Source organism: Plectropomus leopardus, chromosome 22, assembly GCF_026936395.1.
Source record: "Plectropomus leopardus strain MGB_pleo_1.0 chromosome 22, ASM2693639v1, whole genome shotgun sequence".
Taxonomy (NCBI): domain Eukaryota; kingdom Metazoa; phylum Chordata; class Actinopteri; order Perciformes; family Serranidae; genus Plectropomus; species Plectropomus leopardus.
In genome coordinates, this window is record NC_142197.1 from 27,259,598 (window position 1) to 27,388,674 (window position 129,077).

Below are 129,077 nucleotides of genomic sequence, written 5' to 3' on the forward strand. Positions count from 1 at the left end.
TGTACACGTTAGCTCTGAAGACTCTCACTGAAAAGCCAAAAATTGAAATAAAGGGCACAGCAAACACATAGATACATACACAAACCACAGCATACCCATGTACCCATGTATCTAAGTAAAATTCTGTATGTACAATCTATAGATAAACTCATGATATGTTTAAAGATATCGAGCACCGACATAATATCTACACACATGCAGGGTTCCCGCAGATCCTTAAAGTCTTAAAAGGCATTTAATTGATTAAATTTTAAAAAAGAAGGCTTTAATTGGTATTAAAATGTCTTAAATCAATCTTTTAATGGTCTTTAAAATGCACAGACATGGGAAGTGGGCTTTTATGAACCATTTTTCTGTATGTTGCATTATTAAATCTCAAAATGGTAACATCCCTTTTCTAAAACAAGAAATTACAAAATATCTCATTTATTTGTTGTCATACTAGTTAGCTGTCATCCTTAAGGACATGACAAAGTAAAGATTCAGTGCAGACTGGCTTTTTGGTTTTGCATCAGAGCTGAGACCATAAAATGCGTATTTTTTTGCAAAAAGTATTATGATGTGATGTGATCTTAGCAAATTGGGAATTTCATATACAGTGAGAAACGCAAAATCACAAAGAAAACCCACCAAAAAAACCCCATGGTATTTCCCAGTTTAGTTTTACCCTGGATTACGCCATGGGATGAAAAAGAAGTCATGTTTAATGTTACAGTAAAATTTGGCCAAATGTCGGTTCATGTTTCCTTTTTTTCCTGAAATTCTGGTTATTGTGAGACTTGGCTTAAATGTCACCCCAAATGGCCTTAAAAAGTCTTCAAGTCTTCAACCTATCTTGCCTCACGCTGTAGGAGCCCTGGCAGGTATTCATGAGTTGTTCTTTTAAGACCTTCCAAAAGTATTTTGGCACTTTTTGAGGAAACTGTCACCAAAAGTTACTGCTGTGGACACTTTTCAGTATTTTCTCCCTGCAGTAATGAATAGTCCCCAGTGACTGTCCACCAGGGCTGAAACCAAGAGCAGGCAGGATTAAGATAAGATAAGATAAGATAATCCTTTATTAGTCCCACAGTGTGGAAATTTCCAACATTGCAGCAGCAAAGGGATAACAAAATAGCAAGATAACAATAATAATAATTACAACTACAACAGGGCCCCTAAAACCCCAGCTTCACCTCTGTGGCTATTTGTGCACTACTAAAGCTGATGTCAGCTGATGTGATCCACGCCTTAAAGCAGCACTGCTTCATTAGCTGATGATGAGACCCTGTCTTGAAAGTCTCGATATCAAATTTTGAGACCTTTATCCTTTTAATGTGTTTTTAGCTTACAAGAGGCCCAGCAGCTCCTTCTGGCCCCGGGACCTCCAAATAGGTTGAAGTAGCCACGCCACACTCTGTTGACCATCCTTAATATCTGGATATTGGGCCTCATGCAAAATAACAACATAAAACAATTTTCTCAATTTTTTCCCATATTCACAATTTGCTTTTATTTTGTTAGTATCCACTGATTTTTGGGATTCACCAAAGCTCCCTTATTTTAGCTCTTCTCTTAGGTAAGACAAAATTTTACAATTGTTTGAAAGCACTCTTTCCAAGATAAGATAAAAGCATTTCATTTCCACAGCCTGCTGACCAATACAGAATGTAATTGAGTACATTTACTCGAGTACTGCACTAAAGTACAAATCTGAGGAACTTTTACTTGTTTGAGTATTTTCATCTCAGGCCACTTTCCACTTCTACTTCACCACACTTCAGAGGGAAATACTGTACTTTTTACTCCATAACCATTATAAAGTGACTACTTTACAAACTTTTTTTTGCACACAAACCATATAGAAATATACAAGTGCAGCTGAAACAATTAGCCAATTATTCAGAAAAACTATTTTTTCATGCAACAAAACATTTCATGGGTCCAGCTTCTCATGCTCTCCTCTGCTTTTCCTTTTAATTATTTTGATTTATTTAAACCTTTCTGCACACATAATTTTTCTTTTAATACTTCAATACATTTCCAGCATGGGGCTGCTGTGGCTGTGGTGGAGCTGGTCGTCCTCTAATCTAATGATTTTTATCCCCGGCTCCTCCAGTCAACATGTTAGAGTATCCTTGGGCAAGATACTGAACCCCGATTTGCTCCCAATGCAGCATCATCTGTGTGTGAGTGTGTATGAATGGTTACTAAATGGCAAATGGGTGAGTGTGACATGTGGTGTAAAAGTGCTTTCAGTGGTCAGACGACTAAAAAAGTGCGAACCAAGTGCAGCCCATTTCCCATTCACATTTCCCTAAAATCACATTTACTTTGGGTGCATTCAGAAACCCGCACTCTGAGTGCCGGAACACACACTGGCACAATCTGGGCCACTGGTAAATTTGAAGCACTGATACAATATACAGAGTGCTGCGCTCTGGGATCCAGAGCGCAGCACTCTGGGAGTGGCAGACTGTGCTCTGGGCACTCCATCTGGGGAGACGGAGCAATGCCAAATGGAGTGCATGTGGGATGAACTTAACCGTTCGTTAATTCATGTAGAAGCAGAACACTCTGTTACTGTACTTTGAACAGCAACTCTCTGATTTTATCTGATCTTTCAATACATTTTATTTTCTCAGTTTTCTTGTGATAACAACATATTTCCAGTTGTTTTCTCGAGATCCCGTCTTATTTATGCTGTTATCTCTAGATTATGATGCTCATATTCTCGTGATAACGACTTATTTTTCTCGTTATCTTGGGAAAACAAAGCTGGCTTTCTCGTGATAATGATCGTGATAGCTAATTGACCTAATTGCCTTGTTGAACTTATGAATCTTGTAAGCAGAACTAAATTACGACAGATTTTATTGCCCAACCGACAATTTGAGTTAACTTACGACTCATTTGGGGCACGGAGCTGTCAACTGAGCTCCTCCAAAGACTCAAGGAGACATCAGGAGATCCCTACATAATAGAAATTGACAATTTATGTCTTTGTTGCACAACCAACACGTGACATACCCGCACATCTTCAGACTGTAAGAGAGGACCACATTAACTGATTTTCGTTTTCAAAGTAAAACATACTTTGAAATGTTATGTGGAGGTCTCATACCTACAGAACTGGAAATTTGCTATGCCATGCCAATTTTGAGGCCAAACGCACAAACACAAGCTGTGCCTGTGTGTGTGTGTGGAGGGTTGTGACCCTTCGTAACCCCTGCTAGCAGTGTGCTACACACTGAATGGAAAGACTCTTAGTACAGACTTGCATTTTGATATGCATCTCCTCTATCTGTATCTTAATTATCCTTCCTTTACACTGTTGTGTACAGATGCTATATTGTTTTGTAATCATGCAATTTGTGATTTTCTAATTATACGTTTTGTTGATAGACCATTGGTCATATTAAGTACTTTCATACTTTGTTATAGTTTGATGCTAGTACTTGTATACCTTGACTCAAATAGGGTCTTTAACAAACTTTAATTATATCACAGTGTTTTGACGCCATGGTATTGTACGGTATTATACATTTTCACACATATTCGTTATGTTTGTTAAACGTGATTAATACTGTTTAGCTTAGTTAATGATCTGCCAAATAATTATTTGGTTTTCTCATAAGTGGTATTGATCAGCAGAGGAGAGTGTTATGGTTTCAGATACTGAAGATCTGAAGGCCTGTAGTGAACTTTATCAACACTTTAGGAAGAAATTAGATCTAAACAGTTAAAACAGTAGAAGTGATAAAAGGGAGGAGTGTATTTTTCCCGCTTTGACGGTCAAGCACCACACCCCTTTTTTTCACAGAAGTTATAACCCTGGTGAAGTCGAAGGACGTGGGTCTTTTGGGGTCTTTTGGCTCTTTTGGCTCTTTGGGGCTTTTGCCTCTTCCCCTCCTCCTCCTTTGAGGGGGGGGGGGGGGGGCCTGCTTGTGCTGCAGCCCTGAGCTGCTGTGAGCTGCTGTTTATCTACCTTGAAAGAGATAACTTTGGAAACAGCCTGTGCTACACGTGTTCTAAATGAGGATTTAGAACCAGAGGACTTTGCACGAGAGAGAGTATGAGACAAAGAGAGACTTCGAATGAGACGAAGTCTATTAGGCTGTCATCGTGATCTCATCTCAGCCACATGAGGTGTCAAAAGATGATCCAGCTGTTCATGGAGAGAGATGGAGGAAACAAACTCAAGCCGAGTTTGCAACGTTCAAACCGACCGATGCTTTTGAAAGATAGGGACACATAGGAAGTGTTAGACCTAAGTTAGGATCTCTCATTAATACAATTATGGGTTATTCTCTGATCAGGCCTCTTCTTTATCTTTTCCTTCCATGTTTTATGAACATTTGGTGCCTCTAGAGTTGACTTCTCTTATATTTTCTCTTACCAGAAAATATAAGAGAAATCTAAGAGAATGTTGCTGCATGGGGCCCATTTCTTCTAAAAAGGGACTCAAACACAGTTTGGTTTTTCAATATTTTTGAAAGCTGTAAATGTAAACGTAAATTTCAAAATGATAGCCCAAATTGGTTTTCTTCTTTTTCTTTTTTTGTTATTCTTTTTCTTTTCTTTAAAGGATTACACTGCTCAATACTGAGAAATGGGCAGGAGTGAATACAAAATGTGTAGCACATTTCAATAAAGTGCATAACAAACAAAAATACTCCCTAGCTCAATTAATTTTGACTTCAGTGTCACTTGCAGCAACTGCATTCAGGCCTCAAAAATCCTGAAAGTGCATGGTGTTCGTTTGTGAAGGTTATCTTCCTGAACTTAACAGAATAGCACTAGAAAAGTTTATTTGCCTCAGAACTTACTTTCTGCAAATTCCACGGGCTTTTCGATGAGGGGACCAGTGTAACTAACTCACAGATGTAAGTGCTCTGCGTCGGCCGACAGTAAAACGTCATCCCTGGAGCCCTCTGTTAGTCTCAAACAGGGTGTACTGTCTCTTTAAGGGCTGTCACCTCTCGCCTCTTACTAGCCTAGCCTAACATCCTGCTGCCTGCTTGTTATTTTCTGCAACAAGATGGCTGTCGTTCCTGAGAGCGGAGTCCTCACTTTCAGCGTTTTTAAATGGAGCTCTTACTCCTCTACATATTTACCTGAGTGAGTAATGCACATGTTTGTTGATCTGGTGTATGTATTAGGTTTTGTGGTCACAGTGGTCTTAAATAACCTCAGTGCATCAGTGTTTGTTCCAGCCGGGCGGACTGGCCTGGCTCGTCTGCGAGCCGAATCAACTAGCGTTAGCTTTGTTAGCGGCCGGAGGGGCGTTTGGTGTTGACACACTGCCGTCCGGTTGACGATGGTCCACTGAAGCCTGTTTTTTATAATAGTAATACATTAAGGACTATTTGTTTGGGGAGTTGACAATTAGGTATTTATATGGAACTTGTAATTAGTAACCAGCGTTATTTAGAACATTCCGTAGATATGAGCCTGTCTGTAATGCTCCGCTCCTCCGTGCCAGGTGCTTTGTTTACGTCTGTTTATCTATTTGTTTCTATTAAAAAGCGCTGGTTTTGGATCATGTCTTCGTATCGCCATTATTATAGTCTTTTAATAAAAGACTAGCACGTTGACAATTGGTAACCCCTACAGGATTGTGTAATTTAGTTTAGCAGAGTGTTTTCCGGCACCCCAGTGCATCAGAAACGAACGCCCCTGTTAGCTAACTGGACACAGAGCTAAAGTAGATAACTAGCTGCTGTTATCGCACCAAATGCTTTGCTTTTGCAACAATAGGTTCTCAGCTTACTTAACGGCTACTTGGAAAATGGATTTTGAAACGAACCTTCGCACTTTGAGGATGACATTAAAAAATAACGCTCTAAATGTTACAATTTGTGAGTGAATTCACGTATGGTTACAGAGCACTCGCCTGTTGCTGTTCCAGCTCTCATACAGAAACAGCGTAGCGCTTAGCTGGCGTTAATGTTAGCCAGCTAACAACAACCTCCGCTAGCTTCTACTAACCTTACTGTAATAATTAAATGGCGTCATTGCACCTGCTAGTGCGATGTAGCTGGCCTACATACGAATTATTGTTACATAATTACTTTACCGTTACTAAAGACAGACTAACACTCCCATATTTAGTCAACCCTGTAGTGAACGGACATCCCTGCCTACAGTGAGATGTGATGGTGTCAGCTGTGATGTCAAGCTGGGATAATAAACTGTACCTCTGTGTGTGTCTTTTTCTCAGGAATATCTTGGTGGACAAACCTAATGATCAATCTTCCCGGTGGTCGTCTGAGAGCAACTACCCCCCACAGGTAGGTCTGCTGCTGTTCACACACTATATCTTTGCACTTCACTGTCCCCAATGGAGCTGGACATGAGTTTGACAGTGACAGTGTGCCTTAACAACATCATGTAAAGGATAGAGAGACTTGTGGTTTTCATGTTTACACTGCAGATACAGTAGCACTTTTCTATTAGCCAGTACCACCTCGCTAGCCTGGTTAGACCGTAGAGATAACATGAGCTCATCACTGTGTTTGTCTCTCTGGATCAGTCTGGACTCTCTGCCATCACAAACACTCACAGTGGCCAGGAGAACTCGCTTTGACAAACAAACTCCTCTAGCCAGTCGTGAAGTTGTTATTAGCCTCTACTACACAAATACATTGTTAGTTAAACAGTAATAATAAAACAACCCTTTGTATGAGTCTTCCTTGTCTACAACAATCCCCATGAAGTTTTCTTGATACACTGGAGTTGCTGTTATTTTTTGTCATTTCTCATTCAGCAGCCAGCTGCCTCTGGGCTGCTGAATACCAGCTGGCAGCATTCTTTTTGTCTGTCTGAAGCATTGTGAACACTGATCTGAAAGGTCATGATCCCCAGCTTTGTAATGTCTTGTATCTGCTTCTCCATCAGCCAATCAGTCCCCGACAACAATCAATATGGATTTGTGTTGGGGAATACCTTCTTCATCACCAACAGAGCCTGTTAGTAAATAAAGCTTTTCTGTCTGTGTGGCCAAGGGGGCATCTACACAATGCGCACCAAAACAAAAAAGGATGGCGAAGCTAGAAAGTGATACTAGACGTGGGGATCCAGCACAAAACACTGACACTCACTGGCCTACTCAAAACCTACCCAAAAGAGGGGGTACTTCTGTTGTTTGGACATGGTTTGGGTATGAAAATTTAGACACAGAACTAGGAGTGAGTGAATATACAAATATATCCAGATATATCGTGGCTTGCTTGTGATGTATATGATGACTTTATCGTGAATATTGGGTATAAATTGTCTCGTTTTATTTTAGCCACCAGTTTGAGATTTGCTTTGGCGTTTCAGTTTTTCCCCGCCTTCTCTCCTGTGGCTCTCTGCCTCGCACACACACACAAAAGGCAGGGCTTTTGCAGAGCTCCAGACCGCGACTATTAAATTGTATTTTGCAACCACGGAGGACCACAATGACTTGCAAATTACTACTATTATTACTATTACTATCCATCAACTGGAGAGCTGTTAGTTTGTTTCCAGCTCACAGTGGATGTCCCTCTTACCACAGATACAGTTTAATTTTCTGCTAACGCTTACATCCAACTGTTTACCAGAAGCTTCAAGTCCACAACAAAAACACCTTCCTCAGCATTTCCTGCCTGAGACATGCTGGCTCCTTCTAATTAAAAGCACCATGGGTTCCACTTTGATTTATTCAATTGTAATGATACTTTATTTAACTTTACTATACCAGTACTTTATTGCACTTTATACTTTACCTTATTTAAGATTTTAACAGTATTATATTCACATTTATTATCACAGTAGTTTATGTGACTTTATTTTATGGCAGTCACAACTTTATTTGTAACTGTAGCTCATTTAATAATTTTGTGTTTTAGAAGTTTACAGTAGTTTAGAGTAGATTTCAAAATATCGAGATATGTATCATGTATTGCAGGATAGCCCAAAAATATTGTGATATTATTTTAAAGCCATATTGCACAGCCCTAATATCAGTTTTAAAAAGCAATATTGGTATGAGAGCTCAAATGAGTAGCTGAGTAATTCTTCAGTTGATCTTCAGAAAATTAATTAAGTACTGATGATTAATCATTTGAGCCATTTTCAGTTAGAAATGGAAACATTTCTTAGGTCCAGCTTCTTGTTATGACAATCAGCTTCATTTCCTTGTATTTTGAGATAATAAACTAAACATCTTTATAATATTGGTTGGCCAAAATAAGCAGCTTGGAGACCTCACTCTTAGGCTTTGGATATTTTAACGATAATTTTTTTCACTGTGTTTTGACATTTCACAGACCAAACGATTAATTGATCAATCAAAACCAACAGATATTGTTAATGCTGATATGTGGCCTGTCATTTTATGCAGCTTATTCAACTACAACAGAATCAAAACATCCTAGTACTTAAAAAAGTCAATTATTTCAAAAAATACATTTGTGAGAAGTTAAACCTATGTTATACCATGACTGATTCATGCTGACATATTTAAACTAAATATTGTCCCTGATATGGTTGGGCAGAGTTCTGCATATTGGTTTTGGCTAACAAGACAGTGAATCCCTGTGGGTGCCAGGCCCAGACACTACAGAGTTGACTCGGAGAGGGGACTTGGCTGACCGACATCAGTGTCCAGAGTGAAAAAACTCTCAGGCAGGATGTTTAGGAAAGAACTAGTTGTAATTGATCTCTGCGGAAAACTTGCTCACACAAAGTCAATACAGTGATATTGTGTGAGCACAGCTCTTATCTATTTGTTCACAGAGGAACACCCAGTGGTGACTCATGTTATTCATATCAAAGCAACACAACACAAAAATGTAATGTTCCTCCTCCATCAACCAGTTAAACCAAAGTGTGTGCCAAATTACAGGCAAGGATCTGTAAATGCTGTGTGGAACGTAAGAGTCAGTGCTGGAGTTTGTCGGCTGGATCAGACTGTACCTGCACATGTTGGCTCATGATAAACTGGGACGAAAAGTCCAGATCAATGCCTGACAGCACAGTCAAAAGCCAGGAGAACTGCTTTAATTTTCTGATGACTGTAAAGGTTGACGATAGGTGTGGGCGATAAGGCTCTAAAATAATATCACAGTATTTCCGGGGATTTTTGCAATAACAATATTCTAGATGATATGAAAAAATACTGAAATACTAGATTTTTAATCTCAAGAACATGCATTTACATGCATATATGTTGACATAAATGTAAGTTTGCCTTCAAATATTAGGTTAGTAAAAAAAATTTAAAAAGTAATATTCTTAGAAACCAACAACTAAATATTCAGTCAAAACTAGACAAAAGTTATTTCTTAATTCCTGTGTTTGCAAACAACAGAAGTAACTCAATGAGATTCAGATTCTGTATAAAAATATTAAAAAATACAGTGAAATAAAATCCACCAAAAAATTACACATCGAAAAAGTTGCCAAATACAAAAACTCTACCCATTAATCTATAAGTTGCATATATGAAGTTTTTTTAAAAAATTGTCGTGTTTCGATTAAGTGTGTTTTATCTTCACGGTTTTAATTTGTGCAATTTGAGGGTTAATGGAAACCCGCCTAACATCTGTGTCTTTAATGAGTGCATGTGGAGACTTGGCTTTGGTAAATGCCTGCTTTCCAGTGGCAAATTGAATCAGTGTTCCGGCCTAATGGCCACTGGTGATTAGTCATTAGATGTCGTGGCTTGGTAAAGCACCACTGACATGTGGATTGTATGTAATGCCTCTTTCCTGACACAGTATACTTTATACTGTATATATATGTAGTATACTATACCCTGCTGTAGCTGTTTGTTTAGATAATGAGCAAATCTTTCTTCAGTGGCTGACCTGCAGTAATGACAGGCAACTTCCTGCAGTCCTCCACACACCAACAGCATCACAACTCTGCTCGTTACCTTTGGTCCATCTCATGTCTCCTCTCATTTTGTCTCTCTTTCTCTTTTCCTACAGTTTTTAATCCTGAAATTAGAAAGGCCAGCAATTGTTCAGAGCATCACATTTGGGAAGTATGAGAAGACTCATGTCTGCAACCTGAAGAAGTTTAAAGTGTTTGGTGGGATGAGTGAAGAAAACATGACCGAGCTTTTGTCCAGGTGAGATGTCGAAGCCAGGTAGCAGCTTTTCTTGTTGTAATTCTCACAGCTTGTTTTTTTGTTTTGTTAGAATTGGGATTGTTTGGGGCTAAATCCATTCATTTTCATTTTAGAATGTTCAGTGTTACCTCATTCCCACCACAATTAGCGGGAACACACAGATTTTTTTTAAACACAGGTATACCCGCTAACTGGCTGTATTCCCAATGCCACTGAAGTCACTGGAGAGTGAGTCTTCCTTTCTGTCAGCTGGTGTGTGTGTGTATTAGGGGTGTCAACGTTTACAATTTTTTCTACACGTGTAAACGGGACTTCTAACCGACATGTACCCGGTTACACGATTTATGATCTTTTTCTATCGCAGTTGCGCTATATAACCACTAGATGGTTCTGTCTCCATTCAAATACCTCCTAATCTCATTAAATCAAAGCCATTCCAGTAGTTAGTTATCGGACAAAAACGTTTATTCAGCGAACAGAACTTAAAAAGTAGGCAATCCATCTCACCATTTAAGGCTTAGACCTACTTATGACAGAAAGTAAAATGAGTTGAAAATAAAATCATCAATTTTGACAGACAAGAAAACGTACAAGTGAAAGCTGGAAAAGGTTTAACCTTCTTTTTTAATCATTGTTTTAACTATTGCTCACTTTTGTACAATATATTTTTTTTAAGCTCTGCTTGTTCATCGCTTGTTGCTTGTTGTCCGTGCGGCCCCGAGTCAACTTGAAGTGACACGACACTGGCTGTGGCTGCGGTTTTTTTTTAATATCAACGTAACATTGCCACCTGTGCATCTATTATGTATGCGGATAACTGCATTAGTGGGAACATTTAAGTGTATAGTTAGTTAATGTTATTATCTTAAGCTTTCAGGCAACATTATCACCCCTAAAAATACTATTGGTGAGAAATGAACGAGGAGGAGGAGAGGAAAAAATGACGTGTAAACGGTTATTGATTTTTCTGAACGGTTATGATTTGTTATCCGTGTACCCGTTTACACGTGTAGATGTTGACATCCCTAGTGTGTATGTGTTGTCTTCTTGATGTGTCCCTACAACGTCACGGACAGGCAGGAGAACAGGTAAACGGCAGACAGCAGCAGGAACAGAGGTCTTTGAAACCCAGTTATTTCTTCTCAATATTTATCTCTTATGTATTTAGTCCCCCTTTCAAACTCGGTACAGATCTGTTTGAATCATCGTTTTAGCCCCGCTGAGGAAGAGAAAGACAGTAGTTAGTGACGCTGCGTCATTGCATCTTGCCGTTTAGGAAATCTTAGGATAGGAAATCCGCCTATTTGTTAAAGAAGAGGACAAATCAAAGCTGCCACCCGACCACACTAAGTTCATTTCCAGATTTGTCCAAAACTTCCCAGCATATGCATTAAGTTGGCATGTTAGTGGAGTTTTTTTAAAACAGCTGCATCATCTCCATTGTCTGTTTCTGTCTCCTCTAGTGGCCTTAAGAATGACTACAACAAGGAAACCTTCACCCTAAAGCACAAGATTGACGAGCAGATGTTTCCCTGCAGATTTGTCAAAATAGGTGAGAGCAAGTGTGATGATGTTGAGTGTCTCTGCTTTCTGTTGATCTTAGAAGAAAGGAACACAGTAAACATGTCTGGATTTTTACACTGCTTGTCCTCTTTTTTTATGTTTTCTCTGCGTCTCAGTGCCTCTGATGTCTTGGGGTCCTAGTTTTAATTTCAGCATCTGGTACATTGAGCTGCATGGTATCGAAGATCCTGATGTGGTTCAGCCCTGCCTTAACTGGTACAGCAAGGTACGTACCCGATGGCAACCTGGGGTCAGAGACATGGATGGGGCTGGATTACAGATACAGCAGGCCTCAATCTGCAACAACTAGCTCTTAACTACTTTAATGTGCCGGAGCATGACAAGTAATGCTACATTCACACTGCGAGCAACACAGCAACAGGCTACTAGTCATTTTTAATGAAAGCTTGTGACGTTAAGTAACAGACTAATGCCTGACACGCTGCTGATGACGCTACAAATCAAAGTTGAACTGGCCTCAACTTTTTTCAGCGCTCCAATGATGCAGTGAAGTGACAATCAGTCATATGTTTTAGTTTTTCTAGCTGTGGTACTCTGCTATTTAGCTCAATAAGCTGATGAAATGCTACCTGTCTGTGCCTCTGTGCACACAGGGATGATAAGGGGAAGCAAAATTAGAAGTAAAATGAAACTCAGACACTGATCAGAAGCAGATATTTTCTTGACTGAATAAATTTCTTTTTTTTTTAAGATTGTTTTTTTTTTTGGCTTTTTCCTGAGGTAAGATTAAGTGTGAAAAGGGGAGAGAGAGAGATTAAACATGAAAGGGGAAGAGAGAGAGGGGATGACATGCAGCAAAGGGCTGCAGATCAACCTGCGGCCGCTGCGGCCGCTGTGGTGAGCCCATGGCCTCTGTACATGGGGCTTCTGGACGCCCACTGAATACAAATTTTAGATGACATTAACTTGACATGCTCTGTGGCAAGTAGCCGACACAAAAACCCTGTGATGACGTAGGTATGGTAACTTGAGCACCTGAAACTGCTACACTGACCATGGAGGCCAAGCTTCCGTTGGTTGGTCTGTTAATTTTTCTCTGCGCGCAGCTCTGCAGCCCTCCAACAAACTACATCAAACTGTAAAAAAAACCCCAATTACAATCAGTTCAAAAATGATTTTAATGAATCCCTCAGTGTACCAGAGGCATGGCAAAGTAGCAAAGCATCCCTGTGTGTTTTTACATTTCACATTAAAATAAATAAATCAAATCACTGCATCCTGTTGTAAAATCAGCCCAGTTAATTAATCCACTGCCAGCTAATGAAGCATAATGGAAGGCCCCCAGACACTGCAAAACCAACTGCATCATCACTTGGTAAAACTCAGTGCACCTCCAGTGAAGCTGCTGCAGCCACACACAGCAAAGACAGGAGCAGTGTTGCAGGTAAAAAAAAAACTGCTCTGCTCTGCCTTCGTGATGTGTTGCGTCCATGCCTCATGTATTTCTGCTGTTAATCTGAACAGCTATAATTTATTGTGACTGCATGATTAGAAATTGCAGTTTGCAAGCATCCATTTTCTTAATCCCCCAAAAACGTCATGCTTTGGGTCAGTTCTTTTAAAGAGGGATTGAATTGCAGAATGCAAGAAAGTTTATATTAAATCAAAGCACCTTTATAGGAGTGGCCCAAAGTTTGAGACTAAATACAGAATGTAAAACCAAAACAAAACCAAGTGGTGCCTCTTGTAATAATTGACAAGCTAAGCAAAGCTGTAGGAACACCGCACTGACCTCCATAATGCAGACTGAGTGCTACAGTTGACTCCCAGGGACGATCACTCTGGGAGCCCAGCAGTTTGCTGGTGGGTTCATGGAGTGGATGATGAAGTTGTCGGAGGGTAAAACTTAGAAATGACCTTTGACTTGACTTTTTGGCTCATGGCCAGGGATTGGCAAGCTATCGACTATCAGGACCTAGACTCTTAATTTCTAAAAGTGCAGGCTGCTGTTAAACTATGTTGTGTCATTTTTGAAGCGTTGTTTCATTTTTCTTTAGACTCACACAAGTAGGCAAAAAAAAGGGAGCATCGCTTCATCCAGGGCTTTTCATTGTGGGGAAAAAACTGCTGTTTATTCTGGCATCATGTCAGCTAGCAGCTTGTTAAAGAGTAAAGAGAATACTGAAAATGCACAAAAACAGTTAGGCTATTGGTTTGTTTTTACAAAACATGCCTGAATACAGACTGTGGGCCAGATGTGTAAGCATTTGGATACTAGAGTGTGGCTTGTGCCGCATGTTCCTGTCCAAACCAAAGTTACTGAGCGCAAGATATTAATTTTTATTATTTACAACAACTGACAAAAATGTAGGGCCTAATAAAAACAAATAACACACCTGGCTGATCACACAGCTGATTGGTTGATCATCAGAACAGACTGACAGTGCAGCACAGAGACAGACCCCTCATCCAGCTGCTCTCTGCTGCTTTTGTTGTTATCAGGGGCAGATTTTTGTGATTTGGGGGCCTGGTACCTCAGCCTTGCTTTGATTTCACCCATTCTCTAACTTGGAGTGATGGTGGGCTGTTTGCGGCTAAAGAAGAAGTTATGCTGTTCTCTAAAGCCTCAACGTAACTAATATAGACTAGTGCAGGTGATGTAGAATTGGATGAAATTTGTGTTAAAGTACTTTTTTTAATGGTTTTTGTGCGAGTGTGTGTGTGTGTGTGTGTGTGTGTGTGTGTGAGAGAGAATATCTATCAATCAATCTATCTGTCTTGCTCTCTCTCTCTACATAACATAGTAATTTGAAAACATTTCCATTTGCAAATGTCTATTATTGCTCAATTAATCGCAAGAATAATTGGTAGATTACTCAATTACTAAAATAATCGCTAGCTGCAGCCCTGTGAGATATACTGTATATAATATGAGATTTCTTTTTCATTTAGCAAAATAATCCTTATGTCTGAAATTCATTAGTGCTGTCTTAAAGGTTAGAAGTTTCTGTTTAAAAGTTTAATGGCCCAAAAAAACTTAAGCTGAGCCAAGTTGTGATAAACCAGAATTATCCTTTGACATTAGTTTTCCTAAATAAAGTTCAGTAAATAAGAAAATTCTGATTGAAATGAGGCTAAAGCTGATAAAGAGTAAGTAAACATGCTAAAACTTGTCCAAGCTTTTGGTGTTACTTAGTGAACCATTCAGATGGAAGTGAACAACTCCAAACGTGTGGCTGACAGCTGTGTGTTATGTTTGTGGATAGATGTGAGTGTGTCACTTTTCTATATATCAGTGTCCTATCCATTGTTCTCCTGCAGTACAGAGAACAGGAAGCCATCCGCCTTTGCCTCAAGCACTTCCGACAGCATAATTACACCGAGGCCTTCGAGTCGCTGCAGAAGAAGACTCGGATAGCACTGGAGCACCCGATGCTCACCCACCTGCACGATCGGCTGGTGCTGCAGGGAGACTTTGATGCCTGTGAGGAGCTCATAGACAAAGCTGTGAGAGGTACAGTACTTGGCTTAATGAACTGTCTTTTATTCTCAGTAATTCTTACGGAAGCCACAGGGATGCAAACAACTTACCTTTCAGCCAGTGTCACTTTTTTCACATGAAGTTGGTGACTTACTGATAATACAGATCGTCCAAATTGTCCAGTCTGAAGAGGCAGACGGGCAAGTATATGACTCCTACAGTGTAAAATAAATAGATATAAAGAAATAAATATAAGGAATTTCCTACAGAGCTGGGCAGCCCTGGCCCTGTCTGGGGCCCAGAAAGTAACACAAGAGCCCCATCTCCCCTTGTGTTAAAGCAGCTCTCAACAACTTCGCTGAAAGAATGTAGCACAAATATCCTTCAGGTCACTAGGTTTCTTTTTCTCTTTAAGTTTCTCCTTGTCATCCATGTTTCAGCAGATAACAGATGTGTTAACTTAAGCTTGCAGTGCATCGCTCTCTACTCTGTTAGTCTTGCTTGCCAAGCCGAGCAGTATAATACAGCTATTTTTTACATTTGATGAACCCAGTCAGGCAACAGCGTTAATTAACTGCAGCACAGAAAAGAAAAGATTCATGGAAACATGAGTGCATATACATTTCCACGAAATGAGACTCAAGGTTTACAGTAGTGATCTCTGTGACCAGTCCAGACACATGGGAGGGTGATGATACTCCTCATTGATGCACATACTTTAAAAACAAGACAACGACAAGGTTTAGTTACAACTCTGGACTAAGGGGCCGTACACATGCCATGTGTTTTTGCACGCTCTTTCTTTTCTATTTCTAATTCTATTGTATTGTTTTCAATGGAGAGGTGCAGCAGGTCCTCTCATAAGCCACGGCAATGCTGTTGTGACGTGTACGCATTCCAAAGCGCCTTTTTTTTTTCATGCTGCAGCGGCTGCACATTGAGATAAACAGAGACCTTGCGTTGTCCAAGACGCAGCATTTACTGCCTCTACTAGATGAAGGAAAGCCATGATTGACATTGACTATTGATTAATTATGAATTTCTACTTGATTAGCTGGTCATACAGGGCAATATGGATGCACATCCCTAATAACCTTCAAGTATTAAGTCAAGCTGTAGTATAAATGTATAAAAGTAAATCTGTATTATATATATGTATTATATACATATTTGATTGACTAAATATTGTTTGTTTATAGCTCTGTTCTGTCCAGATCTGTTTATTATTAGACTTACTGATGGAGCAAACCGTTGTAAAGGAGGGAAGATTGTAGTGGGAATACTGGGCTGTCAGGTTTGACTGTGTGGTCAGGACCCTTAGATGATTTAAGCAATATTACACTTGAAGGTGTGCTTTAATGTCATTTGTGGTGCAACAGTGATGTGGTCAGTCGTAAGCATCACTTAAGTGCCACAAACAATGTTGACGCACGATTCCGATGATAAATGATGATGATAAATAAAAAAAGATTTATGCAGCTGTTTTCTCCGTTTCCATAGAAATACACAGATACCGAATAATGACTTGAAAACAATCAGTCACGTAAGTGAAATCCTGAATTTAATGTAACCTAGTTTACCACGCCAGCAACTAGATTGAACCTGAGTAACGACCCGCAGACACCTTTTCTAGTGCCTGATGAGTTTGCCAGCCAGCTTATGCTCATGCTTTTGAGAGATCTAAATAAATTCATCAGATAAAAACACAAAAAATGCTTAGCTTGCTCAATCTTGTTGACTAAGGTATCTACTAGAAATAAAATAAAATTCCATATACATATTTAGCTATTACACCTGCAAACTTTACCTGTATTTTTAGGCTAGTAGCTCCGTGTCAGCAGCACAGCTGATAGAGGATACCAGAGGATGACAAACATTTCCAGTGACTAAAGAGCATGGTTATGTCCAAAAGTTAAAATTAATGCAGAAAAAGATAGATGTCATCATTTCCAAATTCACAACTATGCCATATTTGATGCCGTTTAGCCTCACAAACACATTTTCACGGCGGTCATACTCACTTAACCTATGTTTCCCATCATGCCTCATGCTGGACTGAGTAGTTTTTAGTTAAGTTGCTGTTTGATGTTTTTTTGTCAGTGTTAATATGTTTGTTGTTTATACTGGTTGTTGTCCTCTTCGCGTCACTTTACAGTTGACACCATTAGTGAGTTGGCTTTTGCACTTTATAATGCCAGCTGTATTTCTTCATTATATTACTGTAATTTATTAACTGTGTTATCAAATGTATCTTGTCCTTTGCCGGATAAATGATGTCTCAATCAAGGACAGAAATCCCCTTGCTTGAGCTAAATATTGAACAAATGATTATCATAATAGCTGCAAAAAACAGACTATCATGAGTATGTATTAGATAATTTATTTACAAAATATCCTAACAGCCCAGCTTTCACTTCTTCTTCTGTTCATCAAAACTAAGTCCACCATATAAAGCCAACTTAATAAAACAATCCATTTAATAATACTTTTGTTGCCTTCTGTATTTTGCTCTAGCTTTGGCAGTTTCAGCATTTCCATGGAAATGGTGGAGTAATGGTGGAGTAATATTCAATCAATTGATCACATTGTAAATGTCTTGTTGACCTATCAGATTGTTTGATTGGAACTACTCGTTAAACAGTCTTTCTTTGGCCCCCGGGAGGCCAAGACCAACTCTCTTTGTCCCAGGGTTTTGTGATATCACGCTGTTTTGGTTGCTCTCTTGTTTCACCGTACATGTGTTTGCATCCCTGATGTCAAATCTTTACTGTCTGCCTGCTTTTTGTCTGAGTTAATGTTGATTTCTCCATATTTGGTCCTCTTGTCTTCTTGCTAGACGGTTTGTTTAACCAGTATATCAGCCAGCAAGAGTACAAGCCCAGGTGGAGTCAGATCATCCCCAAATGCAACAAAGGTACAAGCGCCCAAGAAATCAACCGAGACGACATGAACAGTGAGAGCATCTTCTCAAGTGGGAGATCTTCCCCATCTGTCGATTAAACATTTCAGCAGACTGTGAATCTTTGTGGCATCGTAGCTAAAACCATGCCTCCCTCCCTCCCTCCTCCCTGCCCTCTGCTCCTCCCACCACTCCACCCATTCTTCATCATTCCCTCTCTCACTTTCCACTACGTCATCTGCCACCTCCCACGCTCACACTCCATCCTTGTGTCCTCCTTCCTGTCCTCTGCAGGTGATGGCGACGACAATAGGCCAGGGATGAGGGGAGGACATCAAATGGTCATTGACGTCCAGACTGGTGAGTTCCACGCAGCAAGTGTTATGACTTGGCTGTTTAGCCGATCCTGTGACTCATATCCTCCTACACAGACCCAGAATGCAACCCTCTATTGCTGATTAATAAAATTAACCCTCCCTCCCCGACCCATCCTCCTCCAACCTTCCTCCTAAAGAAAACTGCCCTGAGAGCAGTTCTCCTTAAAAAGCACACATATCACCTCTGTTGCTTTGACACAGACATGCAGCAATTGTTTGTTTTTCTGGATCTGGCAGTGTTGCTGGTGCTGTATTTCCCTGCTGGTCATCTAAAGAACAAAAGCCTGCATTGTGCGTGCGTGTGTTTTTGTGTGTTTTTGTGGGTTTGTGTGGGTTTGTGTGTGTGTGTATATGTGTGTGTGAGAGAGAGAGAGAGAGAGAGAGAGAGAAAGAGAGAGAGAGAATGATGCAGTGTCTGCAGCCTGTGTGAGAGCAGAGACAAGGCCTTGCATCCCTCTGCTGTGTGTCTCAGGCTACACACTGACTTCAGTGTTCTGGTAGCTGTAGTTGATAGTAGAAGTTGATCCAGGAAATCCCAAAGGATTTCTTTGTCTTCAGTCCTGTGTCGCCCTGATCACATTCTCTTCCTTATCCTATTTCCTTGATTGGCAGTCATTATTTGACTGTGCTCTGTAGTGGTGATGGAGTCTGACAGAGAGCAGGTGTATATCTCAACACAAGGATGGTCTTCTGAATGTAAGGCCATGAAAGTTATAGATTGTCATTTTTTGCCAGCTGTGTTCTAACAGTTTTGCTCTCGATGTTCTTTTGTTTCTGTGTATGATACATGGATATTGAGAATTGACCCTGTTTGGATTTTTATGGAGCTTGTAGCTGAGGAGCCTGTGTATGTCTCAGCACACGTGGTTTGCACGCCTCCACGTCAGCGTTAGCCATGGCCAGTGGTGTTATGTTTCTGGGGTGCCTGTCCGTCTCATTTTTGTGAACGCCATAGCTAAAGAATTCCTACAGAGAATTTCTTCTAATTTAGCACAAATGTCCACTTGGATTCAAGGATGAACTGATCAGACTTGGTGATCATAGGATCAAGGGTCAAGGTCACTGTGACCTTGTCTCTCTTTCTCATTCTCATGAACGCAATATCTCAAGGCCACCTTGAGGGATTTGTTTTCAAATTTCCTCCAAAATTCACTTGGACTCAAGGATGAACTGATTACATTTTAGTGGTCATAGTTCAAAGGTTAGGGTCACTGTGACCTTTTCTGTCTCATTTTTGTTAACGTGATATCTTAAGAACACTTCAAGGCAATTTCTTTAAATTTGGCTCAAATGTTCACTTGGACTGAATAATGAACTGATTCGAATTTGATGTTCAAAGGTCAAAGTCACTGTAACCTCATAAAATATGCTTTTGGCCATAACTCAAGAATTCATCTGCTAAAATTTCACACAAATGTCTAATAATATACAATGATGAAGTGCTGACTTTTAATATCTAAGAGGTCATAGGTAAACTTCACAGTGGCATATTTTTCTGCAAAAACACTTTTCTGGCCATTATTCAATATCAAGTCAGGACCATTAGTCAAGTCAAGCCCATTATCACAAAACATGGTTTGCCTCAGAGGGCTTTACAGTGTACGACATCCCTCTGCCCTTAAACCCTCACATCACCTAAGAAAAAACTCCCGAAAAAGAACCCCGTAACGGGGGGGAAAAAAAGGAAGAAACCTTAGGAAGAGCGGTAGAGGATGATGAGGGATCCCTCTTCCAGGATGGACAGACGTGCAATAGATGTCGTAAAAAAATGAAATACATTTGTGGCAAAAAGGAAAGAGAATATTGATTGGGAGGTGTCCAAAGGCAAGATAACGGCATTGGCACAGCCAGGACCAAGACCACGATCAGGGCGAGCGGGGGGTACAGTATCAGTGCAGCCACCGCACGAGCACAACCAAAGGCAGGGTCACAGCGCCAGCACAGATATCACCATGATCAGGCACAGCCAGGGTTGCAGTCAGGATCCGGGAAAGCTAGGAAACAAGGGAGCAGGAATGCTCCGGAGAGGCAACAGGATTAGCGGAGTGCAGTACAACAGAACCAAAGTGGTGAGCAGTAAAAAGGATAAGCACTCAATGAGGATCGTAGAGTCACTGATCAGCAATTACGACTTAAATATGAATGCCAGAGAGCAGTAATAGAAAAGAAAGAAAGAGAGAGGAAGTAGAGCCAGAGTGGCAGGTCTGAACGGACTCAAACCACCCCCGCCGGATCGGGCTGAAAGCTCTGCCACCTGAGCACAACTGAACACAAGAAACTTGTGCTCCAAGAATATATACACTAACGAAACTAGGGTCACTAATAAGCTATTATGGCTTAAATATAAAGGTCAGAGAGCAGTGTTAGTCCCACTGCTCTCTGACCCCTATAGAAAGTCCCCAGGCAGGTTAAACCTATGCCAGCCTAACTATGGGCAACCTGAGCCAGCCCTAATTATAAACTTTATCAGAGAGGAAGATCTTAAGTCTACCCTTAAAAGTGGAAATAGTGTCTGCCTCCCTAACCGAAACTGGAAAATGGTTCCATAAGAGAGGAGCATGGTAACTGAAGGCTCTGGTTCCTATCCTACATTTGGAAACTTTGGGAACCACAAGTAATCCTGCATTTTCAGAGCGCAGTGATCTTGAGGGTTGGTAAGGAACTATGAGCTGTGACAGATAGGATGGAGCCTGACCATCTAGAGCTTTTTAAGTAAGGAGGAGGATTTTAAATTCAATCCTGGATTTTATAGGAAGCAGTGCAATGAAGCTAAAATGGTAGAAATATGGTCCCTTCTCTTGGTTCCCGTTAGAACACGAGCAGCAGCGTTTTGCACCAGTTGGAGAGACCTAAGTGATATGTTGGTGCAGCCGAATAAAAGGGAGTTACAGTAATCCAGCCTAGAGGTGACAAATGCATGTACTCATTTTTCAGCATCTGTCTGGGATAGGTTATGTCTAATTTTTTGAGATGTTACGTAAGTGAAATAAAGCAGTCCTTGAAGTTTGTTTTATATGGGAGGCAAAAGATAAATCTTGATCAAATAAAACTCAGAGGTTCCTTACAGATGTGCTAGAGGCCAAGGTAATGCCATCTACAGAAATTACATTGTTAGAAAGGGAGTTTCTGAGGTGTTTGGGGCCAAGAACAATAACTTCAGTTTTGTCTGAATTCAACATCAGGAAATTACGGCTCATCCAGGCTTTTACATCCTTGAGACATGTTTGAAGTCTAGATAGCTCATCAGTTTCATCTGTTCCTTTAAGGCCAATTAAGTGTTCCATTCTGTGCAGCAAGATTTGATGGTCAGTGGTGTCAAAAGTGGCACTGAGATCTAAAAGGATTAAAACAGAGACCAGACCTGTATCAGAAGCAATCAATAAGTCGTTAATTTTTACTAGTGCCGTCTCTGTACTATGATGTCTAAAGCCTGACTGAAAGTCTTCGAATAAACTATTATCTTGGAGAAAGTCACAGAGTTGATGAACAACCACTTTCTCAAGGATTTTAGAAATAAAGGGGAGATTAGATATCGGTCTATAGTTAGCTAAAATCTCAGGATCGAGAGTGGGCTTCCTTAGAAGAGGTTTAATAACAGCTACTTTAAAGGACTGTGATACATAGCCCATTAAGAAGATGCATTGATTATATCTATAGTCTAATAAGGGTAAAGCTTCCTTAAGTAGCCTAGTTGGGATGTAGTCTAGCAGGCATGTTGATGGCTTAGATGCAGAAATCAGAGTAGAGAGTCGGTGAAGGTCAGTGGGGGAAAAAACAAATAAATTCCAGGCCTTGCTGCCATATCCAAGCTACCTGAGTCTGGGGTCAGACATTCTGTCAGATACTGAGTTTGTGATGCTGATCTTTAAACTGCTGCGGGGGAGAAGATGTGTGAGAAAACATCCATGTTTTCACAGACATGGATGTTAACTGTATATGTTACCACTGTGCAGTCATAAAACTACATGGCATAAAACTGCATGGCAGTATTTCTTGTTAAAGGGGTTAGGTTTTTGAGAAGTCACCAGTCCTGTTCTGATCCTGTTCCTTTAACTCTTTATCCCATTTAATATCCTTAGTAATAATATCTTCATATTGAGCTAATGATCATTCATCATGCATTCATGCTGAAAAGCTGCATCATACATCGTATCTGTCAACTCCCAAGAGGCTTCCTGTCCCGTCCCAGTCCAAACAATGCAGTCTGGCTCCTTGGCCACTGGAGTCTGTGTAATCCAGTGGTTAGATCATACAAGCTGTAGGTTTACCTTTACCTCCCAGGCTCAGTAGACACACATATGGTTACAGAATGAGTTAGGATGAGCATGATGGAGGCAGCTTTTCTAACACTTCAGCACGCGGTTATATAGAAATGTCAGTCTTAAACTAATTAAAATTGCCATCAGTTCATTTTTTTCAGCCTATCTTTGGTGTCACAACTCCTTCTCTGGCCCATCCTCTGTTTTAATGTTGTAGCAGTAATGACAGCTTATTTCCTCCTCAACAAGTCTCTGATACAATCAAACCTGCCTTAGCTGCAGTGGCTTTTATTTGACCCAAATCATACTTTCACAATGGAGACCAGCTCACTTAGAAATTAGTTTCCAAAATGGTTTTGAGGATATTTAAAATGGTATTGGGGAGGAAAGTTACAGCTTTGACTATCCAAAAACTGACTGTCCTAAACAGATTGACTGGACTGTGACTGGGGCCAGTCCAGCCATGTTTCTAATGGTTCCCCTCGACCATAGACAAAGCTGGTGACCACTTTTTGTGGTGCTGCCATCACTGAAGTAGGCAGTGCACAGAGGTTGTCAGTTTTTTTCCAAGTTCACAGAGAAAATTGAAGGTCAACATTAGCATAAAATGTAGACATAATTGACTGTTTGACAAATTTACCATTAAGTTTGTCATTGTCAAAAAAAATCATTTCTACAAGACATGTGAGTCCTCATGTTTTGGTTTAAAGAGCAACCATGTTAACCATGAATCAGGTGATAGCTGGTAGTATCTTGTGTAAATGGATGGCATAGATGATAAAAAGATGACTATGTATTTGATATTGAATAAAGTAAAATTGAAGGCTTTTACGAGGACACCTATATGTGGTGGTGGTGTTTTTTATGGGGGACAGACAAAGAGAAACAGTGCTAGTGATTACCACAGGTATCACGGGTATTTATCGCCTCTAGCTCCGATGCTCTAGACCCGGATGAACGTGGCAATTTCAGCTTATTAAGCATAGAGATGCAATGACATGCCAGTGTTTCCTCTACACTCATTTAGGAGTGGCGGCCCGCCACTCCTAAATCCTACCCGCCGCTCCTTCAAATGTCGTTTTTTTTTTTGGTTGTTTTTTTTTTTTTAAATTGCAAATACACCACCGCCGCATCACAACACAGTCCTGCACTGCGCTGGGTGTCGCGAGTGCTGAGGCAGATAACTATCTTGCTCCGTATCTACTCTTTGGGGTAGATACCACCGCCCCCTCCCACCCCCCAACAGAACTAATTGGTGCCGACGTTAATTAGCTACTCGCATCCAGGCATCAAGTCGGAGAGTCAGAGGAGTGTCGGCTTGAAAATAGCGTGCAACTTACTGGAGAAAAGGTAGACTTATTAGCTTAAGAAAACTTATAATAGATTTTATTAGTTAAATAAACATTCGCAAAATATTGATGGCCAGCTAAGGTTACGTAGCTTAAGTTAATTGGGCCCGGTGCCAACTCAACTCAGTGTCGCTAACATGAGTAAACTAATTGATAGCATTAAGCGATATACACGCCATGATGTATTTTTACATTCAGCCTTTAAAAAGCGATTTTCATGCCATCCATTCAGTTAAAAGGGGCATTATGCTGGGCATAAAACTAAAATCTGCAGTCAAGTGTCATTTGTTTACGCCGCCACGGCTCCCTGGAGAGCCTGCCCCCTCTGCTGAAAAAATTCCTAGAGGAAACACTGCATGCTACCATTAATTACCTTCTGTCTCCAGCTAAGCTGCATGAAAACATCAAGCCAAATTAGTCTGCATCGAGTTTGAAAGAGGTACAGTAATACAGTAAGAGATATATAGGGAAAATTAACCCCCCTAAAGTTTTTACAAACCTCTGTCCATGATGCTTTCTCCTTTTAAATGACCAAAAAAAACCACCAAAAAAAAAGAAAAAAAAACATCCCCATACACACAGAAAGGCATACTCATCGGCTGCAAAGCCGTGTACATAGGTCTGCTCTATTGGCAGTGGAAAAGCAGTGTGTGGCCTATTTTTGGCAGGCTTACCTATGTTTAAAAAATGCACTCTAGTTTTTTTGGAAAAGGGGTATTATTCTCTTTAAACACACATAAAGTCTATTTGCATTCAGCTTTGGAAATGTGCCTGTGTGTGTAAAGGGTTGAGTGAAATGGCTGCAGTGAGGTTTGCATGTGGTTTGTGTGTGGTTTTGAGCCATGTACAGATACATGCTCAGATATCAGCTAACACATAAAAATGCTGGAGGGTGGATCTTTCCATGTCATACCTCTCTTTGTCAGCAAATCTGTCTACAAAAAGTGACTCCTTGCCAATCCAGCTCACCATTGGGAGCTTTCAAATCCTTTATGAAAGCATAACCTTAATCTGATAATTCCCAGTCTGAGTGTGTGACAGTTTGTGGTGAGTGGAGTGATGGTAGAGCACTGAAGTTCAGCTGTCTGCAGACAGGGCTTCCCAGAGCACAGTGCAAATGACAAACAAGAGGTGTCCACTTATTAATTAATGTGTGTTCCCTGTAGAGACTGTTTACCTCTTTGGGGGCTGGGATGGCACACAGGACCTGGCTGACTTCTGGGCTTACAGTGTTCAGGAAAACCAGTGGGCCTGCATCTCCAGAGACACAGAGAAAGAGGTGAGCGGCCTCACAAAACACACCAATACATACCACACACACATTCTTCCTACATCCATGATGGATTCAAAACTTGTGTAAGAATGTTTGCTTCTGACAGACTTCTCAGCATGTTCTAGTCTTCAGAGCATGTCGTTTTTTATGTTTTTATGATAATATTTAGCTAATAAAATTAGCTTGAGTTCAGTTTGCTTTAATTGAGAGAATTTAGGATAAGTATCCTTTGCTGATGTCTTGATGGGAACTTAACTTCATAGTTGTCATCAGTGCCTGAAATTGTCAGTGGTATTGACTGCTCATTAAGAAGAGTTATGTCTTTAAGACACTTATATGTTCTGAATGTAAAACAGTTGCATGTGTGCCCTGTTTACCAATCAGAGCGGTCCGAGTGCTCGTTCATGCCACAAGATGTGTATTGACTCCCAGCGGCGTCAGATCTACACACTGGGCCGCTACCTGGACTCCAGCGTCAGGAACAGCAAGTCTCTGAAGAGCGACTTCTACCGCTATGACATCAATGCCAACACCTGGACGCTACTCAGTGAGGACACGTCAGCAGACGGAGGGCCAAAGTTGGTGTTTGACCACCAGGTAGCTGGATATCATTTCTGTGTGTACCTATCTGACACAGTCTCAGTAGGAGTTTGTGATCAAATTTATGTGGATAATGATGACTAGCTTTGGTTTTACACATGAATAGATCTAAGAGCCTATCACACAGCATGAATAAACTTAATAACAGCCAGTCAGTGCAGCTTCTCTTCTTTCTCTGCTCTGATTGACTGCGTGGGGGCAATCCTCCACACACAGAGTGCACAGCAGCGTCACACTGACACTGCCTTTAGAGCGTCAGCGATGACAATGCTTATTATCCACGTGCAACAAAAGGCAGACAGTATGATCACTCTATCAAACACCTGTTAAACAAACACAACACAAACTTTTAAAAACTCTGCCCGCAGTAACGTGCTGCCTCCTCCAGGTCCATATCCACAGAGCTCCTAATGCTAAAGATCTGAAAGCGCTCACCTTATCCTCCAAAGCTGAGGAACTATTAAGAATAAAGGTAGCACCACGACAGTTTGGCATGGGAACATTTGATGTCATGATTATCCCAGCCAAAACTGTTGTCATTATTTTATTCTGCTAACCATCCATCCTCTCATTGGAATATGGATTAGTCCTTTGTGACAGTGAAGTGTATATATCTGGGTTTTGGAGAACAGAAAGCTTTTTGAAAATGTCTCCGCTCACTGTGTCTACACAGGAGGTGTAGTAAGAGCAGCATGTTAGCAGCAGCAGCTTCAGTGCTCGATCTGTGTCGACACAGGATGTGTTCAGTGTATGCCACCTGCGCTCAGAGCCCAACACAGAGTCAGAAACATGCCATCCAGTGCCGAGTTTAATTCTCGTATGAAGGCTGGAGCTGAGTGGCACTCACTCTAAAGATGAGTGGAAAAAGCCTTCCTTGGCCAAAACAAGCTGTTCCATGCTGAAACAGGTGTCAGTGTTTTATCTGTCGATTAAAGTGTCAAAAAATAATGTATTCAGAGTCAGAAGACAGAGTTAAGTATAAGATGTGAGGGTGACTAATGACTGACTTTGAATGCAAAGCTGTGTATGCATGGAAACCAAAAATCATGTTTCTTTGAAAATGAGCAGCAATGTGGTCACTGTAACTTAGACGTCTCTCATGTTTCCACACAAATAGTGTCAATCAGAAACCCATCCTGCTCCCTCTCTCTGACGTCTGCTCACTGTTCCTCCTGCAGATGTGCATGGACTCTGAGAAGCACATGATCTACACATTTGGTGGTCGCATCCTGACGTGTAATGGCAGCGTGGAGGACAGTCGGACGTCAGAGCCTCAGTTCAGCGGCCTGTATGCCTACCACTGCCAGGCAGGAACGTGGAGCCTCCTGCGGGAAGACTCATGTAATGCTGGGCCAGAGGACGTCCAGTCCCGCATCGGCCACTGCATGCTCTTCCACACGGTGAATGCAGTCCGCCTATATCAATACACATGGAGTTGTGTTTCTGTTACTGTGAGGGTCATCCTTCCTGAACAGCTGAATGAGGTTCAGTGTGTTTAAATGTTAATCATTATTTCTGCACGTCTCTGCTTTTGTCTCTTTGTTTTGTTGGACCTCTTGATCACTCCTCCTGTAACAGAGAAACCGCTGTCTGTACGTGTTTGGGGGTCAGAGGTCAAAAACGTACCTCAATGATTTCTTCAGCTACGATGTGGATGGAGACCATGTCGAAATTATATCTGATGGCACCAAGAAGGACTCAGGCATGGGTAAGATTTATCCTCTTGTCATACACTGGGTTTACCATAGATGGCTAAGGACCTGTGTCCACTTCGGTTTTAATCAGCAGCAAAGCAGTGTTTGGATGCTGGGGAGAGCATCACCCATCACTTCATGAAAGAGCACTCCTAGTGAGCAAAGTGTGCATGTCTGTGAAAGGGAGACTCATGGGTACCCATAGAATTGCATGACATGGTAGGTACCACTGGATTCCTCGGGTTTCACATTAAATTAGAATCATCATTCTAGCTTTAGAACTCAGCCCGGTACAGTCTCTTAAAGATGAGAATGTCTGTCAGCAATTAAAACATGACAATTAATATGGTAATGCTTACAGCCCTAGTAAAAATACATACGCACTAACACACACATGCACTGGTAATAATGTTAATAGGGCAACAGGTTTGAGGTTAGTCATTTAAAAAGATTCTACAGTATCTTCCTGTAGCCTACTTCTCTGTGAGACAGTCCGTGATTTGGGTTTCAAACCAGTGAAGATCATATTAAAGACTGAACAGATGTGTTTTCAGCCTGAATTTGAAAGTTGCCTCCTGAATGTGCAGAGAGGTGGAGCTCAGCTATGTCAGGCTCAGCCAACAGAAGAGTGGATGAATGATGATGTGACAGGCATCAGGGGAACACAAAGGACCTGATGGGAAAATAATGCAGGAGGGAGGGAACCGGTCTGTTTAAAGCCCTCTGGGAAGAAGGAGGATTTTGCAGTCAGGATGTTAGCCAGCCTTTAGGTGGAGAACTGTTGGCTGAACTGTAACCTTCAAACATTAGTAAACAATCCCACTTCCTTTCTTTCCTGCTGAAGTCAGTCTTCTTTTAAGTGCTACTGTCAGTCTGAGTTCGGGCATTCTTCTGTGTGTTCCTATTTTTTTTAGTATGGTATTTGTAGCACTGGATCAGCAGAGCAGGAAACTCGTAGACCAGTGACATGCTAAATCATCACACATGAGGCTTTTCAGCTTATCAAATCAGAGCATTCTGCTGAATATTGCAACCCCAGTGAGTAAGATACACACACGAGACGAGACAAACAAGTCAGACATAAGAGAGGCAGAGTGTTAAGTCATCATACATGGTGTATTTTAAGGATAGAAAAGAAGTCAGAGTGAATGGAGCTTTGAATCATGAATGGACAGACTCTAGCCACATTTATGCTGCCTTTTCAATGCAGGAATATCATGCCATGCTGCCTTGCTGTTCTGCATATAACTGCCAATCGTGGAAAAGAGGGAGCGAGTTGTCTTGCCTCTGAGTAGAATGATTCTGCTGTCATTTGGTTCTGTGTAAAGATGCAAAATGTGGTATAAAGAAGGGTCTTTGTTATGGCCTGATAGCGCCATCTCTGTGTAAAACCTGTTTGTGATGTGTTCATTCCTCCTACGGGCAGTTCAAAAACCAGTATGTCTCATCATATGTTCTGAGACCATTTTTTGAAGCACCACTACGAGTAAAAGCAGGGGGCGTCTTTTGAGTAAACATACCCACTCAGATCCCAACTGAGGGCCCAGAAAATCAAATATTTAATATGGCACCGAATCATAACACAGGTCAGACAACAGACACCTATTGTATAGTACTAAGAATTTGTGTAGTAATACCATGTTCAGACAGAACAAATAGCCAGTGTTTTCCACACATTCATTTATTTGTGGCAGACCATATTCGCTGCCACATCTAGATATTGAATTTTTGGAGTTGCGCGTATTTAAGTGTTATCTATCTTTTTCCAACGTACTTTAGATGAAAACAGGCTGTGTTCCCACTGAAACACAGCACTCAGCTGTCCAGTGCTGGGTCTAACACCATGTCTGACCTGGATGTGGGTGCAGGTGTCAGAGTATTGTGCCGCATTGCATTATATCACACACTCTCCATCCACACTGGATCATGTCATGTACACAAACCACTTACCCATCAGTTGTGCACTCAGAGACAAAAACACTGAAAAGGTGGATGAGAACTTACTTCCTCATTATTCAGATTCACAACAAGACTATCACAGATGACTGATTGATATAATTGTTGTAGCTTCCACACAGTATCATTCCACCATCCCCACTTTGTAAAACAAGCTAGCTTGTTAGCACGACACACATTATAAAAAATTAAACTCGGTGGTGATCTCCCACCAGCAAGATGCCAACATTCCTATCATGCCTATTAACTGGACTGAGTAGTTTGTAGTGGTAGTTTGCTGTTTAATGTTCCGAAACACAAATGTCACTTTCTGCTGAGGCAGCAATATGCTGTTCATTCATCCTGCACAGATGCAATCCAAGTCTTCCACTGCCTGAAATCTGTTCAAATAGGCTTCACCAAGTCCCTGTTAATGTGCACACGGTGCTCTCATGTCAGCCCCCCAGGATGTGAACCTGCTCTGCACAGATGGTGTGAGACAGAGATTCATCATTTTATTCAGCAAACACATGAAATGGAGAGAAATACAACTGACATCACTTCAGGCATTTCTCCTCAGCTCAAATTATGATGTTGGAGTTTTAAAACCTCAAAAACATCCAGTGCTCTGCAGTCACAGGAGCACAATGGCCTCCATGCTTTGTCTCTGTTGAAGAAGAACATTAAAATGAGGAAAACAGCATTTTACGCAGAAATGTAGATCTGTTGTTTTCCTTGAGTATTGACGGGCAAATAAACATGCAAGATGAAGCAGCTGTTGGGAAACTTCCAGATAAACGCTCCCGCTGGTGGATGATGTAATGCAACCTTGTGTTCCAGTTAAATAGTAAGCTAAAACATTTTTCTGATAACAGGCTAGAAATATGCAACTCAGTGACAGAACCCTGGTTTACATTTGATCAGCACTGCTTAGTTTTACTGTTTGAGCTTGTTTTTTTTTGGCCGCAGTTTTCACTGTACAAGACCCAGTATGGCCCCCACTTCCTGTTCACAAACTCGCCATTGCAGCAAAGCAAGGTGTTAAAAATAAACTAATGAAAACATTTTAACTGAGAAATAGGCAGTGCAGTAACACTGCACTTGCCTATTGGTGAGAGTTGGTGAGAGAGGGGCGGGTCTGTCTCTTGAGCCAGCTCTGTACTTTCTGTTTCCTTGGTGACAGGTAACACAAAAATGAGGAAGTATAGCCTGTAGTTCATGCAACAGCCCCAAGAGCCAGTGAAATGGGGCACTTATTAAATGTAGGGGAGTTTATAGTTCATCTACATATACTACCTACAGTGATGAAGTTTCCCTTTTTCTCCAGACTAAATAGATTCTCAAAAACTCCTCTCATTTTATTATCCAATCCGATACAACATGTTCTGATTTTTGCTGTTGTGGCTTATTGTTTTTTGCACTTAGGGCGTCTTTTTGATTTTTGATTTTCTTAACCATGGCTGACTCACAGGTACATCCTTCCAGTGCTTGCTGGCCAGTTCCTTTTTGCCCTTCTCTTCAGTGCCATCACCTGACTCCTATGGTAATGTTTTTTGGTAGCTGTCCTCTCGGTTATTGTTTGAAGTCATCAGACACAGTAGTTAGAGTAAACCCTGCTGCTGCATTCACAGTCTGATGGACTCTGTGCAGCTGGTCTGCCTCTGTCAGAGGACACCTGATAGATTCTCTGCTTTAAAAGCACCGGCAGCAGTCAGACACTTCCTGCCCGGAGCCACAGATCGACTCAGATCTCAGCTCCACCTCAAACACCGCATAAATAGAGCTGTGTCTGCCCACTGCTCACCTCTGCCAGAGCCAGACAGGAAAGAGGATCTGGAAGTTGTGCTAATATGAGAGAGAAAGAAATTCAAATGGGTGCAGCACGGGAGAAGCAGAACAAGATAGAACAGAATGTGTCTTGGCAGGAAGGAAGCAGAAAGAACAAGCAGTTCTCTCTCTCTCCCTCCCTCTCCCTCTCACTCCCTCTCCCTCTCACTCACTCTCTCTCTCTCTCTCTCTCTCTCTCTCTCTCTCTCTCTCTCTCACTCTCACTCTCTCACTCACTCTCTCACTCTCTCTCTCTCTCATAACCATAGTATCAGCCTATGCAGACAATGCATCCATGCTGGTCAGGAATGATCAGGATCTGCAGGCAGTGGTGGGGGCACTGCAGATTTACCAAAGGGTGTCCTCTGCCAAAGTAAACTGAGGAAAGAGTGGGGCACTATTGTGTGGGGAGTGGAGGAGGCTGGAGATCCCACAGTTACCAGAGGGGTTAGAGGGACTGAATGTTTCAGGGGTGTACCTGGGCTCGGAGGGCTGAGTCGGCAGGAACTGGGAGGGTACCTTGTCAGCCATAACGAACAGGCTGGAGAAGTGGAGGTGGATCCTCTCTCAGGTCTCCTACAGAGTTCGGAATCTGATTATCAACAACTTGGCGTTGGCGTCTTCACTGTGGCACAAGTTGGCAGTTCTTAACCCACCTGTGGGCCTTTTGGAAAGGCTACAGAGGACTCTGGTTGATTTCTTTTGGTCTGGTCGTCATTGGCTCAGGGCTGCGGTGCTGTATCTGCCAGTTGATGAGGGTGGCCAAGGACTGGCTGACTTGGGGGTCAGAGTTGCGACCTTCAGGCTCCAGGCAGCCGAGAGGCTGCTGTAACATGCTGATATGCTGGGGAGACCCAACACGGGCGCTGCTGCAAAGGGCTTGTGGCACTGGGCTGGACCGTCAGCTCTTCCTATTGAAGCCGGGGGCTGTGGACATCATGAGGCTGCTGCTGTTCTATGGCGCAGTCCTAAAGTACTGGTGGACATTCAGACACTCTCGAGATGGGGGAGTGGGGCCTGGACCGTGGCATTGGGAGGAACCCATCTTCCACAGCCTTTTGATCTGGCTTGGCAGCACCTACTCTGGGACCCTGCGGAGCTGCTTTGTGAGGGCTGGCATTGTGACACTGGGCCACCTGAGACAGACAGACGGGCTGGACTGGAAGATGCTGCAGCAACTGTCAGAGGAGTCAGGTGTCAAATCTCTGATATGTCTAGAGAGGTTTAGAGGACAGGCGTTGGGCTCGCTGTCTCCGTCAGTCCTGGGCTCCTTCAGTAGGATGAGGGGGGAGCAGCGTCCACTTTTCCCAGTGCTGAGGTTGGCGGCAGGTCCAGAGGGTTGGCAGGAGGAAGGAAAGCTGCTGTTCTTTGCTTCTCCGAGCCTGGGTAGTTTTGACGGTGTAAAGGGGAAAGCTCTGTAAACAGCACTGGTGAAGGTGAAGAACTTTGCAGCATTAAAGGAGGTCAGGGAACATCAATGGCAGCGCTGCCTGGAGGGACCAAAGATGGCAGGGTTAGGTGGAGGGTGCTGTATAAGCTCCCTCTACCTAAGAGGTCAGGAGAGCTGCTGTGGAGGGTGTTACATGAGCAACAAACAGCTGTCTGTTTTAAGTGGATGACAATGTGGGGGAGGGCTGTGTATTCTGTAACATGTCTGAAACTGTGTATCATGTGTTTGTTGAGTGTCAGTGTCTGCTGCCCCTCCTGTCTTTACTGTCTGCGGTCTGTGGGAAGATGGGTTTGGCCTTCTCTGACGGGTTGAACATACTGGGGCCCAGGTATTCTGCCCGGACCAACTACACCAATGTTTTGATGAATTTCTTGTTTGGCCAAGCTAAACTGGCTACTTGGCTCACGAGGCGTAACAGGTTGCAGGGTTCAGGGCTAGTGGACCCTGAGTTACTGTTTAAGGGGTTAGTCTCTGCATGCCTGAGGGCTGAGTATGAATACCATAATGTTGTTAATGACCTCCAGGTGTTTCAAAAGATGTGGTGTGTAAGCGGGGCTGTTTGCAGTGTGGTGGGGACTGGACTGGTGATCTGTTTGTTTAGGTTTTTTTTGTGACGGGAATATTTTATTTTATTGTGTGTGTGTGTGTGTGCGTGTGTGCATGTGGTGGGTATAGGGGTGTGTATGTTGTTTTTCATGGTACTGGAATGAGTGCTTAGTGGACATGTTTTAATAAAGGTGGTTAAAAAGTCTCTCATAACAGGTCTCACATGCTGATGTGTGCTGTGGCTCAGCACTGCAGGAGCACAATAAGCCCTGGAACCGTTTTAAATGCCCAGAATCTACATGCTTTGATAAATTGATATATTTAATCTGAAACAGTAATGATAGGTCATCTTTAGTCTAATTTAACAGATTGTTTTTTTAAATATGTTGCATGAGATATTTCCGTAGTGTTTATACTGTAATTTGGTTGTGTGATTTCTATTTCTATGCAGTCAGATTAACAAAGAATCATATTTTTTTCTAGACTTAAAAATTTCCTTCTGTATTATTACAGTGGATTTATTATAGATATTTCAATGGAGAATTATTCATCCATATTGCCTAACAACCTTATTATTAGTTATTAAAGTGAAAGAGATTTAAAACTTGCTTCAATTGACAAGATGAGGGGAGTGCAAGGAAAAGAGGTGGTCAGTTTGTCCATTGAACCAGAGGATCTATAGAAGTCACAGTCACAGTGAAAAATTAAGTGGTTTACACCGGGAATGGTTTGTTTACTTTAAGTAAACATAAGGTGCCAGAGTGCATAAAACTTAAAATAGTCCTTATTTAATAAAAAAGTGCTAGTCGAGGATTCCTTGCAGCCTCCCAACAGAGGTCCGAGCTGAGCCACTAATATCCTAAATCCTAAACTTTTTCCTAAAAGCCTAGAAATGTCCTGAAATCCCAGAAATGTCCTAAAATCCTAGAAAAGTTCTAAAGTCCTAGAAGTGTTCTAAAATCCGAGAAACATCCTAAATCCTAGCAACATACTAAAATCTAGAAATGCCAGAAAATCCTAGATAGTCCCAACACTCTAGAAATATGCTAAAACACTAGAAATGTCCTTAAACCCTAGAAAGGTCCTAATATCCTAGAAATGTCCTAAAATCCTAAAACATTCTAAAATCCCAGAAATGTGCTAAACTCATAGAAATGTCCTTAAATTGCGGAAATGTCCAAAAATCCTTAGAAATATCCTGAAATCCGACAATTGTATTAAAATCCCAGAAATATGCGAAAACCCTAGAAACATCCTGAAGTGTTAGACACATGTATGGGGCTGCTGTGACTAGCGCCTGGCCTCCTGACATTTTGCAAAAGTGCCCCCCATAGGAAAGCAAGTCAAGTATCCCTGTCTGACAGGGTGAACATGCTTTGGTCCAACAGGTGCAGGACATGGACGAGGAGATGCTTGCACGATCACATGTGACAAAATGTCCTCAACATGACATAATGCTTCAGGTGTGCGACATAAAGGCAGAATGTCAAGTGACATTTTTTTCTTTTAAAAATCTGTCATTTGTGTTGAGTGACACTCATCCAAAGCTCTGAGCAGCCAGCCATGCTTCAGTCTTAATGCTGAGTCAGTGGAGGGTTGAGCTGCTGCAGCTTATAGTGAATTTCAGTCTTGTTCTTGTGCTTCCTCCTCTGTGTAAGCCCTTCATGGGGAAAAATGTAGCACTTTGGTTTGACTACTAGAGCATGGGTCACTGTTTAACATGTTAAAGCTTTGCTGAAGCACTGGTACAGTATTTATTGGAAATAAAATGAGTCTGGATTAGATATGAGGTTTCTGATGAACAGATGTGTGACTGGGCACAGCTTTCAACTTACACATTACACACTCCAAGTTAAATTGTAGAGAAACATAACAATACAGCAGTGTTGAACAAAATAACTGCGGTATGAGCCCTGTATGTAAACATCCTCTGTTTACATTTGATCTGTTGTCTCACTGAGGCTTTCATCCATGTCATGTTTGGTGCAGTGCTCTAATCACAAGAGAACAACTGTGTGTGTCGGCGTTTCTCAGTTGCACTGGGCTCTGTTTGCATGCTCTGTCTTTGCCAGGCCTTGTTGCCATGGTGCTGTGGTGCTGCGTTATCAAGTAGTTTGCTGTTGGTTTATTTTTTGAAACTTTAAATTTTTATTTGGTGAGGAGGATTATTAATGGAGCTTGACGAACTCCTGCCTGTGTTTACACACACATGCTAATGAGAGCTAGTAACGTGGATAAGTTTTAAACATCTTCATGTTCTTATCTCAGCTGCTGGAGGAGTAAATGTTTTGATGTCTGTTGATTTATCGTGGCTGTTTTTGCCCCCACAGTGCCGATGACGGGTTTCACCCAGAGAGCCACCATCGACCCTGAGCTCAATGAGATCCACGTCCTGTCAGGCCTCAGCAAAGACAAGGACAAACGTGAGGAGAATGTCCGCAACTCCTTCTGGATCTATGACATCGCCCGCAACAACTGGTAGGAGAAGGGATTAAACATAAACATATACACACAAACACACACACTGAGGTTTCCGTGAGCAACAAGGAGAGCTCACACTTAGGAAAAACTTTGATACACAACAGCTCATTGTAGCTGAGATGTTCACCACTGCAGATAACAGAGGGCGTGCACGTAAACGATACACACTTGTCAACATTTCAATTAAATATCATCAGCACAGATAGTCACAGTACTAAGCAGTTTCTGACCTCTTCACACAATCCCAACCACCAGAGAACAGCATGTTCCTGTGTGTGTGTGTGTGTGTGTGTGTGTGTGTGTGTGTGTGTGTGTGTGTGTGTGTGTGTGTGTGTGCGCGTGCCTGTGCATGTGTGTGTGCACCTGTGCGTGTGTGCGTGCCTGTGCGTGTGTGTGTCTGTTATACATGACAAACTAAATTTGTTAAACAGCTTTTCCCTGAGGGCTTCAGTAAGTTATGTTTCTCCCTCACTGATGTGAATTTACTTCCTCCGCGTTCTTTGTGTGTGTACGGGCGTGCGTGTGTGCGGGCGTGCGTGTGTGCGCGTGTGCGCGTGTGCGCGTGTGTGTGTGTGTGTGTGTGTGTGTGTGTGTGTGTGTGTGTGTGTGTGTGCCTTCACCTTTTCAGGTCATGTGTGTATAAGAATGACCAGGCAGTGAAAGAAAACCCAAGTAAGGCTCTGCAGGAGGAGGAGCCATGTCCACGCTTTGCACATCAGCTGGTCTACGATGAGATGCACAAGGTAACACACACACACACTCACACACTCGTATTTAGTATCACACAAATAGTAACACTTGAGAACAGTTTTTGAAGGCGAGCTACGGCTCTGCTTTCTCAGATTTGTCTTCATGCAGCATAATGTGAACATTTCTCCTGATGAGCTGTGGGTTCACACACCCGGCTCTGCATCTCTGTCAGAGCCATCTTTGCTCACATCAGTACTTTAAATGAGCCTTTTCACCGGTTAGCACCGCAAAAACAATGGCAGAGGATGGAGGCACCTTACAGTCAGACTTTGTAAAACTTGTGCCAAATGACTTTTCAAGCCATTTTGTAAACAGATTTTGGCTCAGAGGTAGATGAGGTCGTCCTCTAATTGGAAGGTCAGCAGTTCGATCCCCAGCTCCTCCGGGCAACATGTTGAAGTATCCTTGGGCAAGACACTGAGCCCCAAATTATTCCCAATGCCACGTCATCGGACTGTGAGTGCGTGTGAATGACTGCTGAGTAGCAGGTGGCACCCTGACATGACAAGGAGGTAGCCTCGGCCACCAGTGTGTGAATTTGTGTGTGAACGGGTGAATGTGACAATGTAGTGTGAGAGCGCTTTGAGTGGTCAATAAGACTAGAAAAACGCTAAACAAGTACAGTCTATTTACCATCTTTGGTGTTTTTGCATTTTTTTAAACTTACTTGTGCATTAGTGAGACTGTTGAATACAAATTGTAATTGTGTGTGTGTGTGTGTGTGTGTGTGATTGTGTGTGTCTATGTTTGTCCAGGTTCATTACCTGTTTGGTGGAAACCCTGGAAAATCTTGTTCTCCTAAGATGCGTCTGGATGACTTCTGGTCCCTCAAACTGTGTCGACCCTCAAAGGAGTACCTCCTACGCCACTGCAGATACCTCATCAGGAAATACAGGTGTGTAGCAGCCACTGCCATCATGTGTGCTGCGTGTGCTTTTTTTTAAGAGTCCTGGTCAAACAAAAGGAAGATATTCACCTTTAAGAACAAAGAGACCAAAAACACAACAGCATAAAGTTCAAACAAAAGCCCAAAATTTTCATAAACAAACAAGAGACTCAAAAACAAACAGCCAATACAAAACAAACAATTAAAATTAGCAATGTTCAGTAATTGGACATGTGCGTTCAGTGGTCAAAAAGTCCTTAATCCTGTTTTTAGAAACATCCATGCTAACAGAGTCTAGTTTAAGGTGACTCAGTAGCTGACACCAAGATGATGGAGCACAAACTTTCAAAGCACTTTGACCAATGACGAACAAGACTGCAGCTACTGTTTCGACTAGAGTTTTAGGAGTCAGTAGAGAACATAAATAAGGAGGCATTCATACAATTTGACCTTATGAAGAAAAGTGTACCAGTGTTCCATTACTTGTTTGTATAGAATGACAAACCAACTTTCTCATACAAGCTATACTGATGTGTGTGGAAACCTGAATCAGAGATAAATGGCAGCGCAGCATGGTACACTGAATCTTAACATTTTCAAGCCGGATGAGTTTGCTGCATAAATGCAAGTCAGGTCAAGTCAATTTTATTTATAGAGCCCATTATCACAAAACATGGTTTGCCTCAGAGGGCTTTACAGTGTACGACATCTCTCTGCCCCTTAGACCCTCACATCACCCAAGGAAAAACTGCTGAGGGATGAATGTTACCATTGGAAACACTGGGTGTTTTTTCAACTTCAGCATAAGGCTTGTGATGTTTCTTACAACTTCAGTAATTTGTGCTGTCTTGTGTTCGACATACAGCTCTGCTGGCTCACCAAAGCAGCTTCAATCTGTTTGTCTTTGCTCATCAGAGGCACGGCAGTCTTTAGTGTTGATAGGCTGTTACTCAAGACATGTAACCAATCAGTTAATGCCGCAGGCAGGACATTGAGAACCAGAGTAATGAGTCCTAAAACCCAGAAATAAGTTCATATTTCAGCGCCTCCAGTTTACTTGTCAAATCAATGGGTTTTTGGCTTGAAGCCTGAAATAAGGTCTGTGGTTAACACAAGCTGAAGAGACTAACGTTTTGTTCTACAACATAAAATGTGTCAATAGATACCCCACTGTGATCTTTGAAGCTTTGATGTGTCTTAAAAAGGCAGTTGCTTACAAGTAGCTAAATGAGACAACAGAATGTCATCACCCTGAACACGGCTTTACAGCCTGGTAGTAGTGGTGATGCGACCGTAGTGTAGTTTGTTTTAGCCTTAGCAATAGCTTTTTACTTCTGGCAGCTGAATTTAGGCTCCAAAAATCCTGAAAATGGTGTTGATTAATCAAGATTATCTTGCTGGACAAATGTGTAAGCATCATAAACTTAAGTTTACCACAGAGTTTATTTTCTGTAGTGATGTTGATGAGGTTTGCCTTAATGTAATATCTCTAGTCTCTTTCTTCATTTGTTGATGAATGTAACATAAAGTTAATTTACAGTGAACACGTTGTGTGCCCAAATCACACCAAATTGGACATGGCGCATCACTGGGTCCCAAGAAATACATTTGCCAAGTGTGAAGTAATTCAGATGAACGGGTCCTGAGATATGCGGAGGACACACAAACACATTTATTCATTTAGTTGACAGGCATACCACGTGTAGAGGATTTGATCCTTTAAAATAAAATATGCATTTTGGGGAATGAATGTGAAAGACCTTTTATTCAGTAATGTTCAGTCACAGAGAGGCCCCAGAATCTTCTATCCAAGTCATGATGGGAATGCTGACTGCTGAGCTGTGGGATTAGTTTTGCTCTGTCTACATCTAGTGTTTTAGGCTGTGACTGCAATCCCACTGAGTGCTTGTAATGTGAACCATCAGTTTGCTTTGATGGCCAGGTTCGAGGAGAAAGCCCAGTCGGAGCCACTGAGTGCACTGAAGTACCTGCAGAATGACCTTTCACTGACGGTGGACCACACAGACCCTGATGAGACCAAAGAGGTACTGCATTTGCCTTCAGTGCACACTGTTCCAGTAGTAGTGTAGTTTTCAGAGGAGAAAGAGAAAGAGGTGATAAGAAGAGATCACATGAATGGAGAATGTGAATGGAAAATGAGAATGCAGGCACAGGTGTAGAGATATGATGTAGAAAGTGTTGGAGTTCAGCAGAGTTTGATAGAGAAAGTGAAAATTCTGCAGAAGTCCTTTTCATTTAGAGCGGAGCTGTCATTTTTAGCCTTGGTGTGTCCAGACGGCGGTGTGATCAGAAGGTGTGTTGTGCCCTCGTTTGTATGCTGAGGGTTCCAGCAGCAGCAGCAGCAACTTCACGTGCTGTGGCTCTCTGTTTGTTCACCACTGTGTAATGTTTCAGTGACTCAGATGTTTGTGTTGCGCTTCAGTTCCAGCTTCTGCCCTCGGCTCTCTTCAAGTCCAGCTCTGACTTCATCCCTCTTGGTAAGAACCTGATCTGTGTTCATACAGAACACCATGTGCATACCGATAGGAACAAGAGTTGGAGTAAAGGAAAACTTTGCCCATTTTTAACCAGCTCTGTGTCAGGGCAGTGTGGGGGCTCTGCTGAAAGCAACATTTCATCTGCATACACTGCCATGTTAACAGAGCTGCTTGGAAATGACAAGGTTTCCCTTTTGTTCAGTATTTAGTGTGTTGGCAATAAGAACTGCCTGATGTGTTTAACTTCAGAGAGTATTAGTTGATTTTAGGAAGTCCTATGTGTCAGATGGAGGATGGTTCAGAGGCAAAACTTCAACAATAAAAATAATTAGAATTAAATGATACCCAAATTCACACCCAGCAGCAAATAAAATTTAAAGCCAGACTGTTTACTGCACCTTCAAATGAAGAAGTGATAAATTGCATTTTGTTCAGTGAACATGTCCTTTTTCCCCATTCCTGTGAGTCAATGACCAGTCATATATTGCACTTTTACACAAATCAAAACAAATCATTAGTCCTGGCATCATATACACGATGAAAGTCCTCCACTTTTTCTTCGAGCTTCTGCTATCTGCAGCATCAACATATATATGTAGACTTCATATTGTGTCAGACCTTTGCAGCAATATGTCAGTGTTGCCTCAGTTGGATAGTACGAGACTTTGCTGTAAACAAATAGAAGTGAACATCTGGGCTACAGTTGTCCTGGATAAAAAACATTTCTCTACTGTTTTTAATCACTGCTGGAGGTGCAATAGAGGAATGTGTGTTAGACTGATATTAAATGAATTACTGACCAAAATAATATAACGTCATTAAGAATTATAAAAGCTTCACTTGTCAGGTATGGATTTGGCATATTTTACTTAGTTAATACATGTAAGATAAGATACGATAATCCTTTATTGATCCCCAGAGGGGAAATTCAAGTATTGCAGCAGTACTAGGGTAATAGTATAACATATATTAGGTAAATAGGTTAGATAGAGATGTTGCACTTCTTTCTTGTTTATGCTCTGATGAAGGCCTTTGTTGGTTGAAACATGTTGGCTTTTTATTCTGTTCCTTCATGAACTTGCCTTTACAAAGCAGCTTTTTATCAGAGGAAAAGTGCCTTGGTATAGCTCCTCTTTTTTCTACTATCTTTATTTTTTAACCAGAGAGCATCTTCTTTTTTTGCTTTGATGCTTCACCTGCCTACAAAATGCCGAAGCCCTCCTTATTTGTCTCTAGTGACTGTGACCTCATCTGTCTCATTCTTGTAAATGTTGATAATTCAGGAACAGCTCAAGGGAATTTTTTTCAAATTTGGCACAAATGTTCACTTGAACTCAACAATGAAATGATTTGAATGTGGTAGGAAAAGGTCAGGGTTACTGTGACCCTTAAGACCCTTTAGGGAATTTCTACAATTTTGGCACAAGCATTAGTTTGCACTCAATAATGAGCTGATAAGATTATGATGGTGAAAGGTCAAGGTCACTGTGATTTTGCATCCATCTCATTCTCTTGAATGTATTATCTAAAGAAGAAGAGGGAATAACTTCAGATTTGGCACAAACATTCACCTGGACTCAATAATAAACTGATTTTGAGGTCAAAGGTCAAGGCTACTGTGACCTTGCATCGGCCTCATCCTCATGAAAACAATATCTCAAGGAGTTCTGTTGGTGATCTTCTGTCTGCCTCTGAGTCTCCTGTCCTCTGATCTTGCTCAGGTTTCTCTGACGTAGACCAGACGTACGCTCAGCGGACACAGCTCTTTGACACGCTCGTCAACTTCTTTCCAGACAGCATGACTCCACCCAAAGGCAACCTGGTAGACCTCATCACGCTCTAGCCCCCACCCCGTCACCTCACCCACTGGACTGACTGCACACCTGCCCATCCATGCACCTGATGGGATGCAGGAGACAGAGACCAGTTATTTTTCTACTCCTGAGCGCTGCTGGTAGGATTCCACTTCATCTGGGTCTCCATCAGACATCCCTCCTGCTGTCACAGTCTGTTACCTGCTGGTGAAGGTCCTAAACACAAACACAAACAACACTGTGCTAGCTGGATATGAGCCAAACTCCACAACCTGAGGTTATGTGTTTTTCTTTTCCCAAGATATCTCCTTGGTTTTTTTCTTGCTGATGGAAATTTCTAGGAGCTCACAGAGGGCCTCTAAACTCTGCCAGACATCGCTTTTTTTCATCTTCACAGAATTTTTTTCCCCCAGCATTGATAAGGCCAAAAAAAGGATGCGCACACATTTGTTTGCAGAAGATTTTTCCATTGATTTTTAAAAAAAAAAATTTTATGTAAGTGTTGAATTTGTGCTTTGTACCCACCCAAACACCCACACAGTTGACCACAGGTATCCATCCATGTTTGGAGCAAAACAAATAATGAGATGACATCTGTTCAGCCCAGATGATCAGTTCAGATTCACTGGGTGTAAAGTTATTTGAAGGCAGGACGGTGTGACCGTGACGCAGGAAACTGCTCAGCTTTCCATGGCTACAGGCTACTCTGTTCTTTCGGTAACATGAACGTTAAATCTTATCTTCACTTCAGTTTTGATTATTTGATTCACTCTCTTTTCTGCAACACATGCCCCCAATTATGTTAGTGATGGCTATGCAGAGGCAAAAACTATTGAATAGTGTTTTAGTAACAAAAGAGAAATGATTCTATGAGATAAAGTTTAGTATATATCTATCTGCTTTCTATGGGTTGGGGTTGTTATCCCTGTAAAACTGGCTGGTAAAAAGTTGCATTTACTCCACTGAGACTCTAGAGAAAGTGTTGTGATTTTCCTCACCAGTTAACAGACACTTGGACTCAGTGGTTAAATAGTGTACAGAATATGTAAATATACATATACAGGATACTTTAGGATTGAACCAATTCTGTGCCGGATCATGTTTACGTTCCTCTTTATCGAAAAATCAGGCTCCATGTATAACGTGTAACTTTCTGGCTCACATTATTACTTAATGGAAAGAATGTCAAATGCTTGTGTGTGCGTATGTGCATGCACTGTGCTGGTGCCACTATTCCAGTGGGAACAGGCATTTTGTGTAATAATGTGCGAACAAGATGTTGCTTCAGTGTGATGAATTAATGGGTGATAGGATTAGTGTCTCCCTGAAAAGATTAGTTAAGTAGACAGCAGGGTTAAACAACTTTGTTGTTTTGTTTTTTTTTCAACATGGACCCTATATTCCCATGTTTTTCTTAGTGAGAACAACAGTTTTTGAAGTTGGTGGAAACAGCTGCAGTGTAAGCACTCAGGGCATGTGAGCACTCTCAATTCTTGTCCATTACACAAGTGACTGACAACACTGCAGAAAGGACTCTACAGACAAATGAAAGTTTTTTGTTTTTATCAGATCTTTCACTTTTCTGCTCCGTTGTTTTCAAGTCCTTCTCAAGGAGAAGTATCATTCTGAAATCTCACAACAGCTGACTTGTTGCAGGAAGAAAAACACTGGAAACATTAAAAAGACAAAACAACACCTGCAGCCAGAAAGGACAGCTCTTTCCTCAACTTCAGATTCAAAATGTTTTCATATTGGTGCAGTTTAAGTCTTTTTAGTAAACTAACTCTGAGTGCCATGTTTCCCTCTTCCCCCCTCTGCTGAAATGTGATCTCTGTCATGTTAGGACACCTGCCACCTCGATCGGTAGTAAACTACACATGACCTCTATGACACTAGTACGTTTAAAAACATATTATATTAATCACACTGTCATATTACTTATTACTAATGCAATTTGACTTGGATTTAGTGCTGTGACTGAGGCTACTTTTAAAATTGCCAAAATGCATCAAAAGGACAAATGCCGGTTTGCATAAATCAGAGTGGTTTAAACCTGTACACCAGATGGGCCAGAAATGGACCCAACTCTAGAAACATTAATAAGAGCTGCAGAGAGGAATGCTGATAGTAGTGTGATGTGTTGGAGTACAGAAAGTGTATCTCATGTAGTTGGATATTTAGCTCATTTCAAGAATGTGGAAAAGTCTGAGATTTCACAATGGGACTTCTCCTTTAATGTGACATGGACACAAAGCTGACCAGAGCAATAGAGAGGAAAGGAAAAGTAAACCACTCTAGAATCTTCTAGTGATGTTATCGGACGTTACTAGACATTACTAAACAGTCTGAGCCTGTCAGAGGCAAAAACAAGCACTTTTAATAGCATAAACTGATGTTGTGTTGTCATGGCAGGGTGTTTTGCTGCTGAAAGCTACAGTGCTTTCACGGAATACTTTTGGAAAGGCCCCTTGAAAGTCAGAGATTTGAATTATCAGTTGGAGACCATCAGTCAACAGATTGCTTCAAGTCAAGCAGTCCATTTTTTTCTGTGCAGTTTACATCTGAGGATGTTTTGTTCCCCAGATTTTGCTGTGGAGTGAGTGCTCTTGACTTTCAAGCTGCTCTCTTGAGAGCTGCAGACCTGCAGGCAGCGGCACAGAGGATGAGAGAGGAAAGACCTTTTGCTGGAAGTGGTAAATTTACAGCTCACAGCAACTTAATATGCTGCTGTCTCTGCTGTTTGTTTGATATGTAGTGTCAGATAAATGTTGCACATTAATGACCGCAGCTAGCTTGTTTAATATACTACATGAATTCTCCTGTCACACTGATTGCCCACTAAACCCATTCAAACTCAAAACTGTGTGGAAAACAAAATTAATCATCGATTACTCATATTGAACTGCCAAATATGATTTCACTGACAAAAGTCTGAGTCAGGTACAGCCCTAGAGTTTAGGGTCCGGGTTGATAAATATCAAAGCTTCCCTTAATGCAGAAGCAGCCTACCCTCTGCAGAATCCATTACAATCATGTCATGGACAGACTTGACAGGTATTATGCCACAAAATGGTCTTAATTTAAAGGCTTATTTATTATATTTGAGGATGACATGATCCTCGACTTACTCACAAAGGAACTGCAACTTCATGTGTCAGAAGACTGAAGAAGGCAGAACACCATATGGCTCCTACCAACACAGTAACTTTGGTGTGTCTTACACAGTTTTCATGTCACCAGGTGTCAAATATTGGTTGTGACATTACTAAAAACAAAACTGCACCACCGCATTGGGGGTAAAGAAAAGTGTGCTGTCTATCTTAAAAGCAAGTTTCTAATGTCTGAATGAGCAGAAGTGGTCAGGGTGATGGTTGTTTCCCAGCACACAGGTGAGCTCATTTCAGAAGTCTGGCTCATCTACAGATGATCAGGATGAGCTGTAAGTCTGGCTGCAGGAGCCCCTCCCTGTTCACAGACTGAGGTGTTGACCAGTTGCATGCTTTTAAGTTGAAGTTGAAGAGTTTCTCTCTGTTGTCAGCAGGTCAGTCTTGGGGTCCATGTGCACTGGTGCTCTCTATGACGCGTCAACATCTCTGTCACTTTTCTCGTTCATTGTCTTCAATGACTCTCAGACAGATGCTAACAGATTTTTCAGTGCACATGTGATTACTTACATCATCAACAAATGCTATTGTTCAGTGGTCAGATGAGCTCACCACATGATTGTCTCTTGCATTTCTACATTTATTACAACACTGCATCCCCAGTGATCCCTGGCTCATCTTATGCCACTGTTAACCACAATCTGTGCATCATTAGTTTATCGGGTCAAGCCGCTGTGAACATTGTCAAACTGCTTTCATATTAAGCCAAACACCGCTCAGTGTCTACACTGATCGCTGGTGTATCAGTGACACTAGTTACTCAATTAATAAGTGTACAAACATGATATCATATTAATCACGCTGTCATATTGCTTATTGCTAATGCAATTAGAGTTGGATTTAGTGCTGTGACTTTGGTTACTTCTAAAATTGCCAGAATTTGCCATAAGGACAAATGCCAGTTCAGCTGGTTTGCATAATTTTCAAACCGAAAATCAATCCAGCTCTATATATCAGTTCTGTCACTTGATGGTGAATTTAAAGATCCTATTTTACAGTATTTTGACTGAAGGGTCATGTTAAATCAGAGTGAACTCCAGTGTTTGAGTCACAACACTAACTCATCAGACATGAATGATGTGGATATTTTTAACTTTGGACTAAGTGAGGCTAGCTCTTTCCCCCTGTGTCTACTCTTTAAGCTAAGCTAAGCAGCTACTGGCAGTTGCTCCAATCTTCCCATCAAAGCAGCAAATGGACCAATATGTCCAAATGTCTTTGTAAGGGTGCATGATTTGTAGCAGATGAGCTGGAGTTTGCAGAAGCAGAATAAACACTGGGATGGTCCTTTGAGTTTCAGACAGGAGCTGAGTCTGACAGTCTGAGCACAAGTGTTGATGTTTAAATGCACTTCATTGTGTTTGGTAAATTCAGCTGGGATGCTTCCTGACTTGTTTTTAAACTCATGAGTCTGAAGTGTTTAAGGCCCTCATGGTGCTGTGTTTGCAGTGCTAGTGGGTGAAGAGTCCAGCTGCTGTGTTTCACTCCCGCTGCACATGAGCTCCTCTGTCAGACAGTTAACAAGAAGCCAGTGACAGAAGCGCCCTGCTGCTCTCACAGACTTCACTAAATTCCCTAAATTGGCCAGTGGAGGAAAGATTTCACCCATGTTGCTTGATAATTCTCTTAATATTTGGTGGTTTTTATGTGTCAGTGTTCTGTTGGAGGGTGATGCCGTGTGCATTATGTGTCACTTCATGTATGTTGCCCATGCTTCTGCTGCCCTGATCTCTACCCAGTGGAAACACATGAGTTATGTATAAAGTGTGAGGGATAATTTATGATACTTTGACAATATGTAAGACTCATCATGCTTGCCGTAGCATTTATTTTTATTTCGTGCCAGAAGAAAACTGAAAGAGACTAATTGAAAGCACTTTTGTAATGAAAGAAAAAAAAACTCACACCATGCCAAATACTACTTTTACTTTTGCTATTTTCGGGTAAATCTCCTCCACAAAACATTTGATGGAAGGGATGTTATTGTTTAATTTTCTGTCTTTTACTCCTCCCATCAGGCCCTTCTCTTGACCCCTGGGTGGGACTCAGGAGTCTTGAGGCTGGTACTCACTGCTCTTTGGATACAGTGAATGTGTAGAAAGCCTTGTAGTATTGCATTGTATGTACTGTATATAATGAATAAAGATTGTATTTTGTTCAGGTTTTCTTACCTCATGTCTCTGTGCTGTTTCTGCCCCCTGGTGGCCATGTGCAGCTGTTACTGACAGCCCAACATCACAGGACAACAGGTGGAAAAACACTGCCTTTATTTGCAAATCTCAACAGGTAGAACAACGAATTTACAGCTTCCAGTGTATCAGACCCCTGCTGTTTGCCTTCAGCAGCAAACAAACCATAAATACATCAAATACTGCTAACATACTTTGGTGAAAATATCACAGCTATAATAAGGTGAGTGAAACTGTAGACACACACACAAATAATACAAAGCAAACGGAAGGTGGATTGGAGTGCCCAAGGTGACAATTTACTTGTATATAAGTACATATATATTAACTTCTTGAGGGGTTTAAAAGGAAGAAAATTGTTAAATTGAACAGAATCCAAAACAAACAAAAAAAAATTCATACAAAAAGGTGCCCAGGCTTTGCTGTCAGAGGTTTAATATTGCTCAAGATGTCCTAAAATCTCATAACTCCACCCCTCCACAGCAGCAATGGTGACAAAATAACAACTATTTACAGTGTTTGCCTTATACATGGTTTTAAAAACAAAATCGTCAACAAACTCTATTTTTCTTCTATGCTCCTAAAAAATCTCAGCCTGCCGTGCAGCTCGACTGAGACAGACTGAGAGAAACGTTTATTGGTATTGTTATTGGCCTCGGAAAATACTGTAATTTTGATGTAGTTTAAGGTTAATTCTGCATAATTATAACCTGGTCGTTCTACTATCTCTGCGATGTAAAAATAGTTACATTGTCCAGCAGGGCATTAAGCATTAGCTGACCTGATATTTCAATTTATCTGGAAGAGAAAAACAAATGCGCACAGAAACATCATCACCAAACTGTCTGTGGTAAATGGCCACAGGTTAAATACTGGAGGCCTTTTTACTCAGTCTCCAACTGGAGATCTTTTTCTTTGACTTCGAGACAGATGGAATAAGGGAGAGCAGGGTCGGTGGAGACACTTTGGTAGTGACATAAAATAACCGTCCATTACTCACAGACTACTGTAACAGCAATAGAAATAGTTGGATCCCTGAACGGGTACAGTTCAGTACCGTCAGTACCCGTTAGTACTGAACTGTGTTGCTTTACAAACATCGATAAACTAAATCAACCTGCTTGAAAGCTAAGCGATTTCTTGTTGTGGACAGGGCCGCAGCAAAACATATTATAGCCACCTGAAATAAATAAATACCAGTTTAAGTGTTCAGAATATTTGAATATTGTCTCCTCGTTGCCTTCCACAACTGTTGATAGAGGCAGTGGCAGAGCAGCAGCTCCGCCGTTCAGTGGAGTGAAATGACTGAGCCTGTTGTTTATGTGAGAACGGCTCCAAATCTCCGACAGTCTGACAGCAAGGTAAAGTGCTACTCTAAATAGAGCGTACACTCAAACTGATATATATATATATTTTTTGGTGGCTTAAAACTAATCAATGAAGGCAGAGTTAGATCAGCGCCGTTTGATTATATGTACGTGACGGTTTTCTACCCGCATGTTGCTGTAAATAAACATTATGATTGAGTGTATAACAGACAGTGGGTCTCTACATCCCAGGAAGGCTGAAACTGAAGAATCCGTTGGGACGTTTTGTTTGGGGGAAAAAATGATTTAAAAAATCGTTAAAATTGAAAAATAAAAGGTCTAAAATTTGAACGCCTCATATCCACGGTGTCATTTGTCTACGCATCTCTTTTAAAAAGGCATTTTTAAAAATATTATATTTTCATAAATGACTGAGATGGGAAATATGTCTGTGTCCAGTCTTCATTTCAGTGGCTGCTGTCAGCCCAGTGTGATCACCACAGACTGCATGTGGATGATAAGTTAATGTAAGCTCTTTGGTTTGTTTCATTTTGGAAAAAAATAGTAAATTACAATAACCTGACTTTAAGAAATGAAACACCTGAAGCTTACACAGTTAAAATATGACCCGGGGCTGAACTGCAGGCCTTAATGTATGTTATGGTAGAAGAAAAATAACAATAGATCAAAAGATTTACTTTGACCTTGCAGATGTCAGAACAGTGAAAAAAAGGTGAGGAACAGGTGAAGGTCTCCACAGTGATGCTGACAGGGAACGACATGGGTACAGCTTTCTAACTTGCCAGAAAGTCCCTGTCCCAACAGACCCTGCTCTCCGCTATGTAACATTTTCTCGAACAGCGCCCTCTGTGGTGTGATGTGGTAAGTACATAATAAAGGACAATATATTTCCCTTTATTTCCTAGCATCCTCAAGTTGATAGCTTTCAGACATTTTTGCCCAGGCAACCTGACAGAGAGCAAGCTGAATGTGACCACAGGCAGGATACAGCATACAGATTGTGTCTCCCGGAGAGGCATTTCCTCGTTTATTCATGCTCACATTCATATTCAACCATGAAAGACCACCAGACCAGACCACGGTCAGATCTATGTAAGACTATTGCAGCAAAACCCCAAAGTGATCAAGGCTTTTTTTATTGCTTATGAATCTGAATCTGAATCTGAAAAAACAAAAATAAGATGTCAGATATAATAAACTGGAATGATATGTTTCACCCAGTTATGTCATAATGTGACTTTAGTTTTGGGTATAAGAAGGTAAAGCTCTCTTAAAACATCATCAGCTGATTTTCACTTTAAGAACACTGAGTGATATTATCTGTGTTCAACACGTTGTCATCCCAACTTGTCACATGTTGCCGCTTTAAAATGAACTTCCACGTCTACATATGACATTTAAGGTATCCCTCTGTGTCTGCTGTTTACATTCTGGGATGCTGCTACCATGATGTCAGCACAAGCACGTGGGCATGTGAAACTTGCCCTTTGGCGTTGGGGCTGTACACCAAAAGCACTGTCAAAGCGGTAGTATGTAATAAGTTCAGAATGAGAGCGGGCTGCCATGTGAGGAAAGCCAGAGGGGACAGAGATGAAAAAAACAGCTGAAGCAGGCTGGAGCCCTTTCTCTTGATCAGATGAAAACTGTGAGTTGGTCACATATCAAGAGATGCAAAGAAAACACAACAGAACACAACACATACGTGTAATATGTCCCCTCTAGCACTCTGCACAGCCTCCAGTCAGTGTGGCATTTTGGATTAAAAGCTTTCGGTTGAGTTATTCTACACAGCCAGTGTCTTTGTGGACACTGGTTTCTTCTGAACAGTGCAGCCATGCTCTTGCACAGCTGACACACACTAGTGGAAAATCACCAGGATGCTTAAAAGTATCCTGAGGTCATCTCTATCTAAGATCACACCTGCAGAGTCTGCTGCCTTTCTGATAGTTACCTGACCCTCCTTCGCTGGCACAAAATCATATCAGAACGCTCTCTCTGCAGGTGCTTGTGAACATCATGAAAAGGCATTTTTCACAATAACTAAATCTGTATTGTGCTTTGCAGGAAGTCACTTTTTGAAAATATCAAAATAACATCTAAGGCACATAAGTGATTGATTTAGTCAACATGTTGGAGCTCCCAAGGCCACTGTGTTCTGTTTCACTGGTGCTTCATCCTCTAAGTGATTGTTTTTTTTTAATTGACATTTCTTTTTCATACCAAACTAAAGTAGAAACATCTCAGAAAGACAGACAGACAGCTTTTGTGGGGGCTGTGGGGGTTGTTCTACAGGATCTAAGTGAGAAAAGTCTTGATGGACAAAAAAATCCAGGATCAGGATTTGCAGGTGAGGGCTGTCATGAAGCAGGAAGTGTGGATTATTTTGTTTGTTTTGGTGTAGCTGGAAGTATCCAGATCCTGTCGTTGAGAACCTCCTCTTCTTCTTCTCTGTCTCTGGTCGTGTCTACAGGTGAGTGTCCTCCTCGTCAGGTATGTCCTCCTTCAGCAGGTTGTCTATGGGGACGATCCAGCTGTCGTTGAACTCTCCATTGAGCGCCATCTTCTTCTCCTGCATCTCCGGCTGCACCTCCATCACCTCCAGTGTCGGGTTGTCATGGTAACCGTTCTCCACTGTGTGCAGCTCCTCCGTCAAGTGCTGCTGTAGAGACCAAAAGGACAAGGTCTCTGAATACAGTGTTTTTATGTCTTTGTGACCCTGCACTGTAAAATATGACAAGTTGATTTCACATTTAAAAATCCAGGAAACCGACTGCCTTGAAAAATAGTAAAAGTAAATATAACTATTAATCTTAATTGATACTTTATATCTAATTGTTTAGTTTACTTAAAATTTAGTTATCATTTCATTTGACATCCTTAAGTTGGAACAGCTTCCCAAAATTAAAGTAAAGTAAATACAGCTAAATTTTGAGTAAACTTAACAACGATATAAGTAAACATAAATGAAGATTAATAGTTATATTTACTTTACTATTTCAAGGTAAATGGTTTCCAAGATTAAGAAAGGAACGCCTTTGGTCCAACAGGAGAAAGCCTTTGGAAAGCTCTCCACGTACCTGATTCTCATTGTACGGTCTGCGGTGGTGGGAGGCGCACACAGCCAGGATGACGATCATGATGAGCAGAGCTCCGCAGGAGGCCAGGATGACTATCAGCGTTTTGTTATCTGTTGGTTTCTTTGAGTAGAGAAAACAACACGACAATGACTTCTTTAAACACCACAGTGCCTGTTGGAAATGTTTCCGTGTTCTGATAGTGTGACATGTGAGCCCTTACTTTGGTGATTTCTTCATAGTACTGGGTTGCCAGGCTGGTTATCACTGGAAGACACATTGTAATGTGTTTGTTAGCAGGTAGTTAATTAAACAGACTAACATGGTTTTCCTAAAGGGAGGGAGGTGCTGTACCTTTGCCATTTATCTCCACACAGTCAAACTGTATTTTGCCATTGTGGTGCTTCCATGTGAGGGTGCAGTTTCCATCTTGCAAATTCACCATCAGCCGCCTGCACACCTCCACCAGATCTTTCTCCTCCTCTTTCTGAAGGTGGATGACAGCTTTAAACATCTCAACTCAATCACAGATTTGACAGTCCAGAAATGACTCAGAGCTGATGAGCATCACCGAGAGCACTCTGTCACAGTTTGGACAGGAAGGTCAAAGGTGACAGTTGAGGTTGTATCTTTCTGTGTTGTGATGTGTGGAGTATTGCTGGTGTGTTATGGAACAGCACAGCTGTGCAGTCAGTCAGTCAGAGAGAGGCCGAATATATGAAAGAGGTGTGGGAATGAAGGAAGCTAGTGAAAAGCAGGAAGGGTTCCCACTAAGACACTTTTTCCACCCTGTGACTGGAATCCTTTTTTTATAGCGAGCTTCACTGCTTCCTGTCCTGCTGCTGGATCCACCCAGAACCTCCCTCACTGCTGGTGACGCACTGTGGTTTTCAGTTCATTTCAGTTTGAGTTAGCTGAGTGGGATAGCTTCTTTCATTTCAGTTTTTTGTTTTAATATAGGAGTATTTGTCAGAGGCAAGGTATCTGAAGTTCACCACAGGTACAAACACAGCACTTTCCTCACTCTCCTTGTAATATGACTAAAGACACGTCCAGTATGTTACAATTTTTTCTCAGGTCTAGTTTTTATTTTCTATGTCAGTTAACTTCAATGTTTTTTCATATCTTTCTTTTGGTGAGCTATAATAAGCTTGTTATTGGATATATGCATGTCCTTTATTCACCCTGGAGGGACATGACGCCGCTACGCCTTTTACATGTGTAATTGTTCTTATTTTTCCTTCAGGATGTTGCACAATTATATTTGCACAAATAATTTATTTTGGGGGGTAAATGTCAGTGAGGAAAGGAGTGGACAGGGTGTGGGCCTGCCTGCCGTGGACAGGACAATAGCAGAGGCTTGATGGGAGTCAGAGCAAGAACTGTGTTTATTATCACATGTATTGTTTGTTTGAACAGAAACAGTTTGATGCCTCCAACAAATTTAGAGATGCAAAAAGTAAAGCAAAACCTTACCTCATGTCCCGTGTTCAGAGAATACTGCATAAAAAGGCCATAAAATAAGTATGTCAGTCAAAAGCACTTATGGAAAAATGTTGATCCACCCCGTCCCCCGGCTCTGTCTGCTCCCTCTTACCAGAAACGTCTTTGGCTGAGCTGCGGTGGTTGTGGTGGTGGTGGTTGTGGTTGTAGTGGTGGGTTGCGAGGACATGGGGCCTCGTCCAGTTTTGGTACTAAAGGTCTCTCCTGTGGGTCCTGCCATGGTCAGGGTGGAAGGGGGGGTGATGGTCCCTCTGTTCCCAGTTGGCTCTGGGGCCTTTGATGTTGTGTGCTGGTGACTTGTAACGGTCACTGTTGTTTGCGATGTACCTTCAAGCAGAAACACAGTGACAACCAGTGAAGACATGGTCCCCTAATGGTCCCCTCAGAGAAGAAAGCCCTCTGAGCCACCAGCTCTGAGCTATGTGGGACACTTTGTCACTGCAGGGTCATTCAGAAAATGCTGGAACACAACACTGAAATTATGAAATGAGGAATTATGAACTGAATTCTGAGATTAATTTTGCAGGTGAAGTATCGCCTGAAGAGGTTATGGATGCTAAAAAGAAAGGACTTGTTCTTATTGTATGTGGTATAAAAAAAAGAAACATGAGAAGATAGGTGGATTGTCTCACTCGTCCTCACTGAAAAAGACATTTTAAAGTTTGGCTGTAAATCACTGACAGGTTCTTCTTTGAAGATTAACATGTGAGCAACAAGTTGGGCAGCTGCTGTGTCAGTTTTGTCATCAGTTCTGTGGCTGCAATCTCTCAAGTGCCAAGACATTGGGCCTCACAAATTTTCCCTCATTTTTGTTCATACCCACAGTTTGTTTTTATTTTTGTTTTTAGTATTCACTGATTTTTGGGATTCACCAATGTTTTAAGCTTTTTTTGCTGTTTAAGAGAAAAGGATGGAGTGGAGAGTTGACCAAGATATGAGAAAAACATCTCGTTTTCACAGTCCACAAATTGTTGCCCAGCACAAGGCAAATAACTTTTACATTTGAGCAACATTTAAAAAAAAATGAATCAATGAATCAAATTTAGATGATGTTTTAGAGTAATTATAATGACTGATCATCTGTGCGTCCATCCAAGTGCAGGAATGTAACTGAGTACATTACCTGCACTTAAGTACAAATCTGAGGAACTTTTACTTACAAGAGTATTTTATGATGGTGCTGTCTACTATTATTAGAGAACTACTTTACTTTTGATATATATTCTATGTATGAGGACTTGCTGCTTTTCCTTTCGTTATTTTGATTTATTAAATTAATTAAACCTTTTAACATGCATTCTTTACTTTTAATACAACAATACATTTTCCTTAAATCACATTTAATTTGTTTAAATCTATTTAACAGTAGACCTATATATGTTTAACTAGTGCAAAAGTTCTGGTTCATAGTGTCATGTCTCCAGTCTTAGCCATGTGGGTATTTGCACACGGCACGACACCTGTCCTTATATAGTGTTTAGGGGGTGTTACCTGTGCTAAGTGAGGTGATTTATGATCAGTGAGATTCATAATTGAGCACACCTGGTCAGACCAGATTTGGATGCTTAAGAAAATTTGATGCATCTGGAGTTGACTTCTTTTATATTTTCTCTTACCAGAAAATTAAGAGACTCCTTTTAGTTTCATTAGAATTGGACAGGTGGACTCTTTAAGTAAAAAAATGGACCCTGCTTCAATTGGTCTGTTCTATTTCAATTAGGACAATATGTGTAATTAGTTATCTAAGTATTTTTAAATTTTCTTTTCCTCATGACTTCATCCAAGTATTTTGGGTGAGTTCTGGAGTTTATGAGTTTGAAATGATGTGTTCTTTTCATGTTGGCATGGATAGGATTCACAGGGGAACTCACCTCCTCTGCTGTCCACGCTCGTCGTGGCGATGATTGTGCTGTGAGTCGTGGACTTTTGCCCAGGCGTAGGGGCATCTGTCACGATCTTGGTTGTTGCCATATTGTCAGGATTTCCTGGCGTACTGACAGACGCTTCAGTCCCAGAGGCTTTGCTGGTAACAGAGGCTGCAGGGGTCTGAAGTGTGGCAGGACCGGGGTGCGCTGCTGAGCTGCTGCTGCTATCTGGTGTTGTCGCTGGGGTCAGGATCTTTGTTTGGCTTTGGGTAGCAGCAGCAGGAGAGGCAAAAATAGGAGGGACATAAGTGAGAGGTGCTGATGGTTTTTTGGTGGTACTGGGCTGCTGTGGTTGGGTGGGGGTTGGCTTGTCAGGACGCTTGGATGTAGCCGCCACTGTGAGAGGAGGCGAGGTGACCTCAGTAGTTGACCTTGTGGGTGCTGGTGCCTGCGTAGGTATGTTTACAACATCATTTGGTTGTGCTCCAGATGTAGCTGTAACACCTGTATTGTCAAGAACTGGATCAGTCTTGGATGCATCAGATGGCCCGGCTAACAGCCCGGGTGTGACAGTAGCATCGTTCTTTGTCGCTGAACTGGAACTCAGAGTGTTTTCCTCCGAACACACGCTGTGGAACAGGAAGCCTGGAAAAGAACAAGCATGACTGTTAGCTACCGATCACTGCTGAAGTATGACGACAAACTGATTTACTTAAACTTAAATTTATTGATTTTGTGGCCACTTGGGGGCAGCAGAACAAGCTTAAAACACAACATTGATATATTATTGCTTTGCTTATGGTATAGCTCCATCTTCAACATGGAACAGCAACATCTGAAGCTGTCCAGCTTGATCCCACTAGAGGATTGTAAACTTATTTGAAGGGCACTAGAGAAGCATCTCTGGAAATCTGTTCCAGTTTTTAGTATTTTTAATTTGCTTCCACTTGGCACTTTCACTTAAATGTTGTATGTACTGTACTGATAAATCTGTCTGTCTGTAACTAATTGTTGTTATATTTTATGTTGTCCAAAACAGGTCTCTCTTGAGATAAGATTACCTTTATTTATATAAAGGTTTAATAAAAAAAATAAATAAATAAAAAATAAAGTTGTTATATGTTAGCAAACAGTTCTTTGCACATACAGCTGACATGAGACATTAGCATTTATTAAAAGTTGTGCTTGTGTCACCTAATGAATGTTAGTTCAATATTGTCTCTCTTTTAGCTCTGATTGTTTATCTCTGTGTTCACCAGCTGGTCTCTGATGGTGTCTCTGTGTGCTGCTGAGCAGGTCGTGTGTCATAACTTTTTTTTTTTTCAGCTGGAAACAAGGTGTGATGAGACTGAGTCTGAGACATTCACTACTTTTACATGCTGTGGGATAAAGTGGAATTATTGTGTTAATCCAACTAAAACTGGACTTTTAAAATCCATGAAAACATATTAATCTGACAGAAACTAGGCCAAATCAAATTTCTTGAAATCGGACTAACACACCCAGATAATGTGACTGGAAGTTGAGCTATTCCGTCATGTAAACACCTGTCGAACTTTAAGTGGACTAGATGTTCTGCGCATGCTCCTCGTCGCTGTGCTGGTCTCCCAATGGGGTTAGTTAGAGAGACTGTTTGTTATGTATGAGGGGGGAAGGGGTGCTGCAAAACAGGTCAGGCCATTTTTTCCCTAGATTTTACTGTCATAATGTTGTGACCTTCATCTTGAAATTGCCATTATTTTTTCCTCAAAGTGGCCCTAAAACTCTCCGTAATGGTGATACGTCTGTGAAGGTTCATCACTAAATGCACCCCCTTTCATATTACATTAATCAGTTGTTAAAAAAGTGCAGTTTGAATCTCCACTGATGTCTTCTTAAATGGTGAAAGTGAGGACTGGTCGACCTGTGCTTTCCTGCAGTTTGGACAGCTGTTAGCTTCAGCCACAGCACTCCATCTTCTTCTGTTTCTCTATTTATAGTGTACAGGACAGGATGCTGTACACAATAAACTTGGAAACACCACACCCGCGACAACGGCCCATTTGGAGTGCCTTGTGAACAATCCTCGCCTGACTCCACAGCCACAAAACAATGGTTTTATCCACACATCCCCCCTACGCTTTCTGACCTCCACCCACCTCCAGTACATCCACACACAGCCCTGGGATTGTAAGCATGCATGTGTGGTGACACATGAACTTACAGGTAGCTGATCCAAATGACATGGACATTATGTAACACTTCCTCAAAGGACCACAGTGCTGATTGAGCATGTTGGGGTTGATTTATTGCAAATCACACACACTTTACCTTATTGACAGTCATTTTCTAAACTACACTGTTTTATTTTAGTGTTTTTGCTGAACCTCTAGTCAGTCTATGATAATGAACATCAACTTGCAGTGGCACTAGAGAGAAAGAAATTAGGTCTACTAGTTGACCTTACTACACAATTATAAAGAAAGTGTAAAAACAGACGCGTTAACTGCCAAATCTACCCCCCCCCAAAGGGTGCTAGGTGGCCCCTCAACCATTTTCTAATTCACAATAAAAATGAAGTGATTCACACTGGGAATTGTTTTTGTACTACTTGTATACATAAGGTACCAGGGTGTCTAAAACAGAACCAAAATAGTGTTTGTTTATTAAAGAAAGTGCCAGTGGAGAATCTCTCGGCGCGACAAGAGAGACGGAGGTCATAAGCAACAGGACGGAAGAAGCGACAGGCAACAGGTGAGAAAGGAAAGCTCACCCCTGGGGAACAATGCGGATGCAGGCTTCGAGGTTAAGTAGTAGAGGGCACTGGCAGCCCGGTGCCAGAAGCCCCAAGGAGAGTGAACCAGTGCAGTAGCAGATGTCATACATCTGGGGGCCCCGACATCTCGGTGCCAGATGCCCCAATGAGAGCGAACTTTCAAAATCACTGTGGATGTACAACTGGGGGCAGCGGCATCCCGGTGCCAGATGCCCCGGCGAGAGCGAAGTGGTGCGGTTGCTGAGCGTGCACAGCCGGGGGCAATGGCATCCCAACGCCAGACTCCCCAGCAAAAGCGAACCACTGCAGGCGTCGATGTTAAGCAGTAGAGGGCACTGGCAGCCCGGTGCCAGATGCCTCAAGAAGAGAGAAACGGTGCAGTAGGCGAGGTCGTACGGCCGGGGGCACAGCCTCTCGGTGCCAGAAGCCCCAACGAGAGCGAACTGTCAAGGTTGCTGCAGGTGTACAACTGGGGGCAACGGCACCCCGGCGCCAGATGCCCCAGCGAGAGGGGTGAAATGGTGCAGTTGCAGAGAGTGGCCAGACACCCCAACAAAAGCGAACCACCGCAGGCGTCGAGGTCAAGCATAGAGGGCACTGGGAGCCTGGTGCCAGATGCCCCAAGGAGAGTGATTCGGTGCAGTAGCCGACGTCATACAGCTGGGGGCCCCGACATCCCGGTGCCAGATGCCCCAGCGAGAGCAAACTGTCGAGGTCACTGCGGATGAACAACAGGGGGCAGTAGCATCCTGGTGCCAGATGCCCCAGCAAGAGTGAAGTGGTGCGGTTGCCGAGCGTGTACGGCCGGGGGCAATGGCATCTCAATGCCAGCCTCCCCAGCAAAGGTGATCCACTGCAGGCGTGGAGGGCTATATGTCGGGCTCCAATATGAGCGGGCTGCTCAAATTGAGGAGGGAGAACAGTCGAGGGTGCAGGCAACGTCGAGAATCCCAGTTGAGGTGAGCTGGTGGGAGTGGAAGGGTGCCACCAACACATCTGACGCCTCAGGCAAACCTGACCTCCACGGCTGGCGGGACCGAGGTGAAGTGACTGCCGAAGCCCCAGTGCCCCGCTCTTGCTGAGGTTTCTTCCTGTTTTTTTTTATTTTATGTTTGTTTGTTTTTTGGGAGTTTTTCCTTGGGTGATGTGAGGGTCTAAGGGCAGGGGGATGTCGTAAACTGTACAGCCCACTGAGGCAAACCATGTTTTGTGATAATGGGCTCTACAAATAAAATTGACTTGACTTGACTCGCCCGAGGCAGCATGTCCCCACTTCCTATTCAGCATGGTCCGCCGGAAGTGGTTGAAGACGAACCGGCCCTTTAACAGAGGTGCTGACGTTATGGCGCACGACGGCGGGAGCCACCGCGATGACGTCACCTGGAAGAGCGCCGATGTTGACAGAGCCGCACTCAGATGTCAGGATGTCAAAAAGCTTTGTTGTCAGTTCTGCGAAATGGCATTCCCCGGTCTTCAAAGGCAGCCGGCAATCGGGAGACCTGGAGTAGGAGAACCGTGGCGGCGCAGGGCTGCACGGGGGTGACCGCGTCCTCTTCTTTCCGCTGAGGGTGGCGGACCAGGAGATGCAGGGGAGCCATTGGCTGAGCCGTACATCTGAATGGTGAGCAGAGAGGAGCCGGGTGGAACATGGACCATGGAGGGAACCGAGGGGCTGGCGGCCGGTTGCACTGCCAAGGTCGGCGTCTCTGGCACAGATGCGACAGAGAAGTTGTCGGCGTCGGACCCTGAGGACGCCTGCATGGCCAGAAGGAGACAGTGAGGGCCATCATCACAACTTCGACCAAACAGGTCGTCATCCAACGGGGACAGAGAGATAGAATCCATAGTAGAGGTGAGTGAGCGAACCGCAGTCGACTGAGAGCGGAACGCTACCTAGTGTGTTGGTACACACTCGTGCAGAATAATGAGAACGAAAGGGGGAGATCGGGTTAGGAGGATATTTAAGCCGGAAGAGGCGCGGTTGAGGTGTGGTCGAGGTGTGGTCCTGCTCCTGAAACTCTGGCTGTGGTTCTAGTCACACTGATCTTCTTGGGATTCCATGCCATCCCAAGAAGATCAGTGCCATGCTGCTCCGTGCACCAGGCTGGTGCTTAGGTGCTCGGCAGTGGCTTCTACTCTCAGGCCACTCACTGCACTCACTGCCGGCTTAGGGATCCCAGTGGCCGCCACTGGGATCCCTAAGCCGGCAGGATAATGTTTCACTATGATTATATCTGGTCAATAAAGATTGATTGATTGGTTATTGTATAGGTTGTTCCTCAATAAAACTATTTTTTGGAGTTTCGTAAGAACTGATCATTAACTAATATTTAGCTCCTCATTCATCCCTTACTAGTTACATCACTAATTTCTAAATTAACTCATAATTAGCCACTGTCTGGTATCTGAATGGAAGTTACTCAAGAACTGACCATTTATCAACAGTTCCTGATTCGTTTCTCATCAGTTCCCTTGCTCATTATCAGTTAATGAATTAACTAATGATTAGTTACTTTATGACATTTGATTGGGAGTTACTCAAAAACTGACCATTAACTAATGATTAGTTCCTCATTCATTCCTCATCAGCTCCCTCAGTCATTATCAATTAAGAAATAATTAACTAATGATTAGTTTCTGTACGACATTTGATTGGGAGTTGAGTAACTCAGTAAGGTCAGTAAGAACTGACCATCAACTAATAATTAGTTCCTCATTCGTTCCTCATTAGTTTCCTATTAAGTAATGATTAGCTACTGTATGACATTTGATAGGGAGTTACTCAAAAACTGACTATTAACTAATTATTAGTTCCTTATTCATTTATCATTAGTTCCTCGGTAACTACTCATTTTTGTGTGTGCCTGATTGTAAAGTGTTACTGGTGAGGTTGGAGTTGAGTGTGTTTTGACGATGAAGATCACGATGTCAGGCAGCAGATTGACACAGCAGGTCTTTGCAGTGTCCACATCTTTTCTGCAAAGCATACTTATCTAAGAGAAATTTCTTTTGAGGTGTCCTTAAAATAAATTATTTTCTTCTCCCAGCCTGCTCTCTGTTTCGCTCTCCCTCCCCCAGGTGTAGCGTCTTGTTTAGCGTGACCCCCGCTGACTCCAGCTATCAATGACACATCTGTTTCTTATCGGGCAACAGCGCCCACTAATTCCTGCTACTATCTGTACCAGGGCTGTTTTACTTCACCCACTCATTCCTCACCACACTGCCTCCATACACACACACACACACACGCACACAAACGTTTGTTTACGTCTTGGGATGCTCCCTTTGGTTATTTTAGATAACTGATATCTGAGAATAACTTCATTCATTATTAGCAGAGTAACATCCCAGAAATAGTCCAAATAACCTCCAGACACAGCCTGCCCGCTGCCTTCCAGCAGCAAGCAGGCATTTTTAGCAGAACAAAGCTCTGATAAACCCATTTTGCATTGCCTATCCACCACCAAACAGCAGACAGACACAGTTAGGGACTAGCTTTTGAAAAAAAGTGGAGCAATTAATTGCTAAACAGATATTTTTTTCTCAGGAGCTGGTGGAAACCAAAAGCAGAGCTAAAAAGAGAATGGCGTGAATGTTGGATTTATGTTCACCAGGTCCTTACTTCATTTAGATAAAAGTAGTAACAACAGGAACAAGGGTAAGTTGGGAAAAGATGTGTGTTCACAACTTCATCCACTTGCACTAAATTGCAAAGCAATCTTTAAGTAAAATATATGAACAATAAACAAATAAATGTGAGGCTTTCTTTCAAACAGCATTGTGTTATATGCAGAGATCTGAGACTTGATAAAAACTCTTGGAATGAAATTCTGCCTGGTGACAAAGATTGTGTCTAGGAACCTCCTCTTTAGGTCTTAAAGTTTGCTAATAAAAAAAAAAAAATCAGCAACAGTGAAAGTAACTGCATTGTTGCCAGATGGTCTGCCATCCTTTTTTAAATGTGGTTTGTTTAGCATTTTTAATTGCTGTGTTTCTATGTGTTTCTGTGCTGTTTGTTTATTTTCTTGTAAAGCATGTTGTGCCTTGTTGTTACAAGGGCTACAGAAATAAAGAGTATTTTTAAAATGTACACAGCACAGTAGGTGTGGCTCAGAGGTAGAACGGGTTGTCCTGCGATCGTAAGGTTGGCTGTTCATCTTCGGCTCCTCCAGTCAACATGTTGAAGTATCCTTGGGCAAAATACCAAACCTCGAATAGCTCCTGATGGCTGATCCATCAGTGTCTTCTTAAAAAAAAAATGAGTAGCAGGTGACAACTTGTATGGCCTTGGTCACCAATGTGTGAAAGGTCTCTACAACCACAGAGACTGACTTGTGTAAATGCTTTCTTGACTGTGAATTTAGTGACCACTCTGACCTCAGTCTGCTCGCCGACTGCATGCATCTGGCAGCTGACTGTACCTCAGCGTGCAGACACTGTGATATGTTCCTATTGTGGTGCTGTTTGTCTCATGGTGTGACCTGATCCAGGGTCAGACAGGGTGTGAGAACTGACCTGCTGTCCTTTCCCTGGCTCTTCCTTCTACTTCTTGGCTCACTTGAGTGACAGGAAACACTTTTGTTGGGCCTGTGTGGGACTTCCAGTTTGGTAATAAGCTTCAGCTAAATGGACTTTACTTGGTCTTCTAATGGTTGTTTCTGTTTGGGGGTTGGGGATGTTGATTTAACTCCTGATCCCTTTTTTATCATCATAAATTCAAACAATATTTCCAGTCCTCTTTGTACTGCTCCTATTGGCATTTACACAAATCCATCGCGGCTAAAGGAAAACAACCAATCAGAGCTGAAGAGTCATATCAGCCACTGCTTAAACTGCGGTCAAACTAACAAACTAAGCAGCTTTGATTAGATATAAATCAAAACTCTGTTCCTGTGACCTGACTGACATGTTGAATTCAGTCAAGCTTTAACCAAGGCTTTTCAGACGAGGCTGGGACATGCTCTTTGACCTTATGGGAGCTTTAGGATATGACACATGCACAGTGTAACCAGAACTGTGATGTTAGAGGGTTACAGAAGACAGCGTTAGAAATAAAGGGACAGTGTCTGTTGAGATGCTCTTTGGGTGCACTATTTGTAGTTTCCTTAGGTACTCTCAAAGTGATGGTGGCAGATATACAGAGTGTTTGCATATAAAAAATGTGTTTATTGTCTTTTATTATAGACTTTTTTTGTTTTGTGTTAGTTGCACCAGCCATTGAGCCTTTGGGCAACTGCAGAGCAGGTTTCACTGTGCATGTGTTGCACCAACACGTCCTCATCCCAACTCATTACATGTTCTTGCTTTCTCAAGGGACTTCCGCGTCCGCATATCTGTTGTGAACAGCAGATGCAGAAGGATACCTCCCTCTGCGTCTGCTGTTTATGCTCCGGATGCCGCTACCAAGATGTCAACAAATGCACATGGTGGGATGATACTGTAAATGGTCTGTACTTGTATAGCGCTTCTCTTTTGACCACTCAAAGCGCCTTCACACACACATTCACACACTTGTGGCCAAGGCTAACATACATGGTGCCACCTGCTACTCAGTAACCATTCATACACTCTCACACTGGATACATCAACATGTTGACTGGAGGAGCCGGGGGTCGAACCACCGACCTTCCAATTAGAGGAATACCCGCTCTACTTCTGAGTCACAGCCGTTGTATGTGGTTATGTTTAGACAACGTGAGCACAAAGCAACAAACCCTGGGACGTCAGCAAACACACATGCTGGTTCTGATGGTTCGGATTAGGGGAAGGGGGCACATGATAAGGTGCAGAAAAAAAAAAATCACATTCACATGGGAAGCAAACATTGGACTCCCACATGAAAGTCCAACGTTTGTGAGGCCCATTCACCTGCCCTATAGGAACCCTCATGCTCCTTATATTACATCATTACTGGCATTTCAACCTGATGTTGTCCTGCCACGTGTCATATGAATGCAAAAGGTGCCATCAGGGTGTCTGCAAGTGAATAAAACTACCATGCCTGGTTTTGTCCAGCCGTGTTCTCTTTTATCCAGTCATGTGCTTGGTACTTTACAAACAAAAGCATGTCTTATTAAAACATTACTATTTAAAACACTTGCAAAAGTAATTTGGATAACATAGGCAATGGATTTGCTGTTGTCACTCATGGACATCAACTTCAACTCCATGACTTCTACTCACATAAATGTTATTTTTGTGAAGGCACAAGAAAAAAAAAAAACAGTATTCTTCACAAATTTAACATAACACGGGTTGATTAAGATTCATGACTTTATTCAGCCTCCACAAATCACACAGTCTAATGGGTCTATGAGGAAGCGGCCATTTGTGCCAAAAGTATGAACTGTCTTCACATGAATGTGTCCTCAGTGATCTGATGTACTTTTGAAGCAGTTCCTGCAGTAACCCTGTGGAGTGTGACAGTATACACAGCCTGTATTAGCTGAGACTAATGGAGATCCAGAGAAGGTCAAAGTGTTTCCTCTGTCTCCCTGCCCTCCCTTTATGGGGTCCCACTGTTTGGTTGTTTAGTGTGAGAACCACCATCCATATGCATTGACAGTATGGTCAGAGGGTGGAGACTGCTTGAATTGTCTTTCCTCCCAGACGGCCATGTTGTAAATAAATGTCCTGAGGAGCATGGCCCTCACTCACACTGCAGCCTGCACAGGATCAGACTGCAGAGACAGAGGGACAGAGGGGACATTTGATTGCTCTCTGCCTGAGCTAATACTGTTCATACTGCTGTCATTTGCTCCCATTGAGCCACAGCAGCATTAGTGAGTCCCACACTGGCTTGGGGTGATGAGGTCTGGCTCACAGTCAGTGTTGCTCTTCATCTCAGTGGTTTAGGATGAGGCTGAGGTTTGTCAAATTCTTTCACAGCAAACTGGAAAAGCATTTTTTATGTAGCTGGCTTTGAGCATGGTTAAGATGAAGCAGGAGTTGTCTGGATACAGTTCTCAACATGAAGTTGGCTAAGCTGGTGGCTAACAGCAAACAACTAACTCCATAAATGTGCATGCACAGCCAGACCAGCTTACAAAAACAAACCACAGAGAAGCTCAGATTAAAACACACAGAGGAAATGTGACTCCATTCTCTGCTCAGGATGCCATCACCTCACTATATCTTTGCAGAGACAGTAGTGGTTTTCTGCTGTATAAATGCTCTGAAGGTTGCAGACAGGTACTTTACATCATAGTTCTGAAGCTATTAGCCTAGCTTAGCATTAAGACTGACACTTCTGATTTGTCTTAATAATTAATGCTGTATCTCAATGTTTATTTGTACACAAGCTAAAATAACAATTTGTGTTTTTAGGAGTTTGGTTTTAGTTTCATTCTGTAACTCTGTAACTCCCCTCTGCACCCAGCCTGATCCCATTACCAAGTTGTCAAATACTGTCACTTTTGCAGTGCTTTCAACATCCGAAAGCCTCCTTGCGTGTGCATATGATACACTGCTGGACAGCATCATTTCAGAACACAGTCTGTCAGAACCATTCGCAGTGGTATTATATGCTGCCAGGCAGCACCTGAGGTGGTAGCTGATAAGTGGACGATCGGGATCAGTTGAGAACGCGACAAGATGGCACCTGTTGCATCCACATGATACGTCACTGGACAGTGTCAGATTGAAATGCTGTCGGTAACAACGTAACATAAGGAGCATGAACATCCGGGCGGGTATGAGGGGTGTGGTGGATGGAACAGACAAACCCTTGACTTTCGTGCTCACTGAAAGCTAGTCTTGTGAATAGCTCAGTTAGTTCAAAACAGTTCAGTTAGTTTTTATAATGAAGATTTCTTTGTTTCCCTGGCACAAAAGGGGAATTAATAACACATACAACATACACACACACACACACACACACACAAAAAAGCAAACAGTATCAGTATCTTCCATCTACCAAATTGTTACTTTAAACATCAGTATCGGCCCAGAATTTCTCAACTGGTACAAATATGACAGTGGTACTGATCCTCTCATCTCACTCTAAACAAGATAGTAATTTTTTATTTTCTTTCAGATTTGACCTTGTTATAACAAAGATGACTAGCCAAAAAGCAAACCAATTTATGTGTCCATATACTTGCAATTAGTATAGATACCTCACATCTTTTGGGGTACTCACACATTCAATTTTTGCAATCAAATCAATTTGATATAGCTGTACTGAAAATGTCTACCTGACACATCATGAAAACTGCAGGGGGTGGACTAAATAACACGAACAGCTGAACCACTCACAGTGGATGAACTTACTGAAGGATTACTGTATTAGGACTGCATCATGCTGTCAGACCATCATGTGTGATAAGTTTCATAGCACATTTTTTCTGTGTGTGTGTCTATAAGTGTATGTGTGTATGTGTGTGTGTGTGTGTGTGTGTGTCTGTGTGTTTGTGTCAGCTATCCAGCCAGTCATCCGTTCAGCTTGCCAGGCCCCCCGACAGTAACCCTGGATTGATGTGCGTCTGAGCATGAACATACACTGTACCGGCCAAACGGAGGAGAGTAAATAAATAAATGTAGCTGTCACTCCAAAGTGCTGGCGAGACAAAGCCGCCCCGTTAGCTTGGTGACAGCCCACACAAAAGCCCCTCTGGCCCCACGTGTGGCCATGCAAGAATGGGCTCCTCCCTAACTGCAAACCCCTGCTGCGACCAGGGCCTTTCAGGGCTTGAGCTGCCCCCATCCTTGTCCCATTGAGAGCTAATTCAGCTCTCTGTGGGAATGGGAAAGGGGGCTCTCTGCTTTACACTGTGCGCTGAAGTGAAGGGAGGTGAGGAGCTGTGAATGTAAAAACACTCGGGAGAAGAAAAGAGAGACAAGTGAAAGGGAGGAGAGAAGAAAGGGGGGTGATAAGAAAGAAAGCATAGAGGGCTTTGAGACACCGTAAATCTAACGGCCACACACACACACACACACACACACACACACACACACACACACACACACACACACACACACACACACACACACACACACCTAGTTACACTCACACCCTTGCACACATTATCCACACTCCCTGTCAAACAATACACTCCCTGTCCTAGGAGACCAGACTGGTATGTGTGTTTATATGAGCTGTGGGGTGCTGCTGATGGTAAAAGCTCAATGTTACATTACACACACACACATACACACACACACACACACACACACACACACACACAAGCTTATACAAACATGCACACCCCTCAGAGTGGACAGTAGTCTGCTCTGCTCTCTGAAACCATTCCAGCTGTCTGACGTGTTATAATAGACTGATGGCCGAGGCTACCGTACAAGGTGCCACCTGCTCTCAGTTTTTTATGCATTCAAACACACACACACACACCGATGGAACAGCCATCAGGAGCAATATGGGGTTCATTATCATTCCCAAGCATACTTCAGCATGTTACTGGAGGAGCCAGGGATCAAACTGCCAACCTTACGTTCAAAGGATACCCGCTCTATTCCCTGAACCGCCCTGTGTAAAAACAAAGTATTGGATTGGTGATAACGGTTCACAGTATGCTTATTAAACAAGCAAACAAAAAAACTGACCAGAGTGAAATGTTCTATCAGTTTACAAAGGGAATGATAGAAAAACTAGTAAAAGAAGTATATTCAGCAGTGGGGACAAAAAAACATAAACAAGATAATTTGCTAAATTTTTGTCTGGAATAGATTATGCTGATATATTTTTTTTTTAACTATTTGCAGGATATCATAAAAAAGATTTGGGTTTTTTTGTACTCTTGGTGAACCAAGCAACCAGCAAGAGAATGAAGAGGTGCTCTTCATTCTGTAAAACACACACACACATGCATTAATGGAGCAGCAGTGTTTTCCTGAATCTGAGGAGTGAGAAGTGTGAGGGGAGTTCACTGATTCAGCTGATGAGGCAGATGAAAAGAGTGCTGAGAAAGTAAGAAGTGAAAGATGAAGGGAGGAGAGGAATGAGGAGGCTCTGGACGAGGGAGAGGAGGAGGTTAGTAATGTTCTGTGACGGTACCAGTCGCGAGCCTGATTAATGGATACCTGGTTGTGCAGCATGGCATGCTGGGTATAGGGAGGGAGTGTGAGGTTACAGTAGAGGTGAAGGCGAGTAGCTCTTTATCAGCAGCATCAGACAGTGATGAAACGCCGAGCACAGGGTCCTCCCACATGCCAGCCATGCCTGGCCTTTAACAACAACATCCACAGCATGTTGACGCTACACACAACTCCTACGAAGGCTGCTCAGACCTTCGGGAGGTTATCAGGACATTGGAAATGTGAGCTGCACATTTCACCTCCAATAGGTCTTAACAGTAGGAACACAGAATAATGAAAGACTTAGAAATGACTCTGCAGTTTTCTCCCTGTGCCGCATGACTTCTGCTCTAAAATCACTAAAAGAAATGCCAACTACAAACCATACTCACTGCCAGCCACGGTCCAGAGCAAACCAGGTTCAAACCTGTTTTCAGTGCCTGTGAAGATGTGTTTGCAGAGAATGAAATATTTACATTTCAATAAACAGTGTGCAGACTGCTTTGAAAACTCAATCTCAAATGGAGCATTTAAGGACATCAAACATTTGATGTTTATCTCTTGACAAATATTCAATGACAATGATTTTTTTTAAGATTCTTATTTTTTGGCTTTTATTGCCTTTAATTGACAGGACAGTGTGAGCATGAAAGGGCTGACAGAGAGAGGGAGAGACATGCAGCAAAGGGCCGAGGCTGGACTTGAAGCCGCGGCTGCTGCAGCGAGGACACAGCCTCTGTAAATGGGGCGCTGCTCTATCCACTGAGCCACCAGGCACCCCAGCAGTGAAAATGATGTAAAAAACCCATAGACAATGACATCTGAACTACAAGATGTCCCCAAGACCACTGAGCAACTCCATCTGATTCAAACCATAGATAAGGTTCAATTCTCAAAATTTAAAGGCAAAACATGACTTCTCCAAGTTGAACAAATCTGCTTCACAGTGTTATAACCATAGCAATATAATGGTGTAAAACTTACATTCCCATTCAAATCAACGTAGTGGGATGCAAAGATCAGTAGCCATTTTACTGTGTAACGTTGCCATTGCAACTGTAGTGGGCATAACTTCCAAATAAACAAACCAGCTTGCAGGAAGTTGTGAACTTGCAGAGATTTTGCAATTAATAACCAAAGAGGCAGTAAGTTATATATAAGTAAATTATCAAATAGCTTTAGCACACATCAATGTGACACATGGCCCTACTGATGTGTGCTGTCATCAAATTAACTAACAACAATCATCATTATCACTTGAACTAGTTAAATGACCACAGCCAACACTTCAATGTCCATTCTACTTATTAGATTTCTATGGTCATAACTTTTTTGTCCTGTTAAGTTATGTTCACATGACTCAAATCAGTACATTATAACTATAAAAAACCCTAACTGGAATTTCATTTTCTCTCATTTCTAGATTGTGTCAAGTCAAGCTGTATCATCCAGCTGTCATCTCTAGCTGAAGTGTTTTTTTTTAGCAGTCTCAGTCAGCTCCACATCAGTGCAACTGCTTTGTATCCTGTATCATGGCAGTGGAAACCTCTTTGTATCAGCGGTGGTAATCAACCCTGTTTTACTGTTTAGGGAGCCTTTTTCCACTTTGCTCTGGTATATTATATTTCTGCCTGTTCGTCCACCCTCCAGCTGTCTGATAAGCCTCACCTGGGTGGGGGGGCACTCAAGGCCATTTTCTGTCGCCACACCCTCCTTGGGAACTGGGATGTTGATTACGTTTTTTTCCCATCTATTGTTCTCCGTTCTCTCCCATGCTGGCCAGCCAGCACAGACAGCAGACAAGTGTGCCAACAGGCAGCGTCTCAGCGGGCTGCTGTTGTGTTGACGGGCCAGGAGTCCTGACTGCCTGTTATCTTGTAGGAAACGGACAAGTCATGAACCCACAAACACACAGGAGAGATGGTCTGCGCAGGGGTCAGGAAGTCCTGGAGAGCACTGATAACTGATGATCCTGCCTTCTTCTTATAGTCCACTCAGTTCAACTCTGGCACCACCTTCAAGCATCTGATGACTCAAATTAAAGCGGCACATTTTGAAGCTCTGATGTCAACATCTTTACTGTATTTTTACCCTTAAGATGCTCGTAGATGCAGTGAAAAGTCTTGCTCAAGAGCAGCCAATTACAATCCATTCTGGCCAGTCAGGGATTCCCACTGTAGTTGACAACATAAGCAGCCAGTCAGGGACTGGGTTGTAGTTAAAGACGTAACATGAGTCCACTGCTTGCAGAACAGTAATGGCTGCTCCCACAGCAACAAGTACACAGCTATAAGTGAAGTTAAATCAGTAACAGAGACGATAACAAGAATTAAGCAACAACAAGAGGATGCACTGGCAGAGTTTCTTTTAGGAAAATACTTTTTTTGCCATTTTTCTGATTGGATTAGACAAAAGCTTGTTTTACTAACTGGTTGGTGATGAAGAAGATGTTCACCGATACAAATCCATGTTGACTGTTTGGGCACTGATTGGCTGATTGAGGAGCAGATATGAGGGGCTTTAAAGCTGGGGATCATGACCGTGCAGATCAGTGTTCACAATGCACAATTAACTCATTTTAAAAATGAAGTTGTGAACCTGCAGAGGTTTTGCTATAATAACCAAACAGGCAGTAAGTTATTGTAAGTAAGTTACCAAATAGTTTTATTTAGTATCTTGGACTAGTCAGTGTGACACATGGCCCCACTGATGTGTGTTGTCACCAAATTAACTAACAATCATTATCACTTGAGCTAGTTACATGACCACAGCCAACACTTCAATGTCCATTCTACTTATTAAATTTCTATGGTCATAACCTAGTTTTACTTAACTCTGATTAGAGCTTATTTTAGATTAAATTATTCCTTATTGGTGCAACCCAGCCTTAATGTGAGCAAAATGAGAAGAGTGGACCCACTCTCATATCTGCGCAGCTGTAACCACGTTTAGTTAACCAGCTGCTGGTTGCAAACTTCTTTAAGTCTCAGCTGGTTGCTTGGAAACTTTACTGTGATGACCTAACTCAGGAAATTACAGCATAAAGAAAGAAAAAGTCTTGCATATAACCTACTGTCAAACCATAACCTGTTTATGTTGTATATGTGTCCACAGCCCACATGTACAGGACTGCCACTTTTCTCATAAACCTGCAGCAAGGACATAAATACACTGATTTCTCAAAATGTCAAAACTGTTTCCTTGAAGAACTACTCAAATATAAGTACAAACGTGGCTCATTGTAGACTGAGGGCCAACTCCTTGGTTATAGTATTGTATACTGTATACTTTATATATACTGCTGTGAGAGGAAGGACCAATACCTGTCGTTCAGAGGTGACCATGTTTTCTATCGGAAAGGTTTCCCCCACAAAATTTTATAGGAGCAATGACCACAAAACTGCAGACTGATCTGTACTGTCTTTTCAGTTATCAAGTACACTAAATTAAATCACAATCGTTTATTTTAAAGAGATACAGTCACAAAGTTGACTGGAATCACCACTGCACATGCTTTTGTGATAACAGGCTGTTAAACATACAGACACAGATGCATGTTCACACACACAAAATGCTTCACTTTTATTTTTAGAAAAAAGTACGGACAGCCTTCAGATTGAGTTTTGTGGCCGTGTCATGTTCTGTTTTTTTCACACGCTCAAAAAATAAAGGCCTCCTATGTGAATCCAGCGGCTGTAGTGGTGAGAGAGCAGCAGGTGCACGATTAAAGAAAAAGACTTTCCTCGTCTCTCAGCCAGGCAGGGAGGTCAGGGTGCACTTCATTATGCAGCCTCTTTGGTCCACAGCTATTAGAGTGTGTGTTTGTTACTGTGTGTGCGTGTGTGTTTGCATGTGTGTGTGTGTGTGTGTGTGTGTGTGTGTGAGTGAGTTTAGGGGGGGCTACTGGGGAGCCCTCACTGTGGGCTGGTGGGAGGCGGAGAGGCAGATGTTTTAGCTCTGACTCCCACTGTGCCATTACCGCTCTCCTACAGTCCCAACAGCAGCAGCGGGCATGTATGCTTCCCAAACAGGTCAACTCGGACAAAAAACGAGCGGACAAAAAGCCTGTGAGTGGCAGTGGCCCTGGTTGCAGCATGCTTCAAGTATGGCATTCCTCCTCAGGCATGAACAAACCAAGCACAAATGGAAACTCCTCCTCCCTTTTCCTTTTGGGATTTTATATTATATTTTATATGCAGTATTATTTGTGTCTTTATGTCACATACGAAATTGCAACAAAGATTTGTATCTTATGGAATATGACATTTATGTCAGAAAAAATGAAGTTTTGGGGAAAATAAACCATCACATAGGCTTATGTGACATAAACCTGCACTGTAGATATCCTCCTCTAAACTGTTGCTGTACAGAGAATGATCTGTTATGTGGAGACAATTCAAACTATAAAATGACCAACACTTAAAGACAATGCAAACATGTTTACTGTTGAAACAAAAAGTCCTATTTTTAAATCTAGAATTTAAATATCACACAACTTACATTTACTGACTACTTAAGTTTTGAGGTACCTGTCCTTTACTACCGCTACTAAGATTTGGTCCATGAAGCCTTTCAATTAAACAGTCTAAGTAGCATCAACTCACTCTCAGGTCAAAGTGCTTGGGTCAACAACAGACAGCACAAGACCTCAACAGAATAAGAACCAGAGACCACTGGCACCAGTAAGTCCAACAATAAATTAACACATAAAGGCCATTTGAATGCATAGTGACATTGATGGAAAGTAAATTTACTCAAGTACATCAGCATAATATGAAGCTGCTTGCGGGCCACTTTACTTATTATGTTTCTGCATTCTGTCATACTTCTATTGTAGTACGTTTAGAAGGAAATACTGTGCCTTTCACTCCCATTCTATATGATAAATAACACATTGAATACAATACATTAATCATCAGCATTAAAAATACTACAATGACATAATAATCAGTCACAGGGGGCATTTTGGGGTAAAGCAAGTACTTTCATTTTTAAAAGATATAGATCTGGGAAACTGAAATATAACTACTAGTTCTAATTTATGCTTATTTCATACCTAAATTTTAAGTTTGCTTTAATTTTAGTTGTATTTACTTGATTTTGTTAAGTTGTTGCAACTTCAAAATGAAGAGTGAATTGGCTCATTCTTTCTGAGTGAGAGCAAATCATGTTAGTCAGACTTAATGCAACAGTTTTATGTTTTACTGAAGAGTGATTGAGTCCAAATCTGAAGTTAAATCAAAGAGAAAGATTTAGTTTGAATAGTTCTAGTTTTCTGAAACATTTTTAAAGTCGATTTCTTTTGATTGTTTATTTCATTTGTTTCGTACAAACACTGGTGTTGTCTCAATCCTCCAGGCTAATCATTCTTTGTTATCAAACACAATCAGTTCCCTATGGTACTGAGGAAACACTACTGTTCAGTAACATTGGACTAACTTGGTCTGAATATGGTGCTATCACTTAGAAAAAGCAAGTTCATTTCTTTTGTCAATATTAAGTTTACTTAACAAAATGAAGTAAATACAACAACATTCTGAGTAAACTTAAGTGAATATAACATAAGAATAGTTAAATTTACATATTTAGCTTTCTCAAGGCAATCTCTTCCCTAGATTTTTGAAGATAAGATCAGCTTGTCAGACTTTACAGTGTACATTGTTGCATATATACTTGACCTTAAGTAAAAGCTACTCCCTCCACCACTGCATGATGGGAACTTTTCCAGCTGATAGTTTAAATTTTATACTGTTACAATACTTCTGCATTTTTAATGAAGAAAATCAAGTACAGAACTTTTGTTTGCAATGGAATGTTTCTGCAAGAATATATGGCTACTTCTGAAATATCTGAAAACATCTTCCATCACTGACTACAGCTGTAATCAGATGAGAGGTCAGATTATTTGAGCAGTCTCCTGTGTGCACCTCTACCTGCATCATACTGCTCACATGCTCTGTTTAATAGCATAACAAAGACACTTCTACTACTTTCACTCGCTGAATGACCCTGGACATCCTGTCATAAAGTCTACAGGGACATGATAATGTAGTAATATCACAGGGACAGCACGGTGACCCAGATCATTCTGGTTGTCTATGCACTTTTATGTAAAAGTACTCACTGAGTGAAAGCAGCAGACACGTAATGCTCATGTTGGTTCTCATCCTGTTTCTGCTGGCTTCTTCTCTGGGATGGATTTGTCCTTCATGCAGCACCGTGCAACAGTTCGCCCCTCAGAGATTGGAGAAGGATGATGAAGCTGCCTGACGCCGTCCTGTCACGCCTTTCCCCTTCAGTTTTTTTCTCAAGAAAATGATCTTGCCCAGTGTATTATTCAGTCTTTTCTTTTTCTCTCAAACTGAAAGCCAAGAATGCCTTTGTTTGTCTCTGCCGTCTCTGTGTCCTCTGTTTGGGGTTTTGGGGGGATCTGCGGTCTCCTAGGCTGTAGGGCTGTTGCTTAGTCTTTCTCTCTCTCAGTCAGTGGCTTGATGTTGTGTGTAGCTGTTTGCAGCAATGTAGCAGACAGAGCAGGAGCACTGCCCTGCCTCCCTTATCATGAGGAACCAGGGGCAGAGCCAGTCCGCTCCAATCCCAGAGCTGTGGACTCTCTGCTGCCAGGACACTTTGAATAACAAAGGAAGCAGTGAGACAATGTGTTCCCCTGGTTTTGATTCATTCCTGAAATGGTCCATGACTCAAGGATGCAGGGTGAAGTCACACTGGCTCTGATGTTGTTTGATTACAGGAAAGGCCTGTTAAGATTCACACAGTCGGCATGTCTTCATGCTAACTTCACCTCAACACTTTGCCTCACATAAAGACTGAAGTGCTGAGTGCCTGCACAGCCACTGTATCCAGGATGAGGACTTGTTGAACTACGACTGCAGCAACACATGTCTCCCCAGACTCCTGACTTGCAGATGTTCTTCCTGCTGACTGTGATGCACACTGACAGTGGATAGAAAACAAGCTGTTTTCCAACTATTCAGGTGTTTTGGTGTGGATGCACATTGTCTTCACATGTGAGAATATGGACTTAAGACCTGATGTCAGACAGACTTGAGATCTGACTTGAACCTTCCCCTGAAGTAGAGCATCCCATTCATCATCAGACAGTCACCTGGGGAAGCTTAAACCTTTGAAACCAAAACACATTGTCTTGATTTCTTTCAAAAACACAGAAACAAGGCAATGAAAAACCAAAGAAGAAATGACCCAAAAATGACTCAAATGTTTTGAAAAAAAAAAAGGTTAAAAATGATAATACATCTCTGTGATAATCATGTTGAAAATTAGCCTAATGGCACATTTATTGAAATGTTGATTGTGTGTTGTCTGTATAGATAGATAGACAGATAGATTGGATTGATAATATGAAATAAAATAAAATAAAATAACTTTCAAATATGCAATAACAATAATTATAAATATATTGTTCTTTAGCTTTTTTATTTTCACAATACTTTTATTTCCTAGCCCTTTAAAAAATAGTTTTCTAAATCTATTACAAATTTCTTACAGTTTGTAGTACATTTATCACAAACTTTTTTCCCCATGTTTGTGAAAGAAATTGCACCAATTTGCTCAGGGCTCAAAGGGCACTTTACCCTCAATATTAGTTATTCAGCCTGCTACGTTTTTCTCAAATGCTTCCAAGCAAAATGGCGAACTGTTTGACTGGGGACTACATATCCATGTAAAACTATATCAAGATATTCATCTACAAAATCTCACACGACTTGTGCAGTACAATCAAAGTCTTATGTATCTTGACATACTTCAGAGTCACATTCTTTCTCACTAAAATGTGATTTAACATACTTTGGCTTACTAAGCAGCGTGACCTGCTCATCTGAGATTGAAACGGCATGTGTTTGAGCATCGGACTGGATAAATGAGACTTGGATTGTACAGCATTAGTTGTGAGAGTTTGTAAAATATGTTGTGATATAGTTTTGCTGATGTTAATATGGTCTCTGTTGACCTAAATTCATGAAGAATGTCTGCCCTGCAAGAAAGCAACAAGTTATATGACATGCAAATGGTCATTTTGCAGGTGAAGTATTACTTTAATAATTAAAAGACAAATGAAAAAACAAGACAGCACTTAAATATCTAACTTCACTTAAATTTTTATTTCAGTTTCAGCATTAACATTTTTATGCTTTTGCAATAAAATAAAGATCAGCACAAAAGTCAATTGATTTAACACTCCTTATTTTAGAATTGTCATGACAGAGACTTTAATGATAACTTGTCCAAGCCATGTCTTTTCTCATGCTGGGAGTTTGAAATGAATATTAATTCATTCCTTCTATAGACTTCATTCCTTCTCTATTGGCCCACAATGACAGTTTAATTTACTCCAGAAATGGGCACATTGCTCCAGCTGGCGTTGTGTTTTACTTTCGGATTAAAATCAGGCAGTTTGGCCAGATTGTTGCCCTGCAGGAACCATCGAGTTGACCCAGTCGCTTGTAGTCATGACGACAGATATTCAAAAACGTCCCAGGAATGGCTTTCAGGGTGCTTTTACTATGCCTCCATTCACTTGGCTACAAATCTCCCTTGACAGACAGCTTGATTTAATCCAGATCCTTCTCTGAATGCAAAATTCGACAACAAACAATTCTTTTCTTAAGACTTTGTAATCATCCAGCTGTTATTGTGCTTTTAGAGATGTGTTGCAAATGACGCTGCTGATGGGAAGTCTGGGAAAAAACAACAGAGATAAGATCAGGGGTGTGGAGGTTTTCCTGGGTGTTTCCTGCTGCTGGAACAGTTAGTATTCATTAATAACAAGCTGCAGAAAGTGAGCTTCAAAGACACCAAGATGCATGCTGCACTGCACAGTTCCAAACTGACTCTGAGTGATCTGACTATGTGTGGACTTGTACATGAGGATCATTTATTCCGTAAAGTGTACATACACTGTTAGTATGGCCCTGTATGTGTGACTGGGTCCACCTGTTGGTTCATGGATATTTGTTTAATTCTATGTGTTTGTTGCATGTAAGGAGGAGATTTCACAGTTACAGTTATTTTCACTGACTTGTTGACAGATGCACCTGCACTGTTTCCCCTGGAACATAGCTATAGGCTTAGTTTTTCTGCATGAACACTGAGCTCAAATTATGTGACAAATGGATGAATCAGTTTGTCCAGAGTTTTGTGGGCTGTCTTTGTGATTGTTGCAGCCTGACATGTCTGATTTTTGCGGCAGCTTTTTAAAAAAATGTGACGCAAGTTGCAATATTTTAGCCTTTTTTTTCATAAGAGTTACAATTACAAAGGATGCAAATCATGATATGATGCATTTTCAAAGCCAACATTGGTTTGAAATAAAACAAATATTTAGGAAAATCTTTGCTCTTTGCTGGTCCAAAGTTTTCTTTGTCATATAAAGTGAGAAAGTGTTAGAAACAGCGAGATTAAAGAGGATGGAACAGGCCAAAATGATTGTAAACTCAGTGATGGACAGGAAGAATAGGCGGCATCACCAATGAGACACAGATATGAGACCTAAACCATCAGGTGAAAGCTCCAACAGTTACTCAGATTTGTTAAAATTTGCTCAAAGTTGCAGAAATGTTGCAGTTAATAGACAAAATTGTAAAGTCATGCAGAATTTACATTTACATCATTGCAAAATCCTGAAGGAGTTAATGAATAGTAAATTTACTGGAGCATATGACAGGAGAGATGTGGGGCTAGTATTGATAGTATGTTACAACAGAGCTGTTTTTATTATAATATTACAATAATGCTCTTGGATCTGTGATACATTGTGTTGGCCTTGGCAAAACTTTACATACTGTCCAGCTGGCCACTAATGTTACACAATGAAATTACAGCAGCTACTGGCAGGCATACCAGGAAACCAGCGGGGCTCACAGACAACAAGAGGCTTCCTTAATAACAAGTCATTTTCTTTTTATAAAGCCCATTGTCACATATCTAAGTTTGCCTCAGAGGGCTTTACAGCATATGACATCCCTCTGTCCTTAGACCCTCACATTGACTAAGGAAAAACTCCCCACCCCAAAAAGACTTGTAACAGGGGGGAAAAAATTGTAGAAACCTCAGGAAGAGCGACTGAGGAGGGATCCCTCTTCCAGGACAGACAGACATGCAGAGAGAGGGGGCGAGATGCACAGCAATAATGATAACAATAACATATCATATAACAATAGTGATAGAAATAAAATTAATAAATGCAATATATGATAGCATTTGATGTTACATGCAAATATCATAGGCGCTGATAAGAGTCCAAGGCCACGATCCAGGCAAGCCGGAGGTACAGCATCAGTGCAGCCATAGCTCGAGCACAGCCAAAGGCAAGAACACAGCATCAACACAGCCATCACCAGATATGATATTACATGCTGGCAGCCAGCCGTATGGCACCGAGCATGCCCATATGCAACGGCATCACTTGAGAACACGTGGGGATGTGAATGGGACTTTTGTGTGGGAGTCCAGAGTTCACTTCCTGTGTCGGTGTTAGTATGTATTTTTATGATTATGCATCCTCCATCCTCTATGTCTACCTCAAGTAAAGAGCTAACTATATATGGTGAAGTCTTAGTCCCTGTAAGTTATGCTTGACCATGGATACCTGAGCTGCACCAGTGCCAGGAAATTTAGCAACACAAATATATGCCTCATTCCTCAAAAGAAGTCTAGTACTTGACATGTTAGTAATTGATACCTACCATCTACGTCACAGCATTGTATAAATACTACTGCCTTTCTATGTGATCAGTGTCAGCCAGCTTTCTATATACTGTGTCAGTTAGTCTGCGTTTAGTCTCGTCTCTGTCTGGGTTGACCCGAGCACTCCTCTTTGTTGTACTTGTCCTCATTTGTAGTCTTCATCTTAGTTCATCTCTGTACTCATCTTCATTTATGTTGTACTCGTTTATTCTACTTATGTTTGTTGTAATTGTAATTTTAATTGTATACTCATACTTTAACTCATATTAAACGTGTGCTGATTGAAGCTTCAACAGGTGTCTCCATCCTTCGTAAGTCATGACAGAAAACTCATACTATCAGTCGATGAGAGTTTTTTTTTTCTACACCTTACAATATGCCTTTTGCCTAAACCAAACTATCCATGACTTTGTTGCCTAACCTTAACCATCTTGACAGTCCCTGTTGGTTGCAATGTTCTGTTGTGTAAATGGTAAACAGACTGCACTAGTATAACGCTTTGCTAGTCCTCTAACCACTCAAAGCGCTTTCACACTACATGTCACATTCACCCATTAACACTCTGGTGGCCAAAGCTACTGTACATGGTGCCAGCTGCTACTCAGTAATAATTCATTCACCCTCACACTCCAATTAGGCAGCATTAGGAACAATCTTGCCTAAGGATACTTTGACATGTTGACTGGGGGAGCTGGGGATCGAACCGCTGACCTTCTGGTTAGAGGATGACCCACACAGTAACAGCATCCAGGAGTGTAAACAGCTAATGCTGATATCTAAATTGTCATAGGTAGATGCGGAAGGTCACTGACAGAATGAAACTATGTGAGAGTTGGAATGAGAACATGTTGCTCTTCTCCACATTTACTGTTGATGAGAGGTGATAGCTAGTCAGAGAGCTTGTTACATCCCATGCATTGTTTTACCTAATTTTTCATGGAAGGGCTTCATGTAGAGGTTAACAGAGGAAGCTAAATAACCTAGCAAATCCAACGGAAAAGGAGCAGGGAAATGGAAAAGGAAATTGGCCTTTTGAATGCCTGATTAAATTTGTATTGAATTTAGGAATCCACTTATTATTATTTATTTTGCTTTTTAAATGCATTTTCAAAAAAAAAATTCAATTATTAATTTATGAATCATGAATTGAATTGAAATTAATATGAATTATGTATTTATTGACTGTTTAATGCTTTTTTAAAATCCCTTTTTAATTTCAAAATAATTGATTTGATTAATATTCCATTTGCTTTTTATAATTTCTCCTCTTGTTGCCCATTTAATTATCAAATAATGACATACCTTTTAATTAAGTATATATTTACATATTATAAAGGCATATTTTATCACAACAATTAGTTATAATGCATTATTACAAGTTTCTTGACAATTGTGTTCCTCCATACAAGTGAGCCATGCCAACTTGTAACAATCATGTTTTTAAACATTGAAGCTGGATGTTTGTTTTATGAAAAGGACAAACAGCCTATTTGAAGAACAATGAACACTGAGCAGATGTATATATATAAAAACAGATTAAAATGAAACTGCAGTGGCACTCAAAATGTTAAGTGTACTGGTATTAGTGAAGCTGTCCAGCAGAGTTTCAGGAGCAGGACCACACCTCAATGGGGCCTCTTTTGGCTTAAATACCCTCCTTACCCTCTCCTCCTATTTCATTCACGTATTCTGCACGAGCATGTACCGACACACCACCGAGCTTCTCCTCTCTCTTGTCGACTGCTATTCGCCTACTCATCTGTTTCGCCGTATGAACTCCATCTCCTTGTCCCCTTGGATGACGATCTGTTTGGCCAAGGCCAGGACGACCACTCTCAACGTTTCTGTCGGGCCGCGTTGGTGTACCCGGGATGTGACGCCAAAAAACAGGGTTTCCTCCATGGTCCATATTCAGCCTGGCTCTTCCCTGCTCATCATACAAGGCTACAGTTCAGCTGGTGACTCCTCCTCTTCTCCCAGTCCACCTCCCTCGATGGGAAAACAAGGATGTGGTCACCCGATGGCAGCCCTGCGCCACTGCGGTTCTTCCACTCTCGCCGCGGGGGATAGCAGCAGCTTCCCGCCATTGTCCCGACTCCGCAGACTCCGCAGCTCGCCCTGCGGGCGAGGTCTCCCGAGTGCCGGCTGCCTTCAAAAACTATCCGACTGGACAGTGGCCATCCTTTAAAAAGCACTGAGGGATAGGGTAATCCCATTTCACAGAACTGACAATAAAGCCAAACTTTTCAACTCTCTTATGTTGGCTTGCCATGGCCGCTCCGTTAACATCAGCTGGACTGCCGTTGCCCCTGGGTGTACACCCACAGCAACCTTGACAGTTCGCTCTCAATGGGGCATCTGGCACTGGGATGTTAGTGCCCCCAGCTGTACACGCTCGGCAACCGCACCACTTCACCATCGCTGGGGCATCTGGTGCAGGGATGCCGTTGCCCCCAGTTGTACACGCACAGCAACCTCAACGGTTCGTTTTTGTTGGGGCATGTGGCACCAGGATGCCGGTGTCCCCAGCTGTGCAACCTAAGCAACCGCACCGGTTCACTCTCTCTGGGGCATCTGGCAGTGGGATGTCAATGCCCCCTGCCGTTCATCTACAACACTCGCAGCAGCCAGCCTTGACTGGGGCTCTTGCCTTCATCTCCCAACCCGGCTCGGCAGGGGCTGTTGGCAACGGGATGCCACCAACTTTTCCCTCTCATTCCATGCACTGCGTAGTTCCTTCCCAGGGTTCTGGCCCCTTTTTGATCATTTTACGTTGTGGCGGGTGTTGTCTGCCTTCACCCTCACCACAGCTAATGCTCCCATCCACCATCCTAACGCTTTCATCTCCTGTCTCTCTCCCGTTCCCTTACAATCTTTGTAATCATATTATTGATGGTTATTACATAGATCTCGCGTTTCTTTTCTTGCCTTCTCTTCACCAGCCTCCTGGGGACAGATTTCTTGAAGGCCACGAGGAGCTCCCCTACAGACTGGGAACCACCCGGTCCAGGGTGCCCTTTGACAGAAAATGGACGACTACTTGGCGGTCATACTCACTCTGGTCCTTCGCTTTGGCGGCAGGGGTTTTTACCAATATCAAGCCGCGGCCTGTCTTCAACAATTCAATGGAGACACTTACTGGTGCGGTCTGGAAAATGAAATTTACTGCCGCATCTTTGCTGCTCGTGCAGCCCTGCAATGCTCCCTATGTGGTGCTCCCTCTTAACCAGACAAACTTCTTGCTCCATTCCTGTCCACACCGGGCTCCTTTCCCTCCTGGGCCACCTCAGTTTTTCACTCCGCACATTCCCCAGGGGCCGCTCCTGGCTCTATCTTCTTTGCAGCTGGAATGGGATCTCCTTCTTCTATGATGACCACCTGCCTCACCCTCATGACATCAACCTATTCCCTGATGTGGCTCCATCTGCTGGTTTTTGGGGGCTTTTATAAAGGAAGATGGTTTGTAGGTGAATTGCCCCTGGAGCTGGAAAGAGAATGCCAGGTCACTTCATCTGGGGCCTCATGTACACCCAACTCTGGTTCCTCCATATTCAGCCTTGACTTTCAACGTCTAAATCCGGCTATAATGCCCCTGATCATAGAATCCCAGAACTCCATTATCTATGTCCTGTCCCCTGCAACTCTCTCATCAAATTGGTCTGCTTGGAATTGTTTCCCCCACTTTCATGACAGGCATCACATAACTTTTCCATCGTTTGATCTCATCACCATAACCTGCTTTATCACCCACGCCCGTTCTGCCTTGGGAATCAAAACCCAGACCATCAAAGTCTACCTCAGTGGCATTTCGTTTATCTCCAAGCTCCTAACCCGTCCCGGCCCAGCTCGTGGTCACCTCCAGATAACCTCACTGCTTAGAGGCCTCTCACGCCAATAGCCAGCCTAAAATCCTCATCTACTTCCACTAACTATGGATTTGCTGTCACGCTGCATTTACACCATCCACTCCAGATATAGCATTCCTCACGTAACCCAAACTCTAGAGGCCATGTTCGTTTTCACCTTCTTCGGTTTTCTCAGATCCTCAGAATTCACTGCTTTGACTCTTCACTACGATCCATGTCAGGACGCCTGCCTTTCGGACCTTTCCTTTTTCTCAAAAGACAGTTTATTACTTTAATATAAAACAAAACCAACCAATCTGGCCAATCCACTCCTGTCTTCTACTTCAACATTCAATCAGTACAAAACCACTTCCTAATTCTCTCCAGCTACTTACATTTCTGGATGTCCCAAAGCACATCCAGGATGATCCTCTGTTTGCCTCGGAATCAAGCCAGGTGGTTACCAGCTTTTGATTCCACCAACACTTTCGTTATGTTCTTTCTTAGTCTGGCATGTCTCCCATACACTACTCCGGACACCTTCAGAATCTGAGCCGCCACCTTGGCTTCCCACAGCGGCATCCCAGAACACTTGATTCAGATTATGGGCCGATGGTCCTGCCAAGCCTATCACCATTAAATCCGTTCTGACCTAAGAGATCTCAAATCTGCTTTGTCCACTCTTAAATAATGTGTGCCTTTGGGGGTCTGTTGTAACCGGAAGCCACGGCAGATTCCCCACCAAAACTTCCCCACACGGCACTCAACCATCCGTCCCACTAATATTAATTCATCAATCCATGTTCATACCATTCCATTCATGTGAATTAACTGTCAAACTGATCTGAAGTGAAACTTAACCGTTCAGCCTAGTGGATCTAACAGTTTGCTTCAGTTTCTCTGTAGCAGTCCCTCCTCTCATCCCTTGATCTGATCTGATCAGCTGTGATCAGATTGACTGACCTGTCATCCAACCTGCAAATCAAACTGTTGCTGAGGAAAAACAATCATGAAGACTTCTGTAAGACACACACGCATAAAGAGAAGGAAAGTTTGCAACTTTAGCATTGCACTTGATGAGAGTGTGGGTGAGAGAGACATACCACGTTTGGAGGTCATAGCAAAATGCTGTGATTCGACTTGAAGGGCGGAGCTGCCTGAAACAAGAAAAGGTGATGACATAGCCGAAGATATAACGGAGTAAAAAAAGCACATGTCAAAAAGGTTGCTGACCCCTGCTTTGGAAGAAGAAATAGGTTGAAATAATGAAAAGTGATGAAAAGTGTCAGTGCAGCTGGTCTGCTCTGTGTACTTGTGCAGGAGGGTGGCTGAGGAGAAGTGAGGGAGTTATGTCAGCTGTGTTTGCTCTCACACAGTCAGATTAGCTGTGATGAACGCAGAGAGTGTGCCTGCATGCATGACTGCCAGCAGCCATCCTAATCCCTGCAGCTGGTTACAGGAATGTCATGTTAGCTTTAGCACTCGCAGAGTGGTTTGATCCAAACGCTTCTCATTGATTTCACCCTCCATTAACTCCATGTGGCCTGATGCACCTCAGCTGGCCAGCTGGATCACAGCAGTGAGAAAATGACAGATGGAGGAAGGGAGGGAGGGAGGGGGAGTGCAAAGGATATGTCACAAAGCTTCCTGAATGGGACTGACTTTGCTCCTCCTGTCACTGGTCTGTCTGTCTGCTGTGACTCAAAAGCAGGAAGGATGTTCTTCATCTACTCTGCTGTGAACTTTGGCCAATCACAGACTGCTGATCACAACTACTCTGTGTCCAACACCACTCATTGGCTTTTGTCACTGCAGGTTGTATGAGTATTAGAAAGATGACACAGATGCTGATATTTTGCGCTGCTATGTTCAAGAATCCCCAGAGCATTTTTTCAGTGTGGAAAAAGACTACATGGAGAAAAAATAAAACAGTTTCTCAAGCTAAAACCCAGTCTCTCCTTAATAGTGAAAGGCTGTTTGAGGCAATACTCAGCATCACTTTGTTTTTTACACAGAAGTAATACCTCTTATCAGGAGCAGATGGACTGTATGCAATATGTACATGCACTGTAAACTGTATGAAAAAAAAAGTTTAGTTCCCATTCACATTTTGTTTTTGGGCATGTGGTGGCATTGAGGTTAAAATACACACAACTTCGTCTCCAGTTTCAATTCCTATTGGGACCTTGGTTACATGCAATATGGGAGCGTGGGACATTTCACATCATCTGGTGGATTTTGGCTGGCTGATGGGCGGGGAGCTCCAGGAGTTGGCATCATAGTAGGCAGGGGGGGCTTTATATCATTCATATGCACACACTCCCCACACTTCGACAACGCAGACCTGGTTGAAAATTTTGAATGGTGATTACTGACAACCGCCATCTGCTGGTATGGAGGGGTATTTCCTCTCACACAGGTGCAGAATAAATGTGCTGGCTGGCTGTCAGTTTAGTTTGTTCCTCTGCAACGTTTTGGCTAAGACACAGTGATGTGAGGCAATGCAGTAAGGGGCTTTCATCGCTGCTAGTTCTCGGATACTGGTTTGGTGTGTCTCATGCTAAATCACATGGTGGTTTCAAAACTACTTGGTTATATTTGGAAAAAAAAGGTTGTGTTTTCAATTAAAAGGACTTTTTACACCACAAAGAGATGTAACTATGTCCCATAATGTGAGTACATAAAGTTTAAGACAGCACACATAGACTAGCTGTGAACACAATGAAGCATTTAGCAGCTAAACAAACAGATATACCCCTCAGGACTTACATAGTGAAGATTTTTTAAAAGAAAATCAAAGAGAACAAAGTGAGGAATTATTGGATTCATTGGGTGGCCACATGCCCTGTAGTCCTACCAAGTGAGCTTTTTATCTCTTTGCCAATGCAAAATGGTGGAAATGTGCTAGCCATGGCATGCATCATGTTAAATACCACTGCTTTGACAGTGCTTTTCATGTACCATCCTGACGCCGAAAGGCACCTTTCCTGTCTGCACGATACGCCCCTGGATGTCATCTGGTGAAAAAGTGACAAGACAGAGCCTGTTGTGCCCTAACCCTAACCCACGAAATGCCACAGAATGGTGTCAGGTTGAGAAACTACTCGTGATGACGTAATATGAGGGGTGCCTGGGCACCTATAGGGGGGCATGAGGGGAAGTAAGGGTCCAACAAACCACAGACTTTCATGCTGGTGTCCGGTGTTTGCTTCCCATCTGTATGTGATGTTTTTTATCTACACCATACCATATGTTTTCTTCCCCTTATCCTAACCATCTTTGTCAGCATGTGCATAAGCTGATGTCCCAATGTTTGTTGCTATATACTTGTGTTGCCTAAATATAACCACATGCAGCATCATCCCACCGCGCGCATTTGTTGACATCACATTAGCGGCATCCTGGTGCATCAACAGGAGATGCAGAAGGATACGTAAAGATGATGAGAGTTCTTACTGGGAGGAAATCAACAATCTTGCAGAGTGGTGCACAGAGAACAATCTGCTGCTCAAGGTCAGTAAAACCAAGGAGGTGATTGTTGATTTTAGAAAGAAGGAGGCAAAGTCACACACCCCTGTCTACATCAGTGGAGCTGAGGTGGAGCAGGTGAAAAGCTATAGGTTCCTTGGAATTACTATCACTGAGAACCTATCTTGGTCATCATACATCACCACCCAGGTTAAAAAAGCACAGAAAAGGCTCTCCTTCCTACGTAAACTTAGGAAGGCTAAATTCCAGAGCAAGATTCTGGTTAACTTCTACAGAGGAGCAATAAAAAGCATAGTGACCGGAAAAATCACTAACTGGTGAGGTGTATTATGCTCTGTTTATAGGGGTCTTATCTTGAGATCAAAGGTTAAGGGATGGTTAGGCCTTGGGGTCTGATGTCTGGAGTACGGACACCTGGCTTAAATTACATGGAATGTGTCCCCTTGGGGTTTTTGTGGTTGAACACAATGGGTGACTGATAAATGTGTAGATGCTTGTACCTATATAAGAGACATGTATGAGCTGTAAGAGAGAGATTCACATTGGTCCCGAATCCTCTCCCAGGCAGACCATGGTGCCTGGTGGATGCTGAACTTTGTTGTAATAAATTGGTTCTTATGCAACTAAGTCAGTGTCAGCGGAGGTTTCTTCATTGTCTACACATCATTGCTACTTAAGAAACAACGACACTGGCATAGTTCGTGCATGGCCCAGGACAGGAAGGCTCTACAGCGGGTGATTATAACTGCCCAAAACATCACTAGTTCCCATCTACAGAGCATCAGTAACCTTGGTGAAGTGAGGTGTCTGGACAGACTAACCCTAGACTAACCCTAACCCAAAAACTGCAGTCACCCCAGCCACAGTCTGTTCACCCTGCTGTCATCTGGAAAAAGATACAGAAGTATCCGCTGCCAAACCACAAGACTACAGAGCAGCTTCTTTCTGTGACAGACTGTGACACTCCTGTGACACTCCTTAACTCCTTTAACGCCAAAAGATATAGCAGGATTTAGAGTCTAATTTTAATTTCATATTTTTCTTAAGCTACGTTAAGGAAAAATGACAAATAAATCTACCTTCTACCCTCTTAAAGCTGTTGTCTGTATTCATCATCCTAATCAACAACAGCACTTGTAGGTGCAGCAGCCAAATCCTTGCTACTTTTTTGCTATATTTTGCTATTTTTTCTGGGTTTTTTTTACTCAATGGCCCCTTCTGCTGAAACAAGACTTTTCTACAATAGAGATGTACTCAACAACACTGGGAAAAGTTATGTGGAGTTTGGACTGGATACAGCAGACCGGGAGAAGAGCCCCACAAACGGCATATGCCGAGCAGCCAGTTCGACCAGAGGGGAGAAACGAAACCGAAATCGCTGGACAAAGAGAGGGGAGGAGAGCAAACATCAGGACGAGGCTGACCCGGCTTGGGCCGAGAGCTGATCAGGAGAATAAAATGGATGAGATGTGATTGAGGCTCACTCAGCAATGGGAGATCAGAGACTGCTCTGCACACATCTTCACAGAGATAGGGTTTACCCCCAACATCCGGGTGCCGCTGTACTGGATGGGCAGACTTTGTTGGCAGAAAAAAGGACACGACTCTGATGCAAATTCAAAAAATGCACTGCAGAATTTGAATGATGCCACCAGCAGCAACATGCCTGAGCAACCAGATGGAATTTTCAGAGTAGCTGCTGATGAAGAAATATCACACAAAAGGGAATGATGTTGTGCTTGTATATCAGAACGGCTGTGATTTGGTCGTCAGCACGAGGCTGCAGGCTGAGTGCCGAAGATAATCACAGCCGTGATAATATACAGCAGAACACATGACCTTGAGTGTGATATTGCTTTTATACAACAGTTCTGCGAGCATCTTTCAACAACAGATTATGATTTGCTTGTTTAATTAATGATTTTTTTTGGCTTCGACAAAACAAATAGTTCCACAACCACTGGATGTTACAGCTGTTGCCTAGCAACACATAAACATTTTCCTGCACACTACTTGCTAATCTGTGTTAACTTGGTCTTCATGTTATGTACAGACCAGCTGCTTAGTATCATGGACATTTATCTCTGTGTTTTCAGTGAAATCAGAGTCTGTTAACAGACAGTTTGGCCACCCGTGAGATTCAGATGAGTTAGTTTGATCAGACAGTTCGTTGCTCCCAGTGTGTGTCCACTCACTGCTGTGATCTCCGTCACCTCGAGTCCCGTATCAGACAGCGTGTGTGTGTGTGTGTCAGTGTTTCTCAGGCTGTGGACAGTGTCAGACAAGTGTGTCCCTGTCTCACTGCACATCCTTGTAACAGCTGGTTTACCCTCAGTGAACGGCAGTTTACCAAAACCCGTCCTACACAGCTTCCCCCTCTTGGGCTTCCTCATAACTTTTAGAAACTCGGAACTAACTCCAACTCCTAACTCCTTCAACTCCAAAGATGTAGCAGGATCAGGGAAAAATGTAATTTCATTTTTTAAACTAGCATTAAGTTAAAAAATAAAAGAAATTGTCCTCATAAAAAAATAAAAGAAATTGTCCTCATAAACCCCCCATATTAAGCAAAAAATCTTTAATTTACCACTTTTTTACTTACAGTGACATTTCTGAGAACTCCACCTCCCATGCTTTTACTTCTTGTCAAATAAAAATGCTTTGCTGGCTATTCTACCTGAAGGTCTGTACATAGCAGTAGTAGTCATGATATTTTTTGGTCTTTAAATTTTCCTTTCAGATACAGACATGAAAAAAAACCTAAACCAATAAATATTTTGATTTTCATTTCAAGTCCAAACATCAAATATGAAAAACAAAATGTTTTTAGGGGATCAGAAATGGAATAAACAGAACATAAATACCACCTCGGAAACCAGATGTTGTCCTAGGTAAAAAAAAAATTAAAAAACTAAAATAGAAAAAATAAATTTTAAAATTAAATAAAATCTGTATATTGCATTTCTGAAAAAATCTTGTTTTTCATTTAGCATTTTTTTTGGATTTTCAAATGAAAATCAAATAACTAATTGTTTTCTAAATCCTGACCAATCTGAGCTATTTTTGGGATTCTATGACAGTTAAATTTTCCATATAACCAAACCAATGACTTTTAAGATAGGCCACTTTAATGGAAAGACAGAATGGAAATGGAAAGACAGAAAAGTGAAAATGAAATACATAGTTTTTCTGTTCAGGAAGGTATGTCCGTCCTTTCAGCAGTGGATGTCACGATTGTCTGCTGTCTGACTTTTCACACAAGTGCAGCATCACTCACACTGATACACTCTGTGTGTGTGTGGTGTGTGTGCGGTTAGTGAGCTGCTGGCACCAAGCCTGGCCCTCTCACGTCCGGCGTTTGGAATTCCTCAGCCATGAGCTCAGCTCCATGCCACCCGGCGCTCTGCTGGTTTTGTCCTGTCCCTGGGCCCAGGGTGGCCAGTGCTCCATCCCTCGCCTCATTAGCCAGCTACAATGAGGCGGGCATGCCAGGAATGTGAGAGTGCATTCTTCCCCATACCCCCCCCAACTACCCACCACTAACCTCTTCAGCACCTTCTGGGTCTCCTTTAAACACTCACTGCCCCCCAACGCCCCTCCTCTCTCTCTCACACACACACACACAAACACTGCCACTCCTCCATAACCCACATAGCATCCCCCTGACACATCTCTCTCCACCGTCTTTCCTCCTCACCAGGCTTCTCTGCTTCTCTCCCAGACCATCACGGCTCTCTAGAATCCTCCTGAGAGCTGGTACCAATCACAGGAGATAAGATTCTATCCCTCCCCATCATTTACTGCATTTTTTGTAATAGCTCAGAGCAGATTGAGTGCAGCTGGCCAACATCCATGTGCCTGGGTGAAAGTTTTCCTTGTATTGTACAAATCTGACTGAATGCTGTGTGACACATACTCAGAGTCTGCAGTTTGTAATTCAGAAAGTTCTCTGAGTCACAGCTGCATGGACAGATTTTCTTTCAGTGAATACATAGCTGAAGACAGTGCTTTCTATAAATCATTATGGAAGCAATTGTACATTCAAACCAACAGAAACTCTGTAGAAAACAACAGCCTAAACATTAAATATTTTACCTGGACTAAGAGAGCTACAATATGTCTGCCACTCTTTACAGTACAAGTCTGTGTGCAGGGACACCACCAGGGATGTTGGGCCTCATGCAAAGACATCACATTGGGCCAAACCACCGATGGCCACACAAAGACCTGGAGCAACTATGTTGATGAACCTTTTGTTAAATAGAATTTACGAACAGTAGTTACATAAACTAACCCTTTTAAAGTAAATTAAGCCAATTCTATGAGCTATAGTTACAAAAGTTCTCATTTTAAACCATTTAAAATTTTAAATCTTTCTATCTCAGCTTTATTTGATTTAATTAAGTAAATGTAACATTTTTGGTTGAAACTGTATATGTAACTGAAATACATAAACTTGATTTAAGACCTTATCATTTCTCTGTGTGTAGATTTCTCTTGGATGCGTGCTGCTTACAGTCTGGCACCTGGTCACTTCCTTTTTATAAAGTCCTGACCTCACATGAGGGCTGTGCCCAAGAACATCAAAATATAAAAATATGCTACAGAAGCAACAGAAAAACATTACGCTGCACCCTGAGAATGGCTCATAAGTGATGACATCTAAGAGGACTTACTTCTGTTTCAGTCTATAAAATAATCTTTTTAAGGAAAATCCTGCATTCTGTAGTATGTCTGGAAGGATGAAGAGTTCCTTTACACTTTGTGACTGTAACATAAATAGTATACCCTGTTTCAGACTGTTTCAACTTCATTAACCATCGAAAACTTGAGCAAACTGATTTCTTTCAAAAACACGAGAAGAGGGCAACAAGCAAATGGCCAAACAAGAAAATAGTAAAAAAGTTACAAGAATCCTACCTGAAAATAATAAACAAAAAAGATGCATAAAAACAAACAAAACCAAGTACGCGTGAACACACACACACACACACACACACACATACACAAATGACCTTAAGAAAGTGCTAAAAAAAAGATAAATATTATAGAATAACATCTTTTTCTGCAAAATAATTTTAGATACAGAATTTAAAGAATTATAAATGCAGTTTTCTGGACATTTTTCAATCATATTTTGATAATTTCTAATGATCAGGTAATAGCCATCTTTTATTATTTTGATGTATGTTTTTTATGTTTTAAAAGAAATAAAACCAATTTTTACAGGTTTCAGAGGTTTAAATTCCAGTGAATGCAACACAAGAAAACTGATGTTGATCCAGGTCTTAAGGGGTTAAAGCTGTATGATGTTCACACCAACTGACATGTTTTTTTCATGGATGCATCATCTGATCAAATGGAATCCCTGCACCCCTTTGAAATCTTAGGAATCTGCTCTTGAGTTAGAAAATTAGTTCTCTAGCTTTGTTCTGCGTGCTCCTCTACTTTCAGGCAGTTATTTCCATACAGTGAATAACTTCCTAACTAAAAGCCCACCTCCATCATCTTCACTGGACACATCACAGCAAACTAGGGTGGATTCCAAGTTGCACTCCACTGCACTCAAAAATATTCTTGTCTGTCAAAATATGTAAAAACACCATTTCTCCAGCTTGTTGTGTGAACACACAATGTGTCCTGTGTCCATGTGGTCTCCAGCTCCTGGCGGCAAGGAATATTTGCAGATTTACATGCTAATTGGCTGTAGGAATGAGCATTATCTGATAGGATGATAGCTGAAGTGAAAATTTAAAATCTTTCATGAGGAAAATGGTGTTCGTTGTTTGCTACTCTGTTCTACAAAGCATGCGTGGTGTGGGAGGAGGCCTGACATGAGAGTAATGATAGCGCGCAGAACACTCCACACCTTGTTATCAGAAGCCTGGTACCAAGTGGAGCTGCATCTGGAGCCTTAAGTACAGAGTGTGTGTGTGTGTGTGTGTGTGTGTGTGTGCGTGTGTGTGTTTTTCTGAAAGAGAATTTGGAAAAGGTTCAGTGTCAGCAGGTTCTGCTCTGTGTAAAAGCCTCTTTCCTTTGCTTTGATGTTGAAAAGCTTTGTTGGTGACTGCTTCCTTCAGTTTACACCACCACGCTATCTTCTTCCCCTTTTAGAATGGATGGGGAGGACAAGGGGTCAAAGGTTAAAGGGAGGAAGGAGGTGACGTAGGACAGCCTGAGAGTGGAAGGACAAAGGATGGTGTGTGTGTGTGTGTGTGTGTGTGTGTGTGCGTGTGTGTGTGTGTGTGCGCGCACGTGTGTGTGCCATGGGAGAAGCTGTAGGGGCCATGGAGCTTCAGTGACAGCAGGGGTTGAGCTGACAGACAGATACCTCTATCTGGCTCTGATAGGACACACAGAGCATAGACTTATCTGCTACTATGTGGCTACCACTTTGACTGACTCCACAAACTGTAAGACAAATCCACAGCACACCCCTACCATCCCCTGTTTTAGCAAAGAAATATGCTAAGGTCATTTTCAACTCACCTTCTCTCTGGCAAACATCAGCAGGATGTGATTCTTCATTTTGAACCCTGTATTGAGGTTTAATATCAGTACACATTTCAGTTTGGCCAGATGCAGCATGCTCTGTCAAAATCTGTTGGATATCGTAATGGCTCATTTCTAGATCAAAATTTGAAGCTTGTATGATGACAAGCACAAAGCAAACACTTGTCAGCCACACTCTGGTCCTAGTCAGCGCTGCTCTCCTTCTCTCTTAGTCTTCCTGAAATTATGAATTAAAGGGTTAACATAGTTGTAACAAGGGTATGCACTGACAGTGGCTTTTTATCTGATTTCAAATAAACAACGTCTTGGCTTTTTTTTAAATGTTAAAACTCCAACACATTCTAATCCCACCTCGTCACATATTGCTGTTTTGCAGTGGACCTCTGCGTCTACATATTACATTTTAGGTATCCTTCTATGTCTGCTATTTACACCCTGGGATGCCCCTACCATGATGTCAGCACAAGCACATGATAGGATGACGCTACACATGGTTATGTTTAGGCAACATAAGCACATGGCAACCAACGCTGGGACATCAACAAAAGCATGTGCTGCCGCGGATGGTTAGGATTAGAGGAAGGAGGCACATGGTAAGTTGTAGGCAAAAAAAACATAATATTCAGATGGGAAGTGAACACCGAACATGAAAGTACAGTGTCTGTGGGACCCATTGACCAACCCTTCCCACCTGCCTTTTAGGTGCCCTCGTGCTCCTTCTATAACAACAGTAGGGGCAGCATTTCAGCTTGACTCCGTTCTGTGGTGAATCATGTACACACACTAGGTTCCGTCTCTGGCCGCATGATGATTAAACCTCTGTCACTATGGACATGCTCCACATTGTTAGTTAAGTCTTCAAAATGTAATGCTCACTTCATATGCCAGCATGGTAAACAAAAGAAACTAAGATAAAGAGGTGACTCTACCTTTAAAGCCGTTCTAAAGCTTGACGTGTTGACGTGTCAGCCCTCTGAAAGTTTGGTGACTTGTCCAAGGTGTACCCTGCCTTTCGTCCAGGGTACTCTCAGCATTGCTCCAGCCCCCCCTACGACCCATAAAAAAATACCAGTTATGGCCAATGAATTAATTAATGAATTTGGAATAAAAAATCAACACTGATATCCCCTTTCCAACAGTGTATGTTTCAGGGTCAATGCCTGAAGCCAAGATAGCATGTCACATAAAAACAAGAGCCTTTACTTTATAATGAAGTCCAAAAACTGCTTCCTGCCTCGTCTTCTGTGAAGGGCAATTCCTGGCTGCAGGCATGGTTAGACAATACAGTCCACAGCACCAAAAGCACATATCCAGGAACAGAAGTGGCCATGTACCAAATAAAAACAGAAGCAGTGAATGTGTTTAGCCACATTTGAAGAGCAGACATAAAAGAACTTAAAACACAGTCAAACAATAAAAAGGTGTAGAAACTGACAAACAAACAAACAAACACTTCACCAACACCAGCCAGTTGCCATACGAGCAGTGCCCTACACACAGATGTTTGGGTACTCAACACTCAACAGAAATTAAGAGCACCACAACATTTCCAATTCATGCCTCTGCAAAATGTTTCAGTCATCTCCATGGTAGCCCGACACATCCTGCATTTCTGTACAGTCCAAATCTGCTTCTGTTGCACTTAGTGAAGCGTAATCCCCACAGACAGGTGTTTCAATCAAAGAAATATTCTGCTGTTTATGTGATTTTAATTCATATGTGCATATTTATTGATTGAGAAGCTCAGTCTGTCTGTGGGCAGCAGATTCTCTTCACTCTCTACTTTGGCCTGGGAAATAAATTCAACAAATACAAACACTGTTGATTTCCTCCCATTGGGCCCTACATTAAAACTATTAAGGTTCAGCAAGTAAGTCTGTCAGCCTGGTAGAGACAGTTTGACCAGTAGCTGTCCTCTCAGCTCTGCAGGGGCTGCTGCTGACAGATGGCTGCCTCTGTAGACAGAAATGCTGAATGCAGGTCGGAGTTGGTATAGATTGAAAATTACCATCTCCATGGTGAGGATGGTATTTATTTATTGCATTGACTGTTTAAGCTTTATGTATCTATTATTTATCAATATTATAGAAAAATAGCAAAAATGATAAAGTGATTGGCCAGGATACATATGATATAGCTTGATGATATATTTGATATAGCTAACAGTTGTTTCATAACCATGGACAGCACTGTTTGTAATATGGATAACATATGGGTAGGTATTTAGGGTATTCAGAAACATTTCACTTTGAACAACATCAGCATTCTTTGAGCACTACCCTAAAGCTACACGTACAATGGATTTCCATGATAGGTACTGTTGTTTGTCATGTCACTGTGAGTTCAAACTTCTCTCCACCCAGACACAATCATGCTTCCAAGAGGAGAGTCCCTTTAAAATTTCGCGATGGTCTTTTATCTAGTGCAGGGGTAGGCAACCTGTGGCTCTAGAGCCACATGCGGCTCTTTAGCCCCTCTCCAGTGGCTCCTGTGTCTCTGATAAAAAACTATATGGAAATGAATGGCGATTATTTTTTTAAAAGATTTTCATTCAATTTTTCAATTGCAAAAGTATGTAGCCTGTACACAGAATATGAAAATGTATTAGCATTTCATTAACTAAAATATGCATCATCATTTCTGTGGCCTTGGTGCCTTTTCTGCTTAATTTTGCCAAATTTCAAAAGCGGTGGATGCTCCTGAATCAAAAAAGCTTGACTAGCTATGGATTTCATATCCAAGATAGGATGTGTTGTGTTACCTGCAGCTCCAGACAGATTTTTTTTGTTTGTTTTGGGCCAGAAATGGCTCTTTTGATAGTAAAGGTTTCCGAACCTGATCTAGTGCCACCTTCATAACAAAGTTGACACTTTAAGCACAACAGACGGTTCAAACAGCACACACAATAATGTATGTCTAGTCTTGTGACTTTAAACTTTAAGTTCTTCCCAAAATGTGTAAAGCCACAGTAAAACTTGAACTTGGAGTCTCAGTCTCACAGGATTTTTGTCTCTTATTTATAGTGTCTTATATATAACAAGGGGGATGGATATCCACAGACAAGGATGAACAGACAAATGGGTTAAACTGTAGAAGAGGAGGAAAAGGAAAGGGAGGAGGCTGGTTTGTGTGTATGTGCCTTTGTTGGTAGTAGCTTCTCAGACAGAAGATCGATGTGCTGCACATTAATTGTGAGAGTGTGTGCCTATTTATCTGTCCATCGAGGGCTGTGGGACACCGCAGTGTGCTGTTTATTCACAGAGCAGGGGTGGCTCAGGAAACAGTCAGGAAGAGAATCAGGAGCTTCCCGGGGAAAAGGCTTGGGGCGATCTCTGCCTTTCTATAGTAGGAAATGAGTCACGTGGGTGCGGGCCTGACGGAGACTATTTCCAGCCCAGGGGCCCAGGGGTGGGGCCACCTACAGGAAATATGCCATTTTACTTTTACATTACGTGTACATTGAGGTATTTAGCTTATCAAGAAGGACTGAGAACAGCAAAGCCTCTGTCAGAGACAAACCAAGATTACAAGCAACAAATAACACTGCATGAATGGTTCACAGCCTAAACACTACTTCCTGTTACTCCAACATGGTATTTAAAGGAGATTGGAAAGATTGTTAAGGATGGACACAAGTCACATTTTCACCAAAGCATGTTAGAAACACTGCATCTACAACTGTAAATTTACAATAAATGAAATGCTACTAGTTGTATTATTTTCACAGTACATCCTATAAAATCCTAGAAATAATTAATAGTGTACAAAAATGCTATCTTTATTTCCAGGATTTTACAGCATGTAACTGTAATATTTCACAATCAGTTTCTGTAAAAATAATACTATGATACAGATAGAAAGATACTGAGATTATTTCCTGCGTTAGACAGGAAGGACCGGTTCTAGACTGCTTTGAATGGGGGGTGGCAGTAGGAGATGTCTGGTGGGTAATATGAGCTATTCTTTAGGCACATATGCTGAACTGTTTCATGTATTTTGTCATGGACCTGCTGTCTGTTTCCTCCTACCTGCTGCCAGTACTTTTCCACACACACACACACCCTCTCTCTGCTCCACTCTACCTGCTGACCACGCCCACTGCTGCAGCCTGCTCTCCCCTCAGCTGCAGCTTATCTCCAATCAATGCAGTATTTAAGACACTCCAGGACACACACATATTGCCAGATTGTTCCTCTGCATTATGCATGTCTTTCCAGCGTTTCTCCGTCAGATCACCCGTTGCCGACTCTGCCTGTTCCTGACCTGCCCTCCTCGCCTGACTCCCCCCAGACCTACCTGCTCTTTGTCCTCGACCACGTTTCCAGTTTCGGCGTTCCGGAAAACTGACGGCTCCACTGGTAAAGACTCCTTCGCTCGGCTAAGACGATCCTCCTGCCTGATCCCTGTCGGTACTGTTGTTCCCGCGGACGGACTTCCTGGTTACCGAATCCCTGCTTGTCCCAGACCATCCCTCTGCTCGATCCCAGTCGGCGTTCCAGCACGTGGAGACGGCTCGTGGAGCTACGGGGTTTCCTCCCCGCCAGCCACTGTGGGTACAAGCTTCGTTTCTTCACTCAGTGACAAACCCAGAGACACTGCTAGTGCTCCCTACACGAAGAACGAACTCTTTGTCTGTAAGCTGAGCCATTTCTGTGTTGGTTACAATAAAAGTTATTACCAACTTCAAGAGCCTATTGTTGTACTGCATCTGGGTCCTACCACCACCCGTTTCATATTTATGCTAAGCTTTTTGATAAACAAGCTCGATTTTGTGTTTTTTTTATGAAAATGGCAGTGATACTCAACTAGTCAATTCAAGTCAAGTCAAGTCAATTTTATTTATAGAGCCCATTATCACAAAATGGTTTGCCTTTACGGTGTACAATATCCCTCTGACCCTCACATCACCCAAGGAAAAACTCCCGAAAAAGAACCCCTGTAACGGGGGAAAAAAAAGGAAGAAACCTCACACCCCCTGTGTTTGAGTGCTTGGGACTTTCTGTGTGGGTGCTGGGGTTGTCTTTTCTGTCTGTCTGTGTTGCAGGGGCTGGACGTGGCTTCCGGGTGCTGGAGCTCGGGGCACACTCTCTCACCTGCGCCTCATCATCAGTCAACCTCTCACTGCTTATATACTGGGACTTCACATCTCCTCAGCGCCAGATTATTTCCCGCTCCACAAGTGTGCCTCCCGTCTCACACTCCAGCGCCTCACCACCCTGCCCCACGTCTTAGTGCTCAGCCACCCGCTCTGGATCTTCACAGCCCTTCGCCACACCAGCCTCACCTGCCTGCACCATACCTACCTCACCTGCCATCCGTGTCCACATTGTTCCCCAGCTCCCTTTCCCCCTATTCCTTCTCATCACATTTCCCTCATTAAAAGTTACACTGTTCAACTTTTCAATCCCTGTCCGAGGGTTTGCTCGAGGGTCCTTCCCCAATCATGGTGCCCACGCCGTCACAAGCGGCAGAGGATGATGAGGGATCCCTCTTCCAGGAAGGACAGACATGCAATAGATGACGTAAAATAACAAATGAAATACAATTGTGGCAAAAAGGAAAGAGAAAGAAAGAGGGGGGAGGGGGAGAGAGGTACAGCAATAGTGGAAACAGACGCATGTCATATTACAATAACGATAGGTGTGAAATTATCAAACGCACTCTATGATGATATTGTGGGTGTTGATAAGAGTCTCATGCATATAGGGAGGCATCCAAAGGCATGATCACGGCATCGGCACAACCAGGACCAAGACCACGATCAGGGCGTGTGGGGGGTACAGTATCAGTACAGCCACAGCACGAGCACAACCGAAGGCATGGTCACAGCACCAGCACAGATATCACCACGATCAGGCACAGCCAGGGTTGCGGCAAGGATCTGGGAAAGCTAGGAAACAAGGGAGCAGGAATGCTCCGGAGAGGCAACGGGCAGTTCAACAGACCCAAGGTGGTGAGCAGCAAAAAGGATAAGCACTCAATGAGGATCCTAGAGTCACTGATCAGCAATTACGACTTAAATATGAATGCCAGAGAGCAGTAATAGAAAAGAAAGAAAGAGAAAGGAAACAGAACCAGAGTGGCAGGTCTGAACGGACTCAAACCACCCCCGCCGGATCGGGCCAAAAGCTCTGCCACCTCCCCCTCCTGCCTGTCACACGGACTGCGATTTCAACTGAGCACAAGAAACTTGTACTCCAGGAATATACACACTAACAAAACTAGGGTCACTAATCAGCTATTATGGCTTAAATATAAAGGTCAGAGAGCAGTGTTAGTCCCCACTGCTCTCTGATCCTTACAGATAGCCCCACAGCAGGTTAAACCTATGTCAGCCTAACTATGGGCTGGTCCAGGCAACCTGAGCCAGCCCTAATTATAAACTTTATCAAAGAGGAAGGTCTTTAGTCTACCCTTAAAAGTGGAAATGGTGTCTGCCTCCCTAACCAAAACTGGAAGATGATTCCATAAAAGAGGAGCATGGGAGCTGAAGGCTCTGGTTCCTATCCTACATTTGGAAACTTTGGGAACCGCAAGTAATCCTGCATTTTCAGAGCACAGTGATCATGAGGGTAAGGAACTATGAGCTGCGACAGATAGGATGGAGCCTGACCATTTAGAACTTTGTAAGTAAGGAGGAGGATTTTACATTCAGTCCTGGATTTTACAGGGAGCCAGTGCAACGAAGCTAAAACAAGTGCATGTATAAATTTTTCAGCATCTGTCTGGAATAGGATATGTCTAATTTTTTACGATGTTACACAAGTGAAAGAAAGCAGTCCTTGAAGTTTGTTTTATATGGGAGGCAAAAGATAAATGTTGATCAAATAAAACTCTGGGGTTCCTTACAGATGTACTAGAGGCCAAGGTAATGCCATCTAGAGAAATAACATTGTTAGAAAGGGAGTGTGTTTGGGGCCAAGAACAATAATTTCAGTTTTGTCTGAATTCGAGCTGCTTTTATGTCCTTAAGACATGTCAAAAATAAAGGCCCACAAGCAAAATATGGCCCCCGATAGGGTGCTGGGTGGCCCCTCAACCATTTTCTAATTCTCGAGAAAATAATGTGATTCACACTGGGAAATTTTTTTGTAATTTTAGCATCTTAAAACTACAAGTACTTTCCTATTTTAGTGTCCTTAAATCCTAAACATTCCTGATATCGTGAAAACATTCTAAAATCAGAGAAATGTCCTACAATCCTGACGCGTTTTAAAATTCTAGAGATGCCCTAAAATCCGAGAAATGTCCTGAAATCCTAGAAATGACCTAAAATCCTAGAAACATGCTAAACTCCTAGAAATGTGCTAACATCCAAGAAATGTCTTAAAATCTTCAAAATGTCCTTAAATCCTAGAAATATGTATGTATGTAATATGTATGAAGCACTACAAATGTGCTAAAATCCTAGAAATGTGCTAAAATCACAGAAGTATTCTTATATCCTAGAACGGCCTTAAATCTAAGAAATGTCCAGTGACGCCCCAAATGTTCCACCCATGTCTAGAACTGGCCCATGCCTAGCACCAGCCTAGACCATAGGTTGGGCATTTTAGCATAATGACCAAGGGAAACATCCATTGAACATTTAACCTAGGGTAAAAAGCATGCTGAGAACATAAAACCTTTTGGAAGGTCTCCTTGAAGAGTCATGTGAAGAGGATAATGAAATGGGGAACGCAGGATCCTTGGAGCAGGTGGAACACTCCACAGCCACAGTACAGCCACACAGAACTGCTAGCTTGCTGTTGAATGTTTAGTCTTATTAAGCGGCGCAGTGGAGTTGCAGCAGGTAAGAGAATCGTTAAGAATCATTTATATTTTCAGCATATTTTAGCTAAATTAACATGTGCATTAGAGCATGATATTGGATTATCTGCTGTTAAATTAGTAGATTTACAAAGCAATAACGTTAGTAAACTGTACTGTATATACTGAACACATATGTTAGCCACTAACAGCCTGTTTGTTTAAAATGTCCTGCTCTTGAGTAATTTCATCTAAGATTAGGAAGTTAAAGGGGAGAAAAGGCTTGTGTGATCTATTTTACGGCTTAGTGTGAGTTACATGTCAGCTTTGTTAAAGATAACATGGTGCTTGATAGCTGAGTGCTATTGTACATATTGTACATAAGTATTGATATGATCTTGATATTGATGAGAGTGCATATTTGAGTGAACAATGTAAAAAATATTTCTGTAAACAGAAACATAATTTAAGGGTGAATGTTTTTAGCTTTGTGATACTGTTGACTCCATTTGTCTATATTATGTTACAGCTCAGCTGATTTTCCATTGATGGCAAAGGGAGGGAAGCTGAAAGACCTAAATGAGAACATAGGATGTCATTTAAAAAGGAAACACACTGGGCTTAATGGGGAATTATTCTAAACACTGACATTGTTACTCATATTCATTTGAAGTTATCTCTCTGAATTTGCTTGGAGGGCTGAAAGGGGCAAAGTGTGAAAGCACCCTATTTAAAGTGAAGAAATACATCATCATTAGCCCAGTCACCTGAAGTAAATGCTAGTACATTTCTGCAAATCACAAATACGTTACATTTGTAGTTTTCAGACATCAACATTTCTAAAGTAATGTAGTATATAAGCTGACTTCATCATCAGGAGGTGGAGGGGGATGGTTAATAGTGACCATTCAAGACCAACAAACACCAAAATGGGTGTTTTTAGTTCCCAGCAGCTTTTCAGTCACCAAAATGTGTGTGTGTGTGTGTGTGTGTGTGTGTGTGTGTGTGTGTGTGTGTGTGTGTGTGTTTTAGCAGCATGTCACTGTATTTTCAGCAGGGCTGGTGCACTAAAATGCAGTTGGTTTTCACTGAGACTGCATTTCCAACCTGGATTCGCAGCAAAACCAGGTATTTTGAACCAAAACATAGTGTGTGTTCCAGCATCCTGTTTGTCCTGGGTACCTGAAAAGGGTTCTGTGGGAGCAATTGGAGACTTGGCCCTCCTGGCTCAACTCACCCTGGGCCTGATGGCGGAGGGCAGGATGTGGTCACCTCAGAGCAGCTGGGCTTATGCCAAGGCTGTGAGTTCCATCCAAAGTAATTTTTTTGTACCACACTCTAATATAAAGCGTAACTTTTGGCTTTATTAATGGCAAATAATTGCTTTATAGCTCTATTAGAAATCATATGGAAGAACACAACCAGGCAGCTCCACATTTGCTTAGTTATTGACTTATTTGGGTGGCTGTGGCTCAAAGGTAGAGCGGTCGTCCCCTATTCGGAAAGGTTGGCAGTTTGATTCCCGGCTCCTGCAGTCAACATGTCAAAGTATTCTTGGAAAAGATACTGAACCCCAAATTGCTCCTGATGTTCCATCAGCGTGCGAGTGTGTGTGAATGTATTTAAACTGAGTAGCAGGGGGCACCTTGTACGGTAGCCTCCAGTGTGTGAATGGGTGAGTTCGAGTAGTGGTATGAAAGCGTTGTCTGCGGTTGAAAGACCAGAGAGGCGCTCTAAAAGTGCAGTCTATTTGCAGTCCATTTACTTATTAAGGATGTATAACCATGAAGACGTGATTTTTTTTCTTTCTTTTTTACTACCCATGCCACCGTGCCACAGTGCTGATCAGATATAAATCAAGATTATGTTACTGCACTGCCTATTTCTCTTCTAAAATGTTTCCAGAGAGATATTTATTTTTTAAAAGCAAGAATTTGTGAATAGTAAGAGGGCATTATAATGCTTCCTGCACAGTGAAAACAGAGGCCAACTAAACGGAGATCAGACATTAAAACTAAGTAGGGCTGATCAAATAAAACTAAGATTCTGCTAGGGTTGCATATTTCTTGTCTCAAATGTTTTCCGAGACAGGTTTCAGCTTACTGTTTAATTGTAATATGATCACCAGCCACCATTGTTTCACTTGAACCAGTCCACATTATGTCACCCATCAGCAGAAGCTTGTGGTGAGGCACAATGCATTCTGGTAATAGGTTCTCTACCTCTTAGGGAAAAGCAGGGATGGCCTAGTTTTATGTGAGGACTGTCTTTATATTTGTGAAATATTTCTTTTTACCTTGTTGCCTTATTTCCAGTGCTTCTGTGTTGTTCACTGATAGTGTGTTTGTGCTGTTCTAGAGTGCTCAGCCTGGTTAATTAGGGCCCAAGTACCCAGAGGTACGATGACCCTCTTGGAATGCAAGGAGTTATTACTTTTCCGCCAAATAAATCGCATTTTTGGAGGCCTAAACATGCTCAAAAACTCATTAAAAGTTGTATGCTCATCCGGCCTGGCGAATAATTTGGTATTTTGGTGGTTTCAGAAACGGTCGTGGCATATTGGCCTGACAGTGTCCCCTAACATGTAGCCCCAATGGCCAGTTTCACCTACAATTATGAAACTTGGTATACTTATGTATCATGCCCAGACGCACAAAAAAGCCTCTTGGACCCATCCCCTAAACCCAACAGGAAGTCGGCCATTTTGAATTTTGTGCTAATTTTTGGCGATTTCAGGACTCATACTTTTGTCATCTTGTCCTACAGGATTAATTTGATCGACTTCAAATGTGGTGTGTCCATTCTCAACCCCTTGGTGATGAAAAGTAATCAAAGGTCCGCACAAAACTTTTACGGATTTCCCGTGGCTTGGCATACAATTTTGATTTTGAAAACAGGAAATTGTTGTAACTTTAATGTACATTGTCCCATCTGACTGAAAGTTAATTTGTTTGATAAGGGTCCTGGCCTGAACACATCTCTATGACAAGATTCACTAGTCATTATAGCGCCACTTCGTGGCCACAAGAAATCTAATTTTTTTTATACACTTTTGAACTTAGCCTACACAAGTAATCTGATCCAGTTGAAATTCTGTCTGTATGATCTTAAGTGCTTCCCAACTGAAAGTTATCAAAGGTCTGCGCAAACTTTTACGGTTTTCCCATTGTGGGGGGTTTAATTTTGATGTTTCGCAAGAAAACAGGACATTGTTGTAACTTTGGTGTACATTGTCCAATGTGCCTGAAACCTAAAGGTCCAGCTCTGAACAAATCTGTATGACAATATTCACCAGTTATAATTGCGGCACCTACTGGCAACAGGAGGTAAGCCTTAAGGGACAATTAGCATTGGATTTACATGATATTTACATGGTTTGGTCTACAAATGAAGTACACCAAGATGACATGGAATTTGTGTCCCCTCCGCTGCCACCTCCACTGGAAGTACTACATCATGTGAAATTGCTCACTTAAGGGTCCAAACTCTCTACATTATCCGACTTTTACAGAAATGTAGGACCGCTTTAGCTGGAGTCCCACCACTACCCCGACATACGTGGGGGTGCGAGGGCCCTTTTATTGCTGCTTGCAGCTTTAATTTTGTTTTGTTTTTCTCCATTACTGCTGCTAAATACCTGCTATAAATTTAATGTCACACAAGTCCTGTTCAGGTACTCATAGCGCTCTTCTTCTTTTAGCATTTCTTTCACTAATCTCATAGTTGATTACAAGATATTTGCTCTGTTAGCTGCTTTTGCTTAGCAGCTAGCAGTGGCTTCCTCTCTCCTTCTCACCCTCCTGGTCTCTCTTGCTTGGTATATCAGATAGCTATTTATCTGGCATCCCCAGTGCAGCAGGGAGGTTGGGAAACTGTCCAAGGAAGATGTAGCTCTAAGCCTGGAATCAGAGCAGGCAACGCTAAAACAAATTTAATACTGCTGGCTAAAGATAACCTTAAATAGGCCGAAAGTAAGATTGTTATTCACATCAGCTGTAATGACACCCAATAATGCTAATTGCAAGTCAATAAAATGAATGTTGAGTCAGTGTGGGCATATCAAAAGACAATATCTGACTCAGTAGTTTTCTCTTGACCCCTACCAAACCTCACCAGTGATGACATGCTAGCCACATGTAACTGCAGGCTGTCAAGGACGTCCTGTCAAGGATTTTGAATGATACTAATCATGTAGAATATGTTTAAGCTTGCTGAAAAGCTGACGCTACACTGCGATGCTTGCTTGAATTTGTTAGGAGATGGTGAAGTAGTATCAATACCTGAAAAAAGTATGAAAGAGTTTTATTAGTATGATTGTCATTAAAATGTTTAATAGAACTCATCATGTGGAACATCTGAAAGCCTGTTAACAAATGTCAACTTTTGTTGACATTTGTTAGAAGATGGTGAAGAAATAGGAGTTGAAGTGTGTAGGAGCCTAATTAGTTTGAATATGGTTGAAATATTGAATAATATCTACAAAATACACAGAACGGTGCCTTAAATGTGATGGTTTAGGTTCAAAACTGCTTACAGAGCAGCAGGTTGTTTGATTTTGTCTGTCGAATGTGCCAAATCCTGTGTGTGCGTGTCTGTGTCACAATGTTGGTGTGTCTAGCAGGCCCAACAGGTCACTGCAACAGGTACTGCTGGGTGAGGTGCTGGATCTGCCTGTTAATGTCAGAGGTGAACAGCCACTCTCAAACAAGTGGCCCTAAGTCGATGATTATACCTCCAGGACACTTCAGATATATACTGTTAGAGAGAAAACAGCCAGAGGAACATAACTGTAAATTTTGTGTCTGAAAAGTGTAACGTGACACTGAGCAGAGGCTAAAGAGCGGAATGAACTGTTGCTCTGCAGAAATTTTTGTACTAATTTTTTTCATTGAGTTATATGTATATATATATTATATATTTTCCTTTCTGGCCCACAGTAGGAGCTGTGTAAATCTGATTGGTTCCAAAGTCAGATTGTTTGTTATAAAGATATTGAAAAGTTGTATCGTATTTGTATGAAAGACATGATGTAGAATATTTTAAAGGTGGACTGAAATTTGAAGGTATGAAGGAGGAGAAGCGTTTTGAAGATGCTTGAAAAAAGGTGAAGTTTGTCAAGGTTGAACATTCTTTCCCATAGACATCAATGTTAAATCTTGAAATTCACATTTTTGACAAAGTTTCAAACACGTGTGAATATTTTGAAAACTATCAAAGATATTTGAAAAGTATGAAGGAGGAGAAGGGTTTTGAAAATGCTTGGAAAAAGTTGAAGTTTTGGCAAGTTAGAACATTCCGCCCATTCATTTGAATGGGGAAAATTCAAATTATGATTATTTTTCCCTTGTCCAGAACCTGCATAATCCAGCTTTAATCAAGCCATCAGTGACTTAAAACCGCTGATACAAATAACAGATTTTTCATGGTGTTGTTTTTACAGGTGCTGGAGGGCCATGGGCTCAGACCTCTCGTGCTGCAACCAAAGGAGGTAACAGGTTTAATTCTCAAAGGAATAGCGAGCTGAACTGCTCGCAGGCCATTATTGGCTGTACAAGCTATTATTAATGTTATCTTGATCACACTTGCTGTTGGTTTCACAGTGATGTTTGGTCATTTTAATTTAAAAGGTTAAATTGGGTGCAATTAAGGAACTGGAGTGCAATTATGTTTTTGAAATTTGATTTGATTTGATCTGAAGTTTGAAATTATGTTTTCAAGTGTGCTCACATTTGCTTTTACTTTTAAATTAAGTGGTTTTGATAATCTGGCAACTACTACGATAAGCTTGTTCACAAACTGTCTGATTGTCTAAACGGCTTGTGCTTGTACCCTGTTGGAACTTTTTTAGTGATACTGTGATGCTATGACATCACATCAGTTATTTTGTCAGGTAGCTACATTGTTTTTATCATAACTAATATAACTGATGGGTTAAACTACAAAATTACCAGTTAAAAAGCAATACTTTTCCTGTTATGTATATTTTAATTTGATCAATATGGATTAGTGTGATGACTTGTTGTTGAACATGGAATTGCTTTGATCAATGGGACTCAGCTGATATCATCTCTGGGCGCAGAGGCTGTGGAGCGAGCTCTGGGTATGGCCAGACAAGCTGGCATCATTGCTGCCTTGAGTTTGGAAGCCCTGAAAGGCAGCACCCTGTAGTTACCACACTGGTAACTACACTGGTAACTACAGGAGACTTTTAATTTCCCCAAGTCCTGACTGGGAGGCAGTCAATCATGTGTGTGGCACTGTTTCTGCTCTGCCTGCTCATTTCCTCATGCTCGAACATCACTGATATGGTGAAAGCTAATTGTTGAAATTGAAAGTTTCAAATTTGTTACAATGACAAGGCATTCAAATTCTACAGAACAGTAGACCAGCAGTTAAGCATAGCTTAGAATATGTGGACCAAATATGTTGCACCCCTTGAGAAGGACTGGAAACCCTCTATTATGAAATCAGTGGATAGGACTAACATCTATACGGGAGGTCAAGTAGGCAAACTTTAAATTACATGTGCTGATCAGTCATTTTAATCACATCTAACTGGGTTAGACATTTCTGCTTGTCCTAGGAGAAGTAGGAGGCCTAGGTGTTACTGACATTAGTGATGGCTCTGTTCCGTTCAATATTGGATTGACATTCGTCAACTGGCCAGACACAGGATGGCTATTGTTTGCCTACATATTTTCAATATAAGCTTTATAAGAGGGCTCTATAAAAAAATATTTTGTTTACAGTTTGTTACGCCAAGGGCGTAGATTTGCATATGGTCAGCAGGGACTTGTCCCCACCAATATTTTTGAAGGAGATAATTGTCCATACCAATACTTGAGCAAGCTACATAACCTCATTCTAACTGGTCTGTGCATGAAAGCACGGGCCAAATGCTATCTTATATTGATTCAATAAAGGACAGTGCATTTAATTTTTGAGACAGTCCCGTGCTCTCTTCTGTTTGGCGGCCACCACTGGGTCTCCATGGCAACAGTGTTAATGCAAAAGCTTTACTTTAGAGGGAGGCATCATTAAGGTCTTAAAGGTTTTGTCACCAGATTTGAACTCAATCAGATAAAATCTGAAGAAGCCGTCCATCAAAGAAGAAAGCATGTAATTTCCATGACAATTCATGTTGCCAGTAGGGGGTGCTGTAAGTAATGGTAACGCATGTCATTTAGATGTGTTCAGGGCAAGACTGTCATCAAACATGAAGTTTGGTGAAGATTGGACCATGTCCATCATAGTTATAAAATACTTCCTGTTTACTTCCTAGTTCAAAGAGTAAAAAAAATAACTTCCTGCTACCAATAGATGGAGCTATGATTATGATTTAAAATTGCACTGCAGATGTCTTCAGGCCTGGACTCTAATCACATCTGAAATTTGTAAAGATCTGACCATCTGGAGCGAAGTTACAACACTTTTTGATGTCATGTTGAAACATTAAAATTGTCCACCCTACCATAGTATCATGTTTCAACGACAACTCACAATATTCATTTTCAAGCATCATCGATGTCTTAAGGATTTTTTTAGACCATTTTGAGATCAATCCAGTCAACCTGCTAGGAGCTGGATGTCTTAGTGTAAAACTTTGCCTTTTCTGTGCCAATAGGTGGCGCTCTCATTATCGCTTAAATTTGTCATATAGATTCAGGGCAGGACTCCTATTAAACATGTGAAGTTTGGGTAATATTGGATTATTCACAGCAGAGTTACATACCACTTCCTGCTTAATCCTGGTTCATAACAAGATATGCAAATGAGATGCCTCATAAAGGTCACATGGTGTGATGAAAACTCATGATTTGAATAACTTTTGCTGTCAAAGGTCTTATGAAGGTAGCCATAACATCTGAAGTCAATCTGATGAAAGTTCTCAAGATTATCATGTAGCTGTGTTCAGGATGGGACTGTCATCAAACATGTGACGTATGGTGCAGATTGAACCCTCATGGCGTGTACCCACCAAACACGATGAAAAATGATCGCACCTCAAGATTACATACAAAGTCAATGCAAAGACGCGATTTGACGCCTCATTTTGCCGGGCGACGCAATGGACGCGATTGCGCGGTGTGTTGGACGCGTTGGACGCGAAATTCGTGTAGCGTCCAACGCCTCGCGTCCAACGCTCGAGTTGAAATAATTGAACTTTTGCGGCGTCGTCGCGTGAAGACGCGCCGCGACTGCCTATCAGCGTTGAGATCGTCATCGACGTGCTGACGTATGGACGTCCTGGTGTTTCCGCAGACGACGCTGGGAACTTCTCCAGAGCAGGTACAGTGCAGCGATCGTGGTTATCTCAGGCATGGTCAACGAGAGAATGAAATGGCGGAAGAAATGTTGTTGTTTGGGCGGGCTCGACGCGCGCGATTTAAATCGCGTCGAGTCCCATTTTGGGGTTTTTGTACGAGCGTCAAAACTGGAGCGTCCGGCGCGACGCGATTTCATTTGAGGCGCGATGAAATAATTTTCATCGCGTTTGGTGGGTACGCAGGGTCAGAGTTATTAACTACTTTCTGTTTACTTCCTGGTTCATGGTGAGACATGGAGTGTTTGGATGAATAACAGCCACACGGTGTCACGAAAACTCACAATTTTAATAACTTTTGATGACCAAGTCCTTCTGAGAAGATGTTTTAATTTTGAAGTCAATCAGATGAAATCTTTAGGAGAAGATGTAAAAAACACAACCCCTGAAAATGGCCAAAAACACGCCAAAATTGCAACTTCAAATCAAAATGGCCAGCCTCCAGTGGGGTTTGCTGTATGGGTCCAAGAGGCTTTTGTTGTTTGTCTTGGGGTGCTACATGTGCCTGCCAATGTTGGTTAATTTAGGTGAAAGCAGAGGCGAGGGCTGATTCTCACAAATGCAATAGGGGGCACTCCTGAGCCATTTTTTTAAATTTGTGCCTGAGACACTTAAAATATCTTTTTTTTTTTATCTTGGACCATTCACAGCATACATACCACTTCCTGTTTACTTTCTGGTTCATAGCACAACATGCAAATTACATGCCTCAAAAGGGTCACACTGTGTGATGAAAACTCATGAATTTGATAGCTTTTGGTGTCAAAGTTCTTGTGAAGGTAGCCATACAATTTGAATTCAATCTGATGAGAGCTCTAGGACAAGTTCGAAAGAATATGACCCCTGAAAATTGCCAAAAATACACCAAAATTGAAACTTCAATTCAAAATGGCTGACTTCCTGTAGTTGTTTTTTTAAATTTTATTTTATTTATTGCAAGACAAACAATGCAAACAAAGACAAGACAGAGGAAGGTTTTACAGTTTTTGCAGTTAAACAAAACAAAAAAATGGGGTGGCTGTTTTCTGTGTGTATGAGATATGTGTGTAAGTGTGTGTGTGTTTGTGTGTGTGAGTGTGTCTGTGCATGTAAATTTTCTTTGTGAGAAGGACACTGAGTATTCAGAGTGGCTGGACTGACGTGCTGACGTACTGCGGGTAAGCGTGTTACATCACTTCCGGTGTATCTTGTCTGTGTCTCTGGTAGCGTCTCTGAGCTGCTCCTACGAGCAATCCTCAGCTAATCTTCTAACTTGTTCCTTACTTCGGCTACTCTTATCTATCTGTGACTGAAAACTCACTGAAGTTTTACTTAATCACTCACAGCTGTCTCCTCCTCTCAGCGGTTTTTCCTGTGTATTCACAGCCGCTCTCTCACTGTTAGCCGGTTAGCTTCGTTAGCATTAGCTCTGGTTAGCGATGGCTTCTCTCTGCTCCTCTCCCTCTTCTGCTCTCTCCTGCTCAGTGTGTCAGATGTTTAGTTACTCCTCTGCCTCCTTCAGTGTTAGTGTTACCTGTAACAAGTGTAGTTTATTTGCTGCGCTGGAGGCGAGGCTTAGCGATCTGGAAGCGCGGCTCCGCACCGTGGATAATCCCTCTGTAGCTGCGATAGCTAGCGAGCCCCCTGTAGCCGGTGCGGACCGACATAGCGTAGCCTCTGCTAGCCGTCCCCCGGCAACCCCCGTGCAGCCGGGAGGCTGGGTGACTGTCCGAGCGAAGCATAGTAAGCCGAAGCCCGCGGTACACCACCCACCCCCCCTTCACATTTCAAATAAGTATGCCCCTCTCAACCACACACCGACCGAGGACACAACCCTGGTCATTGGTAGCTCTATTTTGCGAAACGTGAAGTTAGTGACACCAGCAGCCATAGTCAAATGTATCCCTGGGGCCAGAGCGGGCGACGTCGAGTCAAATTTGAAGCTGCTGGCTAAGGCTAAATGTAAATACAGTAAGATTGTTATTCACGTTGGCGGCAATGACACCCGGTTACGTCAATCGGAGGTCACTAAAATTAACATAGAGTCGGTGTGTGAGTACGCCAAGACGATGTCGGACACCGTAATCTTCTCTGGACCCCTCCCCAATGTGACCAGTGATGACATGTTTAGCCGCATGTCAGCACTCAACCGCTGGTTGTCGTGGTGGTGTCCAGCAAATGATGTGGGCTTCGTTAATAATTGGTGCTCCTTTTGGGGTAAACCTGGTCTTATCCGGAGGGACGGCATCCATCCCACTTTGGATGGAGCCGCTCTCCTCTCTAAGAATCTGGCCGATTTTATTAGAGGCCCAAAGCCATGACAAACCAGAGTTGGGACCAGGTTTCAGAGTCGCAGTCTTACACGCTTCTCTGCACTTCCTCTAGCACAGTCACACACCCATAATGTAAATGTTATAAAAACAGTGTCTGTCCCCCGACCACTTCATTTGTTTAATACTAAAATAAACAAAAGGGGAGTTGTACATGAAAATCTCATAAAAATTAACTCATCTCCTGTCATACAGCATCATAACAGGAGAATTAAATGCAGACTCTTGAACGTTAGATCCTTATCAACCAAGGCTCATTTAGTCACTGATTTAATATTGGATAACCATATTGATTTATTATGCCTCACTGAGACCTGGCTTTGTCCTGAAGAGTACGTTAGCCTGAATGAATCCACTCCTCCTGGTCATATAAATAGTCACATTGCGGGACACTGGCCGAGGAGGGGAGTCGCTGCTATTTTTGATTCAAGCTTAGCAATTCACACTAAGGCCAAGTTAAACTATAATTCATTTGAAAGCCTTTTTCTTAGTCTTTCTCACCCATCCTGGAAAACTTTACAGCCAATTCTATTTGTCATAGTGTACCGCGCCCCCGGCCCATACTCTGAATTTCTATCTGAGTTCTCTGAGCTTATATCAAGTTTAGTGCTCAAATCAGACAAAATTATTATCGTAGGGGATTTTAACATTCACATGGATGTTAATAGTGACAGCCTTAGTTCTGCTTTCTCCACACTTTTGGATTCAATAGGCTTCAGTCAGTGTGTACATAAACCCACCCACCGCTACAATCACACCCTCGATTTAGTCCTTGCATACGGCATTGATATTGCAGATTTATTAGTCTTTCCTGAGATTCCTGCTCTGTCAGACCATTATTTTAATTCTTTTAATTTTTTATTACTTGACTACAAGCCTCTCAGTAAGAGCTACTCTTCTAGATGTCTATCTGATTCAGCAGTGGCTAAATTTAAGAAACTAATTCCCTCTGCTTTGACATCATTACCATGTCTTACAACTCCTGAGCACACTACTACTAACTTAAGTCATTCCCAAATTGACTGTCTCATCGATAATGCTACTGGCTCACTGCGATCAGCTCTCGACACTGTTGCACCCTTCAAGAAGAAAATAATGAAACAAAAAAAATTAGCCCCATGGTTTAACCTCCAGATTCGCAAATTGAAACAAACATCGCGAAAATTTGAAAGAGTCTGGCTGGACAGTCTTAAAGTCTATAAGAAGGCCCTCTGCCATGCCAGGGCAAACTATTATTCATCGCTAATTGAGGAAAACAAAAACAATCCCAGGTTTCTTTTCAACACTGTAGCCAGGTTGACTCAGAGTATTCCTTCGGCCCTAAGCAGTGACGACTTTATGAATTTCTTTAATAATAAAATCATAACTATTCGAGATAAAATCCATCACCTCTTACCCTCAACTGACCTGACCCCGAACTCAGATAGCCTGATTATGGCAGCAAGGCCCGAAATTTATCTAGACCATTTCTCCCCCATTGACCTTCATCAACTCTATACTTTGGTTTCTGCATCTAGCCATCAACATGCCTGCTAGACCCCATCCCAACTAAGCTCCTTAAGGAAGTTTTACCTTTATTAGACAACTTTTTATTAGAAAGATTATAATCAATGCGTCTTTATTGACAGGTTATGTACCCCAGTCTTTTAAAGTAGCTGCCATTAATCCTCTTCTAAAGAAGCCCACTCTCGATCCTGAGATTTTAGCTAACTATAGACCGATATCTAATCTCCCCTTTATTTCTAAAATCCTTGAGAGAGTGGTTGCTCATCAGCTCTGTGACTTTCTCCGAGACAACAGTTTATTCGAGGACTTTCAGTCAGGCTTTAGAGTTCATCATAGCACAGAGACGGCACTAGTAAAAATTAATAACGACTTATTTATCGCTTCTGACACAGGTCTGGTCTCTGTTTTAATCCTATTAGATCTCAGTGCTGCATTTGACACCATTGACCATCAAATCTTACTGCACAGACTTGAAACCTCAATTGGCCTTAAAGGAACGTCACTAGCCTGGTTTAAGTCATACTTATCAGATCGTTCCCAATTTGTTCACATCAATGATCAACCCTCCGCACATACAAAGGTCTGCTTTGGAGTGCCACAAGGTTCGGTGCTTGGACCAATCCTTTTCACTTTATATATGCTTCCTCTAGGCAACATAATTAGAAAACATTCCTTAAATTTCCATTGTTATGCTGATGATACGCAATTATATCTATCTATGACACCAGATGAAACTGATCAGCTATCTAGACTTCAAACATGTCTTAAGGATGTAAAAGCCTGGATGAGCCGTGATTTTCTGATGTTGAATTCAGACAAAATTGAAGTTATCTTGGCCCAAAACACCTCAGAAGCTCCTTTTCCAACAATTTAATTTCTCTAGATGGCATTACCTTGGCCTCTAGCACAACTGTAAGGAACCTCGGAGTTTTATTTGACCAGGATTTATCCTTTGCCTCCCATATAAAACAAACTTCAAGGACGGCTTTCTTTCACTTGCGTAACATTGCAAAAATTAGACATATCCTATCCCAAACAGATGCTGAAAAATTAGTACATGCATTTGTCACTTCTAGGCTGGATTACTGTAATTCCCTATTATTTGGTTGCCCCAACAAATCTCTTAGGTCTCTCCAACTGGTGCAGAACGCTGCTGCTCGTGTTTTAACGGGAAGCAAGAAAAGGGATCATATTTCTCCTGTTTTAGCTTCTCTGTACTGGCTCCCTGTGAAATCCAGGTTTGAATTTAAAATCCTCCTCCTTACTTACAAAGCTCTAAATGGTCAGGCTCCATCCTATCTGTCACAGCTCATAGTTCCTTACCAACCCTCAAGATCACTGCGCTCTGAAAACGCAGGGTTACTTGTGGTTCCCAAAATTTCCAAAAGTAGGTTAGGAACCAGAGCCTTCAGCTACCATGCTCCTCTCCTATGGAACCATCTTCCATTTTCGGTCAGGGAGGCAGACACCGTTTCAACTTTTAAGGGTAGACTTAAGACCTTCCTCTTTGATAAAGCTTATAATTAGGGCTGGCTCATGCTGCCTGGACCAGCCCATAGTTAGGCTGACATAGGTTTAACCTGCCGGGGGACTTCCTCTGATACGCTGAGCTCCTTTCCTTCTCTCAATGCCACCATCAGAAATGCATTGCCATGTGCAAGCTTAGCTTAGCTCTGTGATAGCCATGTGGTACTCTCACTACCTGGGGCTCGCGATTACAGAGCCTGGGCCTGTTGAACTGCACTACGCTAATCCTGTTGCCTCTCGGGAGCATTCCTGCTCCCTTGTTTCCTAGTTTCCCTGGATCCTGGCCGTAACCTTGACTGTGCCTGACCGTGGTGATAGCTGTGCTGATGCTGCGACCCTGCCTTTTGTTGTGCTTGTGCTGTGGCTGTACTGATTCTGCCCCCCCCCCCGTGGCTGTTCTGATTCTGTTCTGATTGCCAGATACGGTTGTGATTATTGTCAGAGGAGTTTGTATTTTCTAAGGAGATGTAGTCAATAATCAGGTTTTTCCAGTGTGTGATGTGTATGGAGCTCAGTGATTTCCAGTTCATTAAGGATCGTTTTCCTGGCGATAGTTAGCACTAGGAGAAGTAAACGGCTGTGTGTGTTGTCCAGTTTTAATGAAGATAGGTCTCCTAACAAGCACAAGGTGGGGGAGAGTGGCATGTGGTGGCTCATGATTTGGGATAAAATGTCTGTGATGTTTTTCCAGAAGTGCTGGACAGGTGTGCAGTGCAACAGGTGTGCATTGTACTGTATAAGTTGCAAGTCGGCATTTTTTTTGTCACAAAGTAAAGAGATATTAATGAGTGTAGAAGCTGAAGGGGGAAGGTCTAAGTCTATATTCTTGTTTTTCAGTTTAGAATGAATTGATGTTGAAACCTGCAAATACTGTAGAAATTGATGGCTCCCGATGCCGAAATTCTGGACCAGGACAGGAAGTGGAACCAGAGTGTTATTGTGAATGATGTGTTTAAGGTGAGTGATCCCTTTCTCTATCCATGTGCTTAAGTTTAATAGTTGTTTATTACAGAGGAAGTCGGAATTGTGCCAGATCAGGGTGAAGAGTGAGGGTGCCAAAGTGGAATTAGTAATGTCGTAGAATTTCCACCAGGCTGTCAGAGTAGATGATATTGTGGGGCTTTGGAAACAGGGGTGTTTTTTAACAGTCTGACTAAGAAATGGCAAATCTGAGATATGGATGTCTTGACTGATTGCTTGTTCTATGTCTAACCGTGTGTTAACCGAGTGAGTGGGATGGGTCCATTTAAGTGTGGCCAGTTTGATTCTTGGGTTTTTGTTTTTCCAGTTATATTTGTTGATGGATGAATGGAGAGCGTTAAACCAGGTGAGAGGTGGGTGAGTGGAGATCATTGAGAGGAGGTAGTTAATTTTGGGCTGTCATCTTAACTGTTGGTATTCTGCCTAAAATGGGTAGTCGTTAAAGATCGGTAAAGATCATTGTTTATGGTTTTGAGGAGTTGAGTGAAATTAAGATTGATCAACTCTGACAGCCTGGAGGAAATGTGGATGCCTAAATAAGTGATGTGATTTGCGCAGAAGGGGATCTGTGTTGTAAGGGCTGTCACATCCAGACTGTTCATGTTTAGTGGGAGTATGGAGGATTTGTTTTATTGAGTAGTCTGAGATATGGGAATATGAGTTGATGACATTAATTACCTCTTGAAGTGATGGTTGTGGACTCTGAATAAAGAGCAATATATCATCTGCATAGAGACTGATTTTATGGTGCATGTTGGGGGTTTGGATTCCAGTTATGAGTAGGTTCCCCCTGTGCAGAGTGAAGCTTTGTGAGGTTTGTCCATTAGTAATGACCATTGCTGTAGGTGAGGTGTATAGTGTTTTAATCCAGTTAATAAATGATTCCCCAAAGCCAAATCTATGGAGGGTGTTGATGAGGAATGGCTAGTTTACTCTGTTGAAGGCTTTTTCTGCATCTAAGGTGACTGTGATGGATTTATGATCGTGTGTGCCTGAGTAGTGCATTAGATTGAACAGTCTGTGTGTGTTATTGGATGAGTTTCTTCCTTTAATGAATCCTGTTTGGTCTGGGTGAATTATGGATGGAGGAGTGAGATGGATGCTCTGTTCATGTTTTGTGGAAATCTGGAGTTCTGTTGTATTTCAGTTATCATTCTATTGAAAGTGTGGCTAAGATGGACCAGAAGTGTTTGTAGAACTCAGCAGGGAAGCCATCAGGTCCAGGCGCTTTATTGTTGGGCATTTTATTGAGGACAGAGTGGATTTCTTCATTTGTTAGGGGAATGTCCTGTTGGATTCCTTATGGAATGGCTCCAAAAGACTTTTTATTTAGGTCTTGGGGTGTTACATGGGCCTCCAAAGTTTCACAGCTCTAGGTAAAATGTGCTGCGGGGGGCTGCTTCGTTGAAAATCAGTGGGTGCAACTGACACATTTCCTCCTACCCATGCACATGACTATGAAAATGTCAAAACTTTCACCTGACCTGATAAGTCTGCAAAGTTTCGTGAGTTTTTGAATACGTTAAAGCCCTCAAAAAGGCAATTTATTTGAGAGAAAAATAAATAAAAACAAATAAATAAAATAATATAACAATAATAATAATAATAATAATAATAATAATAATAATAAAAGCTGCAAGCAGCAATGAATGGGCCCTCACACCTCCACGCACATGTCTCTCTGAGAAAGGGCAACACTGCACACAGCAGTAAATTAGTGCTTCCTCATGTAGTGCTAAGGCTGGAGATGAGCTAAGTCACTTTAGCAGGTGTGTGTTGTGTGTGTGCATTGTGATCTGCCACTTACAGCGCTGTTGTGGGCTTACTCATAGCAACAAACATTTTCCTATTTACATGGTTCCTATTTCCTGCTAATCTAAATAAGTCCCTAAATTTGTCTCTCGTTGCTGCTTTATTATAACTTAGTTCCAGTGAACTAAGGCACTATAAATACCAGGCACTATAAATACAGTTGTCATGTAGATGTGTTCAGGGAAAGACTGTCATCAAACATGTGAAGTTTGGTGCAGATTGGACCATGTCCCTTAGTTATAAACTACTTCCTGGTTAATGGCGAGACATAAAAATGTTTGGCCCAGTAACGACCACACTTTTGATGTCCAGGGTCTTCTGAGAGGATATTTCGATTTTGAAGTCAATTGGATGAAATCGGAAAATTGTGACCCCTGAAAATGACCAAAATTTCAGCAAAATTGCACATTCAATTCAAAATGGCCGACTTCCTGTTGGGTTTTAGGGTATGGGTCCAAGAGGCATTTTTGTAGGCCTTGGGCTGTTACATATGCCTTCCAAGTTTTGTAGATCTAGGTGAAATGTACTGCAGAGGCTGCTTTGTTGAAATCTGTAGTGGGCGCTACAAAGCCATTTTGGCACATCAGTGCAAAAAAAAATCATATCAAATATCACATTTTAGGACTTCTGATGTGTGTGCTAAGTTTGGTGAGTTTTGGTGCATGCCTTGCCTCTCAAAAAGTGCTTCCAGTTTTATGGCGAATAATGCGTAACTTTGGCAACAGCGTTTGATAAAAACGCAAAAGTGTGATTTCTGTGCATCATGAAGGTCTTTATAGTATTCTAAGTGGATATGAGATCAATTAAGTTAACCTGCTACAGGGGAAAAATCAAAGAGTAAAAAAAGTAACTTCCTGTTACCAATGGGTGGCGCTATGAGTTAGACTCAAAATTGCACAGCAGATGTCTTCAAGACTGGACTCTTATCAAATCTGTGAAATTTTGTCAAGATCTGACCATTTGGGGCGAAATTACAACAGTTCGGTAACTTCGACTTCGGTAACGCCTTTCAACGAAAACTCTCAATATTCATTTTGAAGCATCATCAACGTCTTAAAGATTTTTTGTGACCATATTGAGATCAACTGAGTCAATGTACTACGAGCTGGACATGTTAATGTAAAACTTTGCCTTTCTTGTGCCAATAGGTGGCGCTCTCATTATTGCTTAAAATTGTCATATAGATGTGTTCAGGGAGGGACTCCTATCAAGCATGTGAAGTTTGGGTCATATTTGACCATTTACAGCAGAATTACATACCACTTCCTGTTTGCTTCCTGGTTCATGGCAGAACATGCAAATAAGATGCCTCATACAGATCACACAGTGTGATGAAAACTCATGATTTGAACAACTTTTGCTGTCAAAGGTCTTATGAAGGTAGCCATAACATTTGAAGTCAATCTGATGAAAGTTCTCAAGATTACGACCCCTGAAAATGGCCAAAAATACACCAAAATTACAACTCCAAATCAAAGTGGCTGACTTCCTGTTGGTTTCACGGTATGGCCCCAAGAGATTTTTTTGTAGGTACTGGGGTGTTGCACAGGCCTCCAAAGTTTCACAGCTCTAGGTCAAACCTGCTGTGGGGGCTGCTTCGTTGAATATCAATAGGAGGCGCAACTGATACATTTCCTCCCACCCATGCAGGAGACCATTAAAATATCAAATTTTTCACCAGACTTGATAAGTCTGCAAAGTTTCATGACTTTTTGAATATGTTAAAGCCCTCAAAAAGGTAATTCATTTGAGCATGTTGGGGCTACTTGCTGGACGCCGACTGATGCGTCCCTGTCTCTCTGAGAAACGGCAACACTGCACACAGCAGTGAATTCATGTTTCCTCCATGTAGTGCTAAGGCTGGAGATGAGCCAACTCACTTTAGCAGGTGTATGTGTGCATTGCAGTGCTGTTGTGGGTTTACTCACAGCAACAAACGTGGGAAAAAAATGACAGTATATTTTTCCTTTTTCCTGATGATCTAAATAAGTCCCTAAATGTGTTTGTCGTTGCTGCTTAAATATAACGCTGCAAAGAGGGTCTGGAAAATTGCTAAATACAATAAAGTCAGCTGGTTGTTAGTGCTCTCCTCCTGTAGCCTGGAACCTGAGGTCATCTTGTTTGTTTGCAGAAAGACGAGGCCAATGTTTTTAAACATAACAGTATGTACTTCAGTGTTGCTTACCGTAAAAACACTCTGACTGACTACACCACCGTCCACTATTCTGCAACGCTCTCTGTCACAATGTTCTTGCATGTTTAGAGTAGTTTAAGAATGAAGTAAGAGAGCACTGACTCTCTCTTTCTCTCTTTCTCTTTCTGTGTGTGTATGTGGTAGAGTCAAACAATGGGTGAACAATGGAGTAAGAGCTCTATCTAGTGGACAGCTATAGAAGGCAACTATTTCTAAGCATCATTTCCTGTATTATATGGTCTGTGAGCAGAGTTTTCCTATCAGCGCATTTGGGAAAATTATAAGCCGAGGCTGATTTGCTCCATTTTTTCTGTGAAAGACTTGTATCAGGTGATAATATGGATGTATTGAAAAATAGTTGAAAAAAAAGTCGGGCTCCAGCAGAAATTGCAAATATTGGCCAAAAAATTTACATAATATAAAAATTGGTGGACTTTCTGTTGTGTTTAGGTCATGGCTCCAAGAGGCTTTTTTCAGGTCTTGAGCTTTTACATAAGTTTCTTAAGTTTTGTAGCTCTAGGTTAAACGGTTCGCGGAGGCTGCTTCACTGAAACTTACTCGATGACGCTCCAGAGCACATTTTGGCACATCACAGCAAAAAAAAAAATCATATTAAATAACAAACCATAGGGCTATTGATGTGTCTGCCACGTTTCGTGAGTGTTTAAGCATTATTAGCCCCTCAAACGTAACTTCCTGTTTTGTGGCGAAGAATGCCACGGAATGGCGTTTGACAAAATCAAAAACGGCACACAATTTAACATCACAAACTTTAGGAAGTACTGGTGTCCAGATTTAAAGTCGATCAGATGAAATCTGTAGGACAAGTGTTTAACGAAAGAGACACTAAAATTACAAAAACTGTGAAAATTGAAATTAATATTACGCACTTCCTGTTGTGTTTAGGGCATGGCTCCAAGAAGCATTTTTGTAGGTCTTGGGCTTTTGAACATGACTGTCAAGTTTCGTAGCTCTAGGTTAAACAGTCTGCGGGGGCTGCTTCGTTGAAATTTTTCTTAGGGGCGCACAAGAGCCATTTTTGCACATTAATGCAAAAAAATCACATCAGATATCACAATTTAGGACTTTTGATGTCTGTGCCACTTTTGGTGAGTATTGGTGCATGGCTTGGCCCTCAAGTGCTTCCTGTTTCAAAGGTGAACAGTGCGTAACTATAGCGACAGCTTTTGATAAAAACTCAGAAGTATTTTTTTCTGTGCACCATGAATGTCTTTGCTGTATTATGAGAGCATTTGACGTTGCTCAGGTGTATCTGCTGCAGGAGACACATTAAAGTGTAAACAAACTAACTTCCTGTTACCACTAAGTGGCGCTATGACTCAAAATTGCACTGCACATGTGTTTAGGCCTGGACTGTCATCAAATGTGTGAAATTTTGTTAAGATCTGACCATCTGGGGTCAAGTTATGACAGTTTTTGATGTCACGTCGCAACATCAAAATTTGCCATGGCATCATGGGAAGACCATTCAACAAAAACTGACAATATTCATTTTCCATCATCACCAACATCTTAATGATTTTTTGACACAAGTTTGAGATCAGTCAAGTCAACCTGCTAGGAGCTGGACCTCTTAGTGTAAAACTTTGTCTTTCCTGTGTCAATAGGTAGCGCTCTCAGTATCGATGAAAATTGTCATATAGATGTGTTCAGGGCTGGACTCTTATCAAGCATGTGAAGTTTGGGATTGGACCATGTACAAGTAACAAGTAACAAGTAACTTCTTGGCCCCATAACTTCCACACCGTTGATCAAAAACCAAAACTGCTCGCAAACTAAGGTCGCCCACATCTGAAGGTGGAATTGTCAAATTTTTAAGTCAATCTGTTGAAATATGTAGGACTATTGTTTCAAATCCCAACACCATGAAGGTGACACTGGAGACAACACAAAATTTAAGTCATCCTGGTCTTTGTGTAGACCAAACCATGTAAATTACATGTAAATCATATGATGATATTGTTACACAGCATACTTCAAAGAATAGCTGTGTTATGAGGCTGACTACCGTTTTTCTGTTGGTGGTGCTGTGATTATCATGCTTAATTGACATGTTGATGTGTTCATTGCTGCACCTTGATCACACCTGTAAAATTTGGGGCCAATCGGTTGGTGCAAAGTGAAGTTATAACAACTTCCTTTTTGGTGGCGTAGACCACGTTGCCATGGCAACGATGTTCATGAAAAGCTCTGAAATCACAAGCAGGCATCTTCAAGGTATCAACACTTTTATTACCAAGTTTGAGCTGAATATGGGCTGAAAATGGGTTTTGGGCAGATCAAATGATGTTTGGCTGAGTAACAACAACTTCCTGTTCCATGGCGAAAAATCAAACTTGGAAACCAAGCCACGCCCACATGGTGTGAAAAAAAATTCAAATTGAATAACCTTTGATGTCACATGATCTTTCATTTCAATGAAAGTCGCCGATAATTTCAATCCAATTCAGTTAGATATTTCATTTGGGGTGATACTTCCTGTGGCCAGTAGGTGGCGCTGGAGACCACACAAAATGTATGTTATCTTGGTCTACATCATGTGTAGATCAAACCATGTAAATGTCATTCATCCAACCCAGTCACAAGATTAACTGATTCACCTTTCGGGTTCTGACTTTTGGCCAGAGAGAATAAAAAAAGGATTTTCTAAGATTTTACAAGCAAGTAGATGAAGTCATTAATTGAGGAAATAAAAATAATCGGCAGGTTAATTGATTACGGAAATAAGCCCTTTAATATTTAAAGTCTTTCTTTTTAACATGATTTATGATTAGCATTTTTGTTTAATTGTGATCTTGTGACATATATTTGTCAATATAAGGTACAGTCAGCGGCCAGTTAGCTTGGGGGGGTGTATTACCGTACACTATATTAAACTATATTGGACCAGACTCTGTTGATAAAAACAGTAATTATATCTCACATAACATGGGAGTTGCTGGTCTACCACTGCTTGGAACGGTTAGATGCTGATTTGTGTGACTTTGGTTTAACTGAACAGACCCTTCAAACACCAAAGTCACACAATAGCACTGACCTATAGAGGCAACTGCAGACCAGAAGCTACTATGTTCAGCGAGCACAAACACTGTTTTTGTCAGAGCCAGAGTCTGGCTTTGAAGAGAGCATTGAAAAGTTTCAGTTGTTGGAGAGGGTTTTCTGACCGAGAGCTAAAGCAGTGAAAATACAGCGTACACATAAACTTATATTTAGTTGTTTATTCATTTTTGGTGGCTAACATACATTTTGCTGCTACCCTCGCCCACAGCAGTATATTGCTTAGCTTCATTGCCAGTACTCCTGCCTGCTTCTTCAAACTGCTATCTAATGGAGGTCCACTGACAAGTGTCACATACAACCTCACTTCAAAATATGGGTTATATTATGAAATATCCCTCTACTCTATATTTAGACTTCTTGAAATTAATGCTCAACTCAACGGTGTAGAATTTTAAAAAATTGGAATTTGGGGCTCTCCAGAGGAAGTTTCAAAATTAGATTATTAGCCAAGAGGTCTGTCTCACGGTCCTACCAACAAAAGTTTGTGCCATTAGAGTGATTACAAACATTTGATGATTTGCTTTGACTCTGTCACCTTAGATGGCCGTAAGAAGTAAAGTCAGGTTGTTTTACATATTGAGTTAAAGGAGTTGAATTTACATAAAACTGAACTTGCTTAAAGCTCCTGATTCCCGACATGTCATTAAAAGGGTATTCTGAGGGGCGTCCGGCGGCTCAGTTGATAAAGCAGGCACCCCATGTATGAAGGCAGTGTCCTTGTACAGTGGCTATGGGTTCAATTCCAGCTTGTGGCCCTTTGCTGCATATCACCCCCCTCTTTCTCCCCCTTTCACGCTATCAATCTATCCTATCCAATTAGGCAAGATGCCAACAAAATAATCTTTTTTTAAAAAAGGGTATTATGAGCATGTCATTTAAGGGATTTTCCCCAGGCAGTATACATGTTTCATCACAGAGTACATACAACTGACTGGTGCTTCATGAACCCTTAACTTAGTTCCAGCTAGTGTTTGCAGAAACCAGAGAGACAATATCTGGTGGGAACTTCCTTGGAGAGTATCCAGCCATAGTAGAGTCACACTGAACCAACTCATGAGATCTCTGCTTGAATTATTGTCCTTTATCCTCCATTCTATCTCTCCTTCTCCTCCTGATGTGTGTTTGGCTTGGCAGACAGTATGAGGAGAGGAGAGGAAACACAGAGGAGTTAGCAACTAAATGCTCGTGAATTGTGTTTTTGTCTGGCATTGTTTTATTCCCTGCTGGCAGATTTGGCAGGACACCAGGTGTAATCTCAGTTAATGACAAAGTGAAAAAGGCTGGTCATTCAAAAAAAGTAAAAAACTTAACTTCTGAGCCCCTCCCACTTTGGCTTGTCATGCTTTTGTCATTTTCAGTAAAGTTCTGAGTGTGACTTTGCTGTTCCAGTCCCCGGACTACCTGGCCATAGGTGTGCACGAGCTGGCCAGTATGAGTGAGAGGAGGATTGGGAGACTGGTGAACCCAGCCCTCAGTGACCTGCCTTTCTTCCACATCCAGGATAGAGGGTTGAGCTCTGGCTTCATGATCACACACTGCACTGCTGCAGCCTGCGGTGTGTCTCTGTGCTTCTGCGAGATATTGACTATGTCATACTAAAACCTCTCAGGATTGTGAACTGGTAATCTATGTGCCACTGGTTCCTGTTTTCTATTTCAAAGACAGGACCTTAAAGCACCCTAAACTCACATAAACGACTTCAGATACAAAACCTATCTCTGTGGACATGTAGTCATCTCTATTTATTTTATTCTTTGTCCATGTGTGCAACTGGAGGTTGCATTTTTGATAACACAGCTTAAAAATTAACCTGGCTTTCAGTTATAAAAGTGAAAGTTCACTCCAAAATCAAAAAGACTATTTAGCAGAATTAGAATCCAGTTTTATTGCCAAGTACATTTACATATACAAGAGAACAAGATGGTGCCCTGGATTATCGCCTCGCATTGTTTTGTCTATTGTTTTATACACCGTGTGTACATGGCATGTACACATGCTGTACATGCCATGTACACACCATGGCTGTGTTGTCTGTAGACAACACAGCCATGGTGTGTACATGGTAAATAGCCATGGTAAATAGCCATTCTGCATCCATGGACTGTGTGGTACTCATCCTAATTATGACCTCTTTGCCCAAACTGTAACCGCCTCCAACCTTGATGTGGCAGTGTGACAAAAACTAGCCAATCACAGCACGGAATGGAATTCATAATAACACATTGTATGCATGGGAGGATCTGCAATTTGAAATTTATTTAAGAAGGGACTATGTACATTAATCCACATGTACACAAATGTAAATGCACCCGAGTTAGCTGGGGAGCTAATAAGTTTGGATGCTTCAGCAGCCACACTATTGTTATTGTCTTTATTGGGTGTGAAAACTATCCTTCATAGTTTTTGAAATATTCAAACTTGTTTGAAAGTTTGTAAAAATGCCAATTTCAAGATTTAACATTGGTTTCTATGGGATACAATGTTCAACCTTCAAAAAATCACCTTTTTTCAAGCATCTTAAAAACTCTTCTCCTCCTCCATACTTTCATATTAAAGTTACATTCCACCTTTAAAATATTCCACATCATGTCTTTCATATAAATATGATACAACTTTTCAATATCTTTGATAGCTTTTGAAATATTCAAACTTGTTTGAAACTTTGTCAAAGTGCCAAAATCAAGATTTAATATTGATCCTTATGGCAAAGAATGCTGACAGCTAGAGTGAGGACACCAACTGGCAGAATGCAGACAGCCTCCCAAACATTTCTTTTTAGCTTGCCATGGCGTCTACAGCTTTTGCTTGTCACACACCATCATTGGTGACAATATATTAACAGGCGTGATCTTTCTAATAATGTGACTTTGGAACCAATCAGATTAACACAGTTCCTACTGTTGGCTAGAAAGGAAAAAGAAATCCACCAACCTTCCCATATAACGTTATTCAAGAAATCTCTTTAGAGCAGCAGTCCATGCCTCTCTTTAACCTCTGCTCAGTCTCACGTTACACTTTTCAGACACAAATGTGCACAGTTATGTTCCCCTGGATGTTTTCTCTCTAACAGTATATGTCTGAAGTGTCCTGGAGGTATTGTCATCGACTGAGGGCAACTTGTTTGAGAGTGGATGTTCACTTCAAATCTCTGACATTAATCCAGCACCTCACCCAGCAGTGACTGTTACCACGGTAACCTGTGGAGCCTGCTAGACACACCAACATTCTGACTCAGACACAGACACGCACACACAGGGTTTGGCACATTCTACAGACAAAATCAAACCTGTTGCTCTGTAAGCAATTTGAACCTAAACCAACACATTTAAGACACTATTCCGTGTATTTTCTGGATATTATTCAACATTTTAACCACATTCAAACTAATTAGACTCCTCTACACACTTCAATTCCTATTTTTTCACCATCTTAAAAATGTCAGCTTTTTTTAACAGGCTTTCAGATCTTTCACATGATGAAAGAACGTTTTAATGACATTCATGCTAATTAAACTCCTTCATACTTTGTTTATCTATTGATACTACTTCACCAGCTTCTAACAAATTCAAACAAGTATTGCAGTGTAGCGTCAGCTTTTCAGCAAGCTTAAACATATTCTACAAGATTGAAATCATTCAAAATTCTAATGACATTCATCATAATTTAACCTGTTCAACTTTTTTGGGGTATTCATACTACTTCACATTCAAGTCATTCAAGCATCAATTAGCCCTTGTGGCCAATTAAAGTTGCCAGTTAGAAATTAATGATCCATTTGTGGGCCCTTGTGGCCCCTCAGGTGGACAGGGCCCTTAATTGGCCCTTGTGGCCTCTTAGGTGTCTTTGTCTTTGTCTGTTTCTCTGTCTGTCTCAAGTACTGCTCCTTGTAGTGATAGAAGTACTGCCATCTTCTCTGCTTCCACAACTACAACTACTACTATGGCTAACACTCATGTTACTAATACTACTAGTACTACTAGTACTTTTTCTCCAGTACTTTCTGGTCAACTGCTACCCCTGCCTACTTCTTCACTTTAAAGCAGTTCAGTTTAATTTCTGCCACTTTTTCAGATATTTCCATCAATTTTTAATACATCTCTGCATTTTCAGCAATTTATTTCTTCATTTTCAAACATGCTCTCAAACTGATTTTTAGCTATTAGCATCCACACGCATGTTCCGCAGGAAATGCATTTTCTAGTTCTTCTAATTTTACCTTCTGTATGTTTTTTGTCTGCTTACTACTTCCACATACTTTTTTGCTATTTAAACCATTTAACTATCAAAATGTTCAGCTTCTTTGGGAATCGACTGCTATGACTTTTCTCATTTTAACTCTTTAAACTCTTCCAAATATTAAGCATTTTCCAAAATGTTTCTCCCATTTAAATGAATGGGGAAATTTTTCAAATTCTCTCTCACCCACTTCAATTTGAAAGCCTACTGCTTCAGCATACTTTCATCTAGAAACTCCATTTAAACTTTTAACAGGTCCCAATCCCAGCTCTTTTGTATCTTTTACAGTTTTTCTGTTTTTGTGATTTAAGTTTTATGCTCTTTTCAGACGATTTCTGCGTTTATAATGGAGTCAAATGGAGACGGAATGTTGGAGGTCAGAGCACGTGACATCACTAACAAGCTCCCGCACTCTGGATATCTCTGTCTCTGCTCTTTCACAAAAATTTCTCAAAGTCTTCTGCTGCCCACAGTTTAAGGTCTTCATACACAATTTCTAATCAGAACGTAGGCATTTTTGTTTTCTTTTTACCTTATATGTCCATTTAAGCAATATGCTTAGTATTTGTATGCCTTTTCTGCCTCAGAGCAACGAGATCGGTTCCTGCTCCCATTTGCTGCAATGTTAATTTCGCTCATCAAGTTTGAGCAAAACCCAGATGGAGGGGCATTTTAAAACTGTTGTATCTTAGTCATGTTCACTTTTTTTCTACACGTGTGACGTACCAATCTCTTTAGTAACAACTCACAGTGCTCACTGTCCACATATTTTTACCGCATTGCATAAAATGAGGTCTGCAGGGTGTCTTTTTTAAGCAGTCTTCGTCTGTCTTTTATCTATCTGACCATGACTCCGAGCTGCTCTCTGCTGCTCCTCTCTCCACTGACACAGGTGGGCCATTAATTACCATAGCAACGGTTAATGACACACAAACACAGTGCCATGCTGGTGCATGCGTGTGTTCCTCAATACACAGATGCCTCCTATAGTTAACAGATTCAAACTTCCAGACATTTTAAGTTTGGAATTACTTCCTCGTGTCACTTTCAGACACACGGGTGCTTCTAATTAGCAGGTCAGACCTTCATCAGCTCCTGTTTACTGTCACTGTCTTTGTCTGTTTCTCTGTCTGTCTCTCTGTCTGCCTCTCTCTCCATCTATCCTTCTGTCTCTCACTGTGTGTGTCTCTGTTAATGTGTCCCTCTCTCTCTCTTTTTTCCTCTCTGACTGTGTCTCTGTCTTCCTGTCTTTCTCTCTTTCTGATACTTTCTCCTTCTGTCTTCAGCTGTATCTTTCAGCTTCAGAAACCTTGCAAATGTCAAAATGTTATGCTCTTCAAGGACATTTATGCCTAAAATATTAAACCTTATTTGACATCAACTTCTTCCTTCTTTCATTTCTGCCAGGTTTTCAGATATTTCCGTCAATTTGTAATACATCTCTGCATTTTTTAGCAATATATTTCTGCATTTTCAAACATGGACTTAAACTGATTTCAGCTATTAGCATCCAGAGGCATGTTCCGCAGAAAATGCTTTTTCTAGTTTTCATCTGTAATCCCCTGCCTGATGTTAATAGGGACCCCAAATTAATAATAAGAATACAGTATGAGGATACAATATATACAATGTTTAAAGACAACCTTCGAGATAAAAAGGCACACAATACAGTTAAACATGTACATATTAAGCATATACAGCACAATTTGACAATGTTAGTGGATAAAATTAAAAAAGCAGATAATGCAGGTACAGTATGAGTATAGTCATTTGCTATGTCATGAGACAGTGGGCCCCTGGGCACAGCTATGCTAAGGGCCCCATCATACACAGATTTTGTGGTAGTATTGTGTCTCTTTGGTCGGTATGCATCTTTATGTGGTTTTGTTTCGCTTTGTGGTCATCTGGAGGTAATCATGTGCCCCTTTTTGTAATTCTCAGTATTTTGTGTCCTCATAATTACTTTGTATCTCCTTGTGGTTGTGCTGTGTCTCCTAGTGGTTGTTTTGTGTTTTTGTAGTCATTTTGTGTCTCACTGTGGTTGTTTTGTGACTCCTTGTGGTCATTTTGTGTCTCCTTGTGATCGTTTTGTGTCTCTTTGTGTTGTTTTTGGTTATGTAGTGATTGTGTGCCTCCTTGTGTCTGTTTTGTCTCTTTGTGGTCATTTTGAGTTTGTTCCTGGTCAGTAAGCGTTAATTTGAGTGACACTTATCAGGTTATTGCCTGGGGGTCCCCGACACTGCCAAGTAGGCCCGCTCAGTAATCCATCCATGGTCACAGGGATGAGTTTAAATAACCAAAAAGCTGCAGTGTGACTATTCTCTCTGGGGGTGCAAATAGACACTCCCAGTATAAATTTTTCCTCATACGTGCGGTGCTGTTTATCAGTTTAGTTTGAGTGTGAGTTGCTGAGTGTTGGAGATATTGGCAGTAGACATGTAGTTTAATGTAATGGAATTAGATGGCACTCGACTTCTGAGGCTAAAGGAGCCAAAAAAATTCAATTAAAAAAATTAAACAGCAACGTCTCTTTTTAGAAATTATGACCTGGTTATCCAAGATAATCAACTATTTTCTTTCTACTGATCAAGACCTGTATCATAGCACAGAGGGAAGCATGAAGAGTTTGCAGTCATGCTTTGCAGAATGAACCTGATAAATGTTCATATGACTACTTACAACACAATGCTGAGTACTCCCTTCACAGATTGAGACTTCTCAGCTGCAGTGTGTATTATCTGTGTATATGAACTATCCATCTCTGTAGCGTCAGAGAGTAAGGCTCTGAGCCACCCATCCTCCGTCGACTCCCTTTCCACCAATGCAGCAACAGAGGATCGTGTGTCTATGGGTGGTTGGGCTGCTTGCAAAGGACTGAGAATGGTGGAGTATGTGCAGCAAGCTGACACCCCACAGACCCTCATACATGACCACCATATGTCTCTGGCAGCAAATCAACCTATGTGTGTGTGTGTGTGTGTGTGTGTGTGTGTTGCAGTGCTGGCCATAGAGCTATTGGTTGCCTGCCAGGCTCTGGAGTTCCTGCGTCCTCTGAAGACCACCACTCCTCTGGAAAAGGTCTACGAGCTGCTGCGCTCTGTGGTCAGATACAGAAAATCAACCTAGGGCAAAGGGACACCTGCTGACCCTCTT

The 129,077-nt window shown here is 41.8% G+C and overlaps 3 protein-coding genes across 5 annotated transcripts; 2 read left to right on the forward strand and 1 right to left on the reverse strand.

Annotated features, from left to right (window-relative positions):
- The first annotated feature begins 4,948 nt into the window (after window positions 1-4,948).
- mkln1 (muskelin 1, intracellular mediator containing kelch motifs) lies at window positions 4,949-47,061 on the forward strand. Of its 2 annotated transcripts, none has more exons than XM_042511152.2 (18): window positions 4,949-5,100; window positions 6,203-6,272; window positions 9,942-10,084; window positions 11,548-11,636; window positions 11,764-11,873; window positions 14,930-15,122; window positions 17,926-18,042; window positions 18,283-18,348; window positions 25,140-25,252; window positions 25,631-25,843; window positions 27,025-27,246; window positions 27,425-27,554; window positions 35,629-35,776; window positions 36,408-36,522; window positions 37,285-37,424; window positions 39,358-39,460; window positions 39,859-39,913; window positions 41,635-47,061. In XM_042511152.2, exons 1-18 carry the CDS (start codon window positions 5,021-5,023, stop codon window positions 41,754-41,756), a joined length of 2,229 nt encoding a protein of 742 aa, XP_042367086.1. In that variant the 5' UTR covers window positions 4,949-5,020; the 3' UTR covers window positions 41,757-47,061. The 2 variants fall into 2 exon arrangements, with proteins under 2 accessions (XP_042367086.1, XP_042367087.1); XM_042511153.2 differs by having other exon boundaries at window positions 17,926-18,003.
- Window positions 47,062-47,141: 80 nt separating this feature from the next.
- On the reverse strand, window positions 47,142-74,253 carry podxl (podocalyxin-like). 2 transcript variants are annotated; one of them, XM_088072988.1, is made up of 8 exons: window positions 73,762-74,253; window positions 54,857-55,495; window positions 53,080-53,312; window positions 52,959-52,982; window positions 51,837-51,969; window positions 51,706-51,749; window positions 51,486-51,605; window positions 47,142-51,064 (listed from the first exon to the last, which is right to left on the reverse strand). In XM_088072988.1, exons 1-8 carry the CDS (start codon window positions 73,802-73,804, stop codon window positions 50,873-50,875), a joined length of 1,428 nt encoding a protein of 475 aa, XP_087929114.1. In that variant the 5' UTR covers window positions 73,805-74,253; the 3' UTR covers window positions 47,142-50,872. The 2 variants fall into 2 exon arrangements, with proteins under 2 accessions (XP_087929114.1, XP_042367088.1); XM_042511154.2 differs by having other exon boundaries at window positions 47,142-51,067; window positions 73,762-74,248.
- Window positions 74,254-109,625: 35,372 nt separating this feature from the next.
- On the forward strand, window positions 109,626-110,943 carry LOC148185957 (uncharacterized). The gene has a single exon (XM_088072384.1). It carries the CDS (start codon window positions 109,697-109,699, stop codon window positions 110,576-110,578), a length of 882 nt encoding a protein of 293 aa, XP_087928510.1. The 5' UTR covers window positions 109,626-109,696; the 3' UTR covers window positions 110,579-110,943.
- Window positions 110,944-129,077: the final 18,134 nt, after the last annotated feature.

Excerpts from the sequence above, each read along its gene's own strand:
- mkln1 (XM_042511152.2), top strand. The coding sequence starts at position 5,021 with ATGGCTGTCGTTCCTGAGAGCGGAGTCCTCACTTTCAGCGTTTTTAAA. Across the intron at positions 15,123-17,925 it reads CATAGACAAAGCTGTGAGAG|ACGGTTTGTTTAACCAGTAT; the intron begins GTACAGTACTTG and ends TCTTCTTGCTAG. Across the intron at positions 36,523-37,284 it reads TCTACGATGAGATGCACAAG|GTTCATTACCTGTTTGGTGG; the intron begins GTAACACACACA and ends ATGTTTGTCCAG.
- podxl (XM_042511154.2), bottom strand. The coding sequence starts at position 73,804 with ATGAGAACCAACATGAGCATTACGTGTCTGCTGCTTTCACTCA. Across the intron at positions 52,983-53,079 it reads CTCAGCCAAAGACGTTTCTG|TATTCTCTGAACACGGGACA; the intron begins GTAAGAGGGAGC and ends CTTTTTATGCAG. Across the intron at positions 51,606-51,705 it reads ACTATGAAGAAATCACCAAA|AAACCAACAGATAACAAAAC; the intron begins GTAAGGGCTCAC and ends CTCTACTCAAAG.
- LOC148185957 (XM_088072384.1), top strand. The coding sequence starts at position 109,697 with ATGGCTTCTCTCTGCTCCTCTCCCTCTTCTGCTCTCTCCTGCTCAGTG.